Raw genomic sequence first — 121896 nt, 5'->3', positions numbered from 1 at the left:
ATGAGAAGTCTATGACAAGGGATGTGACCCTGCTGCACAGTTGGGGCAGGGGTCCTGTTAGTTGGCGTTCCTTCTGACAGGGTTGAGTGGTCCGGGTCAGGTGCAAAAGGGTTTGCAAAAGTGGGGGACACGGTGTGCAGTGGGAATAAGGTCCCTGTTGCAGAGTTGAGGGTCTCACGTACGGTGGAGACCTGTTAGAGTTGGGGAGTTAGGTCCGATGTGGCCGGGGATGGGGGTCTAGATAACACAGGAGGTCCCGAGTGTGGCGGCGATGGGTCGGTGTGCAAAGCTGGGGGTTCGAATGAAGGCGGGCATGCGCTGGTGACTGGATCATCCCAGGAGGAGCTGGGGGAGCCCAGGGATGCTAGTGGTCCCGTGGGCCATTGCCAGGTTTCCCCGACTGGGGGCTCCCGGACCGGGCGGCGGCTCCCGGGCGCCCTCTGGTGGCCCCGACCCCGCCGCCGCCGCTGCCACGGCTCCCACAATGCTCGCGTAGCCCCACTTCAGCTCCCGTGGCGGCGGCGGCTCCAAGATGGCGCAGACGATCTTCGAGGCCCTGGAGGGTGAGCGGCGGCGGGCCGAGGGAAGCGGCCGAGGGAAGCGGCTGTTCCGCGTTGCGCCCCCTCCCGCCGCGCCCTCGCAGCGCCGGGCCCAGGGCGCGCGGCGGCCGCGGGGCGGAGGGCACCGGGTCCGGAACAGCCGCAGGGCGGGAGGGGCGCGGGAGAGAACAGCCGCGGGAGCTGAGGCCCGGCGGTGGGGTGGGGGCTATGAGACCAAACTGCAGTGGAGAGGAGGCTCGGTGGCTGGGCGGGCCTCTGAACCGGAACAGCCCGGGGAGCTGAGGCCCGGCGGGGGAGGGGGCAACGGGACAGGAACAGCGGGGGAGAGAAGGCCCCGGGGGGGAGCTCCGGGACCGGAACAGCCGGGGAGGGCTGGCCCAGCGGGGAGGGGGGCCTGTGACCTGGACAGCTCCCGCCGCCGGCGGGGCGGGAGGGCTTTTCTAAAGGGAACAGCCGCGGAGGATGGGGCCGGCTAGGCCTGGAATCGCGGCGTGGATAGGGAGGTCGCCCTGTGGACGCGAGGCTCGGGAAGGGCCTCATGTTGGGTACCGTGGGAGCAGCTGCGGGGCGGAGGGGCAGCCAGGCGTCCTGACCGCGAAGAACTTGTTGTATTGAGCGCGAGTGCGTACCTTGTGCTTTGACAGCCTCTCAAATTCAGGATAGGAAAGGATAGTCGCCACCTCCGTGCAAGGCCAGGACTTGGTGCTCACATACCAAGCTGGCAAACACTGGGCGCCCACTTTGTGCACCGTCCTGGGGTGCAGAGATTTATAAACTCAGATCAAGAAAGAAGGGGTGCCAAAGGTGTGCTTTGCTGGGACGTGGTGCTCCCTGACCCAAACTGAGACAGGTTAGTTAGCAGGTAGTTAGGTAGACAGGGAGGTTCCTGGTGGAATAAACAAAAGACAGCCATATCCTGAAATTCCAGGTTCTGAAGTAGCCCTGAGGTTAATACCGTGTTTCCCAGAAAATAAGACTTAGCCGGACAATCAGCTCTAATCAGCTCTAATATAAGACCTGGTATTATATTGGTCTTATATTAAGTTTTGCTCTAAAAGACGCATTAGAGCTGATTGTCCGTCTAGGTCTTATTTTCTGGGAAACACGGTAAGTTATCTCATAAACTCCTTTTGGCAAGGCAAACAGAGCGGATCTGATAGACAGGAATGGGTTATTTCAATAATCCCTTCAGGATGGGCAAGCAGGACAAACCTGATAGATGAATTCCATTAGAAGGTGCCAGCCCCCTTCCCTATGCAGGCGATGGAAGGTATAAAAGTTTAAGAATTTTTGCCTCAGTCATGGGGCACCCCATTTGGGACCCCCTCCCACTCAGGAACTCTGACCCTTTGCTTTTAATAAACTATCCTCTTTTACAACTCCTTGCCTCTTTTTGGTCCGTGCTTCCATTCTTCGGTTTCAATGAGACAGGATCCCAGCATTCAGTCACAAAAAACTATCCAACATCAAAACCAGCAAACACTGGGCACCGACTGATTACCCTATGCGCTGCAAGATTCTAAAATGGGAGTGGGCCTCAGGTGCAGGGAACTGGGCTTTGGAGACTACAAACTCTGAGGGTCTGCTTGGAGTCATGGAGGAAGCCTGAGCGACTTCAGGGCCATGCCACAGAATTGATGTTGGGGGGATACAGACCTACCAATGTTCTTAGAGGGGTGTAATAACCTAAGTAGATACATAATTGGAGTGCAGACTGAAAGTAGGCGGTACTAGTGATAAGTGGCTGAGGCTTTGCTGCTGCAACTCCCCAGGAGATCTCGGCCATGTCTACTTATTGGAGGATTAGGGTTTTCACCATGAAATGCGGGTACCCTCCCCCTCATCTGGAGAGGTTCAGTTTTAGGAATACTCATTGAGCTAGACACAGCCCCTGTGCCACATTTGGTGGGAGACAGAAATTACAGAACAAGCAATTACAGAATTACAGAAAAAGGAAACAATAAAAGACGATAACCTCCGCTGGCATTCACTACTGTGATTGGTGATGGATGTGGAGGGCCAGGGTCAGTGGTGGTTCCCTCTGGAAGGCCAATAGGGTGGGGTGAGGCCGGCTTTCTCTTTAGGTTCCATGGATTTCCTCATGGTTGGAATTTTTACTGCAAGAATGTGTTCATATATAGAGTGATGAAGAAATTAAAGAAAAAAATCTGTTGCTAGGACAGTGTCATGTGTGGTGGGCTAGGGGAAAGGCAGCAGAACTGGGAATTCAGGGATGACCCAGGCAGTGGGAACTACATTTGCAAAGCCCTGGAGGGAGAGACGCGTTCTGGGATTCACAGAAGTTCATGTGAGTAGAGATGAGGCTTCTGAACGTTCTCTTGGATTCAGTATGGAGCCAAGAAAAGATTTTCAGCAGGGGAGCAACACAATCTGATGTATATTTTATAAAGTTCACCCTGGCTGCCCTGAGAACAGACTGGAGGGGGCCAGAGTGGCAGAGTGGAAGCAGGAAGATAGCTTCGGTTGCTCTGCTGAGAACTCATGGTGGCCTGAGCCAGCGGGGAAGCTGTGGGGATGGAGAGAAAGTGGATCTGAATGATATTTGGGAGGCCAAATAGGCTAGACTTTCTGAAGGACTAGAAATGGGGTGAGGGTGGGAAGATAGGTTGAGGGAAGAATCGGGGTTCCCCAGGGGTAGACAGTGGTGCCTGTTCTTACTGATGAGGATTACTGGAAGAGGAACAAACTTAGGGGTGGGGTGAAGCATGTAGTTTGAGTTCAGTTTAGATAGGCAGTATTTTTTACAAAAGCCTTTTTTGAGTAATTTTAGATTCACAACAAATTGAGAGGAATGAAGAAAGATTTCCTATATACCCCCTGAACCCACAAATGCATAGCTTCCCCCATTATCAGCTTAACTTGCCAGAAGGGTACGTTTGTTAGCAAGGACAAACCTATATTGACACATCATTATCACTCAAAGTCCATAGTTTACCTCAGCCTTAACTCTTGATGTGAATTCTCTTGGACCAATGTATATAATGACATGTATCTGGTATTGTAATATCACAGAGTATTTTCTACCTTAAAAACCCTCTGTGCTCTACCTATTTATTCCTCCCCTGCAATCCCTGACAACCGCTGATCTTTTCATTGGCTCCATAGTTTTAACAGGCAATACTTTTTAAAGTATTAATTTTGAAATATTTTTTTTCCTGAGGTTTCACATGCAGTAGTTAAGAAATAATACAGAGAGATCCCACGTACTCTTTTACCTAATTACTCCAGTGAAATATCTTGCAAGACTACCCTGTCATATCACAACCAGCCTACACCCAGAACAATTCCATCACTACAAGGTGTTGCCCATTTATAGCCACACCCACCTCCTTCCCCCATGCCTGACAACCACTAATCTGTTCTCCATTTCTAAAATTTTGTCATTTTAAAAATGTCATGTAAATTGAATCGTATATAACCTTTGAGATTGGCTGTTTTTACTCATCACAGTTCCTAGATTTCATATACTGTTGTGTATATCAGTTGTTCCTTTTATTGCTAAATAGTATTCCCTGGTATAGTTATACCACAGTTTAACCATTCACCCACTGAAGGACATCTGAGATGCTTCCAGTTTTTTTGTTTGTTTTTTTTAAAGATTTTATTGGGGAAGGGGAACAGGACTTTATTGGGAAACAGTGTGTACTTCCAGGCCTTTTTTCCAAATCAAGTTGTTGTCCTTTCAGTCTTAGTTGTGGAGGGCGCAGCTCAGCTCCAGGTCCAGTTGCCGTTGCTAGTTGCAGGGGGCACAGCCCACCATCCCTTGCGGGAGTCGAGGAATCGAACTGGCAACCTTGTGGTTGAGAGGAGGCACTCCAACCAACTGAGCCATCTGGGAGCTCAGTGGCAGCTCAGCTCAAGGTGTCGTGTTCAATCTTAGTTGCAGAGGGCAGAGCCCACCATGCTTTGTGGGACTCGAGGAATCGAACACGCAACCTTGTGGTTGAGAGCCCACTGGCCCATGTGGGAATCGAACCGGCAGCCTTCGGAGTTAGGAGCATGGAGCTCTAACCTTCTGAGCCACTGGGCCGGCCCCAGTTTTTTACTATTATAAATTAAATTGCTATGCATGTTCATGTACAGATTTGTACACAAATGATAACATACAGTTTTGCATGAAATAATAGAAGATTTACTGAAGCTCATTCAGGGAAACATGAACCCTAGGTTTGGAGCTCCAATATTAGGGAGAGCTAGACTTGGGGTAAGTGAGATTGCCTAGGGATAGTATTAGAGGGAGAGGCGAGAGAGTCCAGACAGAAGGAACCCTTCAAAATAGAAACATTTAGAAGAAGAAGAGTAAAGAAAGCTGTGAGGGAGCGAGCAGAAAGGTGGGGGAGGACCCAGGAAGGGTGGTGTCCTGGAGCCAGAGAAGGGAGTGTTTCAAGAAGGAAAGTCCAGTGCTAACAGGTGATCTTTGGTGATTTTGGTGGAATGGTGGGGTCTTAAGCCCCACTAGAGTGGATGAAGGAGGACTGGAAGGTGAGCACAGGAGATGGAGGGTGTAAATGGCGCTCATTAAATACTTAATGTTGAAGGGAGGAGAGATGGGAGCATGGGTTTGAGGGAGGGCATTCTAGAGAGAGCTGAGCTTGTGTCACTGCTCATGGGAAGGACAGCTTTCAGGCACAGCGGGGAAAGAGGCGCCAGTTGGTCGTGAGTGGTTTCTGAGGAGCAGGAGGGAATGGAAGAGAAGGGCTGGCCTGAGGAGGGACGCAGCCTGCTTTTTGACAGGGGAAAGTATGAATTCACTTTGCTGCAGGAGCTAATGGTTCTAATTTGCACTGCAGTTAGAAGCTGGGGCAGGCATGCAGGTAAGAGCTCAGAGATTGGAGTCAGAGTCTTGGCTGTGGGAACAGAGAGGAGGAGGCACCCTCTGGGTTATTTGGGAGGAAGGCAATGTACCTTGGTGGCCACTTAGATGTGGGGAGCCCTGTTCTTCAGTGAGTGACATGGCTGGGCAAGTGTACTACTATGAACCTCAACAGTGACAACCGATTGGAAAACATGGAAGTAGTCAGCTTCTCAAGGGTCCCCCGAACACAAATTCAAATTATGCTGTTTATTGAGGAACAGAAAAGACAAGCGTGCATGGGAAAACAAGGGAAGCAAGGATGTCTGAGTGCAAAACGGATTGGTAGGGCATGGATGGGGAAGACTGGGTAACATGATTTCCAGAGGGGCTGTGTAATTTAGGATTAGAAACAGCCATGAGTAAGAGAGCAGCACAACTTTTCAGTGGCTTAAGTAAGCCAGAAGTTCATTTCTCTCCTGTGGGAGTCAGGAGAAAGACAGCCCAGAATGAGTGTGACTGTGTTCTACAAGGTTCTCAGAGGCCCAGGATTTTTTCAGTGTTTTGCCCTGCAATCCCTAGGGTATGGCCCTCATCCTCATGCTCTGGGATGGTGGTAGAGTTCCCACCATCATATTCTTGTTCTGGGAAGCAGAATGGAAGATGAGACAAAGAAGGGGGTTACTTACCAGGCAGGTTTTAAGAAAACTTCCCAGAAGCTACCAGGTAATACGTTTCCTTATATCCAGTTGGCCAGAACATTGACATTCCTTGGCTACAGGATCAGGTGGGAAGTGTAATCTTTATTCTGGAGCCGTTTTCAGCCAAAGTCTTGGGTTCTGTTGCAGTGGAAGTATATCAGGGCACAGCCAGTTATCTTTGCCACGGGAGCCTTGCAGTGCGTCTGGGTTGTAATGGTGAAGTCAGAGCAGGATGCCGGGCCCACCTTCCAAAGAGGCTGCATTTCTTTCTTCAGGAATGGACAATCAGACTGTCCTGGCAGTCCAGTCGTTATTGGATGGTCAAGGAGCAGTGCCCGATCCAACAGGCCAGGGTGTCAACGCCCCCTCTGCTATCCAGCCACTGGGTGAGTATCTATCTGCTCAGGTTCACCAGTGGGAGGGGTGAATGGTTCCCCATGAAGAACAAGTGGCACTCATGAGGGGGTATGGGAGTAAACTATCCACTGCGGTCCCCAGGATGTCCTCTGATGTCTGAACCTTCTCCTCTCTCTCTCAGCCTTGATCTTCAGGCTTGTGCCTCTCTCTGCTTAGCTCTGATGATACCCTCTTTCAGTCACTTAGTGAATGTGGGGGTCATGACACAGGGATTGGTTAGGAGCCTTCATACTTGGCAATGCTTGTATTCTTGACCTGGAAGTCATTTCTCAGCCTCCCTGCTATGGAAAGAACAGTCTGATCACAAATCTCTCCAATTTACAGCCCATGCCCCTGAGATACAGAGAAGGGCAAGGAACTTCTTTTTGAGCCCTGTGTGAGTCTGTGTGGTCATTCATTCATTCCACAAATATATTTGAGTACTTAGGAACCACACGAGGGGAAGAGAGATACACATTGGGTTTGAATTCTTGTAGTTCCTGGCTCTGTGACTTTGGGCAAGTGAGTTAACCTCTCTGCCTGAGTTTTTGCATCTGTAAAACAGGGATAATAATCCTACCTCATAGGAAACTTGTGAGGATACTTGGGATACAATTTTAGCTGTTATAAATAAGAAATGCAAGTTTTTGTGGTTTGTACAAGATTAAAGTTTATTTCAATGTTACATGAAGTACTGATGGGCATTTGGGGTTGGTATGGTGAGACTCAGACTCCTTTCTTGTGGCTGTACTGCCATCAACATTCAGTCCAAGGTGGCTGTTCCAGCCTCCCACTTTCATTTCCACGTTCCAGCTAACATGAAGGGAAGAAAAAGAAGTCATACTCCTTCCTTTTAAGAGGAAGTTGCAGAGACAGTATACATCTGCTCTTATCCTATTGGTCAGAATTCAGTTACATGACATGTCTAGCTGCAAAGAAGGATGGGAAATGTAGTCTTTAACTAGATGGCTATGTTTCCTACTAAAATTTATGTTACCGTCTAAGAACAGAGAGTGAATATTGAATGACAATTAGACATTTCTGCCACAGCATGTCAAGTGCTTAGCACAGTGCATGGCTCGTGGTAGGTCCCAGTAATGGGTAGTGTTAACTGTAGCTAATCATTCAGTTAGTTATTCATTCATTCAACGAACATCCACTGAGGGCCTCCTATGTGCCCAGGAGATATTGCAGTTATGGTGAAAAATAAGACATATTTTTTTCCTTTAGAGGATTCACAGTCTGGTGGTAATGGGAAAAGTGTGACGTGAGAGTCATGCTTAGAGGAAGGAACTGTGGCCACTACTTTAGAAAGGCTTCCTGGAGGAGGTGACATCCGAGCTGAGCCTTGTAGAATGAGTTGTTCTGAGAGAGGCAGTTCGACGGGGGAAACAGGATGGAAAGGCACAGAGGAGTGTGGTCAGGTGGCCCATGTGGCGGCTGATGGATAAATTCAGGCAGGATAAAGATTCTGAATTTCTCAACTTTGAAGTGAACCCACTTTATACTTTCCTGGTTCTAATTTTTCGATACCTTCATGCACATGACTGGATTCTCTCACAGGTGCCTGTATGATTTTGAAAGTTGCTAGGAAGCACAAAACTGACTTTTGAAATACACGCATGGAATCGCAGAGTGCTGTTAGATTTGCTGTTCTCCTAGTCTAGATGTCTCCCATTTCTCACTGTGATATCCCCTCCTTTATTCTTGCTTTTTTTGTTTTTGTTTGTTATTCCTCTTCCTCTGCTACTCTGTGGTGTGACCCCCAGATGATGAGGATGTCTTTCTCTGCGGAAAGTGTAAGAAGCAGTTCAACTCGCTGCCGGCGTTTATGACCCACAAGCGGGAACAGTGTCAAGGGAATGCCCCACCCCTGGCCACAGTCTCACTGGCCACCAACAGCATCTATACGCCTTCTGCAGCACCCACAGCCGTCCAACAGGCTCCGCCTCCCGCGAATCGCCAGGTATTCATTTAATCGTTTATTTATCTATTCAGCAAGGCATTTCTGAGCATCCACTATGTGTCAGGCACTTACGGGGGCCCTGGGGTACAGCGATGGACAAACAGACCAAGTTACTGCCCTGTGGAGTTGGGTGAGATGGTACCCAAACAAATTTGTAGAGATATATTTTTTCCAGGATGTGCAGAGAGATAGGGGATGTCAAGACAGGAGTGGGAGATTTTGCCATTTTGTGTATGGTGCATAGGGAAAGCCTCTGTGAAGAGCTGACATTTGAGTTGAGACTTAAGGAGGTGAGGAAATGAGTCACACAGCCAGCTGGGGAAGAGTGTTCCAGGAGATCAGCAGATACAAAGGCCACGAGGCAGGGGTGAGCTGGGATTATTCCAGGAATAGCAAGGAGGCGAGAGTGGCTGGATCTGAGGGAGTGAGGAGGAGGGTGGGAGATGATAAGGTCAGAGAAGCAGCAGGGGAATCCCGGCAGATGGGGTAGGCCTTGTGGGCTTTTACTCTGAGTGAGATGGGGACCATTAGATGGTTTTGAACAGAAAAGGGATACGGTCTGACTTACACTTTGACTAAGTCACTCTGGCTGCTGTACAGAGAATAGATTTTGATGGCAGTCAAGAGAGAAAGCCAGGAAACCCACGAAGGGCCTGTTGCCAAATCCAGGCAGTGGGTAGTGGTAGCTTGACCAGGGTGGTAGTGTTAGAGGTGGTGAGAAAGATGAGATTTTGGAAATATTTTGAAGGTGGAGCCATCAGGGTTTGTGGATAGGATGGGTGTTGGATATGAGAACAAGAAGAGTCAAGGCAACTCCAGAATTGGAACTGCCATTAACCAAAGTAGGGAAAATGGTCAGGAGAAGATTTGGGGGGGATGTCAGGAGTTCAGCCGGACATGTTGGATTTGAGATGCCCAGTGGACATTTAAGTGGAGGTGGTGGAGATACAGACAGATCCACAGTCTGGAGGTCAAGGGAGAGGGCCAGGCTGGAGGTATCTGGAGAAGCTTCCAGAGTCCTCAGGAGCAAAGACCCTGGGTGGAGCCTCTTAATGGAATTAAAGAATCCTCACAAAAGAGGCTGGGCATGTCTCAGGATGCCAGGTCAAAGGAGTCAAATTTACCTCTGACTTCTTGTCTCCTTATTCCTTTAAAAGATTATCTTCTTCCATTGTGTAGACATAATTCCTGACATCAAAATAAAAGCCTTCACACCCCGACCCATAGGACGCATACATTGAAACTTAAGTGCCTGAGACATCGTTTAACAGAACAGAATCATTTTTCTTACTCCTTGATTGTGACTTTTGTTAGCAGAAAAATATTCCCTCTCCCCACCCCACCTTTTTTTTTTTTTTTTTTCCCAATAGAAGGAAAGAGGGAAATTCCTCCAGTCCTGGGCAAGGAAATAACTGTAGGACACAAGTGGTCGGTTATGGTCAAACATGAATTCTTCTGCTGAAGTGATTTGGATGGACATGGATACAAGTTCCCATTTTTCATCTCACTGTAAAAATACACGTGAGCCAGGATCTACACTGCCTTTTCTGGCCACAATGTAGGGGCATTTCCCTACCCTGCCTGGGCTGTCCTTGCTTGGTTGAGGGCAAGAACATTCTGTTTGAACCAGGACTCTGGGTTCAGGAGCCCAGTCGTTGCTGTCTCCAGGAGCCTAAGAAGATGCCAAGATCCTGCCAGTAAAGAAAAGCAAAAAGTGAAAATAACAAAAAACCCTTACCGTCTACTAAGAGGAGCAGTCACTGCATGTTTGACACTCTCCTGTAAGGTCTGCCTTTCATCCTCACTATTAACCTGAGAGTGTCTTATTATTTTTGTTTGTTATGTTTTCAAGTAATACATGTTTCCTTTCTCCTTTTTAAAAGTTAGAATGTTCAAATCAAAGCCCTTCTGGCATTGTTCCTCTCCCTTGCACCCAGGTAACTACTGATGGATGTCTTTGTCAACCTTTTAAGATACTTTCATATACTTATTTAAATACCCACATAAATTATATAGTTATATTGTTTTAGATTTTTCAAAATAAAAGTATATAATGTACATGTTATTATATAATTTGATTATTCCTGTAATACCTTTACCTGCTGTATAGTATTCTCTCCGTGATTATATTGTCTTTTTAAATCCATTCCCCTGTTGATGGACATCAAGATTATTGCTACCTTTCACTATAAGAAACAGTGCTGTGCAGAATACTTTTGTTTGTGGACTCCCTGTGGACATCTGTGAGTGTTTCTCTAGGATAGATACCAGGAAATATTATTGCTGGGTCATAGGATATTTGCCTTCCAGGGAGGTGTGACTTATTGTTCTCATTTGATACATGAGGAAATGGAGGTTCAGAGAGGTGGGATGCTTTGCCCAGGGTCACACAGCAGCAGGGAACAGCAGAAATGGAAATGGAATCCAAGTCTGTGGCACTCCAGAACCCAGATCTTTTTCATCATACCCTCCACTTCCTTCCAGAGCCTCACACATGTTCTCTCTCTTTCTCTCTCTGCCCAGATCTCCACATACATCACAGTGCCCCCTTCCCCGCTGATCCAGACCTTGGTGCAGGGGAACATCTTGGTGAGCGACGACGTGCTCATGTCTGCCATGTCAGCCTTCACGTCCCTGGACCAACCCATGCCCCAGGGCCCCCCACCTGTGCAGGTAAGGAGGGGGCTGGCTCCTCACAGCGTCTTGATTTCAAGGCTGTGTGTTGACTCCTGCAGATTCCGAATCTTGTAGAAAGCAGGGGCCTTGACCCCAGCTCTCTCCCACGCTGAGGAGGATGGTTAGCCTCCCCTTGCTCAGTTCTGCTGTGGGTGGGGAAGCTGCCACTTCAGTGGGGACCCTGAACATGACTTTGGGGTTTCATAGCTATGGTCCTGCTATTTTGATTCCGGTTTTATTCTTAACAAATATGTTCCATGTCCATTAGAAAAAAAACATTAGAGAATACACAAAAGAAAGTAAAAATAAAAGAAGTTTAATTATTCATAATCTGGGATGTAAAGAGACATGGTAACTGAGTGCAACGTGCAGTGCTTGGTTGGATCCTGGAGTGGGGGGAAAAGTTAAAAAGTTATTATTGGGGCACTTGGGGAAATTAGACTATGGAAGAATTGAAGTATTTTAGATAATAGTATTATATCAATATTCAGTTCTTGATATTGGTTATATAGGAGAATATCCCTGTTCTTAGGAGATGCATCTGTGTACAGTATTAAGGAACAAAGCGTTATGATATTTGTAACTAATTCTCAAGTGCCTTGGTGAAACACAGTATATGTGTGTGTATGTGTGTGTGATGTACACACACACATACACACACACATTGAAGATGTGGCAGATTGGTAACAACTGGGTGAATTCAACGAAGTATAAAGAGTGTTCAGTGTATTCTTTTTGCAGCCTTTTGTGGGTTTGAAATTTTTCAGAATAAAATTTGGGAAATCAATCATTCAATCAATCACCCATACTCCACTCAAAGAATACACTATCAAAATTTTGGTGGCTCAGGCGGTTGGAGCTCCAAGCTCCTAACTCCGAAGGCTGCCAGTTCGATTCCCACATGGGCCAGTGGGCTCTCAACCACAAGGTTGCAGGTTCAACTCCTCGAGTCCCGCAAGGGATGGTGGGCTCCGCCCCCTGCAACTAAGATTGAACACGGCACCTTGAGCTGAGCTCCCAGATAGCTCAGTTGGTTGGAGTGTGCGTCCTCTCAACCACAAGGTTGCCGGTTCGATTCCTGCAAGGGATGGTGGGCTGTGCCTCTTGCAACTAAGACTGAAAAGATAGCAACTTGGAGCTGAGCGGTGCCTTCCATGGCTAAGATTGAAGGAACAGCAACTTGACTTGGAGAAGGGGCCTGGAAGTGCACAGTGTTCCCCAGTAATGTTCCCCTTCCCCAATAAAATCTTAAAAAAAAAAAATTTGGTGTCTGGCTTTCATGACCTTTGAATGTAAACAGATAAAAATAGCTTTTTGTATAAATATATGTATAATATACACGTCTATTTAAATGGGTCATATTATATGCACTGTTCTGGAACTTGCTTATCTTACTTTGCCTTTTGTTTAACGTCATTCTCTATGCCTACAACTCTACATTAGTATTTGTCAAAATGTTCCTCGGGACAGTGGCTCCTTGGGATTTTCCAATACAAAAAGGATCTCTGGTCAAACCAGCCTAGGGCATTCTACTTTCTTTGCTCTGTTCCTGGATTTTTTCTACAGGAAAGAGACCCTTTTGATTTTTGTCACCCCAGATTATCCCCCAAACATATTTTACTGTGGGACCCAAGGAAGAGCAATTACGAGGAGCGCCTTTTATGGAATCCTGATCAGCTTCATCACTTTAACAGCTGTAAAGGATTCCATCGTGTGGATGGGCCATCCTGTATTTAGCCAGGCTTCTGGGGATGGACATGTTATAAAAACTACTGAAGTCACATCCATGTACACATACCTTGCCCACCTGCTTGGTTATTTTTGTAGAATAAATTTCTAGAAGTCAATGGCTGTGTTTCAGGGGTCCACAGCCATCCACCCATTCGGTGACTCTCTGGGAAGATTCCCAGGACTCAGGATGGTTGTACTCGTGGTTGTGGTTTTATTACAGAAAAAAGACATACAGCTGGATCCCCAAGGGAAAAAGACACATCAGCTGGAGTCTGGAGGAATCCAGGCGCAGGTGTCTAAAGTTCTCCGCCTTGGAGAAGCGGAGAGAGGCTGCACAAAACACACTTTTCCTCCAGCAGCTTTTCTGCCCAGGGAAGCTCCCCTAAGACTCAAAAGCCAGGGTTTTATTGGGGATTGGTCACGTCGGTGCCCAACCATTATGACCAAAATTCTAGGCTCCCAGATGGGAAGATGGTCACCATAAATCATACTGTTCATTCAAACAGTCTAGGTGAATTGATGTAGTGTGGTCAGTGCCCCAGATGGTGGGCAAAATAGCCATATCGACATAAGGAACCTTCTGCAAGGCACGTTCTTGGATGCCAGTCAAGAGCCAGGCCTACAAGCAAGACTTTCTAAAGATAACACATTAGATCCGCTGTAGGAACTCATTCCTGCCCAAGTTGGGCCATTCCCCCCGAATTTCATAGAGAAAAAGGATAGCAGCACCTGGCTGATGGCTTCTCTGTATTCTCCCATGACTGTTCCCATGTCCCCTCTAAACTCCATCCTCTGAGCTGCCTTGTGAGTGGCTGTTCCTTCCACATGGCTGCCTAAGGCAAATGTCCTTCCTTACTGATGAACAAAATAGCTGGTATCAAGAGGTTATGACGCTTTAATTTTCTCTTCTGATTTCAGGGCAGTCTGAACATGCATTCTGCGCCCAGCTACCTCACCCAGGCTCCACCCCCGCCGCCACCCCCTCCACCACTGCCCCCACCCCAACCCCCCCAACCCCCACCTCCTCCACCCCAGAGCCTGGGCCCCCCCGGGCGTCCCAACCCTGGCAGCAATGGCGTGGTGGAGGTGTACAGTGCCACGGCACCCCTGCCTGGAAGTGGAACGGTGGAGATCCAGGCACTGGGAATGCAGCCCTACCCACCCCTGGAGGTGAGCAGAGGCCAGGGGTTGGGGTGGAAGAGGAGAAACTGGTCATGGTCATGAGTAACCTGGACCTTTCCTGAGCACCAACTGTATGTCAGACACTGCAGGAGATACCACGGGGTGGGGGTGGGGGTGCAAAACCAGATCATAGAATGTACCACATTATGGGAGAGAGAGGTTTTAGTCAAGCCATCAAGCTATAAATGTAAAATGCAAACCATGAGAAGATGATAGGAAGTGTGGTTGTAATGGAAATATAAACTGCCCTCAGATAGTGCTTGGAACAGTCAGAGAATACCTGCCTTTTGGGGAAAGGATTACAAAAATTATCTATGTGTCACTTAGATTTTTTTTTTTAGCAATCTAGGTATACAGTTATCTATGGCTATGTAAGAAATATCCCCCAAACCTCAGTAGTACATAGCCAAAGGTGTTTATTGTTCTCACACCAATGGTGGTCAGTTTGACAACTCCACTGATCTTGGCTGGGCTCTCCCTTGTGTCTGGAGGTTGGCTGGCTTTCGGCTGCTCTAGGATGGCCTAGCGTGGGATAAGTGGGGTGACCTGTCTCTGTTCCATGCATCTTTCATTTTCTAGCTGGTTAGCAGGCATGTTCTCACAGCAGTGGTAGAGGTACAAAAAAGCTCAAGGCTTCATGAGGTTTAGGCTTGTAAGTGACTCAGTGTCACTTCTGTTGGTCAAAGCAGGTTGCAAGGAGAGCTTAGATTTAAGGAGTAGGGAAATAGACATCGTCTCTTGATGGGAAAAGCTGCAAAATTATGGGGATGGGGAGAGGTAAAGAACTGAGGCCATTATACAATCAGTGCATATTACCATATGAACTGTTGCTGAAGAGCTCTGAGCTATAAGCAGTCTACTCTCAAGGTGCTAGGAGTTCAGAATCTTCCCAGACACCAGTGCAAGGGGCATAGCTATGACGGGAAGAGCCTGCCTGCACTTGAGGTCACATTATCCCAGCCATACAGACATTCCATGTCAGGTAGCATTCATATTATATATATTATATTATAAATATATATTATATATATTATGTTATAAAGTAGAAACCACTCTAGGTATCTCTGGCAGAGAGATTTAATATAGGAAGTTAAGTGCTTACAAAGCTGATAGAAGGGCTAGAGGAACAAAAGTCAGGGTTGGCGGCACCACTGGATTTTAGATTCACGTCACTTGGCCCAGAGAACCAGGACAGAGGTGCTGCACCCAGAGGTGAGGAAACCGTAGGATTCTGTTGCTGGTGTTCCAGCTGCCCTGCCGTCCTTGGGGCTGGTGGTCAGGAGAGAAATGTAGAGTTCAACCAGCCACTCTAAAACTCATGGCTGTAAGCCCACCTGTCTCCCACCACAGCTGCTGGAGAATGGTTTCTACCTGCCTTCTGCCTCTGCATCTCATGCAGATGCTTCTTGCAGGGAGAACCATGCTGGCAAGGGAGTCTGGGAATGTGGCTCCAAGTTTCCCACCCCTGCATTTCAAGGGAGAGCATGGAAGGGTGTGGAAATGGTGCCAAGGGCCAACAGACAAGATCTGGCAGAAGCACCTACTGGTGCCATATCAAATGCCCAGTAAATGTGTAAATGAATTCCTTCATTCAACAAATATTTATTGAGTTACCACTCTGTGCCAAGCATTTCTCTAGCCCTGGGTACAGAGCAGTAAACAAAAGCAGAGCAAAAGTCCCTGCCTTCATGGAACGAGGCAGATAATAGGATTAGTAAGTGATATGCACAACTTATTACATAATGATAAATTTAAGGAGGAAAATAAAGCAGAGACGGATAGGAAGTGAAATTTTGGATAGGCTAGCCCAGAAAGACTAATGAATGACAAGTAGGTGAATGAATAAATGAATTCTTCACAAACCCCCAGTGTCATGATGTAGGCTTACTGTTAACTAAGTTTGAGTGGCTCAGAATTCATTTGGTAATTTCTTGTGGCGTCAGTGTCAATTCTCAGTTGAGGGACGCCTGCTGGTGTGGTGTCAGGTCAGTTAAGTTGAGTAGCTGGTGAGGGCACAGATCCTTCTGACTTCCTGGTTCTCCTGTGGAAGCAAACTACTAATAACAACAATAATGGCAATAATATTAATAACAGTTCATGTTTATTGAGTACTTACTATATGCTAGGCATTGTTCTAAGCTCTTTACTTGTTAGCTCATTTAATTCTCATAACAACCTAATGAGAGGGACACTGTGATTAGCCCCATTTTACAGATGAGGAAATTGAGACAGAGAAAGTTAAAAGACTTGTCCAAACTCTCTTAGGTGATAAGCGTCAGAGTCAGGATTTGAACCCAGGCAGCCTGGCTCCCAAGTTGCTTTTAACCTGCTGGCTTCATGCAGTTTTAGGGGTCTTGGGGAGTGGGTGACTGACCTACATGGAGGAGTTAGGATGGGGCTATAGATGGGGAGTGGCTGAGATCACCAGGCCTGCAGTGAACCTCCCCCCAGCTGGGGTGACTCTTCCGCTCCCTTCCCAGAGCTCTCTCCCTGACTCTGCTGTCCTTCTAGGTGCCAAACCAGTGTGTGGAGGCTCCAGTATACCCCACCCCGCCAGTGTACAGCCCCGGCAAACAGGGATTCAAACCAAAAGGACCAAACCCTGCCGACTCCATGACCAGTGCCACTGGGGGCACAGTGGCCACCTTTGACTCCCCACCAACGCTGAAGACCCGACGGGCCAAAGGTGCCAGTGGACTCCCAGAAGGTCAGCCCACAGCCTGGCATGGGCATCTTTCCTCAGCATTGGCCTTTCCACAGGCTACTTCGTTCTAGCCTTCCCTTTTATGATGGATAGGATTAAGTTTTGTTGCGTGTAGTAGAAAATGCAAAGTAAGAGTGACTTCAAAATGACAGAATTTTGTTTTTCTCCTGTGCAAAACAAGGCCAGAGGCAGGCAATCTGGAGATCACGTGCCTATATGGTCACCAGGCACCCACATCTCTTCTGGCTTTCTGCTCTGCCATCCCTAGCTCATGGCTTCTGTTAGCATGGTGCCTCATTGTGTAATATGGCTGCTGAAGCTCCAGTCATCAGTTTCATATTCCAGGTATTAAGGATAAAAGGGGCGTCTCCCAGTTTCTAGCATTTCTGCATGATGCTTTTACTTACATCTCATTGGTCAAAACTTAGTCACATGACTGTATCTAGCAGCAAGGGAAGCTGGGAAATGTCTCTTTTACCCAGGAACATTGATAATCCCCTTATGTGCGGCATTCTTAAGGAAAGAATAAGGGGACAATGGGTTTCAGGCAGGCAAGCAGCAGTGTCTGCCACTGCTTTGGAGATGCTAAGTATGGAGTTGGGGGCAATGTCATAAGGTGGTGGGTTATGGTGAGCGCAGAGAAATTGAGAATTTTTCAGGGGTTTTCTAGTCAACTACTTCCATGCTGCCTTTCTTCCACAAATATGTATTGAGCAATTATGTGCCAGGCTTGGTGTTAGACACTGGGGATCCAGCATCTTGGCCCAGGATTTCCCTACCCTCAGTTATAGCAGTTTAATGGGAGAGACAAACAAGGAATAAATAAGTATTTATGGGTTACTCAAGGAAGGAGATTAATAGGGTCCTATGATTGGGAATACTGGGGAGAGGCTGGAAAATGATGCTACCTATCCATCTGGGGGTGAGAAGGAAAGAGCCTTGTGGCTATCTGAAGGACTGGCATATCCGGCAATGGGAGCAGCAGTGCAAAGGTGCTGAGGTGGGACCATGTTGGATGTCTTTCAAGGTTAGCAAGGAGTCCACTGTAGCTCGATGAAGAGAATGATGAGGTTGGCAGGAAGCAGAGGATGCAGCGCCCTGTGGGCCACAGCAGAGAGGTTGGATTTTATCCTACGCCAGAGGGGAGCCTTTGAGGGGTTTGTCCCAGTCTCCTAGCCGGAGCATGCCCTGAGCTTTTCCACCGCCCAGGCACTGTGAGAGGCTCACCTGGGCCTCTTCTCCCGCCTGTCCATGGGTATAGACCTCTCACAATCTGGAATTTCTGGTCTCAGGTAAAGGGGTTTGAGTGGCTGGAGGCTGCCCTTGGCACCCACAGTTGTGCCTCCCGCCTCCCCATCTCCCTCCTCTTACTTTGTCTTTCAGCTGCAGGGAAGCCAAAGGCTCAGAAACTCAAGTGCTCCTATTGTGATAAGTCATTCACCAAAAACTTCGACCTGCAGCAGCACATCCGAAGGTACCCAGGCATGGTGGGGCAGGTGGCTCCTGGGCAGCCCTGGCTGGGGGGCCATCTCGAGTGGAAGCAAGTTTCCCTTCTCAGCTCCCTAACCCGGGTGGTGACCAAGGCCCCGTCTGTCCTGTCATAGTTCTCAGACCATCAGTCCAGGTCAGAATGGTTTCCCTTTTCTCTTTTAGGAGCTGTGGGAGGGATCTGTGAAAGCTGTATGGCCTGCCCGCTATGATGGGAAAGGTCCAGGGTGGGGGCGGAGCAGAGAAATGTACTTGAACTGATAGGAGCTTCGTAGGCGTGAGGGGTGCCTCAGTCTTCACCTCTGCAGAAGGGGCTGATCTCAAGGGCTGCCATGCTCTGTGTATATAACTATGAGCTCTCCGCTCACTCAGGACAAACCACTATACCTCTTGTCCCAAGAACATGCAGGGAGCCCCGCTGGGCCTCAGGATTTCCTCTGGGAAGTGGAGGGGTAGACTTGTTCAGTGATTCTCACAGAATCATGAAGATGATTTTAGGGGCTTCCTGGATATGGTGTTAAAGACTTCTGAAAGACATAGTGAGAAAGTTATTCTCTTTACAGTTTCTTTTAGTCCTAGGAGAATCAAAGGAAAAAGCGTCAATTTGATCTGTCTTAATGCCTCACACATTCTCATACGCTTGCACTTCTTTTATCAGGGACAGAGAGAGAAAACAAACCTCTCTCAAATCATGCCAGGCAGCGGCTTTTCTCCAGACCAGGGTTCCCACCTTGGCACTGTTGACATTTTAGATCATATCATTGTTTTTTTGTGGGAGGCTGACCTTTGCTTGGTAGAATGTTTAGCCCCATCCCTGACCTCTAACTATTAAATGCTAATAGCGCCCCTCATCCCTCAGCTGTGACCACCAAAAAAATGTGTGTAAACATTGCCAAATGTCCCCCGGAGGGTAAAATCAACCAAAAGTTGAGAACCTCTGATCTGCACTGGTGCTGTCTAATAGAACCTTCTGCAAAGATGGAAATGCCCCAGATGGTGCTGTCGAGTGGGTGGCGACTGATGATCCATGGCTACTGAGGGCTTGAAATATGGCGAGTGTGATTGAGAAACTGCATATTTTATTTATTTTATTTTAATAAATTTAAATGGTCCGTGTGGTTTGTGTCTACCGTATTGGACACTGCAACTTTAGATCTTAATAATAGTGTTTTATGAATTGTTGCATTTTTTGATTACTTTGTATTTACGACAAATGGTTATCCATATACAACAAAAATAGGAAGCTTCATTTTAAAATGTTTTTAGTTTTAAAACACAAAATTAATTTGAAAGGCAATGTTGAGTAAGGTTACAAGTGCTGTGCAGTGACACCTACGATATTTCCTCATTCAAGTAACAGAAATCCCTCTTTAAATGGGCTTAAACAATTTGGAAATGTTTCATCTCCTAGTATGAGATGGCCATAGAGAAGGTCAGCCCTGGGGCTGGTTGATTCAGCAGCTCAGTAATGTCACCAGGAGCGAGGGGTCTTTCTGTCTCTGGTCTGCCTGCTTCAGCAAGAGGGCTTGTCCTCGTGGGTCAGAGTGGTGGCCAGCAGCATCTAGAGGCTCTGTCTGGTGGCTTGTCCTCATGGGTCAGAGTGGTGGCCAGCAGCATCTAGAGGCTCTGTCTGGGCCTTCCTGGTGGCTGTTAGCTCCGGGGCTGAGGCCACATCTCCATTCCTAGACGAGGGTGCTGACCCGCCTTGTTTCCCACAGCCACACTGGTGAGAAGCCCTTCCAGTGCATTGCATGTGGCCGTGCCTTTGCCCAGAAGTCTAATGTCAAGAAGCACATGCAGACCCACAAGGTGTGGCCTCCAGGACGCAGTGGTAGCACTGTCTCTTGCAACTCTGTGACCGTACAGGTCATGGCCCTGAACCCCAGCAGGCAGGAGGACGAGGAAAGCACAGGTGAGTTGAAGCAGGGAACGCCACTCTCCCCACACCTTTCCTCTTCAGCTTCATGGGTTTTGCTGCTAACTGTGAACTTGGGCAACCTCCTTGACCTCTTTGGGCTTCAGTATACTTGGGGGATGACAAAGATACAACATGTGTGGCATCTCTGTAATACTGTACCCATAACTGACATCACTAATTAATCACCTGTCTTTTTTGCTGAGCCTGGATCCTGCCTCAGAATCTATTTTCAATATATTGCTCTAGGCCAGGGGTGTCCAAACTGCAGCCTGCGGGCCAACTGCGGCCCTCAATCCATTTTTTATTGGCCTGCAGCAAATTCCAAAAATATATTTAGTTTACTTAAATAAACCAGGTGAGGCAATACGTACTTCACCTCGAGTGAGTGGCCCGGCTGTTTGTGTATTTTACCGCATATGGCCCTTGGTAAAAAACGTTGAAAAAAGTTTGGACACCCCTGCTCTAGGCAGTCACTCTCAGTTGGTCAGAAATTGAAACCTTTTTGACCTCTGTGAGCAGATGGTCTCCAGAGTCCTTTCTGGTTTCTAGGATTATCATCTGAGCCATCACTTGTCCCTGAGTTAATGACACTGTACCTGATATTGATTTAATTCCTCTCCCGCATGGGCAGTGGGGACTTCTAGGCCTGGAGCAGTGATGTCCAACAAAAATATAATATGAGCAAAATATGCAGTTTAAAATTTTCTAATAGCTACATAAAAACAGTAAAAAACAAAAGAAGGTGAAATTAGTGTTAATCGTATATTTTATTTAACCCAATATATTAATATTATCATTTTAACATGCAATGTAAAGAAATTATTAATGAGATATTTTACATTTTTTTAAATGCTAAGTTTCTGAAATCCAGGATGTACGTATTTACATTTATAACACATCTGGATTTGGACCAGCCACATTTCAAGTTGTCAGTTGCCACATGTGGCTTGTGGCCACTGTATTGGACAGTGTAAGGTCTGGGCTTTTCTGTGTAACCCCATGGGTAAGCAATGACTGCCCTGTGCCAGCTGATGAAGGGGTTGTTTTGCTGCACAAACAACATATGGCCACTTGCATATGACCTCCCTGTTGGAATTAGCCCTACTGTGTGTGTAGTCATCCTTTGTGTGTCCTCTGAGTTCTTGAGAATTCCTTGGAGATAAAACCATTTCTCCCATTTCTGTTGAAACTCCTGCAATGCCTAGCACCAAGGGTTCAACCATTTAGCAAACCTTTATGGAGGCCCCTGTCCTCAGAGTGTGTGAGGGACGGGCAAATAAACAAATGATTGTAATTAGAACAAGGAGCTGGGGAGGCATGATGAGTACAGCTAGGGGCAGTGTTCAGGAGTTTTAACAACCATGGAGAGATCTAGAGTGTCCGAGGGGAAGACCCAGAAGGGAAGGTGGTAGCTGCTCATCAACCAGAATGTAAGTATTCCGGTACTTTAGCACCTGTATAGTGGAATCAGTGCACACCAGCTGAATGTGAGTGCAGCAAGTACAGTGTCCAACACCAGGCATGTGGTAAGTGGTTGGGCAAATGCAGGGGAGCCCGCAGGAGGTGCTCCACGAATCCTTCCTGAATGGTGTGACTCTCTGTCCTGACTCTTCCTCTGTCCTTCTCAGTGATTCCACCCACCCACCCACCCCCAACCTGGCTTTCTCCACAGGGTTGAGCCAGACCCTGTCGAGCGCCCCACAGCCCCAGTCCTTGCCCACAACAGGCGAGGATGAGGGGGACAAGCTGGAGGCCAAGCAGGTGGTTCTCATCGATAGCTCCTACCTGTGCCAGTTCTGCCCCAGCAAGTTCAGCACCTATTTCCAGCTCAAGTCCCACATGACTCAGCATAAGAACGAGCAGGTAGGTGGCTGGCTGGCAGTGGGAGGGGCCACATCCACCCTAGTCATGAGCCTTGGCTAGTGCGGGGCTCCTGAACATGGCCTACAAAGGGACAGGAGTGGGCCTCAGTTGCTCTGAGCTACCATTTAACCACTAATGATGGGCCATGCTTCCCCCTCTATTCTGCCGGGGTGGGGCCAGCCTACTGGGCCATCATAGTGCTAGCCTGAGGGAGGAAGCCCACCTCTAGAGGGTCATGTAATGAAGGACTCAGAGACAGGAAAAATTCTTAATATCCTGAGAAGATCTAATGTCTAAAACCTACCTGCCTATGAGGATATAGGACTACAGTCTTGTTTTAAAAATTGAGATATAATTCCTGTACCAAAAAATTCACCATTTTTAAAGTGTACACTTTAATGATTTTTACTGTGTTTCCTCAAAAATAAGACCTAGCCGGACCATCAGCTCTAATGCGTCTTTTGGAGCAAAAATTAATATAAGACCCGGGATTTATATTATATCTGGTATTATATTATATTACATTATATTATATTTATTATAAGACTGGGTCTTATATTAAAATAAGAACGGGTCTTATATTAATTTTTGCTCCAAAAGACACATTAGAGCTGATGGTCTGGCTAGGTCTTTTTGGGGAAACATGGTAGTGTATTTATAAGGTTGTGCAGCCATCACCATTATCTAATTCCAGAACATCACCCCAACAAGAAACCCTGTACCTACTAGCAGCCATTCCATCCTTCCCATAGCCCCTGGTAACCACTAATCTGTTTTCTGTCTCTGTGGTTTTACCTATACTGGACATTTAATATAAATAGAATCACACAGTGTGTGGCCTTTTAAGGTAATATTTTTAAGGTTCATCCCTGATATAGCTTGTATCAGTACTTTATTCCTTTTTATGACCGAGTAATATTCCATTGTATGGACATAGCACATTTTCTCCTTCCTTTCATCAGTTAATGGACATTTGGGTTGTTTCTATTTTATGGATATTGTGAATAATGCTGTTACGGACATTCACGTGCAAGTTTTTGTATGAACATATGTTTTCAATTCTCTTGGATATAAACCTAGAAATAGAATTGCTGAATTATATGGCAACTCTACACTAGTCTTTATTTTTTAAATAACTTTCATTGTTATTTTTTCTCTTTATAAAAATGTCACGTGCCCAATATAGAATTAGAAAATTCAGAAAAGTCTGAAGAATATATAAGTTAACATTTACTATTTACTGTTTATTGTTGAGTACCCTGCTAAATGATTTTCATTCAATAGTTTGTTTAATTCTCATAACATCCTTAGAGATAGGCATTTTCAGTATATCCACATGAAGAAACCAAGGCTCCAAGGAGTCAAATGACTGGGAGTCACACTGCCAGTAAGTGACTGAGTTAGGGTTCAAAGCCAGGTTTGTTTGATCCTAAACTCCACATCATTAACCACTTTGCAGTATATTCTCCCAAGAATGCAGCACAAAATCCACTATTTTTTGTGGAGTTTTTATATTTAAAAAACAATTTTAATCAGAGTCTGTATGCACGTAAAATTTTGAATTGTGCTTTTTTCTGAAAGCTTTTGAAAAATTTTTATTTTGAAAGAAATGTAGATTCAGACTGCAATTGTGGTACAGAACTGTTCCATCACCACAAAGATTTTCCTTGTGCTGCCTCTTATTAGGTAAACCCATTCTTCTCCTTCCCAACATAGTTAGCCTCCGGAAACCACTAATCGATTCTCATCTTTATAAGATTATCATTTTGAAGATGTTGTATAAATGGAGTCTTCAAGTATGTGGCCTTTTGAGATTGGCTTTTTCACTCAGCATAAATTCTCTTGAGATTTGTGCTTTCTGTTTTTTAACCTAATTTTATATTTTGAGTATTTTCTCATGTCGTTATTTTTAAAAACATGTTTAATGGCTGCATTTTTTTAAAAATCCCCTATTGTTGAACATTTAGGTTATTTCCTGAGTTTTGTTATTTATAAACAAAACCATGGTGAGCATCACTGTAATCAAATCTTTGTCCATATCTCTGACTTTTTCCTTATGATAGAGCCCTAGCAGGGGAGGTTCATGGAGTTAAGTTAGGATATCCTTGGGGCACATCACAGAAAACTGACTCAAACTGGCTTAAACAATTAAGAAGTTTGTCATCTCACATAACAAGAAAACCCAAGATAGGGCAGTTCTAGGCCTGAAATAGTCAGTTGACTCAACTCAGCATCAAGGATCCTGTGTCTTTCCAGCTCATCTCCACCATGTAGCCTTGTCCTCTACTGATAGCTCACCTGTGGTCCTAGGATGGTGGTCACTCTTTCTAGGCAGCAGCAGCCTAGACAATATTATCCATGAGCAAAAAGGGGTTATCTTTTCCATATCTTTTTTAGGAGCAAGGAAACCTTTCCCAGAAGATCTCTTATTGGTCAAAGCCAGTGCGTGTGCTCTATCATTTAGGAATGCATTATTCTGCTGCAAATAATAGAAAACTGGCTTGCTAGTTAGGGTTTTATTTCTCTCACATCACGAGAAGTCCATAAGTAGGAAGTGTTGGGCTTGTATAGCAGGTCAGATATGTCATCATGGACTAAGGCTTTTTCTGGCTTTCTGTTTTGCCATCCTTAGCAAAAGGATGTGGCTTTCATTCTCAAGGTTGCAGTATGGCTGCTATATCTCCAGCCATCACATCTATATTCCAATCAGGACAAATGCAAAAGGTAGAGGGGATTTTTCATAGGAAGCTTTTGCCTTTTTGTTCTGAGATTGGTGTCTTTTCTAAAGACTACTATCTACATATCTTTGGCAAGAAAGGAGTCACATGACTGACACTAGATGCAAGGGAACCAGGGAGATCAGATCAAATGTTTTAACTGGGCGTGTTGCCACCCTGAGCAAATCACGGTTCACTTTGTTAGGAAGGAGGAGTGGTGGGATTGTGTAGGCAACTAGGAGTGTGTACCATTTCTCAAAGTATAATCTTCAAAATGTTAAAAACGTATTTCTCATATAAATAACATAGTGAACATGAGTCAGAATTTTAACATCATTCATTAATGAGGGAACTGGAAGGATGACAAAGTAAGTTCAAAGGAGGATATGAGACACTGACGTCTATACCTATGTATAACTATGTCAATGAAAAAAAGGAATAAGATTGCTAAATTAGATACAAATCCACTTAATGTCCTACAAGGCAACAAAACCCATGACCTTTGGGATTATCTTTTCTGCCTGACAAAAATGATTTACATTTACATGAATCAGTTTTCTATAAGTTAATATTTAACTTTAGAGTCTGGATCCTAACCAATAGTAAATAATCAAAACAATTCATATTTCCCCAGAGAGTGAGATGATTCTAGGCAGGCTTGTTAAAGAGCAGTTCTCAAGTGAGGTCCTGGGACCAGCATCATCTACGCACCTGTTATGGGCACATATTCAGGCCACCCAGACCTGCTGTGTCAGATACTCTGGGCGTGGCGCCCAGCAATCTGTTACTGTCACACATGCTCAAGTTGGAGAGCCACTATTCTAGTAGGATATTGGAAGGACACAATGTCATCTTTTTACTGTATTTCCAGATTTGGGGTAATTTTTCTAAATATACCCAGGCTACACAGAGCCTGAGGGAAGGGTAATGGGGCCATTGTGATTGGCTGAGAGGAGAGGACCCTCCAATCAAATTAAAACCAGGGCTCCAGGAGCAGGGGAACAGAGGAATAGCGGTAAGGTCATTCACTAGCAGTGTTCGAGGCACAGGCCATGGGGCAGGCAGGGGGTGGCAGTGGAGGCAGCTCTCCTTCCTCCCCTCACCTGCCCTGTGTCTTCCCTCAAGGTATACAAGTGTGTGGTCAAAAGCTGTGCCCAGACATTCCCGAAGCTCGACACATTTCTGGAGCACATCAAAAGCCACCAAGAGGAGCTGAGCTACCGCTGCCACCTCTGCGGCAAGGACTTTCCCTCATTGTACGACCTGGGTGTGCACCAGTACTCCCACAGCCTCCTGCCACAGCACAGCCCCAAGAAGGATAACGCAGTCTACAAGTACGTGCTGTCCCATTCCCGTCTCCCTCAGGGAACCCAGGGGTCTGCATCCTTGATGGTTCTGATGGCTCAGGACCAGTGAGACACCTTAAAGGGGAAACTGAATCTCAGGCTGGAGTCCAGCCTGCCGGAGTGGGTTCTGGGCCTTGGCATTGGTGGGGAAAAAGATGGACCCTCCTTATAGCATTCTTCAACTTGGCAGACGTTTATTCTTTAAAAAAAAAGAAAATCCTAAAAAAGGAAAACCAGTCTTTCTTCATTCATAGAATATTATGAACATTCAAGTTAGAATTCAGCATACTTTTAGGTCATGATTTCCCCTTTAATTATTTAGGATGCTCTTTTCTGTATCCCCTCCAGGTTTTTCAATGTCTTTCTTAAAATATAAACTGTAAAAACTAAAGAAGTCATTCTTAAAATGCTCAAGAGATGTTAAATATATCTTAACTCAAGCTAATATGTCATCATCTCACAATATGGAATTTTTATTTACTGATTATTTTTATCATTACTGAAGGAATAAGTTTCACCTGGTTTGACTATACCATTATCAATATTTTACTTATAATATCTGTACAGTTTAATTACACATTTTATATTTATAATTCCCTAATAATTAACAACAATGAATCCTTTCTAAATGAAGGATATAAATTGATATAACAGTTTGTACAAAATATAATAAAACATTCAATTACCAAAAATAAAAGGAATGATTCAAAGAATTCTCACAAATACCCATCACCCAGATTTCCCAAACGTTAATTTTTCACCACATTGGCTTTATCCTATTCTGAGCTATCTGAGAATAATTTGCAGACATGAGGCTTTAGAGTATATTTTCGAAAAACAAGGATAACCTCTTACCTAAGCATGGTATAGTTATCCAAATCAGGAAGTTAAATCAAGACAACTCTTATTCAACCTTATTCGAAAATTTCCAACTGTTCCAATAACATCCTTTACAGACAAAGAGAAAAGTGTTTTTTCTGGCCTAGGAGCCCATCGAGAGGATCACATATTGCGTTTAGTTGTCATATCGCTTCAGTTTCCTTGAAGCTGGAACCATTCCTCAGTCTGTCTTTGTCTTTCATGACGTTGGTATTTTTGAAGAGTATAAGCCAGTTCTTTTGCAGAATCCTTCATTTGGATTTGTCTGATTTGACCTCAGCTTAGATCCAGGATTGGCACTTTTGGCAGGAATAGCACAAAGTGACGCTGTGTCCTCAGTGCATTAGATCAGGAGGTGCATGACGTGGCTTTACCCCATTGCTGGGGACGTTACCTTGGATGACTTAGTTAGGGTAATGTTTCTGGCAGGGAGTTCTAATTTTAATGCTTATTGGTACACTACCTCCCACACAAACCTGTCCCCTCACCGCCGAGGCATTTCCCATTCTATCCTCTCCCTCCCACCAGCTTGTGAGGTTCTTGGCCTCCTGTTTCTACCCACATCCTCTTTCTATCTTGTGGAAACATTAGGCTGTGGTTTTCAGTGTGCAGTCTGAGGGCGTTCCTTGGGCCTGCCACAGGTGCAGGTTGCCTAAGGGGTGTCCCACAGTGGCCCTGGTGTACAGATGGCAGGGCCCATATTTTTGTTTTTGGTATGACTGGCCCACTCAACTGTGGCGTTTCTCACTGGCACTTCATTGGATCCATTTGCTGGCAAATGTTTTCATAGTGGGGAGATGGTGAGGTCTTCTTCAAAGTGGCTTGTCGCCTGAAACCAGTGTTTTGAAGGCATGTTAGCCACAGTGAAGTAAAGACTGTGTTTATAGTAAAGACCATATCTCTAGTTCTTTGTGGTTTGTGAACCGTTTAGCACAGTTGTGTCTTTTGACTCTTGTGACAATCTTAAGAATGAATGCGGGGCAGGCTCATTTGGGATTCCTACACCATTTTATGGTTGAGGAAACTGAGGGTCAGAGATGGGAAAGAACCAAGTCTGGATTCTTGTCTGTCTGACTCTTTCGTGTAACAGATTGTCACTGGCACTCAGAGTGGTTTGTGAAAATGACAGATAATGGTCCATGCCTCCAGAGCCCACTTGCTGGTGGAGGGGACAGATAATAATCAAGTAAACAAATAATACAATTCCAGGTAATAAGTGCTAAGAAGAAAATCTGTGTGACATAATAGGGAATAGTGGTAGGGGGTGAGGGGCAACTTGAGACATGGTGGTCAGGGAGGGCTTCTGTGAGGAGGTGAAATTTGAGCTGAGACATGAAGGATGAGAAGCTGCTGCCCAGGGGAAGACTTGGCGAAGAGCGTTCCAGATCATAGGAACAGCAAATGCACAGGCCCTGAGGTGGTGGGATCAAGCTTAGTGTGTTCCAGAAACATCAAGGAGGCTAGGGTGGCTGGAGCAGAGTGAGTGAGTGAGGTGCGCAGTGGAGAAAGATGAAGTCTGAGAGGTGGAAGTGGATCGGGCCAGTAGGGCCTTTAGGCCAAGGTGGGGACTTTTAAGCAAGAGTGTGACGTCGTCTGACTTTGATTTTTAAAGGCTCCTGCTGGCTCCCCTGTGGAGAATGGACTACAGATGGTGGAGTAGGGCAGGGAGGCCAGTTAGGTGGCTACTGTACATGTCGGCGAAAGAGGATGGCAGCTTGGACTAAGACGGAGGCAGTGGCAAGCGAGAAGAGTAGACTTATTTGAAAATGAATTAAAAGTAAGATTTTGCCTCCTAATGTTGGCCCTGGGGGCTGATTCCTGGGCCTGTTGGGCGAGTCTAACCCCCACGCACTGTTCTCTCACTTCTCCTGCTTCTTCCCACTTAGATGTGTGAAATGTGTCAACAAATATTCTACCCCCGAGGCCCTGGAGCACCACTTGCAGACCGCCACTCACAACTTCCCCTGTCCGCACTGTCAAAAGGTGGGTACCCCTGTGATATTAAGGGGCAAGAGGCGATGGAGTGAAGACCTCATTGTCTCCTCCTCTGCTACTTCTGTACGTGCAGACAAGGCTTGGGGTTATCTCCACAGACAACATTTCATCTTTGAAGAGTAAGAGCTCTACCTGGCCTGTCTTATCCATCAGATATCACATGTAGCCATCTGGGGCTGCTGCTGGGCCAGGCCAGGCCAACTGGGCTAACATCGGGTGAGACTTCTCCTGGTCCCAGGTCCAGCGTCTGAACAGCAGTCTCCAGCTTCCCAATGTGTTTTATCCTTGTTATTATTGGTCCTTCTTTCCAGCAAATCTGGAAAGCCTCATTAAAGCCTGTCCCTTAATATCATCAACTAGCTAGGCCATGTACCAATTTCCAATTGTCTCAAAAACATCACAATTTTTGTGAAGTTTGGTTTTTGGATCAGGTCTGTATATTGCGATTGGTTGATATGACCAAAGTTTCTTTTAATCTATAGGTTTCCCCACCATTGCTTTTTTTTCCCTCCCCTTCAATTTATATGTTGAAGAAACTGGGCCATCGGTCCTGTGGAGTTTCCTGAAGTCTGGATTTTGCTGATTGCATGCCTGTGGTGTGTTCAACTTGTTTCTTTGTTCTACTCATTTTCTTACAACCTTACACGGCAGATTTTCCAGGATAGCTCTGGTATCACTCCAGCCTCATTGTAGATGTTTCTAATTATATAGTCTAATTTTGAGCTTTGGAATTTGTGGTCCATGGAAAAAGTATCATGAATTAAGCAAGAATCACATGCCAGATACTGTTCTGACTATTTTATCCCAATTGACTCATTTAACCCTAGGAGATAGGCATATTATTACTATCCCGTTTTACAGACGGGGAAACCAAGGCACAGAAAGATCACCTAACTAGGAAATGGTGGGGCTAATAAGTAGTGGGGCAATTGACTACCTCTCTATACCAAATAAATGAAAAAATGAACGAATGTCTGTCCGGTAACTGGGGAAGAAGGAGATTTTGGCTTCTGTGTTTTCTGGCTATTTATTACCTTTTCATTCATTTCTTTAGTTATTTTTTAATTCATTCTTTTACTTGTCAGTCATTCGACTCAGGCCCTGTGCTAGGGAATGAAAGTCCCTCTCAGTCCTCTTGGAGATCCTATGTAAGCAAAGGGCTGTAATTCAGCTTGTTCAATGCTGACTTAAAAAATGTGAGTGGCTGGCTATTCAAGGGTGGAATTTGCTTTGCCTGCCATGGCATTGTGGCGTTAGGGCGGGCTTCATAGAGCAGTGACACCTGAGTTGAGTCTTGAAGGATGGGTAGGAGTTTGTCAGGCTAAGAGAGAAAGGCCTTCTGGGTAGGAAAAACAGCCTAGGCGGATGTTCAAAGTAGGCATGGGTGAGTAGTAGAAGCCATGACGTTCTAAGAGCTGTACCTGACCTTGTGGACCCTGACCCCGGGCAGCAGAAAGAAGGTGTTTCCATAAGGAAGGGCCAGCAATGAGGGGTCTCTTGCTCTCAGAAGATGGCTAGGGCTGGTGACTCAGACCTGAAGCCAACTTCTTTCTTCTGCCAGGTGTTTCCTTGTGAACGCTACCTGCGGCGTCACCTGCCCACACATGGCAGTGGGGGCAGGTTCAAGTGCCAGGTGTGCAAGAAATTCTTCCGGCGGGAGCACTACCTCAAACTGCATGCTCACATCCACTCAGGTGGGTACCCTGCTCCCCACCAACTCCTGCCACCTCACTTTCCCCATTCTCAACCCCTCTTTGTGCTTCTTCCCACTTCTCTCTGGCTTTCCTCTCCACCTCTCTTTGGCCCTCTTCCCCATTCTCCTCCTGCCCCCCTTCTCTCTCTGTCTCCTTCTTGGCCCCCTACTCACCTACCCTGTCAAATGAACAAGGCATTCCCACCAAAACTAGAGCAGAAATGAGCTCCTGGGGGCTGGTGGGAGTTCTCTTGGCTCTGCTCCCTGCAAGTCAGCCCCCTCGGACCATTCTGAATTCCTAGAGGTGGGGGCACTGTTCTCATTGCAAAATTGCCACCCAAACCTGGACAAATCCCTCTCTCCTTGGTTCCCCAGTTGAGACACATTTACTTTTTTTTTAATCTTTAAAATTTTTTTTTATTAGTTAAGAAAATTCTGGTTTTCTTTTTCATTGAAAAGGATCAATAGATTGAGAAAACCTGAGGAGAAAATCCTTGACAATGCAAAAGCATATATAATTAAAATAAACCTCCCTCTTACCTCAGATGGATAATCCAAATGTTTCTCAATTTCTTTTACTATGACCTAAGGTAAAAAAAAAAAAAAAAAAAACGCATTCGATATTGCAACTCAGGAAACATATATACACAGAATATTTTGAAATAAAAGTTTCACAAAGCAATATTTTGTATTCTATTCTCTTCAGTTTTAGTTGTGACTCGCAGTTTGCCGTTTGAAAAAATACTCCTACTCCCTCCCCAAAGGCACAGGCAATAGCTATTAGTGGTCTAGTCTGTGTCATTCTAGTTTTTATTTTACATCTATACAAAATACTTGTTTACTTTTACACAAATAAGCACATATAATTATAATTCTATCATGTACCTTTTTTCGTCAATATACATTATCAATATACCTTGAAAATGTTCCTTAAAGACATCTTCCTTTTCTCAGCTGCATAGTATTCCTCTGCATTTACCATCTCTTATTTAGCCAGTTTCCTACAATGAATACTTAAATTATTTTTCAGCTGTTAGTTTGTACACACAATACTGTGTGGGTCCCTTGGCAAGCTTTTGGGAGTACATCTGTCGTGTGTATTCCTAGTAGTAGAAGTGCTAGGTTAAAACATGTATGTAGTATTGAGTTTCAGTTTGGGATGCTGAAAAGGTTTTAGAGATGGATGGTGGTGATGGTTGCACAACAAGGTAAATATACTTAATGCCACTGAACTGCACACTTGAAGATGGTGAAAATAGTAAATTTTATGTTATGTATATATTACCACAATAGAAAAAGATAAAAAGTGTATACATTAGTAATTTTGATAGATATTACTAAATTAATCTCTTTATGGCTTTTTAAATGATTGTTATTCAAAAGTAACATATTTTTATTGTAAAAATGAAAGCAGTATAGAAGTACATAAGGTCAAATGTTAAATTTCCCCTTCAAATCCTAATTGCTGTTGACAGTTTGGTGTGTACCCTCCCCCACCGTTCTCCCTGCATATTCTGTGTTTATGCAAACACATATGGCTTGAGTTTTTTTTTTGGAGTGTGGGGACTGTACTTTTTTCTAACAAAACTGGAACTGTGTTAAGCTTTCTTTTCCTCTTAGCAATATGTCAAGGAGATCTTTCCAGATCAAGAAACACAGATCGACCTTAATCTTTTTTTAAAAAAACTTTTATGTACTTTACGTGTGTTTTTCCAGAATCCATCAGCCCCAAGTCAAGTAATTGTTTCAATCTCGTTGTGGAGGGCATAGCTCACAGTGGCCCATGTGGGGATCAAACCAGCAACCTTTTTGTTAAGAGCACTGTGTGCTCTAACCAACTGAGCTAACTGGCCGCCCCCGACCTTAATCTTTTTAATGACTATAGGGCATTCTATTATAACAGAATTTCCTTAATCATTGGGGGGGTGGTTGGCATTTTTCAAAAGTACTTTATTCATTCCACAGGGAGACTAGAGAAGAAATAATGGCAGGAAATCAAAATAGCCCAATAACAACCTTTTTCTGAAGAGCATATTGTGACCCCAGCCCCTGTCATGTGAGAGCTGTCCTCCCAATGGTTCTGCAGCAAGTCGATCTGGGCGACTCAGGCGGACTCTGGATCATACTGCTGGGCTAGAATCTTAGTTCCCCCAACCACTAGATGTAGACCAGGAACTTCAGTTTTCTCGTCTATAAAATGGGATAATGATAGTACTTACCTCATGGTTTGTTGCAAGGGTTTAATTGGATGTAATTCCCCCTTCTCCCATGGTGGATTTCATTTCAGTGAATGCCATGACCACACCCTGTCGCTTGGCCCACTTTAGTCTCATTCGTGACTTTTCCTTGCCTCTCACACCCCACAGCCAATCTGTTGGCAAGGGCTGCCAGTTCTGCTTTCCAAACAAAGCCTGCACTTGACCACTTCCCATTTCTTGTACCAGCCTCCTGCCTGCCTCTACCTTCTCCGCCCTCAGTCTATTCTATACACAATCAGAGGGAGCCTGTGAAACTCTTCAGTCAGATACTGACCCTCCTCTGCTCAGCCTCTCAGGTGGCTTTTCATCTCGCTCAGAGTAAAAGCCGAAGTCTTTCCTTGGCCTTCCATGCCGTCCTGTTAGGCTAGGCAGCCTTGCTAACCTCATCTGCCTCATTCTCCATCCCCCCCACTCCATACCAGCTGCACTGGCCTCCCCATTGTTCCTCAGACACACCAAGCGCCCCCACCTTTCCTTCTGCCTGGTATCCTCACTCCCAGATTTCCCCATAGGTTGCTCCCTAACTACCTCAGCTCTCACCTCACGTGTTGCCAGTCAGAAAGGTCCTTCCTAACCACCCTATCTAAAATGGTCCCCTCTTCTTGGCAAAACAAAGCCATGAGGAACGGGAGAGGCCACCTCCCTAGAGCAGCTGCTGTCCTGTAGTAACCCTACCCCATGCCCCACATTCAGACTCCCTCTCATGGGATCCTCATCCCCAACCTCGCATCTCCTCCTGCAGGCGAGAAGCCCTACAAATGTTCAGTGTGTGAGTCCGCATTCAACCGCAAGGACAAACTGAAGAGACACATGTTGATCCATGAGCCATTCAAGAAATACAAATGCCCCTTCTCGTGAGTAGAGACTGGCATGGAGGGGGTGCAGGTTTACCCAGTGGAGGGACAGAAAGACGTCAGGTGTGAGGGCTGAAGGCCCTCTCTCCTTTTATCCTGTCCTGGGCCCTGCCTGCCAGCTTCACTCCCTATCCTGCTGCTTTGCTCAGCCATTAGGGTGGACAAGGGGTCCTTAGGCCCAGAACTAGCAGAGGGGCCAGCAAGAGGGTCCTGAACTTGGTGAGCGCCCCCTGACCAGTGGCTTTGGGTTCCAGGACACACACAGGTTGCAGTAAGGAGTTCAACCGGCCGGATAAGCTGAAGGCTCATATCCTTTCCCATTCTGGTAAGTGGCTCGTGGACCTGCCAGGAGGGTCTGGTACAGTGTCAGTCTCCTGGGGCAGGCCCCCCAGACACATCCCATGAGGCTTATTATCCCATCTGGTACACTCCAGCCAACAGACTTTTGCTCATGTGAGCCATGAGCCAGGCCTGTAGGAGGGTCCTCGGGGTACACAGAGGTGAGTCAGACACAGTGCCCAGGCTGAGGGGAAGCGACCTTAAAGGAGATAACTGTAATTCAGAGAACTCTCAGTGTGATAGAGGTGTGGGTCAAGTGTGGTGGGAGATCAGATTCTTACTGGGTCCAATATAAGGCTGGGAAGGTTCCTTGGTAGCCTCGGCAGAGCAGCGCAGCTGGGATGGGGAGAAAGGGTCTACACACCACTCCTCAGTTCCCAGGGGCTCCACAAAGCTTCCCCAGAGAAGCTTGGCTGGCTTTCCACATACCATTTGGTCTAGAACAGGGTTTCTCTGCCTTGGCACTACTGATCTTTGGGCAGGATAATTTGTTGTCTTGGGGGACTGCCCTGTGCCCTGTAGGATGTTTAGTAGTATCCATGGTTTCCACCCATAAGATGTCAATGGCATCTCCCCACATTTATGACAACCAGAAATGTCTCCAAAGGACAAGCCAAAAGTCTCCTGGGGGGTAAAATTGACACTGGTTTACAGACAGGATATAGTGGATAAAGGAAGTTTGAAAACTGAGAGAGCAGATCAAGGGCTTAGGGACAGAGGGCCTAGGTTTGAGTCTCTGCACTGCCACTTTCTTGCTGGGTGGCCTCAGGCAAGTCACCACCCCTCCCTGAGCCAGGGAGGCTGAGGGGGCTGTGGCCCAGGTTGAGTGTGGGCTGGAGTTGACTTCATGCAGACGTGGAGGTACCAGTGATTCATTCAGTAAGTGACTATTAAGAACCTACCACGTGTCAGGCACTGGGGGTGCCATGGGGGAATCGGTCAGGCAGAACCTCATCCTGCCCTCTTGGGGAAGCTTGGCCTTTAGTGGTAGAGACCGAAAATGGACAGCAAACAAATAAGTACGTAGCAGCAAAGTATGCTAAGTGCAGAGAATGAAATAAACAGGGTGATGGGGCAGATAATGGAGGAGATAGATATCAGGGAGGGCCTACCAGAGGAGGTGACATGAAACTGAGTCCTGAAAAGAGCTAGGAAATGGCTTCAAGAGTGAGGACTTAGCAAGTGCAAAGCCTTGAGTCAGAAATAGACTGCGGTTTTTAAGACAAGGAAAACTAGGAGGGAGGCCTAGAGCTCAGAGAACAAAGCAGGGGGAGGGCGGGGATGGGGCTGAGAGGAGGAGGGGGTGGTCAGACCTCAAGGGGCTTTATGGGAAACTTGGGGATTCAGTGGAGAGTTTGGAGCAGAAAATATCATGATCTTTTGTGTGTTTTATGAAGACGTTACTAGCTTCCCCGTAGGGAATGATCTGAGGGGGCCGGGGTGAGACAGACAGACAAGAGAGGAGAGAGATGATGGTGACCTGGCAAAGTTAGCCAAGGTTTGGGGGCTGACCATACTATTCCAGGCGGAGGGAAACAGCAAGTACACAGCCCCAGAGGTGGGAGGCAGCTTGACTCATTTGAGGAGAGTGAGCGTGACTGGCAGAGTGGCTGGGCGAAGGTGGGAGATGAGACTGGAGGTAACAGCCCAGATCACATGGATGCTTGGAGGCAAGCGAGAAACTGGGTTTTATCTGAAGCGCAGGGGCACTGTCGCAGGGTCCAGGTGCCTCTCACCAACTTCCCTTCCCCACCAGGCATGAAGCTTCACAAGTGTGCCCTGTGCAGCAAGTCCTTCAGCCGCCGTGCCCACCTCGCCGAGCACCAGCGCGCCCACACGGGCAACTACAAGTTCCGCTGTGCTGGCTGTGCCAAGGGCTTTTCTCGTCACAAGTATCTCAAGGATCACCGCTGCCGCCTCGGCCCCCAAAAGGACAAGGACCTGCAAGGCCGGCGGCCCCCCCGGAGGAGAGCAGCTCCCCGCAGTGGCTCGAGTGGTGGACGCAAAGTGGTGACCCCCCTGCCTGACCCACTGGGGCTAGAGGAGCTGAAAGACGCAGGGGCTGGGCCAGTGCCCGAGGCCGTCCCAGGCAGGCCACCGTTCTCAGAGCCAGATGCCGTGCTGTCCATTGTAGTGGGTGGCACAGTGGGTGGTGAACCTGAGCTGGTAGTGCCTGGGCATGCCGAGGGACTGGGCTCCAACCTGGCACTGGCAGAGCTGCAGGCAGGGGCTGACGGTCCATGTGCCATGCTTGCTGTGCCCGTCTACATTCAGGCCTCGGAGTGATGGACACGTGGTGTTTGCTCCCAAGGCCCAGCCTGATGAGCGTCTTTGGGTCCAGGGCCTCTGGGGGCAGACTAGAGATCCTTCCCAATGGAAGGAGCTTCAGCAGAAATCCTTCTGGAATGTAATTTATAATCCCTGGCCCGTGACCACCTTGCCATGTCCCCTACTGGAAAGCCCTGTAGCATTCTGGGACCTGGGGCAGGGCTTACTGTGGCTTCTAGGCAGGGGCAATAGGAAGAGAGGTGGCTGAGCCTGAGCAGCCGAGGGTCTGGCTGGTCCAGGCTAGTGGTTGGGCCACCTAGGAGAGAAGACAGAATGGCCCTGCCCATCCCCTCCGGGCTGCCTTAAGGGTGGCCTGCAGTCAAACTGCTCTTCGGGCAGCCCAACATGGTCAGAGCCCTCATCTGCCGGACCTTTTCACAAATGGTTCCTCACAGCCTCCCCAGATGCCTCTGGGATGTAGGCACTTAGGAGGCACTCAAGTGTTCTGGTTAGAGTGCAGCTATCAGCCAGATCTAGCTTCAAATCCAAGCGCTGCCGGTCACTCGCTGTGGGACTTTGGGTAAGTCCTTTCACCTCTTTGAGCCCCATGTTCCTCATCTGTACAAGGAGGCTTATGACAGAACTACCTCATAGGGCTGTCATGGGGATCTGGTATGATGAAATATGCAAAGGGTTTGGCATAGCACTCCGCACTTGGAAAGTGCTCAATAAATGTTTTTATCAAAATGAGTATCCACGTGGCTTGGGCCCTGGCTTTGGCAGTTTCTTTCTTAGTCCCTAGGTGGCAGCATTTCCCTCTCCAAAGTGTGTGGGTACAGAGGGGTCAATGGCCCCTCACACAAGGCTGGGTTGCCCCATTAGCCATGGAGAGGTTTGGTGCTCCCAGAATAGTCATTTCAGAATATAACCCCTGGAAACACCCAGAGGGAGGGGTTTATATACCCAGAGGGATCCTGCTTTTGAAAATGCAGGATCCGGGCCTCACCCCGAACGCTTTGGAATAAGAAACAATGACCAGAGCCGGAGGTCCATCATGAATAGGCCTCTGGATGGCTGTAGAGTCCCCCATGTCCATCATTCCCTTCCCAAGCCCCAGATAGTCCAGGAGAAAGCAAACCAGGCTCATCGGGAGGTTGGGAGAGAGTGAAAAAGCCTTGACACCCTTGCTGGGGCCCAGGGCTGGAGCTCAGAGAAAGCCCCACTTCTCACATCCTCAAGAAGGCTACGATGCAGTGGGAGAGACAAATGAAGCAGGAGTGCACAGCTGAGGACATGAGGGCTGTAAGTGTACCCCGCTCTCAAAAAGGCCAGGGGAGGAGCTGGTGGGGACAGGAAGTCTCTTCAGAGGAAGTGACATTTGAGCTGGGCCTTGACACAGAGTATTTTGATGGATGGATAGTTAGGGGAAGTCATAGCGAGGGAGAACAAGGCATAAGCACGGACTGCGAGGTATGACAGTATAGGGCCTGCTGTATTCCAGGGCTGGTGAGTGGTCCAGGGTCACCAGAGATTGGAGGGGACTGGGTAGATCTGGCAACTGCTAATAAGTTCAAGCCTCCATTTGGACATATTACGACACTGTACTAAGCCTTTCATGTCACATCACCTCAGCCCCTTCAGGTGAGAATTGTTACTTGTTTTTACAAATGTGGAAACAGACACAGAGAGGCAAAATTCCTCGCCCAAGCTCACACAGCTAGTAAGTCACAGAGCTGGGGTTCAGGCTGGGCCAGCGACCTCCATGTGCTGTTAGCTACTTTGCTCTATTGAAGTATGGGTTGATGTTGGATCAGAGAGATCCTTGGATGTTGGGTTAAGGAATTTGGACGTTAGTCTCTACATAGTAGTTGAATCATAGGAGGCATTAAACATTTTTAAAAATTATGATATTAAAGGAAATGTTAAAAACCACATTTTCATCCTAATACAGCTATTTCAGTTATATTTCTGCCTCCTCCTGTCAGTGTACACATGCATGAACATTTACCAGTATTCATGAGGACTGACATTTACTAGGCCCTTATGCTGTGCCTGGCATGTCCTAAGCACTTTGAAGTAGGTGCTACATTTAATCCTATTTTGCAGCTGAAATGCGGCAACAGGCACAGAGAGGTTAAGCAGCCCCAAGTCATACATCAGTAAGCGACAGCCAGGCCACAGAACAAGGGACATAATCAAGATCAGGTCTAATGTTTAATAGATGCAGAGTTCAACCAAAGGGGAGGAGGCTGGAACTATATTGGTTTTCCCATAGCTAAACCCCTCCTAAGTTGGCAGATGGGGAGACTGAGGCGCAGAGAGGGGAAGCTCCTTGGTCAAGGGTCACTCAGAGTTGATGATAAAACTGCTCCAGGACCTCAGGGCTTACAGAGCCCTGAGATGCTGGACATGGTATAGTGTAAGAAGGTTTGTCCTGGGCATCCGGGATCCCACAGATAGTGGCATCAGGAAGAGCTGGGTTTGAATCCTTTCTCTGACCCCAGCTGTGTGACTGTGGCAAGTCACTTCGCCTCTCTGAATCTTTATGTCCTCGTATGTCAAATGGGGAAGAATAATAGTGCTTACCTGGGATGGGCGGTTGACTCAGTGGTTAGAGTGCAGTGCTCATAACACCAAGATCGCCAGATCGATTTCCACACGGGCCAGTGAGCTGCGCCCTCCCCAACTAGACAGAAAACAACAACTTAACTTGGAGCTGAGTTGCACCCCCCACAACTAGATGGAAAACAATGACTTGACGTGGAGCTGATGTGTCCTGGAAAGACACTCTGTTCCCCAATATATATATAAAAAAAGTAGTACCTATCTGAATTGATGTCACAATTCAGAGAGAATTCAGGTAAAGCAGAGCTCACAAATTGGCAGCCCATGGATTGAACCCAGCCTACAGACAGACATTGTTTAGCTTTCAAAATGTTTGAAACAAATGAGCCAACATTTAAAAATAATGCAATTAAAAACCTACTGCAACAATGAAAAATCAGACATATTCTCTGTGTCAGGAACAAGACAAGGATGCCTACTTTCATGACCCCAACATTATGTTGGAGGCCTCGCCAAAGCAATAAGGCAAGAAAAAGAAATAAATGATATAAAGATCAGAAAGGGTGAAATAATAGCAAGGGTGCTGAAATAATAGCAAGATCGATATATAACCATTTACTGTGTTCCCATATCAAGAAGCAATTAGAAATTTAATTAAAATTTGGAGATTTCACTTAAAAATCTGGATTTCTGACTTCTAAAATTAAAATTGGGGTATCTGATACAGTGGGGCAGCAGTCAGAGCTGGCTAGCCATTCCCTTTCTATGGGAACATGCATTTCAGATGGCCATAGTTCTCATGCTGTCTCCCTGACATTGCAGCTGAATGTTGGTTGCTACTTACTGTACTTGTGTTGATTTATCTTAGAGAAATAGTTCTAATTTCCTATGTCTCAAAAGTGGGGTAACAGGATAGCTAGAGAGGATCACATGATTTTTCATTTTCCTGGCCCACTTTACTCATCCATTTTATTTCTAGACTCTGTGGGTATGTGACCTGAGGAACCCTGTAAATCCTGCTTCCTTTTCTCCCTCCCCCTTCTAGTCTTCTGTCTGCCACTAAGCTAACTGCCTTAAGTTTCTCTATTGATAAATGTGGGGAGTTTAGTTGTGGCTAACTCTCCGGACTGTCTAGGTACCAAGCCCTGTGCTCTGTACCTTATGTACATGTCACTGAGTCCTCAAGACACTCCTTGGAAGAAAGCTCTCTTATGCTTAGTGTACAGATGGGGAAGCCAAGGCTCAGAGAGGTGTGGCCACCTGCCCAAGGACTCAGAGCCAGAATGTGTGGAACTGGGCTTCAAACCCAGGACTCCAATTTTGTGTCTTGTTTTAGGATCTCTGAAGCTCTCACCAGTTCTGATGAGCTGGGTTTTATTTGGAACCAAGGCTCCAACCTCTGTTCATCTCCTTGGCCACCATTAGCCTGTCCAGGCTACCAGGCTCGTGAATGGATGACTGTATCGGCTTCTTTTTAGTCTCCCTGCTTTCTCTCTTCCCCCACCATGATCCATTCTCTTGACAGCAGCCCAAGAAATATTTCTAGAGCCTGAATCAGATTAGGCCACTTTCCTGTTTAAAACCCTCTGGTGTATTTTGATCTCTCCCAGAATGAAATAGATTCAAAGCCATAGATTCAAGGCAATAGATTTCCAGGTTCAACATGATGCAGCCCTCATCTCCTACCACTCTTTTCTTCTCTCACTCCACTCCAACCACACCTGCCCTCTTGCTGCTCTTCCATCATATAAGCTAGTTCCTGTCTTAGGGCCTTTGCACTTGCTGTTCCCTCTGTCTAGAATGTTTTTCCTGTAGATTTTCATGTGGCTAGTTCTTTTCCTCTATTCACCTTTATCCAAAAGTCCCGCTGAGAGGCCTTCTCTGACCAATCTGTCTAAAATAGTTCCCACTCCACCCCATCACACTCTTGCTCCTTACCCTGCTTCATTTGTATTAATCATCCTTGACATTATATTAGACATTTCTATTTTGTCTGTTCCCTTAATTAGAACCAAAAGTCCGCAAGGTCAAAGACTTTTGTCTGTTTTGTTCTCTGTTATTTTTACAGTGCGTAGAACTGCCCAGGAATTGCTCGATCAATATTTGCTAAGTGAATGAGAAAACAGGGCCTATTCTACCCACCCCCTCCACGCATTCCATGGAGTTCACGAATCAATTTCCCCCAGTAAGAATCTGCCATGTAAACGGCTGAGAAACGGCTGACCCAAAGCCCTGGAAGTTAATACCTGATAGAACACTTTTCGTTTTTAAGAGGGAGCTGAGAATATCTGGGACAAGTGACAGAGGCAGTGGCTTGGAAGTCTCAGTTGACTGAGCAGGTATGCCCTATGGTCCAGGAGAACCAGTTGGACCAGTTTTGTGTCTCCTGGGAAGGGAGGCATGGAGGTGGCAACTGCAGCTGCTCAAAACCTTCAAGGCTGCCAGCAAGTGACCCCATGGATTCTCAAAGAGCTGTAGGGTGGTGGTCAGGGAGGTTAGCAGATTCCATCTCAGGGTTGTGGGTGACCCATCTTTCACCAAGGGTGGTTGGTGTGTGGTCAGGCACAGAACCCTGAAGCAGGAGGCAGAGGCCCAACTTAAGAGCCTTGGGCCCTTTATAGAATCAGAGAATAAACTGAGGCCCAGAAAAGGAGAGAGTCTTGTCCAGGTCTCATCATGGCAAGGATTAGGCCAAACCCAGTACTCCTGCTCCCCGATTCACTGCTACCTCAGTCCATTAATTTGTTATTTTACAAATATTTATTCAGCACCTACTACATGCTAGATATAGTTACGGCATTGATACTTTATGAACCAATGATCTGTGGAGATCCCCTGTGGGAGAAGCAGAAGATAAACAGCAACATAAATAAGCAAATTATATAATATGTTATATGAGTATTGTAGGAAAAAAATAGAGGAGAGCAGAGGTTTTGGGAGTGGGGTGTGGCTGAAGGTTGCAGAATTGTATGAGGTGGCCTAGAAAGCCTCACTGAGAAGGAAATATTTGACCCTCTAGAGCACAGTGCCTGTTGTGTGGCCTGCACATGCTCAGATGAATGGGTATGGGGTGGGCCCTGTAACCCCTCCATTAGCTCAAGTAAAGGGGCCCTTCCAGTGCATAATCTCCCCTTACTCCCCACTTACCCCTTGGAGGTTCTGCCGCTCTGTCCTGCCCCTATTGCTAACTTGGCCCTATTCCTCAGGGAGGTCATACCTGCTCCCAGGCCCATCACACTTCTTTTATTTATGGGTTAGTTTGTGTGTGTCTCTATCCATTTATTCATTTGGATGTAAGCAGTATAGCATATGGCCAAGCTGGTTGTCTTTACAGTAAGAACCTTAGCTCTGCCCTTACAAGCTGTAAGGGTAAGCTTTTCAACTTCTCTGTTTCTCCAATACCTACTGTATAAAATGGGGACAATAATAATGCCCACTTAATGCAGTTGTTTTGTGGGCTAACTGAGCAAAATGCTTAGCTCAGTGTCTTGCTTAGCATAAAGTGCTCAATAAATATTTTCTATTATTTGCTGGGGGTTTCAAATGCCAACCATACCACTTAATAATGGGGTGACCTTGGGCAAGTTCTTCAACCTCTAAGCTGTTTCCTGAACTGTAATCTGTGCATATCCCATAGGGCTGTAGTTGGATGATTAAGTGATATATTCTATGTAAACAATCTGACTCAGAGTGAAGGATCAACAGATATTAGTGATGCTTATTCCTGTTATTGTTACTGTTTATTTATTTTGTAAATATTTATTAGATGCATATTCTGTGCCAGGCCCTTTATCTATGTTCTCACTGAATCCTCAGAATGGCCTGGTGAGAAAGATAGTGTCTTTTTCACAGCTGCGGAAATTGAGGCAGGTGAAGCACCTTGCCACGTGACTGAATGGCAGTCTTGATTCTAATCTAGGTTTATGTGGTGAGCCCCAAAACATATTTTCTTTTCATTACTTCAACATGCTTCTTTTTAGATAAAATTAACATAACATAAAAGTCACCATTTTAGGGGCTGGCCCGGTGGCTCAGGCGGTTGGAGCTCTGTGCTCCTAACTCCGAAGGCTGCCGCTTCGATTCCCACATGGGCCAGTGGGCTCTCAACCACAAGGTTGCCGGTTCAACTCCTCGAGTCCCACAAGGGATGGTGGGCTCCGCCCCCTGCGACTAAGATTGAACACGGCACCTTGAGTTGAGCTGCCTCCCGGATGGCTCCGTTGGTTGGAGTGCCAGTTCGACTCCCGCAAGGGATGGTAGGCTGTGCCCCCTGCAACTAGAAAAACGGCAACTGGCCCTGGAGCTGAGCTGTGCCCTCCACAACTAAGACTGAAAGGACAACAACTTGACTTGGAAAAAAAGGCCTGGAAGTACACACTATTCCCCAATAAAGTCCTGTTCCCCTTCCCCAATAAAATCTTTAAATAAATAAATAAATAAAATATATTCTGAATAGTACCCCCCTGTAAGACATAGGATTTGCCTTATTTTCTTTCATTTCATGGGTTGTCTTTCACTTTCTTTTTACTATACTTTGGTACACAAAAGTTTTTAATTTTGATGAAGTCCAATGTATCTTTTTTTTTTCTTTTGTTGCTTGTGCTTTTGGTGTCATAGTTAAGGACCTGGTTGCCTAATTGAAGGTCACAAAGATTTACACTATGTTTCCCTCTAAATGTTTTATAGTTTTATGTCTTATAGTTAGGTCCTTGTTCCATTTGAGTTAGTTTTTGATACGATGTGAGGTAGGGATACAAATTCATTCTTTTATATTTGAATATCTAGTTATCCCAGCATCATTTGTTGAAAAGACTATTCTTTTTTCATTGAATGGTCTTGGCCCTCTTGTTGAAAATCAATTGATCATAGATGTATGAGTTTATTTCTTGACTCTTATTTCTATTCTCCATTGATCTATTTGTCTATCCTTATTCCAGTACCTCACTGTTTTGATTACTGTAGCTTTATAGCAAATTTTGAAATTGGGAAATGTGAGTCCTCCAATTTTGTTTTGGCTATTCAGGGCCCCTTGCAATTCTCTATGAATTTTAGAATCAGCTTGTCCATTTTCTGTAAAAAAGATAGCTCAGATTTTGATAGGGATTGTATTGAATCTGTAGATCAATTTGGAGAGTGTTGCCACCTTATCAATAATAATTCTAATCCATGAACATGGGATGTTTCTCCATTTATTTAGATCTTCTTTAATTTCTTTCTACAAAATATTATACTTTTCAGTGTACAAGAATTGCATTTCTTTGGTTAAATTTATTCTTAAGTGTTTCATTCTTTTTGATGTTATTGTAAATGGAATGGTTTTCTTAATATAATTTTCAGATTGTCTTTTACTAATGTATAAAAATACATTTTGAGTGTTGATCTTGTATCCTGTAACTTTGCTGAACTCATTTTTAGCTCTAATAGTATTTTTTGTGGATTCTTTTGGGTTTTCTATATAGAAGATCATGTCATCTGCAAATAGAAATAGGTTTGCTTGTTCTTTTTCAATCTGGATGCCTTTTGTTTCTTTTTCTTGCCTAATTGCCCAGGTTAGAACCTCCAGAATAGAAGTGGTGGGAGTAGACATCCTGGTCTTGTTTCTGCTCTTCAAGGGAAAACTTTCAGTCTTTCACGATTAAGTATCATGTTAGCTGAGGGTTTTTCATAGGCGGTCTTTATCAGATTAAGCAGCTCTAGTCCTAGTTTGTTGAGCGTTTTTATCAGGAAAGGGTGTTATATGTATTCTACTTGGTTTTTACAGCTAACAATCAGCAAAATCCTCTGTATTTGATGTGGTGTCAAGTTTCGTAATTTTTTATTATTCATAATTTAAAACCTATTATTCATAATAGGTTTTATTAATTCAGCTTGTCTTGACGTATTTTTAAAGAAGTTTACGAATATGGCTGAGTGTCCTTAACCATGTGACCTCCGGCAATTCCTACTTCTGTGGGCCTCAGTTTCCTCAACTGTAAAATAGAGATGGTATAGTAATGCTTATTTCATGGCGCTTTGGTGGATGGAGGGAGACAAGATAGGATTTTGTATGCAAATGTACTTTGCAAACCAAAACTGTCTTCTTCTGTTGCTGTTTTTACCAAAGAAATTTTTTAAATTGTGATACAATATGTATTTATTAAAGCACAGAAGTTATGTAAAGGGCAATTATCTTAAGTATAAAGACAGATATATTTGTATATACACATGTGAACACAACTGGATCTTGATGTACATCCTGTCCAGCACTCCATGGAAGTCATTGTGCCTGGGCTATGCCACCCTCGGAGGTAACCACTATTCTGACTCCTATCACCATAGATTTGTTTTCTCTTGTTTTGAATTCTGTATAAATGGAATTGTACAGACTTCTGTGTCTGATTTCTTTCACTCAGCATAATATCTGTGAGTCATCCAAGTTGTTGCATGTAATGGTATGTCATTCTTTTCACACACTTTTTAATGAGCTAATAATACCAGTCAGTCACAGTTTGAAGAGTCTGCTCATTTGCCCAAGAGACCAGAAAAATTGAAGGCCAGGAAAACCCAGGGCTCTCCAGTATGGAGATTCCCTCTGAGAATCCTCTACCGAGGCAGCTGGATCCAGGATGGCAGCTACCTTGCCGAGATGTTACCATTTCCAATCCAACACTCTTGGCAGACATTACAAATCGATTTAGCACATTTTTACAAGGAGTCCTTATGTAGCCTGAAAATGCTTCTCAACCCAGCAATCTGAGTGGTCCACAGTGATCATTTGGGGTTGGTACTCAAGTGAAATCTGAGTGTTCTGTGGTCATATCCCCAAGATGTTTTTCTGGGCTCCCAAAGTTATGACATGAGGGGTTCTACTATTTTCCAAGTTTACTCCACAGCAATATAAGTCTGGTGGTGGTGAGGCCTACAGTGTCTGCCTATTCATATTTTCTTTGGGTCATGGCTCAAGCCCAGCAAGTGCTTTGTACCTGTATGCTTGGTTGCGGCATGACTTAGGTAACAGGGAAGGAGGCATTTTGCTTAGATGTGGAGGGGTTGTTGTACCCATAGGTGGCTTGAGTGAAGTCTCTTTGTTTTTATTTTTTATTTTGATAAAAATATTGCCATGTTTCAATTACAAAACAAACATAAGTGTGACATATAGTTCACAATTTATGCTGCTGTGAATTCTTGACAGTTTTAGTTTGTCTCTCACATTTGAAAATTTTCTCCCAACCTGGAAAGCTGGGTGAAAGACAAACTCTTCCATCCTCTGAGAATGGTTGATTACCTGTATATGCAGGCTGGGATCGTGGTACATTACAACAAGAACAACAACATCTAAGACATGTTTTTATTTACATATAGATCATACTCTGTGGAGGAGATAACACTCATATGTGAAATGATAGAGAAAAAGTTCAGGTAAGCTGTTATTTATTTGAAACTGTTCCCAAACAATTGCACATATTTAAAAGGTTCAGGAAGGAATAAAAAAGGCCTTTGAGAAGTCATATTTTTCTTTATTGGCAATTGGAAGTAGCAAATTAGAATAGTGGGCTTGGGGGAGGTATTGGCTTCTAGATTCAGCCTCACTGCTAATGAATGGAAAAATGATTCTTGACAGCGAAGGAAAAGGGAAAACAATGAAATGTAGCCCCACAACCAGCTGGGCCTTGTAATGCAGGGGGGAAAATCCTCAATACTTTTGTTACTTTTGAAAGTTCTGGCTCTCCTCTTGTTTAAATTATTATTGGGCGTAATAATGACCCACAATATCTAGAAATTAATACACATTGTTGAGCACCTACTGTGCTAGGCCTATGCTGAGTAAGCACTTTACATTCCCTATCTTACTTAAGCTTGGAGGTTGTCCTGTTATCATCATTTCCTGTTTACAGTTTTGGAAAGGGAGGCACACAGATTAGGGGAAGTAACTTGCCCAAGTAAGTATTCAAGGTAGGTTTTGAACCTTTGCAGACTAACTCCAGTCCCAGGGCTGTTAGCCACTAGTAGGTTTCGAAGAACCTGTTAGGTAACTAAAAAGTAGAAAGGCATTCCAGGTAGAGGGAACAGCATATGCAAAGATAGGGCTAGTAAATTAAGCCAGTCACTCAATTTCTTAGTCTTAGTTATTCACTTACAAAATAGGAACAGTATTATCTGTCATAGGTTTGTGAGAATTAAATGTGATAATGCATATAAAGCACTTTGCACGATGCACGGATTACAGAATGTGCATAATGTTAACTACTGTTTTGTAAAATATTGTTATTTCTGTCATTCCTCTGTAGAGCGGGTTCCCAAGGAAACTACATTTCCCAGCATGCCACCTCGCCCTTTGACCCTAGATAAACCAAAAATACGCGCCGCTGAGCGACTCAAGCCGGAAAACTATAGCCTCCCGGCATGCCGCGCGCCTCTCTCCATTAGATTTAAGGCACAGTCAGCGCATTGCCCACCGGGAGTTGCAGTCAGTGGCTCGTTGCCCTGACGCCGGCCAGGCCGGGCGTGGGGGCCTGTGGGAGGTGGCGCGGCCAGGCCCGTCTGTGGGGCGGAGGCGGCGGAGAGGCCTGCGGTTCAGGGAGCGGCTGGGCCGGGAGCGGGCGCCGGAGCCGAGCCTAGCCGGAGCGGGCGGCGTAGGCCGGCACGGCGAGCAGCCACCATGTCGGTGTTCGGGAAACTGTTCGGGGCTGGAGGGGGTAAGTCTGGCAAGGGCGGCCCGACCCCCCAGGAGGCCATCCAGCGGCTGCGGGACACTGAGGAGATGCTAAGTAAGAAGCAAGAATTCCTGGAGAAGAAGATCGAGCAGGAGCTGACGGCCGCCAAGAAGCACGGCACCAAAAACAAGCGCGGTGAGTCGGCCCGGCCCTCAGGTTCCCCTCAGCTCCCCGGGCCCGGACTCCACCTTGGTCAGCCTCGCCCCGGGGTGTGCTCGGTTGTCGGCAATCTTCCCGGTCAGATCCCCTTCCGTGCCTTTTTGGGTTGGGGGCTGTCCCCGTCTGACTGCCTTCAGCGTCTCCCCGGCCTGCAGACTCTCATTCCAAGCCCCCTCCCCTCCTCACCCTGCCGGGCCCCTGCACACCCCGTTTTCACAACACCGGCCTCTGCCCTTACTCTGTGCCTTCCTCCTCCGTCCTTTCCTCCTCCCGAGGACCTGCCGTCACTCACCTTCCCAGATCCCGCCGCCGCCTCCGTCTGGACTCATTTCTGCCCCCCCCCTTGTGCGCTTCCTGGGCTCTCCCCTCCCCCGCCCTCCCCTGCCCTCCCCTCGCCTCGCCCTCCCCTGCCCTCCCCTCGCCTCCCCTCCCCTCGCCCTCTGTGGAGCCCAGGACCTGCCCCTGGCTCCCCCCTCCCCCCCCCCACACACACCCCGACTCAGAATCCCCGTGAGAAGCCTCCTTGATGGAGAGGAAATGGGACTGGGGGACAGGAGACCCCCTGGTCCCAGCTAAGTGAACTTGAGCAAGTTCCTTTTTCTCTGGAGGCCTCCTTGTCCCCATGGAGCCAGCCAGGGTTCGGCCTCCATGAGGCCTAAAGTGCCTGCCAGCGCTATGATTCACTTCTTGTGGCTTCATGGCCAGGTCTTATCAGAGTTTCACAGTCCAAGCCTTCACCGGGTGACTCACCGCTTCCCCATCCCTGTGGACCAAAAACGAGGGTTTCCGGCCGCCATGGGCCCAGCCTCCCCTAGTCCCCGCTGCCGGGGTTCAGGACAGGGATGTGGGACCTTGAGGCACCTGACTTGTTGTGTGACTTTCTGGGTAAGGGCTTGATAGTCTCCTCAAGTGAGGCGAATGCATGTGGAAATGCTGTCATAACTGTAAAGCAATGTAGACAAAGAGAGTCTTCTTGTTATGATGGCAACATGAGAAGGAACCACAGAGTGACAACCCTCCCTCTTGAGACGGGGCAGAGGTGAGGGGCTTAGGAGCTATACAAACAAGTACGCAACGCAGAAGTCTGGTAGTTGCCAGCCACGTGACCTTGATCTAGTTAATGTACCTCTGAAAGGAAAATCATGGATGTACAGTGCCCAGCATGTACCAGGGGCTGAGTAGATATTGTCTTCGTTCTAACAGAATAACGAAATAGCTCCTCCTGAGGTTGCCCCTCGGTTGAGAGGCAATGAAACCTCTGGAAAGTCTTTTTTTGTATTTACCGAACGCACTGTATTTACAGGGTGAACAAAACACAGCTTCCACCCTAATGAGGGAGAAGACAGACAGCAAAATAAATGAAGAAAATATTGTCTAGTTGTGATGTGCTAAAAACAAACCTGATGGGAAGTGATGGGGCACCACTTTATGGATAGAGTGGTCGGGGAAGTACTCTTTGAACAGGAAAAATTGGAACTGAACCTTGAAAAGTAACCAGCTCCGTAAAAATCTAGGGGAGGGGCCTTCCAGACAGGGAGAGTGGCATAGGAAAAGGCCTAGAGGTTGGCCTTTTTTAAGAAACAGAAGATCTCTGTTTCTGAAATACAGTGGCTGAAGTGTGGTATGAAATAAAGAGGTGGGAGTGGACCTCAAACTTCCTGGTAGAGAGTTTGGATTGTATTCCAACTGGATGGAAAGCTGTAGGAGGGTGTTAAGCAGGAGCATGTCTCAGTCATTGATATAGTTTTAAAAACATCATCTGGCAGCTCTTTGGAAAGTAGACCAGTGGGGCGGGGCTGGGGGCGGGGTAAGGGTTGAAGCAGAGGGACCAGTGAGGAGCCAGTTGCAATTATCTGTGGTCTGGACTCCAGTTGTAGCTCTGGAGATGGACAGCAGGATGAGATTTTGCTGTGTCTAGCTTTTTTCTTTGACGACTCTCTGTCAGGATCCTCTGTTGGTCGTGGTAATTAGTCATTGTTTTACCGGTCTGCATTTGGGAATGCTTTGCCCATTGCTGGGTGGTGGAGGAGGCCGTCAGTTTACTTCATCTTTCATCTGAGGGCAATTCTCCGGTGGTCTTTTGGTCTGGAGCTAGTTTAGTTTCTGCAGTTTTAGAGGTGATTGAATTGGCTTTCCAGAGGCTTGGAGAGGCTGCCAGCACAATATGGAGGACCAACCTCAGTTAGTTGTAATAACTTTGCTGAAAGCAGTCTGTTTCTTGAGTTGGCCTGAGAGGGCAGGAGCTACGGCCCTTATTTTTAACGGCCTCTGGGGGAAAGGCCTTACTTGCTTACGGGGATAGTACTGTGAGGTGTTAACATCACCACGTAACACTCGGTTAGTCACTTACTGACTTGATACTGTGCTGGGGCCCAGACGATCAGAGATGGAAATACACTGTGCCTGCCTTCCAGGGACTCAACATTGGAAGTGTGTCGTTTTGGGGTTTTTTGAGAGAGAGAGAGACAGTGAGAGAGAGGGAGAATTTCTGTATGTGTGTGGCGGGGAGAGAGAGGGAGGGAGGGAGGGAAGGAAGGAAGGAAGGAAACATACCAGTCAGTGCTGAAACATGAGTGTATATTTGGGGCTTAGGCTAAAGAGGAGGTTCCTGTCTGGAGGGGAAAAGAAGCCTCACCGAGGAGGATGAGATGTAGGTGGGTCAGCAAGGAGTTTGGGGAGCTGTGAGACTGGTAGGACAGCAGGTAGATACCACGGGAGTGGCCTGTACCTTTAGACCTTAACCTGGAGGTAGTGAGGAACCACTGGATGTCTTTAAGCAGAAGAGACATAGCAGCTTGGAGTTTTGAAAGAACTCTCCAGCAGCAGCATAAGAGGAAGGAGTGTAGACTGACCAGGAAGGGGTTGGAGGCAGGGATCGGGTAAAGGACAAGGGTAGAATCTCATCAACTTGGATTTGAGCCATAGCTTTGTCACTAGCTGTGTGGACGCCTTAGGCAGGTTATTCCGCACCTCAGATTCCTCCTCTGTAAGTAAGGGTGCTAGTACCTGCCTTATGAGAGTAAATTATGTTACGCGTACAAAGCTTTCAGTGCACTGCCTGCCATCTGTAACTGATCAATAAATGCTTGCCAATATCATTATTACAAGACTTGTCCTTATTCAGGTGGGAACAAAGGGCCTGCAGTAGAAGAGTGGAAAACTAGATGAGAAGTACTACATGTCAGACTTTTCTGAAGGAGAATCGGCAGAGGCTTGGTGGTTGATTGGAACTGTGGGCAGAACCCAGGGACGGAGGAGTTGAGGATGATTCCCAAGTTTACGGCTTGGACGTGGGTAGAGGGTGATGCCATTAACCAGATGGGGAACAGAGGAGGAGCAATACTTCATCATGATACGTAGTTCTTTGAAGTTTGTAAAACTCCTCTTTCCACGAGTCTCAGCCGTCATTGAGATGAGCTCCATGGGGCAGGATGGGATTATCGCGTTCAGTATTGTGTCCCCAGCACCTGGCACAGTGCCTGGCCTGTGCCCAGTGCTCAGTACATGTTTATTAAATGAATGAAAACAGTCTTGTGAGTGTGTTCTGTTTTTCCCATTGGACAGAGAGGAAAATGAGGCTGGAGAGAGGATGTAACTCGACTCAGAGACCAGTTCTTCTGGTGGCTGTGGGCCTCTTGTGTTCTCTTGACTCCCATGATGGCTGAAGGTATCACCATGACCTTCATCATCGCTCAGCTCATTAAACACCCACTGTGCAAGGTGTGGTGCTGAGTGGGAGAAAAAGAAGTGAGACAGGACTAGGCCCTGTCCTGTGGAGTATATAGCCAAATGGGTTCCTGTCTTTGTGGTATACACATTGGAAAAGATGATAAATTTTCCTTTGAAACAAACCTCTGAAGCTCAAGTAGATTATTTGCAGTGTGCAGGTGTGTTCCGGGCAGTGGTTTCAATTAGGTGCCTAGAGCAAAAGTTGGATTGCATTTTTTCCAAATTCCTTTTCCTTTCCTTTCATCATGCATTCATTCTTAAGCATGTGGCAGGCTCTTAAACTGTGTCCCAGGCCCCACGCTTAGTGCTGGGAACAAAGAGACACCAGACACGATCCCTGCCATCCAAGAGACGTAAATATCATTCCTTTCCTTTTCTGTAAAGTGGAAATAATATTTATCTCACATGATTAGGAAGAGGATTAGCTAAGGTAGTATATGAAAGGGTGTGGCACATTGTGGATACTGAGCAAGTGTACTTTTCTTTCTTTTTCTAATAAAGTTATTGTTGATCAGACTTATTTGGTTTCATTGTCAAAATGGAAAAGTTCTTTCACTGAGAACTGCATGGAAACGAGGATTCAGCCTAGGTGAAATGACAGATATCACCCAAACTTAATTAGGTCTTCTTTGGTACCTTTCTAAACAGTGTCCTGTTGGTTTTCTGTCTAAGAAAGATGAGAAGGTATCACAGAGTCTTTTCTTCTTAAGGCATTGTAACTAGTTATAAAATGCCTACCCTAGCTGGTTCAGATTTCCTTTTTTCCATTTTAATAAAGACGAAAACAATTTGTAGAAAGGCTCATATTTTAGTCTAACAAGAGAATTGTATGAGATTGGGAAATGGAGACTGAGTATCTCAAACACCCTATCTTGGTACATTTCTTTTGGATTTATGGATGTAAATCAGTTCATTTACAGGTTAATTTAGGTTTAGCTAGAAATGTCTGATGGATGCAGAGAGGCCAGTAGCTCACAGGAAATATGTCTTCATTAAGTCTTGCTCATTGCTGGAGCCAGGGTGGCTCTCATGTTTAATAAAATTGCTCTAAAACATTAGCATGTGGGAAGACATCTTAATAAGTTAAATTGATAGTGCCCGTGGCCTTTTGCTTCTCTGCAATCAAGGTATCAGGTTGAAAGTCACAGCGTGTTAATGGTGTATGTGCCATCAGGATCTCCTGTGCCAGAGGGCCTGGGAGGGGAAGCCTGAGACCCACGCAGGGGACTGAGCAGGGGCAGTTTCCCTTGGTGACACTTAAATTTCTTGTTTGAAGAAATGGCTGGCTAGATTGGGTTTGGTTTACTTCTTAAGACAGATGGAGTGTCAGAGAGACCGTCTGTGTTGGCTGTCCAAACACGCTGGCGCCTTTGATTTAAATGATAAAATCTTTTTTTTGCCCCGTTTGGCAGGAGATTAAATATTTTTAAGTGCCTGCCAATAGGTTTATAATGTGATTTGAAATTCAGGATATATTTTGTTTGGAAGTTTAGCTAAATGTGAGGACCTTTGAACTGGACTGTTTTGCTCAGGGAAAATTTGAGTTGTCCCGAGTTGGGTTTGAGTGTGGAGAACGAGGTCCTGGAGAACAGCCGGTGAAGACGTATGCGAGCGTACATCTCGGGGGCAGAAAGCCAAGAGCTGTTTTGTTTACAGTGGTCCAGAGCCCTGAGATGGAGCCAGCCAACTGGGAGGAGGGCAGAGCTCTTGGGGGCTTGAGAAATTCCTTTGGTAGGAAAGGTTAATTACAACGTGGTCCTCTTCCCAGAATTCTTTTGTGCTGTGCCGCTGTCTTTTAACAAGTGAGAGAGAGGATATTCAAAAACAACTTTAGGTTGGTCATTTTGAGGATGGATGGTTATATTTAGAAGGAAATGTAAGTATAGCAATAGGAAACAACAACAGACCTGGCTGGATATAATACTGGCCTGTTTTTAACGTATTTGTCTCAAATCAGCAGTTTATTGAGTTCCTTCTGGGAGGAATGCAGCATGATGGTGTAGGCAAAAGATTTCTTAGTTTGAATGCCAGCTTCACCACTCACCGGCAGTTCCTTGGCAGTGACTTATCCACTCTGAGTCTCAGTTTCCCCATCCATAAAAAGGGAATAACAATACTTCTGAGGCTTCTTGCTGGATATGGAATAAATTGATATATGCGAAGTGCCTAGCAGAATGCCTAGGAGGGATGTAAATGTTTTCTTGGGTTCCCAGGTGTAGTCTTAGGTACAAAAAGGGATATAAAGATGGCTAAGGTACTTCCTCCCCCTACAAGCACTCACAGTTCAATGAGAAGACACACACTTGTACAAGCAACTGATAGACGGCAACTGTGGTAAGTGTACAAATGGAATGTTAGAGGAAAATGTAGCAGGAGGAGATTAATTCATCTCTGAGGGTTGGCAGGTTCATCTCACCCAGCCACCTATCCCATGCCCAAATTCCCTTCGCAGTATTCCTGCCAAGCGATTAACCTGATTGAATCTCTCTGCTGACAGCATTTGTATTACGTGCTCTATCCTCCCACACTATAGCACAGTCTGTCTTTGGACAACTCTGACTATAAAATCACTTTTCTTATTTGGAACTGAGATCTGTCTTCCTGAAGTGTCTACCTCCAGTACAGATTGGGGTGGTAGCTCCAAAGGAGGCAGCTCGGGGTGGTGACGAGAATGTGGGATCTGGAGTTAGAAAGCCTGGGGGCAAATCCCAGCTCTGACACTAGGCAGTTATGAACTGCGTTCCTTTGGGAAAACAGTTGCTTGTTCTGCCTCTTGGGGCCTCAGAGGATAGGTCTAGTACCCCTTCGACAAAACAGATAAGGAAGATGGTGCTTGTGTCTCAAGCCTGCACTTCTCCAGGACAGATCTTCTCTCTTCCATTGACTGTTCCATTGCCTGGTATTTCTGTTCTGGTTACCCTCCTCTGGATGTTCTGCTCATCAGCGTTGCTCTTAAGGTGTGGAATGGGCAGAGCTGAATACTCTGAATATTCTAGCTAATGTCTGAGCAGCGCAGCCCAGAACACGCAGGACTAGCCATTGTTTTAGGAATTAATTCGGTTCTGTGTGCTACATGGCCCTGATAATTTTTTGGTTTTTGTTTTTTGGTGTTTGTTTTTTTGTGTGTTTTTTGGTGTTTGTTTTTTTGTGTGTTTTTTTTAAAGATTTTATTGGGGAAGGGGAATGGGCCTTTATTATTGGGGAACAGTGTGTACTTCCAGGACTTTTTTCCAAGTCAAGTTGTTGTCCTTTCAGTCTTAGTTGTGGAGGGCGCAGCTTAGCTCCAGGTCCAGTTGCCGTTTTCTAGTTGCAGGGGGCACAGCCCACCATCCCCTGCAGGAGTCGAACCGGCAACCTTGTCGTTGAGAGGACGCGCTCTAACCAACTGAGCCATCTGGGAGGCAGCTCAGCTCAAGGTGCCAAGTTCAATCTTAGTTGCAGGGGACGGAGCCCACCATCCCTTGCGGGACTCAAGGAATTGAACTGACAACCTTGTGGTTGAGAGCCCACTGGCCCATGTGGGAATCGAACCAGCAGCAGCCTTCGGAGTTAGGAGCATGGAGCTCTAACCGCCTGAGCCACCGGGCCGGCCTTGGTATTTGTTTTTGAAATGCAATTATACTTTGCCGTGGCCTTTCATTAGTAAAGAAATGAACATCTATCAACCTCTAAAGTTTGTTTGATTCTTCTTCAGGAGTCTTAGCTGAAGGATTGGAGGATTTAAGTTCTTAACAAGAGCATACAGCTGGCTTGATTCTTGTACCGTATTTCCCCGAAAATAAGACCTAACCGGAAAATAAGCCCTAGCATGATTTTTCAGGATGACATTCTCTGAACATAAGCCCTAATGAGTCTTTTGGAGCAAAAATTAATATAAGACCCGGTCTTATTTTCGGGGAAACACGGTAGCTGATATTTCTAGCTCTGTCTCCTCCCTCTTCCATACAGGGCAAAGGTGGCTGTAAGGCTTACTTGAGGAAAGTCATACATCTCTGTGGTTGTGGCCGTTTACCTCCAAAGTTTAGTGGTATGATATAGTAGCAAAGGCACTGGGTTTTGGATCAGAAGACCTGAGTTCACATTTTACTTCTGCCACTTACTAGATTTGTGAACTGAAACAAGTCCCCCATATTTCTGAGCATCAGCTCCTTCAGCTGCAAAAACAGGATGCAATATTTACTATACAGTTTTGCTACTCAAAAGTGTGGTCTGTGGGAACATTTGGGAAATTGTTAGAAATACAGACTGTCAGGCTCCACCCAGAGCTTCTGAAGCAAAACCTGTGTTTTTTTTTTGTGTTTTTTTTATGAGATCCCCAAGTTGTTTGCATGCACATTAAAGTTTGAGAGACACCAGTTATTGTGGGGATTAAATGAAAATGTTGGGCGTTTTTTCTATGTCCAGGCCAGTATTCATTGCTGGACACCCAGGGGTGCTGTGTCCTGGGTCAGTTTGCTCACTCCTGCTGCTGCTCAATGATTGAACTCTTATCCAGCTCACCATATTCCCAGATACCTTCAGTGACCTCCAGATCTGATGAAGCCTCAAAACATGGATAGTTCAGTAGAGGTCCACCTTCCTCTCCTTGAAAAAGAACTTGAAGCACATATCCTGCTGATGGGGTAACAGCTTTCTTCAAGAAGCCACTCATCTGGATAACTGACAAGCATTCAGTTAAGCTTTTGGTCATGAGGACTCACTGGCAACCCTGGTGATAAATTAGAGGCAGTTTCCATCCTCGGAGCACCACTGCCTGGTGGGGGGACCAGTTTGTAAAGAAAAAATTTCCACCTAGTGAGGCTTGTGTAGAATTCCATAAGGACCCCAAGTGAAGAAGAATTAACTTCCCCTGGGGGGCGGGGGGCAGCTAGGAAATTATTGTTTGTGTTTTTTTTAATTGGGGAATGTTGGTGAACAGTGTGTTTTTCCAGGACCCATCAGCTCCCTATCAAGTCGTCGTTTTCAATGTAGTTGTGGAGGGTGCAGCTCACTGGTCCACGTGAGAATAGAACTGGCGACCTTGGTGTTATGAGCACCTTGCTATAAGCACTGAGCCCACCGGCGGCCCAGCTCCAAGCACAAACCATTGTTTTCAGTCTAGATGTGGAGGGTGCAGTTCACTGGCCCATGTGGGAATCGAACCGTCAACTTTGTTGTTAATGGTTCGCGCTCTAACCAACTGAGCCATCCGGCTGCCCCACCCTGATTTTTTTAAAGTCGTATCTTTTTCCATCAGAAATGATTTTTCAGTGAGTTCTGATTTCTTGGTTCAGTAGCTTTGTGGTTTCTATTATGTGTATATGATACTGATCCACCAGTTTTCTGCTTCAGGAGGGACAGGTGTTCTCTGAGTGCCTGTGCTGTGTTAGGAGCCATCTGCGATGCCATGTGGATTTCCAAGCGGTGAAAAAGACACAGCCTGGCCCAACGGATCCTATAGTTGAACAGATCTGCGGCTCTCTCAGAGAATGAAAAGTTATCACAACTAAACAGCGCATACGTTTTCTCATGGAGGCTTACAACCATCCTCAGTAAAGTGTTTCTTTCAGGAGCTATGGATAAAGTAAAACTAGAAAATACAAGCAGCTTCTCTGGGGAAATGGGAGTTAGGTGGGATGATGAAGCAGGACATTCCACCAGATCTGCCACATTCGATTCTATACAGTGACATTTTTCTGAATTTTGGAGTGATAGTGAATTTTTGGACTGGGATTCCCAGCAAAAAGCACTATCTTCTTTTCATCCAAAAAGAAAGCACCCCCAATAAATTTAAAAAAAAAAAAAAAGAAAGCAGGCATAAGCTCCAGGTTGTTCAAGGTAGTTGGCCCTTAACACAGCCTGTTGAAATTTCCTCCCATTGAACACTCAGGGCAGTTGAAATTGCTGAGCTGAGAGGCTCTGTGAGTCTCAGCAGGACTTCAGACATTCGCCAAATCAGGGTTTCCTGTCCAAATGTGAGGGTCTGCCGTACAATCCTGCTCTCAGGAGGCCCATACTCTTTCTTGGTGGAGAGATAAACCTAGGACAGGAGTAATTCAAGTCCAAGTTGGCTGTAAGTGTCACCCATAGGAGCACCCTAAATGGAGCTTGATGGAGATTTGAAGAAGGGAGCAACTGCCACAGTTTAGGGTTGGGGGTGACGATGTGATCTTTTGCGTCAGTCCTTAAAGGAGTAGTCAGGGGCCGGCAAGGTGGCTCAGGTGGTAGGAGCCAAGGTCGCTGGTTCAATTCTCACATGGGCCAGCAAGCTGCGCCCTCTACAGCCAAGATTGTGAACAGGGGCTCTCCCTGAGCAGCCGGAGGTCGCCGGGAGCTTCTGTGGGCTGCCACGGGCTGCTGTGGGCTACTCTACGGCTACCGTGTGCTGCTGTGAGCGGCCCACGACCGACGACTGGCTGCCTGGTGGGGGGCGCGGAGCGCAAGGCTCATAGTACCAGCATGGATCAGGGAGCTGTGTCCTACACAACTAGGCTGAGAAATAATGGCTTGAACTGGAGTGGGGAGATGCGGAAAAAGGGGGGGAATAAATAAATAAAGGAGTAGGCAGCTACGGGGTGGGGGTGTGGGTTGCGGGTTGCGTGTGGGTGCAAACAGTCATGTTTGGTGTGTGACCTCACCTGAATCTAGAGTTACAGCGGGAAGTTGCAGAAGAACCTTTGCTTTCATCTAGTTGGGTTGTGTAAGGTGTAGTGTATTTGAGAAAAGGAAACCAGGGGTTTTGAAATGGATTTGGATATTGTGCACTGTTTAAGGACTGTGATATTGAGATCCCAAATCTCTTTGGTCTTTGTGCTGCATAGATAGATATTTGCATTTCAATTCAGATGGTCCATTTTAAAAGAAGTTACCGTATTTTGTCATGTACAATGCACTCTCATGTATAATGCGCACCCACATTTTGGGCCCAAACTTTCAGGGGAAAAAAGTTTTTTGTTTTAATTTTTTTAATTAGATTTTTATTTGTTTACATATATTTGTTTACATACTTTTTTTTGTATTATAAAGGAGTTTTAGCATTTATTTTTTAACATATTATCATACAAGGAATTTTATATAACAAATAATTACAAAACACAAGAACAGATACCAGGTACAAGAAATTTTATGTACAAGTAACAAATTTATGATATTTGTGTATTATAGAAGGCTAAGAATTCTTCATTGTTGCAAGTTTGTTGTAAGTTCACCAAAACCGATTATCATATTCCAGGGTATTATTGTGCATATGGATATTGTTATTTCTAAAGTTACACTTTTAACTCATAAGCATAAATGAAAGAATTAAAAACATTTATATAGATACGGAATTAGTACTACCCATGTATAATGTGCCTCATTTTTCCCTCACAAATTTGGACAAAATAGTGCACATTAGACATGGCAAAATACGGTAGCTAGAAGCTTTTGTTTCATTCATGAGCCGATTTGGTAAGTATATATTAACTTGAGCTGTGTGCCAGATACTGTCCTAGTTTACTGGGTAAATGCAGATGATAGGTCAGTTGTCTCTCGGATGCTCACAATCTGGCTAGACTGACAGACGAGTAAACAGATTTAATCTGGGTACAGTGATCTGTTGTAGAAGCATTCAGAGTATAGGATATATAGTGGAGTATGTGTGTGTACTGCTTGAATCTGTTTTATCAAGTGGTTATTTTGGAGAGTACTAGAATGTTAGAACAGAGGAAACTCAAAATGTAGGAGTCCTTAAAACTTTGAATTAATAGGAAAAGTTTTTGAGAAAGAAAAACAGGAACATGGAAATACATGCAATACTTTTAAAAAGCACTTTATTTGAATCAAGCCCCTTTGGGGGTACATAAAAACAGATAAATATTTAACTTAGGTTACCCATAAAATAGTTAGCTTTAGACTACTAAGTTTAAAATACAGCTTCTTCTGATAATTATTATAAATTTACTTTACAGTTGTCTTCCCATGAAAAGAAGTAGGGGCTAATAAACTGAGAAGTGGTTTCTTTACTATTTGCATAAGCAGAAACTGTAAGTTCCTTGTTTGTAACTCTCATAAGACCTGATAATTGTTTAAAAAAAAAGCAAAGATAAGACTTGTGCATGGGTGTATACTGCTATTCTCTGCAGAGGTTTGAAGAGGAGTTGCTACTTAGACAAGGCCACATAGACGAAGCCACATGAAAGACTTGGGGTGAGGAGTTTGATCTACTCAATGTCCCCAGAATTCATTAGACTTGGAAATGTTGACTGACAAGGGTGACATTTAAATCTCAAATGATTGCTAGTTTCTTCTTAATTCTCCATCACGTATTAATTGCTTTCACCTTTCCTGAGCATTTTCTCCCTTTAGAATCTTGCACAAGGGCAATAAGTGGTTGCAGATTGCTTAGCAAGGCTGGACGGGATTTGGGCCTTGAGTTGTCATGGGCTCTGAAAGCCTTCTCTGGCCATGTCCGAGGAGGGAACTAATAGCAGCCTGGCATTCAGCTTTTGCTTTTAGCAGACAGGGCTTCAGGGCTGGCGGCTGCAGGCAGCCCTTCTCATGCTTACATTTTAGAAGTGTAAAGGACAGATAGCAGTGTAGGAACACTTTTTCTTAAGTTATTTTCATCATTCCAAAAACATGATGTTCCAAAGTATAAAAACGTTTTCAGGAGAAAAATCTTCAGAAAATGAAAACATTCCCCCATTTTTGGGAAATGCCATGCACTTCACAAACTTGATCATGTTTGATCTTTTCAACAACCCCATGAGTTAAATGGTATTACACCCACCCCCAGTTGGGAAAGCCAAGGTTCAGATTACGAGTCACAGAGTGGACCCAGGAGCCTTGGGCGTCCTGAGTGGGCTGCATCACAGTGGATTCTGGTATCTTTGGTGTTCTCATAGAGCGGGGAACTATAGCTTTTAGTGTTATAACTTACCAGTGGACAAAATCTTGTTATTAGAAATCAGTTTTTACAACATTCCCTCCACCGTCTGTGCACCTACCTGTTATTCTGCAGGGGAATATTTTACATTTGTACAGGGTTTTATGGCTTCCAAAGCATTTTCACATACATGATCTTATTTTGAAACTCAGAGAAGCTTTATAGGGTAGGTAGGGCAGGATGTGATTATTTTCTTTTTAGTTTCAGGTATACAGACAATGTAATAGTTAGGCATTTCACCCTCCCCAATTTATTCAGGGTGTGATTTTTAACCCTATTTTGCAGAGGAGGAAACTAAGGCTCAAAGCAATTAAGTGGTTTCCTAGGGACTGCGTCAAGGCTAGAACCCTTCATTAGGCTCCAAGTCTCATGCTTTTCACACTGTCCTGCCTCCCTCTTACTAATATTCAATCTCACATTCTCTTTCCCACCTCAGCAAGGCTGTGTGTCAGTAGTGGGTGTGGGCAGGTTAAGGAGGATACGATTGGGGGTCCATACAGTGACTAGATCATCTTGTACCCCATGGGACCAATGCCAGAGAGAAGACTGTTCACACGTGTCTGGAATGGTCTGAGAACCTTTATTCACTGTATTCATTTATTCAGTCTGCTACTACCGTGTTTCCCCCAAAATAAGACCTTGCCGGACCATCAGCTCTAATGCATCTTTTGGAGCAAAAATTAATATAAGACCTGGTCTTATTTTACTATAAGACCAGGTATAATATAATATAATATAATATAATATAATATAATATAATATAATATAATATAAATAACAGTATAATATATAATATAATATAATATAACATAGTATAATATATATAATATAATACCAGCTATAATATAAGACCGGGTTTTATATTAATTTTTGCTCCAAAAGACGCATTAGAGCTGATGGTCCAGCTAGGTCTTTTCGGGAAACACGGTCCATTAGCATTGTGTATTTTTCAGTGTGGTTTCCATCTCTTTTCCCACAATAAGCTAGCTTTTCTCAGTGGCCTCTAGAGCAGTGTTTCTCAGCCTCGGCACCATTGACATTTTGGACCAGATGATGCTTTGTTGTGGGGGACTGCCCTGGGCATTGCAGGATGTTTAATTTAGCAGCATCCTGGGCCGCTACTCACTAGATATCCATAGCACCCTGCCCTCACCTCCAGTTGTGACAGCCAAAAATGTCTCCAAACACTGCTAGTTGTCCCTTGGGGGACAAGAGCTCCTATGGTTGAGAACCACTGTTCTGGAGTTGGTGAAGACCCGCAGGTGCAGCTCTAGAGCTTCAGAGGCTGGCCTAAGGGTGAAAGGTCTTAACTTGTAGAGCTGGAGGGACCTGGGGGAGGAGAGGACTTTTAATCCTCCCTTTTTGTTGTTCTGCTGGGTAAACCAAGGTCTACAGACGGCTCAGGGCCTCCGGGCTGTACTTCCGGGAGTCTGGCTAGAACTGGGACCCAGACCTGAATCCCCCCCACCCAGTACGCTTTCTCTTCAACCCAGAGGTTCTCAGTCTTTTCATAGAAGGTCCTTTTTCTATATTAATTCCAAAAAATATCAGAGATGGCTGTGTAATAAGAGTTTTAGTTTTAGTACCCATTAATTGAGAAGATAATTTCTTTTCGACCAATATTTATTGAGTACTCACTATTTGTATCTCTATCCTGGGACTGTGTTTGATACAAATGGTGGTAGGTGGTCACGTGGTAGTTTTTGTTATTGTGTGACATGTGTTTGTCATGTAGTGCACAGGCAGTGCTGGGTGGCCACACCCAGCAATGGAGTGGTAACTGTGAACCCCGTGGATGGGCTCACAGCCCTCAGGTTGGGAACCAGTTGACAACATGAGATTTGAGAGAACAGTGGGCCTGAAAACTCTGGGCTTTTCGTGAAACTATGAACTGTCTCCATACCCCGTGAAAGTAAAAAGCCAACGAGCTACCTAGAGTCCTCAGTGCAGCTCTCTCAACAGCTATACACTCGGGCATTCGTGATAAAGGAAGAGTCATTTTGGCTGAAAACAAGCTTTAAGTTCCTAGCATTAGTTGGTAAATGGTGCATGGATCTAAGGGGAGTTTAAAATAATGGCCTTGAACTTGAGAATCTGTGTTTCCAGAGCCTCTCCTCTCAAAGCACTCAGCTTCTCTGACAAGAACTATTACTCTTATTTCAGAGGTAAGAGGCAGAGAGGCCAGGCCACACAAATGGTCCCTGAAACAGAGCCGGCTACTCCCAAGTTTAGAAGTTGGGACCCTGGTTGGCATTCCAGAATGGGGCTGTTTGTTTCTGACAGATGATGGTGGGAAAAGGAGGAAGGTTGTTAGATTGTTCCTCCCAATTCAGCCAGCATTTTCAGTGCCTACTGTGGAAGACTCCATGTGAGGGGACTGTATGGGGCACAGGTGATGGGACACAGATGAACAGGATTTGGGACAGAGGATGTGGTAGGGCCAGTCCAGCCAGGGGCATTGTGGGAGCCAAGGTACTGAGATTGTGTATGTGGGAGGGGTGGGGGAGCCTGGGGGGTTTGGGTGAGGAGTAGTGGTGGCTCATTTGGAGTGAGCTTTGGAAAGGTAGGCTGCATCTTCTCAGAGGAGACTCTGGGTACCAAGCTGTGGCAGGTTGAATTTAAAGATTTTTTTTTTTTATTGGGGAAGGGGTACAGGACTTTATTGGGGAACAGTATGTACTTCCAGGACTTTTTTCCAAGTCAAGTTGTTGTCCTTTCAATCTTAGTTGTGAAGGGCGCAGCTCAGCTCCAGGTCCAGTTGCCGTTGTTAGTTGCAGGGGGCGCTGCCCACCATCCCTTGTGGGTGTCGAACCGGCAACCTTGTGGTTGAGAGGACGCGCTCCAACCAACTGAGCCATCTGGGAGCTCAGAGGCAGCTCAGCTCAAGGTGCCGTGTTCAATCTTAGTTGCAGGGGGCACTGCCCACCATCCCTTGCGGGACTCGAGGAATTGAACTGGCAACGTTGTGGTTGAGAGCCCACTGGCCTATGTGGGAATCGAATCAGCAGCCTTCGGAGTTAGGAGCACGGAGCTCTAACCGCCTGAGCCACCGGGCCGGCCCTGACAGGTTGAATTTAGTGAGACATATACCAAACAGACACTACCTGTCTCTAGAGAACAGTTTGCTGGGGGCCAGCAGCTGTCTTCCTGCAGCCCCCTGGTGAAATTTCCCATTAGTAGGCTTTCTACCCATTACTGCCTGTGGAAATGAGGTGGGTAGAGGGGCTGTTCCCTTATAAGGGAGGACCCATGGGTCACCACCCTTTTCTCTCGTTACTTCTTCCTGGTTCCCCTTCTGCTTTATCTGAAGCCAGAAGCCCAGCACATCCTGGGCAGCTGGGTAGGGGCAGAATAGCAACTTTTCTCCACATGAGAATATCTCGGGTTACATGCCAAAGCTAAGCTGGCAAATCTTCCCTATTTAAATGAGCTTGATCCAGCCTTATTTATTAATCAGGTCCTTGGCTGCCTCATATTGTGAGTTTCACTCCCGGCTGCCTGGCTGGCTCACTCAATTAGTTGTGATCTTTGAGATTTAATCGTCCCTTTATGTTTATCTTCAATCTGAGAGAAAGCTAGTTACTTCCCTTGGCTGACAGCAGGATCTCTGTTTCCGTGGCCATACATTTAAGTTCAGCTTGGACTCTTAGTCACAAAAATCTGAAAATGAACCCCCCTACCCCATCTTTTCTTGGGCTCCCAGCTTCCTGTTAGCTTTCCTGTTCTCTAAGTGCTCCCTCCATCACCCAGAATGGTCAAGCAGAGCCGTAGGACTTACGAGACACTGCGCCCTGGTTCTAGTTCCGACTCTGTCACCTGTTATCTTTGGGTCTTCCCAACTCTGGGCCTTGTTTTCTCAACACTAAAATGAGAAGGATGGATTAAATGAACACTAAGATTCCTTCCTGCTGTAACATGCTCTGAGTCAACAAGTGTCACTGTACAGTAAACCTCGAGAACCAGGGATTGCTCCAAGCAGTTTTGTTGCATAAAAAGATGGACCAGCTCCGCATCATTTTTTCTGGTAATAGCTTGGGTACATTACTGCTCGTTGTGAAAGCTGAGGGCAGCCATAGACTGTTTTGTAGATGGCAATGGACATTTTTCCATTTGCATTCCCCTGTTCAGACGTCAGAGCTGAAGAATGATTTTTAGCTGTTCCCCTGAGCCTGCATCCAGGCAAGGGACACAGATGCTGGTGGGCATGCGTCCTGGCGTCTGCGCCTGGTTTGCATTAGTAGCCTGCCTCTGACTTGACTGCCAGCCTTATGGCAAGTCACAGTCACAGGAGCTGGGACTGCGCAGGATCATGCTCTGCTGGACAAAAACCCGGCAGGGGCCAGTTAAGCACCCTGGGGTGCTTCCTTGTGGCAGGACTTCTTCACAAATCCGCTTTTGGGCGATTTGTCTTCTGCGGGAGGGGAACGGAGAAAGGAACCAGCTGCTAAGGGCTGGTCTGACTCTAGTCATTTTAATTAAATCTGCTCTTTAGGATGATGATTGAAGAGGATGCTGGGAGTCTTGGGGAGAGCAGCAGGCTTCTCTGGAAAGGCCGTGTGTGCTCAGCGTAGATCCTGGTGCCGCCATGAGCAGCGAAGCCTCTTAGTAATGTGCAATATTCCTCTTAGGAATATTTACCTACCTACCTGGTTCTAAATCAAGGTCTTTAAAACCGTAAGTCCTTACTAGTGCCCATTAAAACAGTTCTCTCCCTTTTATTAAACGTTCACAGTACATTCCCGTCTCCCAAGCAGCTCTGAAAAATCACATAACTTTAGAGCTCCGCTTGTCCATACAGAGGGAAATCCCAGGTCCAGAGAGGTTAGGTGACCTGTTAAAAATGACACAGCTCATGAAGGCAAACCTGGGAGTAGAACCCATGACTTTTACCTCCTCATTCCAGTGAGTTTTGCTGCCTCATTGCCTCTCAACAGACACTGTGGTGGCAGGTTCCCAGCCCTGCCAGAATGGTTTTGAAAATAAAATTGAAGTTGCCATTCAGAAAGCCAGCTGACAGGAGAGATGGAGCAAACAGTTGCTATTTTAGGGAGTTGTTTTCTTTTGAGTTATAACTGGCTGTTGGTGGTTTGGTGGGCTGGCACAGCCTGGGTGGAGGATCCCCAGGTCTTGTTGCTACATTCCTGACTCTGTAATCAGACTGTCTTTTTCCTGTGTCTCAGTGCCGCCCGTAAGGGCTCAGAATAATTCCCACTTTTAACCTTTTACATAGGGCTGAGAGGATTAGGAAATCTATAAAGAGACCTAGGAAAGAGTTGGTATATCAATAGCAATTTTTGGTGATTCTTGATTATTTTTCTTTTTTATCAAGGTGCAGACACAAGTCTTAAGTGTACAGCTTAGTGGAATTTTACAAATATCTATACCCACACAACTACCACCCAGATCAAGATAAGAGAACATTCCAAGCACTCCAGCAGTCTTGATGATTTTTATAGTAGTAACTCAGGACTTGAGAAGAGAGCAGTTTTGTTTACTCTGGTTCCTTTAAGAATCTCAGAAGCCATTATATTATCCTTCTGTGACTCATTCAGTATATGCTGGCGTTCACTGCTGAACGCCAGCAGTGCAGGGCTCTGTGCTAGGTGTTGCTGGGAATACAGAAACTGGTAATTGTTGGCCTCTGTCGAAGGCTCACAACCCATCCGGGGTTGTGACTGGCACAGAAGTTAGAGTGAGAAGGACTGAGAGAGGCAGCTTGGAGGCAGGAGGCTGCCTCTCAGGGGAGAGGAGAGAGTGTATTTATTTATGTAGATTCAGAATTTTCTCCATTCCTTTCACTGTCTGTAAATACAGGAAAGGGGCCAAATTATGGCCTTTCAGTCCCTCCTCAGCTAGCTTTTTGCATTCTCAGACCATGTTGGGTTCTTGGAGAGCCCAGCTGAAAATACGCGTCTGTGGTATTTGCTCAGTCTTACCTTCTCTTCTGGGAAGCAGGAGAGAACACAGCCAGGATGGAGGAAAGCAAAAACAAGAGGACTTCCTCCCCTTCTTTGGCCCCCAGGCTCTTCGCAGCTGACTTCTCCTCTCTCTTGGGTTTTGAGACTCATAAGACCCATAAGATCACGAGTCGGCTATGAGTTAATTTTGGCCTGAATTTCTCTGTTGCCTTTGATCCAATAGTTTAAAACAGAATTTTTCTGTCTTATTGTGAAAACAGCCAAGAAGGACTTTTCTGAACTTTTTTCATCTGTGAGAAACAAGTTTTTTTGTTTTAGTTTGTTTTACTTACTAATAAAGCCATATGGCTCTGGTTGGTAGGAGGGGGAAAGGCCATATCCAAAATAGATGCAAAATGATCCCCTCCTTTCAGGAAATAGCCTCCCACAGTAGTGAGGACCAGCACCTGAGAAGCTCGAAAACCACTGGCTGAAGCAGAGTGATTGACCAGGCTCCAGGCTTCAGGCGTTGTTTCCTCCTCCTTTGTTCAAACGTGGGCTTGGACACCTCATCTGTGCCTCGGACTGTCCCTGGGAGGTTCACTGCTGTCTAGGGGGTGGGTGTCAGCTGCAGTACAGCATTAGTGCTTTGAGGCAGTCTTCAGCACGGGGTGGTGCAAAAGCATGCAGAAGAAGGGTCTGAGCCCAGCCTGGGGGTGCAGGGTGGCTGAGAAACTGCTGCCTGGACAGCCCTACAAGACCAGGGGGAGCGAGCCAGGTGAAGAGTGAGAAAGGCATTTGTGAAGAACCAGAAGTCTGAAGAGGCTGCAGAGAATGAAACCACTGTAGGGTTTTCCAGGCAGGGGCGTGGAATGTTAAGGTCTGTATTTAGAAAAACCACTGGTGACAAGTAGTGAAGGGACTAGAGGAGGCAACCCCCACCTGAGCCCATATACTCTCTCTCTTCCTGCTTCCTTCCCTCTCCCCCGCCCCCACAGCCCAACCCACAACCTGTGAGCAAGCACCCAGCACAGCTCCCTTGCCCCCAGAAACACATTCCCAGCTGACCACGCAGGGCCCTGCCCTGGACACAGTTCTCTTACTCCTGGGTCCTGATTGCTCCAGCTACTGGAGGGACCCTCCCTCTGGATGCTGAAGAGCTGAGAGCTGTGGCTTAGGCTGACCATCTGTGGGAAGAGAGCCCTTTTCAGCCCCTGAGAAGGGAGAGACTGAAGTTGCTTGCCATGTTCCAACCTTGACCAGGTCTGCCAGAACTGGGACAGGTGGCAAAGGCTATGGGAGAGGAGGTGGGAATTAACTGCCTGGCTCCTTAGACAGGGAGGGTTAAGTATAGAAATAAGAGGCAAGTTCCCCCAAAGATGGGAAAGTGTGTGTGTGTGTGTGTGTGTGTACTGTGTGTGTGTGCCGCAGGCATGTGCAAGCGTGCAAGTGCACACAACCCCCACCTTTTCTCTCTTGCTTCTGGACCGGCAGGGTGTATAGGGGAAGACATTGACCTGTTCTCTCTCTCTCTCTCTCTCTCTCTCTCTCTCTCTCTCTCTCTCTCTCTCTAACATCACAAATAGGTTTTATTTGTCCCCATTAAAAGTCTGAATTTTAAACAGATTCTTGGACTAGGGGCTCTCATCTCCAGCAATGCGTTCAACTTCCACACCTGTCTCATCCCCAGTGGCATTTCCAGAACTGCTACCTTCACCATGAAGTTCCATGAGTTTTCCCAATTCAAACTTGGGCTTCTTCAACATTTTTACTTTTCTAACAAAGACATCATAGAGCGGATAAATAGACTGGCAAGTTCTATGTCTTTTCCAGTGCTATCTGGGATCAATTTGTTGACCACTTCTTTCAAGTCCTTTGTCTGCACCTCTTGGGTCATTGGATTTGGTGGACCTATTGATGCTGAGCGTAAGAGGTCTTCCGAATCTTGACTGATAATGTTTCTTAGTAAAAGCAACACAGAATAGACAAAGCAAATAACTTTGGTAGTCTTGACATCGACATGAGTTTCAATCGTGGTTGGCCATTTTTTGACCCTGGAGCATTTTTGTCCCGGGTAAGATCCATGCCATGGAAATTAGTCAGGCAGTGTGTGCCTTGAACACCCTCAGTAATTAGCCCTTCCTTCCTTCCTTTTTTTCTTTCTTGAAATTTTAAGGTCAGTTTATTAAGTTTAATGACGAAAGCTATTAGAAGAATATTCTCCTGAAAAATTTTTTTTCTTAGAAAGAAAAAAAAAGAAAGGAAAATCAACACCCTGTCAGCATAGCCAAGGTGCTGTGGCAGTCGTGCCTCTCTGTAGACTGTAACGGACTGGCCGTTAGTCCGTCAAGTCACTCTGGCTTAGCAGGATTGTGGTCGGGATCGTCCCCGTCATCCTCTAGCTCCAAGTCATCTATTTCTTGGCACAAAGACGCATCTACTTCCACACTGTTTCCAGCGTCCTCCAAGAACTGGGTATCACATGTGGCAAGATTATGATCTGTTTCAAATAGCTGTTTCCCACTTAATTATTTTTTTCCTGCTGTTTCTTTCATTTGTTTCTTTTTAGTTTCTAAGAGTTCTGCATCAAACTTGGCCTTCCAACTTAAGAAATTCTCAGTTGTAACAGGAGTGCCATGAATTAATTACTTTATGGCTTCTTTTTTCTTCTCTTCTAGTTTGTTTGATCTACTATTTCATTTAATTTTTCTTGCACAGCTGTCACTAAACTAAAGGTCATCACCATACCAAGGTTTTCTTCCGCCTGTAAGGCTAACAATTTTAAAATCCCTGAGACATCATTATCTTCTGGATTTTCCTGGGGGAATAGTTCATAAAAGGGGCCTTCATCTGGGTGTTTTTCACTGTATGTAAACTTAAGAGTAGTCTGGACAGTTTTATCATTTTCTCCAGCCTCAGATGTCACAGTAATGGTGAAGCCGTGTGGATTTTCTGATAATACTATGAAGGGATAGAGGGACTCGGAGCCTCCAGCTCGTTGCGCTGCTCCTTGGGGTGATCTGTCATCGTGGCCCTCGGCTGCTGCCCAGGGATTGCCCAGACACCAGGCGGCGCGCTGTGGAAAAGACCACGGCTGCAGTGGGACAGCGAGCAGTGGCTGGGTGGGCACAGGTGCAGAGTCCTCGACTGGGAGGCTCGGGGCCTAAAGCTAGGCCAGGGTTTAGCTTGAATTTTCTAAATGCAGTTTCATCATTCTGCAGATCAGCTAGGCTCACTTCAAAAAAACATGACCCTTGAGACCATCACATGCAATTTTGCTTCCTTGAGTTTCTGTGACTAGTATTTTTCCAATATTTCTTACATTGAACATAGCTGGTGCTTTCACATCATACCAGCCTTTCTTAGAAAATGGGTTAACCACTTTCTTCTTGGCTCCCTTTCTGCCGTCTTTCATAAGGTGCTTGTTCTTACTGACCGCCATGGTGCTCAGAGGGCCAAAAGGTGGCCCTGTCCTCTTGAGATGTTTGCCCTTTGCCCTGAGATCCCCGGAACCTTTGCTGTATGTATCTCACTACCATGGGACAGGATCTGTGGCTGGGGAGAAAAGGAGAGAGGCAGGTTCTCATGATTCCTGGGAGGTAGTGAAGCTGGAGACCAAGAGTCCGGGGCTCGAGCTGCCTGCGCTGCTCAGCCAAAAGATCGACACAGGAGCTGGGCCATAGAATAAGCGTTTATTATCAGAGCACCGGTGGTCGGAGAAGGCCCAAAACTGCCTTAACATTCTCAGATTGGATTTAAAGGAAAATCGGCATTCCTGGGCTACATGAGGGTTCCAGGGATCTGCATGGAGCCTTCCCTGTGGTCACATGATTCTCTCTGGTGGAGTCAGCAACCTGGGCACAATGATGAGATTAGCCTGGAAAAAATACTAGACCATAGAGATTGTGATCAGTAAGCAGGGAACTGGGTGGGACGGGACATTCTGAGCTCGAGCCACAGGAGGTTGATCTATTGTTAAGCTATAGGTAGGTCAAGTAAAGGTGAGGCCCGGAACTAGGAGCGGCCTCTACTGTGGGGGTGCCAGCCAGGCCCTGCTTCAGTAGGATGACCTTATATCATCCCGGACACTTGAGTGAAAGGGAGTGCCATAATTACTCTGATACAGCATAATTACTCTGGGACTGTCCCAGGAAAACCAGGACGTGTGGTCACCCTACTCAGAACTTGGGGTAAGCAACCAAGCACAAAAGTTGCTGAGGGCAGAGAGTAGCTAGAAGAAAATATCAGTTCTGTTATCTTCGAGGGGAGGAAGATCAGTGCTGAGGCTGTTGCAGTGGGAAAGGCATAAAGGAAGCTGGGGCAGCAGGGCTGGGAGGTGGAATTAGTAAGGAATTAGTGGGAAGCAGACCTACAGACCTGGGTGGACCAGTCAAGAACTCCTGAGAGATCTTGATCACGAGGCCCTGGCTTTGGGAATGTCTCTCCTTTTTCTCTAGCTCCCTCATTTTTCTCTTTAGGAGATAATTCTCTTTTGTAAATCCAGGAAGTGCTGTTTCACATGTTATAGTACATGTGAAATTTTGCATGTTGTGTTAGGGATTCATGGACCCTATGTTGAGGGTCTCTGCTCCAGATTCTCTCCTCTGCTGTTTTTCTGTTCTACCTCATTCCTTGAATTGCCCAGTTTTGTCTTTAGTTGCTGATGACAGAATGCTGGCTCTTACAGGCTTGCCTTGCAGAAGGGGGACTTACTGACTCACATGACTGGGAAAGAGCAGGGTGGAGCTCGTCTCTGAATATTGACTTATCCTTACTGATTTCCACGTGAGCCTCTGGCATGACTGCCGGCTACTCTTGCTTACAGCTTTGGATCCTGGCCTGGGAGGAGTCTCTACTTCCTTTTACCCCCATTTCTCTTCTAGCATTGTTAGGAAAATCCCAGAGGAGGAATCTGATTGGCTGCTTGGGTCATGTGCTCATGACTAAACCAATCACCGTAATCGAGGAGGCTCTTGGCAGCCCAGTTTGGATCACAAGCCTATTCCACCCTATGACCAGGGAGGCAGGGTCTGTTTGCCAAGGCCTGGGGTCTGAGCGGGTCAGTCCTTAGGAAAACAATTGCCCCTGTACTTTTCTCCTCCCTGGTGGAGTTCATGCTCCTGCTCATCTATTCTTTCCCAGCCCCAGCAGGGCTTGTGGGGAGGGACTAGAGACTGAGGTACACCATTCTACCAGGCTTTCATTAAGCAAGGGTTTGCTGAGCACCTACTCAGTACCTGTACCTCCCTGGGCCTTAGTTTTCTCCTCTGTACAAACAGGGTCAGATTTACTCTTCAAGAGTGTTTGTCCAGCCAACCATCCCTCTGAGCACCTACTGTATACCGAGGATACTGAGATGAGGAGACAGTCCCTCCGTCCAGGAGCTCACATTCTAGTCAGATCATAGGCCGTGTGAAAATAGAGACATGCGATAGGGTTCCAGGAATCTGAAGGCTGTGCCCCCATTTGGGGGAGACCAAGGCAAGACTTTTTCCAGAAAAGTACTAGTTTCCTGTGCCTTCTTTTGTCCCTTGCTGCCATTTGGGCAAGGAGGATGATTTGTCTTACAAGCCCCTCATTACGTCTCTGATTCCAAAAGGAGAAAAGGCTGGTTTGGTTTTCCCTCTTGCTTTGGAAAAACCCTGGAAAGTATTTTTCTGCTGGCATTTTCCCCCTCCCCACTTCCCCACAAACGACCCCAGCTCCCAGACTTCTGCTCTCATCTCAGTTGCCAGGGTGCTGTCATGCTTGTTCAGGCAGAAGGGGGCTCTTGTTGGCATGGATTCAGTTGGAAGTAGAGGGAAAAAGCCAATCGGAAAAGAAACATTTCATCCCAGCCTGGGAACGGAAACCATGGGCAGGCTGTGCTTCCCTCTGTCCCAGCCAAGAACCTGGTCACCTCGAGTAAGCCCAGCTAAGAGCATCTAGCCTGGGGCCAGCAGGGTGGAGGGCTGGGGAGAGGACACCGTCCCTGCCTTTACTCCACTGGTGGGACCGGACCACACCTTCAGTGCCAGGCATAGCTACGTTGTTCTTAGTAAGTGTCTACTGTTTTAAGGAAATGATTTGATTAGAAATAGTGTAAATGGTACACAATTGGCAAAATGCCTTCCCTGCCCCGGTCCCTCCTTCAGTGGGCCTCCCAGAGGCAATCAATTACAAGGCCCAGAGACAGTCTCTGTAAATTACAAACATATACAGGGTGTGATAAACAATACAGTGAATGTTTAAATTAAAAAAAACCCATTTATTACAGTAAAAGACCCATTGCCATTAATCCCCCTCAAAATACTCCCCCTCACTTCGAACACACTGTTCTTGCCACTTTCTGAAGCAGTTCTGGAAGTCGCTTTTCATGAGTGTCTTTAGTTGCACTGTTGTGGCTGCCTCGATGTCCTGAATCAATTCAAAATATTTACCTTTCATGGTCATTTTGACTTTGGGGAAGAGCCAGAAGTCACACAGTGCCAGATCTGGTGAATAAGGCGGATGAGGACACGCCATAATGTTTTTATTTGACAGAAATTGCTGTACTAGAAGCAATGTGTGACACGGAGTCTTTCCATTGTGATCACAAAATACAGTGAATGCTGCTGTGGAGCGCCATCCAACAGAAAAGCAGGGATCTTCAATACGGGAAGTGGTGTTTGGATCCTTAATAACGGTGTGTGACACGTTTCAACTTGTTCCATGCAGTCAGTCAGGTGTGAGCTATGGTTGAGAGAAGGTGTGTTTTAAAGCGTGCTGTAAATCATCCTCCATCATGACAACGCTCCATGTCACACATCTTCTGGTACAGCAATTTCTGTCAAAAACATTACAGCGTGTCTTCATCCACCTTATTTACTGGATCTGGCACCATGTGACTTCTGGCCCTTCCCTAAAGTCAAAATGAATCTGAAAAGGAAACGTTTTCAATTGATTCAGGACATCGAGGCAGCCATGACAGTACAACTAAAGACATGAAAGAGGACTCCCAGAACTGCTTCAGAAAGTGGCAAGAATGATGGGATAAGTGTGTTCAAAGTGAGGGGGATTAATGGCAATATATCTTTTACTGTAATAATTTTTTTTTTAAAGATTTTATTGGGGAAGGTGAACAGGACTTTATTGGGGAACAGTGTACTTCCAGGATTTTTTCCAAGTCAAGTTGTTGTCCTTTCAATCGTAGTTGTGGAGGGCGCAGCTCAGCTCCAGGTCCAGTTGCCGTTGTTATTGCATGGGGCCGAGCCCACCATCCCTTGCGGAAGTCCAACCGGCAACCTTGTGGTTGAGAGGACACGGACCCATGTGGGATCCAACCGGTAGCCTTCAGGTGTTAGGAGCACAGAGCTCCAACTGCCTGAGCCACCTGGCCGGCCCTGTAATAAATTTTTAATTTAAACACTGTAGTCTTTGATCACACCTCATACCTATAGATTCTCCTAACGCACACATGCGTACATAGTAGCAAATAGATTACCTTTGAATCCTGTGCTATTTACAATTTTATAAGAAATTGTTTAGGTTTGACCCAGTTAGAAGTCCCTGAACTTCATATGGATTTAGAGAAACGTAAATTCAAATTTCAGGTACTAATTTGAATTTTGAAGCCCACAGCCCCCCAAAAAGACCTGGTAAGAATGATTTTCCCTTTTTGACCCAACCTCTCTTCCCTAAGACACTACTTTCTCTGAGAAATGGCATCACAGCCACCCGGTTGCCCTGGCCAGGAACCTGGAATTTGTTCCTGACTCCTTCTCCGTTTCCTTACTTTGCACATTCAAACAGGTTTGCAAGCCCATGGAGTCTTCCCTCCGCTGTCTCTCAGGTTCATCCTCTCGTGGATGACTCTGCTGTGGCTTTAGTCCAGGCCCTTGAAATCCAGACCCTCTGGATTATTACAGTGGTGCCTGGTCCTTTCTCCTGATAGCAGCCCGAAGGATCTTTCTGAAATGCAAATCTGATCACGTTTCTGTCCTGCAAAGAATCTCAACGGCTTCCCTCTAACCCTGGGATAAAGTCCAGCAGCAGCTCCTTTACAAAACACATAAGCCTGTTCTTGAGTTTCTTTCTAGGACTTTCATCTTTCCACGCTCCCTCCCTCATTCTCTCATGCCTCACAATTCCTCCTGCCTAGGATATGTCCCTCTTGGCTCTCTCTTATCCTTTGAAACGTGTGATAGCTTCAAAGATTAGGTTCCCCTCCCCTGGGCTCCCACACTGCTTACCTCGGTCATGTCACATTGTCCATATCTCTGCTGGTTAGTGAGCTCCTTCATCCTTAGGCCTGGATGATTTTTGTCCCTGGTTCCATAGTTACGAACAAGGTCTTACTCCTGATGTAGTACAAGGAGCATGGATATAGGTCATTAAGGGAATTTGTCAGTTTTATCTAAGTGGTCACATTTATTGGCATGAAGTTCAAAATAGTCCCTTTTTCCCCTTTTACTATCTATCTGTGGACTCTGTAGTGATGTCATATCTGTCATTTCTGATATTGGTAATTTTTTTCCCCTGATCAGTCTGGCTGGAAGTTCAATTTTATTAATCTTCTCAAAGAGCCAGATTTTAATTTCTTTGACCTTCTGTATATATTTTCTAATTTAATGAGTTTCACTTTGATTCTCATTTCCTTCTGCCTACTTTGAATTTCATTTGCTCTTCATCTAGTTTCTTAAGGTGGAATCTAAGGTCATTAATTTGAGGGCTTTCTTCTTTTCTAATGTAGGCATTTAGTGCTATAAGATTTCCTGTACTTACTGCGTTACGTGGCATCCCACAAATCTTTTTTTTTTTTTTTTTTTTTTTTTTTTTGGGATTTGTCCTTTATTCACACAATTCCTCAAGTCTGGAAATGGAAACATTTCTTTTTTCTTAGTCACAATTGGTTTTGCTAGGAGTCTAAATGTAAAGCGTCTGTTTGAAGCTGCTCGTGGGGAGAACAGCCACCTCTCTGGGACACAGCTGCCACAAATCTTGATATGTTGTGTTTTATTTTCATTCAGTTCAAAATGCTTCCTAATTTCTCATTTCTTTTTTGACGCATGGGTTATTTAGCAGTGTGTTATTTAGTTTTCAAATATTTGGGGATTTTCCAGAAATATCCTTTATGATTTCTAACTTAATTCCTTTGTGGTCAGAGAACATACTTGCATAACTTGAATTCTTTTATATTTATTGAGACTTGTATTATGGCCCAGAATATGGTCTGTCATGTTAAATGTTCTGTGTACACATAAACAGAATTAATAGTCTGCTGGTGGTAATAGTGTTTTACAAATATCAATCAGGTCAAATTTGTTGATTGTGCTGTTCAAGGCTTCTATATCCTTACTTATTTTCTGTCTGCTCATTCCATCAGTTGTTGAAGAGAGGTATTGAAATCTGACTGTACTTGTGGATTTATCTGTTTCTCATTGCAATTCTATCCATTTTTGCTTCAGGTACTTAAAAACTCTGTTATTAGATGTATAAATGTTTACAATTGTTATATCCTTCTGATAAATTGACCCCTGTATCATTATAAAATGACCTTCTTTGTCCCTGGTAATATTCCTTGCTCTGAAATCTACTTTGTCTGATTAATTAATATAGCTACTTCAGCTGTCTTTTGATTAGTGTAACCATGCTGTATCTTTTTCAATGCTTTTACTTTTAACCTACTTACCTCTATATTTGAAGTGTGTCTCTTGTAGGCAGCATACAGTTGGGTCTTTTTTTTTTAATCCAATTGAACAATCTCTGCCTTTTAATTAGGGTGTTTAGAAAGTTACATTTAATATGATTACTGTGTTTCCCTGAAAATAAGACCTAGCCGGACCATCAGCTCTAATGTGTCTTTTGGAGCAAAACTTATTATAAGGCCCAGTCTTATTTTACTATAATATAAGACCGGGTAATATAATATAATATATATAATATAATATAGTATAGTATAATATAGTATAATATAAATAATTAATATAACATAATATAACATAATATAATATAATATAATATAATATAATATAATATACCGGGTTTTACATTAATTTTTGCTCCAAAAGACGCGTTAGAGCTGATGGTCTGACTAGGTCGTATTTTCAGGGAAACAGGCTATTGATATGGTTAGACTAAATCTGTCATCTGCTCTTTTTTTTTTCCTATTTGTCTCATCTGTTCTTTGTTCACCTTTTTTTCTTTTTCTGCCTTCTTTTGGAGTGAGTGTTTATGATTCCGTTTATCTCCTTTGTTGGCTGATTAGCTATACCTCTGTTATTTTAGTGTTTGTTTAAGAGTTTTTAATAAACATCTTTAACTTAATTGTAGTCTGCTTTCAAGTGATGTTACTACCACCCCACGTATAGCATATGAACCATGTGCTCCTATTTCTCCTCTCCCGGTTTATGTGCTGTTGCCATACATTTTACTTTTACATATATTCTAAACTCCACATGATACTATTTTTTTGTTGTTGTTAAAAAGATTTAAATAATTAAAAAGCCTTATTATATATTTGCCTATGAATTTCTCCCTTCTGGTGCTTCTCTTACCTCTGTGTAGAGCTATATTTTCATCTAGTGTCATTTTCTTCTGCCTGAAGGACTTGCTTTAAAATATTTTGTAGTGTGGGTCTGCTGGTGAAGAATTCTTTCAGCTTTTCTTGGTCTGATAAAGTCTTTATTTTACCTTTGCGTTTAGAAAATTTCACTGGGTTTAGAGTCTAGGTTGGCAGGTGTTTTTCTTTCTTTCAGTTCTCTAAAAACATTGTTCCATTGTCTCACTAGCATTGTTTCCTATGAGAAATCTTTGTCATTCTTCTCTTTGTTGCTTTGCATGTAATGTATATTATTTTCTTTGGCTACTTTTAAGGTTTTCTTTTTATCACTGGTTTTGAGCAATTTTATGTGCTTTGGTGTAATTTTCATGTTTCTTATGCTCACGGTTTGTTGTGCTTCTTGGATCTGTAGATTTATACTTTTTATCAAGTTAGAAAAATATCAGCTATTTTTTGAAATATTTTTTCATCTACCTCTCTCCTTTGAGGACTCCAATTACACTTATAGGCTGCTTGGAGTTACCTCACAGCTCATTGATGTGCTTCAATTTTAAAATTCTTTTTTTCCCTACGTTTTATTTTGGGTAGTTTCTATTGCTATGCCTTCAAGTTTACAAATCTTTTCTTCTATAATGTCTAATCTGCTGTTAATCCCATCCCATAGTTTTACTCTGTAGAAGCTCAATTTGGGTCTTTTTAAAAAATATCTTTTGTGTGCCTCCTTAATTTTAGTCTTTGCTAATTCTCCGTCTGTATTCGTTCTGGGTTACTTGCAATTGATTGATTTTTTTCCCCCTCTGCATTATGGATAGTAATCACCCACTTTATTGCATAACTTTTGATTGGCTGTCAAATGTGAATTTTACCTTGTTGTGTACTGGCTGTTTCTGTATTTCTGTAAATATTCTTAAGCTTTGTTTGGGCATAGTTAATTTTCTTGGTAACAGTTTGTCTTTTTGTGTCTTGTTTTTAAGATTTGTTAGGTGGGCCCATAGCAATGTTTATCGAGTTTGGGGCTAGTTATTCCCTACAGTTGAGACACGACCCTAAGACCCTTCTGAATACTCTACTGAAAGCCCCATGCATTACGAGATTTTCCAGTATGACTGAGGAGTAGACACTGTAGCTAACTGGCCCCATGTGAGCACCCGGCACTGTTCTCTCTAATGCTCTCGAGTGGGTCATTCCCTAGCCTTAGTAGTTTCTTCATACACATGCACTGATCCGTGTTCTGCTGCATACTTGCAGGGGACACTCTGTAGATCTCCAGGGTTTGTCTTTCTCCTCAACCTCACACTGCAGCTCTCTCCTCCCTGGTACTTTGTCCTGTGGACTCTAGCTGCATTGCTCTCCCCACACTCGCCAACTCAGGAAGTCTGCATGAATTAGAGATACTGCTAATTCATTGGACAGGAAAAACTTGATTACTCAGGAAAAACTGAAATCCTCAGGAAGTGTATTGATGGTAATTACATTTTCAAGATCATGCAGGGTCAGTCAAAAACAGCTTTTTGTGTTTGTTGCAGTCAGTTACTTAATGGAAATCTCAGAACTGTGTAGGTTCATGTATTGTTACAACTGGAAGAAGACCTTAGAGGAGCATCTCAGCCACCCTTCTCATCTCTGTCCCTGGTCAACACATAAGGACCTTCTTGCTTTCTCTCTAAAATTTTCCCTTGCAGTGAGTACTGTACTTTTTGTGTGTTTGCTGATGAAGTCAGCTGGGTTTCAGATTCTGCTTTTCTGGTCATGCACAAGTATTTATTTTACCATGTCTAAATGAAGTGCGTTAGCTCCAGGTCACGGAGAGCAAATGAGGGCAACAGGGAGGTACATAACAGAGAAGGTGACTGCTCTGAAAGATGCTCTTGGCGTCGCTAGCCTGACTGAATTCACCCACTGTGTGGAAATAAACACAGCAGTGTGGGGACAGCCTTTCCTCTTACAGGAGGAGGCTCTTTTCCACACATGAGCCGGGGACATTGTCTGAGCAGCGATGGACACAGAAACAGCCTCTGTCTGAGCTTAAAGGTGCTTTTTGGCTTCTGAGACCTTTGTGTAGACCCTGGAGATCCATGCTGTTCCTGCCACCTTTATACAGGGTAGAGAAATGGGAGTCCAGCCCTGCCCCTGTCTTCTGAAGCCACGGGCAAGAACAACTGCACGCATGTCGGGGAGGTACTCTGGAGTGAGGCAAACTAGCACCTCTTGTCCATTCGTTGTTTCTTTTTCTTCTAACTGAGGACTTAGGAGAGCATTTCAGGTAGCTTTCCAGGTCTTTCATGTGTCAGCATGAGCTTTTAAATGGGGTTTGCAAAGGCCAGAGTTTGGAAATTGGATAAAAGAGCATTAGGCAGACTGTTTTCCTTATGTCGGGGGAACGGCTTGTTTATTTATAGCAACTTAATTTGCAGATAACAAGAGTGGAGGTTGTGAAAAGAGCCCTGGGCTGGACCCCTGGGTTCTCATCTTGATTCTTCCTCAAACTCTCTGCAGGAGCCTGGCAAGCTGTGTCACCTTTGCTGGGCATCATATTTTCTGTCATCTAATGAGACTGGTTGGACTTCAGTATCTCCAAGAGTCCTTTAAGCCCCCTCTGCTTTTGGTGCCAAGATTGTAACTCATTTGATCAAGGTTTGGTGGGATCTCTAATGCCATGTGGTGCAGTGATGGTTACTAATAACCGTCCATGCATTGTCAGTTCTTTGATATTGGTGGGGAACTTTGTTGTTTTGACTCTGGATCTTTTGTTGCCCATATACACAGGGCAGGTGACAGGTGACCCCAGCAAGGTGACTAGTGGCTTGAGGGCCAGGCGTGGTTCTCTTGGCTGAGGGTACCCTGAATATTTGAGGTTTATTCATGGGCAGAATGAACAAGGAGCATCTGAATGATTGTTCCCTCAGCTTCACTGAGCTCCCTGCCTTGACCAGGCTGCTGAGGGTTCTTCAGAATTCACACTTAGTGTTGCATTTGTGTGTAAGTGTCTTCTGGGGTATGTTTGTGTTTGCCATGTAGTTCATGCTGAGAGTGGGAAAGAAGCAGCACTCTCCTCCTTCCCCCTCAGCCCTTCTTTGTAACTTCTGCTAGATGAATTCAGACGTAGAATCTTAGGTCTTTGAAACAACTGTAGACACCATCATTCATTTAGTGAGAGGGTGTTACTGGGCCTTCCTTCCACCAAAATGCCTGAATCTCTTTATTATATGAGTAACGAATGTCCAGTTATGACTTCTTAGCCCCTGTTGAGATGTCCTAGGCTAATGGCCCCTGTAGTGAATGCCCCCAGATCGGGGCAGCCACTCTTGCCTTCCTCAGCAACACTTCAAAGCGAAGTCAAGTCTGCCTTTGCCTAGGAGAAAGGAATGTGCTATCTAGTTGTATTGAACTGATGGATTCTCTGAAAATGGTTTCTGTACAGTCACTAATAGATGCCTTGCAGGACTTTCCGGTCCTGGGAGAATGTCTTTTCCACTGGTCTCTCTGCCTCTTAGGGTATCTCTTCTATATTTTTCCTCCAAATAGCTGTTTAGAGTGTCTAATGAAGCAACTGTCTGGAGACCAATGTTTATTTCAACATGGTTGGAGTTGTTTTTGCTTCAGCTTTCAGAGCCAATAAAGCTGGTTATTAGATTCTGTGATTGCTGCTGTAATTACTCTCTTGGAACCAGCAAAGGCATAATTAAACATGGAGATTCCAAGGACTATTTTTTTCCATCTAAAAGCAGCCTCTTAAACTTCTATTGGCCAGGGTTAGATTTCAATTGTTAAAGCCATTGTGCTTATAAATGACACTGAGGTTCTTTGGCAGAAAAGAGATTTCTTTATATACACCTTCTTTGAATATTTGGTTTAGATGAACTCCTTGTTAACCCAGTACTTGAGTTTTTTCCCATCCCCCCCCCCGTTTTATTGAGATACAATTGACATATAATATTGTATTCGTTGTAGGTGTATAACAATGATTTGATATATATAGTATTGCAAATAATGATCACCACAATAAGTTTCGTTAACATCCATCACCTCAATAGTTATGAATTGTTTTTTCTTCTGGTGAGAATCTAGTACTGGTTTTTTCAATCAACCGTCAGGAATTTGGAGAAGTGTAAGGCAAGACAGTAAGCGCTGGTACATATTTATGTAAAACATTGGGCTTGGCCCTTGACTTTGGCTACATATAGAAGCGGATTTCTATGGTCAGAAATAAGGTTGGGATGGAGTACTTTTTACTTTAAGTGTAATAGTATGCAGGCAGAGTGGCGTTTTACTCATTTAGTTTGCCCTAAGCTATACTTCACCCTGGTGTCACACATTTGTAAGATACAGAGTGGTTCATATTGTGAATATGTTTACACATATTCTTGCACCCCAAATGCTGGCTCCATGTCAGATGTAAAGGTTATTTTACTCATGAACCATGTACGGAAGGGGGAAATTAATCGTGTATCCCTTCTCTTTGGAGTTCTCATTCAGTTGCGAAATACACACAGGAGTTAGATTGGGGACAGCAAATCAACTGTCCCTGCCAGACCCCATCCTGGAGCTCACTGCATGGAGGGGAAGAGACTGTGAACTCTGCAGGCCTTGGGGGGGGCGCTGGAGGGCCAGGCTGTTTGGTCGGGACTTGTCCTAGTCTCAGAGAGGGCACACCTTATGGTGAAGCCAGAGGAAAGGGCAGGCACTTGCAGAGAAGTTCCTGTTTTATGAGCCAGGAGGGATGGAGGGAAAGAGTCCTGACAAATGTTTGTTTTAGTCTGTGTTTCAATGAGACATTACTATTTCTCCTTTAAGTCAGAAGTACACAGGAGATAAAATATGGGTGCATCCCACACGAGGAATCCTACGTGCACCCCACACGAGGAATCCTATACAGAATATATGAGAAAAAAACGTAAAAAACAGATGAAGTTGAAGATTCGGCTTAACAATATATTAAGTACTTACTGTGTACTAGTGATTGTGCTGGATGTTGGTCTGTAAAGATGAATGATACAAGTATTAGGTTTATATCCCCGCACAAGTAATTGCGGGTTTTGCAGTTATTTTTAACCTTTTAAACCGCAGTTACTTGTGCACCAACCTAATATTTCATTCATGGGGGGCCTCTTGCTTACCTCCCTAGTATGTTTGGGAATTTGCTTCCAGATAGATTATTTATTGTTTGGGGGATTTTAGAAGTAGGGTGAAGATCAGAGAACTGTAAGATTGGCATGCAGGGAGTCACTGCCAATTGGAAATGTGTCAGAGAGAAAGTTAAAGTAGTTCTAAATCGATGATGTTAATAGAGAAAGAATAAATTTGGTTCCTGCTACATTCAGGACACTGAAAAGCAAGGCAGATGTTTGTTCTTAATTGTTTGCTCTTGAGAACTGCCCCTCTTGAGTCACCTGCCATCATTCTGAGCCTGTGTGGGAAGAGCAGAGGCTTAGGGGTTTACGCAGACCAGTGGTTCAGCCCTCTCCTCCACACCTAACAGCAGCGTGACTTGGATGAGCCGCTTTTCCTTTCTGATCCCGTCTCCTTGTTAGTATGGCTCTGGGATCTCTGCCCCATGACTGGGTTCGAGAAGGAGGATGGGATTGCTGCAGCCGCTTGCTTGCTTGCTTACCGCGCAGAAAGTGCTCAGAACACCTTGTTGAATCTGGACGGGTGGACAAGGTTGATAACAGGTTGAATGGCTTTTCAGCTTTTAATGAGGTACATTTCGTTCTTCTGCAGATTTTTTGTAATTTCTATTTGGCCTGCTTTCTTCTTTAGCCGGAGGAATATTCCTGGTGGTTTTATCTGCTGCTTTTGGAGGAACCGTGGACTAACGTGCCGGCCAAGCCTGTTTACCTTTGGCAGATGGTTCTCAGGACCCAGTCCTAGGCTGACAGGGAGTGTGAGCAGAAGGAACATGGAATCTACTGATGTGACATAGGGAGAAACCACAGCCCCGTGGGGGAGGTGTTCGATTGTCGCCTACAGCCTGCAGGAGATGGCTCTGGTCTGGAGACCTGGGGGACACATGTGTCTGTGTCTGGGCATGTGTGTGTTCATATGTGTGTGAGACCAGTGCTGTCTCAGTCATGGTGGGGGCTGGGCAGTTTCCCTGACTCACTTCACTCCTGCTCGAGTCTGTGCTGAGCCTCCTTCCTGGCTTTGTTACCCGTCTAAGAGGTGGGCTACAGACGGTGTTTAGTGTAAAGAGGGGAACGGAGGCAGTAAGAGGGAGGAAGCCTGGGTTTCGAGTAGAAAGATCGGTGTGGGCCCTTGCTCTGCCACAAATTTACCTTGGTCAAACTGCTTGCCCTGGCTGCAGTTTAAAACAAGATGATCTCTACAGCGTAACACACCAGAAGATGAGGTAGGTGATGACACTGACGTGCCCAAATGATCAGACTCTAGATTTGTCCCTGGCAGGGAGTTGTCTTTATTTTGTTGTGTTTTCTATGATAGAGAATGCTCTAGTAACCATCTTCAGGCCTGGGGCTTTCTGCTTTCGTTGAGTATATTTCCAGAAGGAAATTACTGAGTCAGAGGGCAGGAACATCATTATGGGTGTTGCTGTGTGTTGCCATGTCACTTTTCAGAAGCATTATAACACCTTACAGTTGTCAGCTATGTGTGAGCTAGCATTTTAACCCTAACTGATCCATGATCAGGAATAGGCATTATTTATTATTTTTGTAATTTAGTTGGCATAAAATGACACCTTAAAATTGCTTTATCATAATGAGAGCTGCTGTGTTTTGGGTGTCCACTGTTTGCTGTTTTGCTAGGTGCCTGCATGTATCATCTCATTTAGTTCTCACAGTGCACCCACTGTCAGGGAAGCCAAGCAGCTCACCTCCGCCTGCGAACTGGGGTTTGAACTGGAGGCATTTTGACCTCAAAGTACATTGTTTTCTCTGGATGGTTCTCCGTACTTTGATGTGTGTGTGTGTGTGTGTGTGTGTGTGAGATATTACCAGAGAATGTGAACTGTTGCTTGTATGCTTGGTTACATTTTGAAGTATGTGAATTTTGTCTAATTTTCTGAGAAGAAACGAATATGCTCTTTGTATAGAAGAGATTATTAATCCTCTGTTATAGTGGAAGCAACTGAGGTGCATCCATTACAAGTAGGGAGAAGACGCAAGTGACCTCTAGGGCATTACTGTGTCTGGCCTCTCTGACGCCCTGTGTCCTCCCCATGCAGCGGCCCTCCAGGCTCTGAAGCGCAAGAAGCGGTATGAGAAGCAGCTGGCGCAGATCGACGGCACGCTGTCGACCATTGAGTTCCAGCGAGAGGCCCTGGAGAACGCCAACACCAATACCGAGGTGCTCAAGAACATGGGCTACGCCGCCAAGGCCATGAAAGCCGCCCACGATAACATGTACGTGGCCACTCCCGGGTGGAGGGGGGCAGCCGCGCGGCAGACATTGCTGACCTGGGAATGCTGCAAGCCCAGGCCATGGCCTTGGGCAGGCCCCCTTGACTTATCCATCCCGGCACCTGAGTTTGTTTTAGTTTGCATTGTTTTGGGAATTCCTTCTAAACTGGATTATGTATCATGCTGCCTTCGGAAGCAGATCTCGTGGAATGAAACAGGGTTACTGTGATGAGCATAGTTTCAAGCTGGAAAGATCCTTAGAAGGACCTCCCTCTCACTCGGGCCTCTGATTATCAAGGTGGGGAAGCCACGTCCCAGAGAGGGGAGGGGACTTGCCCTGGGTTATGTATGAGCTTGGCTAGACCTGGGATTGAAACCAGTGCCCGTGGCTTTCTCCTGATGCTCTCAGGGCCCCTGAAACGTCGTGCCTCCAAGGGCCTTGGATCTCGCTACTTTTTTTCCCCCTTGATTCATACTGATCTTTTATTTTTTTCACTGTACCATTTTTTATTAGTTTCTGGTGTACAAAACAAGATAATGATTAGACATTTACACAGCTTACAAAGTGATAACCCAAGTCTACTACCCATCTGAAGGATCTCTCTATTCTTACATGGCTCTTGGTAGAACTTTCGCCTCGCCCCTTGCTCGCAGGCTTTGGCTGTGATATTGACAGTGTTCTTGACTTCAGCAGCCCCTCCTGAATGTGGCTACTACCCCCCCATATACAGTGGCCTGAGAAACTGGATAACCAAACTTGTTTCACTGGTAATTAAAGGCCAGGGTGACACTAGGCTCCAAATGAGGGCCTGTCCCATGAACAGTTTTGCATGTGTTTCAGTGCTTGGATTTGGCAGCATACGTTTGGGGGTGCTTGGAACCCTTTTTTTTTTTATTTCCTTTTGGGTACCCAACCATGCTGTAGAACAGGGGTTGGCAAAACGCAGCCTGTGGGCTTGCCATCTATTTTTGTAAATAAAGTTTTATTGAAATAACTTGTGCCCATTAATTTACGTATTTTCTATGGCTGCTTCTGTGCTATACAGCAGGGTTGAGTATTTCCAGCAGAGATTGTATGGGCCATAAATTCTAAAATATTTACCATTTGTCCCTTTACAGGAAAAGTTTCCTGATCCTTGCTCTAGAAATGTGGGGTTGCAGAAAAAGTAGCCTTTAAATAAGTGAGATGTTGTCTGAGGGTGGGTTTTCATTGGGCTGAGCTTCCTAACTGTGGTGCGTGTTTGTTGTTTCTGTTTTCTCCAGGATGCCTAGCACAAAGCGCATCTCAGTAAATACTGTGCACATTTTGAAGTCTATGTGTATATATTATATTAACTGTATGTTTGTACAATTGAGATTGACAGTGTATAGACAATAGTTCTGCATGTTTGCCTTTGGGCTCTAGTAGAGAAGCCATGAGTGGATTTAAGTAGATGGGAAGGGCCTGTCAAGTGGCATGGCTACATTTTATGACCTGTGATTTTACCTCCTCTGTACATAGTTGCCCTTGAGCTTGAAGTAGAGCTGTTGGCCCAGGATGTAACCGTGGCACCAAACTTTGCTAAGCCTTGTTTACTTAGGATGTTGGGTTAGGTGACGTCCAGGGACACTTCCATCCTCTGATTCTGTGATTTTCTATTTTAAAGGGGAGGAAGGAGACAATAAAGACAAAAAAGTAATTCCTCACAGGGAGTAATTGTAGGGGTGGAGCTGGGAAGCAGATTGTATGGGGCAGGGTTTCTGCTCCTGCCTCACAGACGCTCTTTACACAGACTGATGGTTGATATGACATCTGTCCATTTCATTTAAAGGGACATCGATAAAGTTGATGAGTTAATGCAGGACATTGCTGACCAGCAAGAACTTGCAGAGGAGATTTCAACAGCTATTTCAAAACCTGTAGGGTTTGGAGAAGAGTTTGACGAGGTGAGTGGTTTCATGCAGATCACCTAAGTTTCACAAATGACACCGGCTGCCCTTTGATGTTATTGACGGCTCTCTGGCAGGGAGTAAGTGGTTTGGAAATTACCAGTTCTTAACCCTCCAGAGATTTGGACATACAAAGTGTGGTATTAACCCTCCCTAATTCTTAAATTTGGGGGATGCTTTCACTGTTTGGGGTAGAAGCTTAGGTGGAGCAAAGAAACCTTAGTTGGGACCCCTTAGCAGGTTTTAGGTCAATAATTAGCTTCGACAAGTAGTATCTTTCCATGGTGGGCCCCGGGCTCAGAGCTGGGGCAGCTGAAGTAACCATGCTGTGGAGCAGTTTACAGGATTTGTCCTCAGACAACTCTGACCGGAGCTAAAGGTGAAGCCAACGAAGGAGCATTTACATCTGAGTCCTGAGGGATCTGTCTGGAATTTGGCCACCTACCAGTTTGTGCTGTAGCAAGTAGGATTCTGAGTCTCTTAGGTTTTTAAAATACAGTAATAGGCCCTGTTGAAGGTATTTCCTTCTGTCTTAGAATTGAGTCTACTGAAGGTCAGGCCCTCTCCACTGAACCTGATTCTTTGTGTTCTCTGATTTCCACAGCGTAGCTGATAAAACAGTTTGCGGCTCTTACCCTTGGCTGCCAGGACCAGGGTTCTCATGTTTTCAGACTAGAGTTTGATGGACTAGTCAAGTTAAATTCCATTCAGCAAGCATTCCTGCATATTCACGTAGTGCGCCCAGTATTGAGATAAAAACCAGAAATGAAAAGATCCAGGCCCTTCTCTCAAGATGCACACAGCCTTGTGCGGGACACAGATATCAGCAACTGGTCGGCGGTGTGTTCTGCTCACCAGTAGGGGCATCTTTAGGGCATTTGAGTCACAAAGTGTGGACCTGGAGTTTCTTTCCCCTTGACCTTCTCAGAAGGGGTGTGTGTCCCCTAGCCATCAGGCAAGAGGTACTGCTGAGAGGGCTGGGATTCCCGGGGGTGTCTCTCATTCTTGTGCTTCTTTTTACCAGGATGAGCTCATGGCAGAATTAGAAGAACTAGAACAGGAGGAACTAGACAAGAATTTGCTGGAAATCAGTGGACCTGAAACAGTCCCTCTACCAAATGTTCCCTCTATAGCCCTACCATCAAAACCCAGTGAGTACTTCTTATCCAGAGTCATGACACACCCATGACCCCACGTGGTGGGTAATCGTGGTCAGTTGGCCTCAATTTGGGTCCTGAGTTGCCCAGGGTTAAAAACCTGGTGGGATCTGTTATGACGGCCCCAGAGACAATGTTACGTGCCCATTCCCAGTTGTCTTTAGAACAGCGTTTCTTAACCTCGGCACTGTTGACAAAGCCATGTCATTCTTTGGTCCGGGGCTGGGAGGGCGGCCTATCCTGCGTACCATAGATGTTTAGTAGCACTCCTGGCCTCTGCCCGCTAGATGCCAGTAGCACCCTCCTTCCCAAGTTGTGACAACCAAAACTGTCTCCAGATGTTACCAGAGGTACCCTTGGGGATGAAGGGGGACTCTGGTAGTACTCTAGAATAATTTTCCCTGTGTCACCACCAAAGAAGAGAAAATACTAGGCACTGGGAGAAGGTGTGAGAGCTTAATTCCAGGACAGCTCTTGCTCTCTGTCTAGAATCTTGTGCTGTGCATACCTGGAAAAGCCCAGGGCCTCAGAGGCAGTCATGGTGGGATGGAAACAGCGTGGCTTTTTTAGAGACCTGGTTCTAGAAAACCCTTCATTTCTTTCTGTTTGCTCCTTTCCCTTCCCTCCACCATTATTCACCGCTGGGCAGAAGTATTCCACACAGAGCTAGAAAAGGTGAAGCAGTTTGATTTGGCATGGAGAGGGCACCCAGGGCCAGAGTGTGACCAAGCTGGAATCACCTCACTCCCACATTTCAGGGGGGAAACGGCCCCTCGAGTCGAGTCAGCTGCCCAGGGTGGGGTACGTACACAGGGCTTCCCAACGCTGTCCAGCAAGCCCCCTGCGGGTATGGAGAGGTGGTTCAAGCCACTTTAGAGGGGAGACGGGGCTGGCGAAGATTAGATCTCTTCTGGGGTTCCCACTCTCCCCCACCATGGGGCCTCAGGGACTGAGGCCTCGCCTGCATCCTGACTCTCAGTGTGGAATCCTTTCTTGGCCGTGCCCCCCATGGGTGGAATGGAGGTGCTGGGGCAAGTATGCCTGGTTATCTGGAGTTTTACGTTGCAGCTTTTAGGCACAGAGAGAAGCAGTCTGCTGATAGCCCGGAGATGAGGTGGCTGCACGGGCAGGGCTGTTTTGCAGACGCCATGTAGCACAGCCCTGGCACCCAGCCAGCATTGAGAGGACTGCAGCCAGCTCTCCTAAACTGCCTTTTCTTTCGTCATATAGCCAAGAAGAAGGAAGAGGAAGACGACGACATGAAGGAATTGGAGACCTGGGCTGGAACCATTTAATTGATCCAGCGCAAGCTGGGCCCAGACAGACTCTGGTGGCCTGCACAGCGGGCAGACGTGTGCGTGTGCGTGTGCGGGGCAGGCAGGACACGGTGCAGGCAGGTTCCATCGCTCTCGAATCTCCCTCCAAAGCAGTAGGGCCACGTCACTGCTCATTCTGCATAGCATGGTCTGCACCCAGCAAGGTGGGTGGGGGGAGGGGGTAGGGGGGTGGGGTGGGAGGTGCCTGCTGTTTATAATGTTGAATTTCTGTAAAATAAACTGTATTTGCAAATCCAACATTGAGCTTCTGGACTACGCTAACTCCACTGCTGAACCTCAATGGAAAGGGTCGACCATTTGCAGTTGAAATGATCTAAAAATGTAGTCTCTGTCCTTTTAAGTCAGTTGACTTGTCGCACATCTCTTTGTAAGACTTGTATGGTCCTGGCAGAAAAATCGGTTTTTAAAAGCCATAGATAGGCTTTGTCCTTAGCTGTAATAATGCATCTGATGTTGGTTTCCTCGAGAGCTGTATTTCTGTCCATCACCTGTGTACTGGCCCCTGTGTTTCCTACTCTAGCCCATTCCTTATTCCCACTCCCCTGGTCTTTTGGACTTTGTGACACTAATTTGAAATGGATGATGTTCACTTGAGAGCAAATGAGATTGTTAGAGTTAAATCCCAGCTATACATTTTTCTAACATGGCTCTAAGGTCCTTGTTGCTGTTTGTGATAACTGATAGATAACTCATTGGAAACATGTGCATACATTTATATTCAGATGAAATTATGGTTTGCACTGTCTATTAAATATCTCGATTAATTTTCATACTTTGCCGTTGTGTTTAATCAATCTGTCATTTGCTTCAGGAGTTGACCCTTTCAAGGCTAGCATGGTCCAGTGGAGTCTGGAAACATATGGAAGATTTGAGCATGACATATCAGCAGTTTGAACCAGAGCAGAGTGTGTCTTCCTAGAACTGTGTTTAGGCTCTGAAAGCCACAGATCTATAGCCTTCCCTTGGGGACCCACCGGGAACAGTTCAGGGGTGAGTTGGTTCTTTGTAGCTCCAGGGTTTTCCCTAGTTCTTCTCTATCAGCGTCCATGGGCAATGCCCACAGGACAGCAGCCTCCACCTGTTGGAAACCATGGTGTTCCCACTGACTAGGCCCATCTGGTGCAATGGTGCATTGAAAACAATGGCCTTTCCCATGAGGAGGAAGTATAGGGCCGTGACTGAGAATCTAGGACGCAAATGATAGTCTCAGGTCTGCTGTGACTTGGGCCTGGCTTCTTCTACTATCTCTACTTTTCTTTAGTCTTATGAGGTCTGACAATTAAGTTCACGAACTCATCCTAGAAAAAGTGCTACATACCTCACTGCTGAATATCACTACAGTCACCTTTGAAGTACTCCCCTTGGGAAGCTATGCCCCGATGCCAGCGCCTAGTCCACCCTTCAAAGCAATTTTGGAACTCTTTCTGGAATTGCCATCAGAGCTGTTGTCGTATTACCCTTGATGTCCTGAATATGTCATCAAAATGTCTTCCTTTCAATATTTCCTTTATTTTTGGGTAAAGAAAGAAGTCACTAGGGGCCAGATCAGGTGAGTAGAGAGGGTGTTCCAATACAGTTATTAGTTTACTGACTAAAAACTCCCTCACAGACAGTGCCGTGTGAGCTGGTGCATTGTCGTGATGCAAGAGCCATGAATTGTTGGCGAAAAGTTCAGGTCGTCTAACTTTTTCACGCAGCCTTTCCAGCACTTCCAAATTGTAAACTTGGTTAACTGTCTGTCCAGTTGGTACAACTTCATAATGAATAATCCCTCTGATATCAAAAAAGGTTAGCAACATTGTTGCAACAAGTTCACGAACTTAATTGTCATACTTTGTGTACTCCCTTAAGTATCTGATGAATGCTCTGGACCCTCTCCTTCATCAAAATGGATCTGTGCATGTTCAGCCTTAATTATGTATGCAGAGGAGCAGGACCGAGAGCATCCCTCCTCCAGGGCCCATCCTCAAACCTCTTAGATTAAAACCAATCTCAGTTCAGAAATAAACACTACCATCGCACACTGGGTACCCGAGAGCATGTTGGCCACCCTCCTTGGATCTCATTTTCCCATATGTGAAACAAGGGGGTGGGCCCTATCTGTGAATCGGCCCACACCCTGTTTCTCACCCCTCATTGCTCTCCTCCCCACAGCCCCCACACATAGCATTGGGACTTGACCACAGTGGCTTGAAATTTCATGACTTGAGGTTGGCTCTAGCTCTTCTCAGAAGTTTTCTTTCTACCTCAAGAAGAATCTAGTGGCAACACTTGCTGCCAGTTTCCACCCTCTCAGCCTACAGTTGGTGGTCCCTGTGCATAATTTGGTGTGGGAAGTCCATAGTGGACATTGAGCTCATCAGCTGCCTCAGGGGCTTCTCACCTCAGGTTGGGGTGAGGGAGATTCATAGAGCCAACCATCCAGCTCTAGCAGGCCCGAAACCAGGCCTAGGGCAGTGTCTGCGGCTCCTCTGAGAAATACGTAGTATGATCAAGAAATACGGTGAATGTTTAAATTTTTAAAAATTTATTACCGTAAAAGACACATTGCCATTAACCCCCCTCAAAATATTTTCTCTTGCTTCGAGAACACACTAATCCCATTGTTCGTGCCACTTTCTGAAGCAGTTCTGGAAGTCCTTTTTTGTGTCTTTAGTTAGGCTGTTGTGGCTGCCTCAGTGTCCTGAATTGATTCAAAATGTTTACCATCCATCGTCATTTTGACTTTGGGGAAGAGCCAGAAGTCACACTGTGCCAGATCTAGTGAATAAGGTGGATGAGGACACGCTATAATGTTTTTGTTTGACAGAAATTGCCATATACCAGAAGCGATGTGTGACATGGAGCCTTTCCGTTGTGATCACAAAATACCATAAATGCTGCTGCCAAGTGCCATCCATTGGAAAGGCAGGATCTTCAATACGGGAAGCAGCACGTGGAACCTTAGTAATGGTGTGAGACAAGTTTCACCTTGTTCGGTGCAGTCAGTTAGGCGTGAGCTATGGTTGAGAAAAGGTATGTTTTTAAGTTTGCTGTAAATCATCCTCCATCATGACAACGCTCCATGTCACACGTCGCTTCTGGTACAGCAATTTCTGTCAAATAAAAACATGACGGTGTGTCCTCATCCACCTTATTCACTGGATCTGGCACCAGGCGACTTCTGGCTCTTCCCCAAAGTCAAAATAATTCAGGACATCGAGGCAGCTACGACAGCGCAACTAAAGACATGAAAGAGGACTTCCAGAACTGCCTCAGAAAGTGGCAAGAACGAGGGGATAAGTATCTTCAAAGCGAGGGGGGAAGTATTGCAAGCGGGATTAATGGCAGTGTGTCTTTTACTGTAATAAATTTTTATTAATATTTAAACATTCACTGAATTGTTTGATCACATCTCATAGCTGCTTATTTCTACTAGATGTGGGCTTTGTACCAGGCCTGTGGGATGCATTGTTCAGTAATGCCCAGTCCCTCTCCTGTTTCCAGGTGGTTCTCAGTCAAGCTGGAGAGAGAAGTTACCATGTCAGGATTCCTTGGCTACAAGCTACAAAAGACTCAGCTGACTGGTATAAGTAGTAAAGACATCTACTTAGCCATTCAGAACTTATTCAACATATATTTATTGAGCATCTACTGTGTGCCAGGCACTGGGAGTGCATACAACAGACCAAGTCCCTGCCCTCAAGGTGTTTACATTCTAACAATCTCAGGACAAGAATCTTGGGTTGGCAGAGGGTTGGAAGTGGGTGGTAGGAGCATGGGGGTGTCGGGGTTTGTAGCGGTGGCTAAACCATGTTCTCAAGAACCAGGTTCTTCGCATCCTTCTGCTCTGCCACCCTCCGTACAATAGCTTTCCCTTGATGGGCTTGTCACTTCTGGGTCACGAGATGGCCCTTCATCACACACCCGGGGTCTAGAAACAGAAGGACCAACACTAGCCAGTTTTTTTTTCCACCTCTGCCTGTGTTAACAGGAGGCAAACCTTTTCCCAGAACTCTATACAAACTATGTCTCAGGTCATACTTGTCACACAGCCACTTCTTGCTGCAAAGGAGTTTGAGAAAGTGGGGACTAGACAAAGCAGTCCAATCAGGATTCTCCCCTATGGCTGGGGGTAGTGCCACCCTTCCCTGAGCCCATTACTGCCCACTTGACACCAGGACTAAATTGAGTTTCTGTTAGCAAGAAGATGGGATGGTTGCTGAGTGGGTGGCACCAAAGGTTTACCATGGTGGAAGACACCAAAAGTCAGACACGTGAGATTAGTGCTACCAATTTCTTATGAAAAGCAGATCGCATTATGACATGTTCCTTTCAAACCCCTCAGTCTGCCTCTATCCCCCTCTTCTGTGGTTCAAAAACCAAAGGTGTATTGGAATTACCCAGGGAGCTTGTTTTTTTTTTTTTTCTTTTTTTCTTTCATAACCAAAATTTTATTGGTTGTTTTGAGGATAAGTACACAGATATTTCAATTTGTACACAATTCTTAACGTACGTACCAAAAACCTAAAAAGTCATGTAGTTGTGATTCTTTTCTAGTTATTTGTGACTTTCCAGCTTACAATTTGGAGGCTAATTTTCCTTAACAGAATATCAAGTACCAATATCTTCAAATGTTGATACGCTGTTACATCAAAGTCCCGCTAATTCACAATTTAATATCATATATACTACATACTCAAATTTTCAATCTTTCACAGCACATTAACAAAATGACTAGGAAAACTGGACTACCACGACCAAAGATGGTACAGAGTGCACAAAATCCTGACAGGGAGAGTCAAGATCAAGAAGTGGTTTTGTTTAGGGAACAAGTCTACCAAAAATGGGAACAGAATTCAAAATGTTCAAGACCTATTAAATGCGCAACTGACTCTAAATGGCCATTTAATATGCTCTGTATTATAGGATATAAAAACTACCCCCATCTATGGAATGTTAAGCTGACACCCAAGACAATCAAATCTTCCCATATTCAATATCCCACTATTTTCTGGTTGTACGAAAAAATAAACAACCAGCAAATGATTTCACCTCTTAAAAAAAAGCATTTACACTTAAAAAATGGGATGAGGTGGAATTCCCTCCTTAAAAATGTTTCTAGAGCTACTAAAAAACTTGCATTTACAAAATAGTTGATAAAAATATTCCTCTGGATTGTACAAGAAGGGAGACAGGGACCACTGATAAGACATGGTATGATACTAATCAGACTTGGCTTCTTTCTCTCCTGCTTCATCAGAGGCTGGACTCTCCTCATTTTTAGTTTCTCCGTTTTCTGCAGGTAAATCTTCTTTAGTTTCTTGGTTAGCCACTTCGGCCTGCTTTCCCTTTGCTCCCCTTTTCCCTTTTGTTTGCACTTTTTTGTCTGCAGATTTATCCTTTCCCGACGCCTTTTTGGGCTTCGTTTCCACTTTTGCAGGAGGAGGTTTCGCTGACAACCGCGCCGACCTCCTCTTGGGCTCCTCCTTCGCTGCCCCCTCGGCGGAGCCGACCTTCCTTTTGGGCATCGTGGCAGCGGGGCGGGCGCGTGCCGGAAGCCTGCGGGCCGCAGGCGCCGAGAGCCTTCGCGAAGCTGGGTGGCTTGGCAGCGGCCGCTCCTCCCGCGCCCGAACTGCTGGGACTCGCGACGGGGGCGGTCCAGGGAGCTTGTTAAAAACTCAATCTCCTGGGCTCCATCCCCAGAGCTGCGTCGAGACCCAAGAATTTGCATGTTGGCTACTCCTTGGGTGATGTAGGTAGGATGGGGATTACACTTCGGACTACTCAAGTGGACGGATTAAGACCAAATTTGCTTACATGGACCCTCCATGACCTGGCCCCCATTTTCACCTCCTCCCACATCTCCCCTCCTCTCCCCACCCTAACTATTACGCAGATCCCCCACTTCCTGGAACAGGTACTCTTGCTCTCCAAGCCCTTACAGGGGTTCCCACCCCGTGGCCTTCCTCTCCTGGATACAGCCTGCCCTGTACTGCCGAGTTGTACTGATTCCCACTCCCTTACCAGACAGTGAGGTCATTGCATTTCCTGGCTCCTAGGTTACTTGGCACAGGTCAGGTGTGCAAGGATGTTTGTGAATGCATGTGTGTTGTGGACAGAAGGAAGTGGTGTTGACTGAATGTGCCAGGAGAAGGTGGAATTTAAGCTTGGGCTTGAAGATGGAGTACGATTTTTACATATGCCTATAAAAGATGGGGTATTCTAGACCAAGGGAACATTGTGAGGGGAGACTAGGAGGCAGGTGAGGGGCTGCTGCCTCAGGAGGCTTGAGCTGGGGGAAGGGCTTGCTTGGGAAGAAATGGGAGGTACAACTGGAGAGGCAGGTTGGCTAGCCTGGGATCTTGAACTTGAGACTAGGTAGTTTACAGGATCATTAAGAATAGGGAACGAAGGAGGGGAGGGAGGGAAGGAGAAGAGGAAAGAAGATTAGTCACCCAGGCAATAATTGGGAGCTAGGGAGGGTAGAGACGACGCTCTTTAGGCTGCCTCCCATTTCCCTCAGTGAAGTGAGGGTGGCATTTTTAGAAGCAGCAGAATCGTGGAGTAAAATCCTGCTTCTTCAAGTTGAGACTGGACAGTGGGCGGGTGTGTGGGCAGGCCACTGCAGCAGGCCAAGGTGGAATGCCAAAAGCACAGGACTGGGGGGTCTGGGAGCCCCGGGAGTGGGAGCCCAGGGAGGTAACCTTATGCCTCAGCCTCAGTTTTCTCAGCTATAAAATGCGGTAATAACACACCTGCCTTTAGTTTCCCGGGGCTGCTGAAATAAAGGACCGCAAACTAGGTGCCTTAGAACAATAGGAATTTATTTTCTCACAGATCAAGAAGTCAGAAGCCCCAGATTGAGGTGTCAGCAGGCCCACACGCCCTCCAGAGGCCCTACGGAGGGTCCTTTCTGCCTCTTCCAGCTTCTGATAGCTCCTGGCGTTCCTTGGCTTATAGCTGCTCACTCCAATCTCTGCCTCCGTCTTTACATGGCCTTCTTTTTCCTGTGTCTGTGTGTCCTTTTCTGTCTCTTATACGGACACTTATGTTAGGGCCCATCCTAATTCAATGTCATCTCATCTTGATCCTCACCTTAATTACATCTGCAAACATCCTACATCCAAATAAGGTCACATTGTGAGGTTCCAGGTGGACATGAATTTTGGGGCACGCTATTTCACCCACTATGCTGTTTCATAAGGCTGTGAAGTCATGGCCTGTAAAGCACCCAGCAGGGTTTAGAAAGCTCTGAGGTAAAGGTGGGAAGCACAGGCACTACGGCCCAGTTTGCTAGATGTGAAAACCTATAAACCAACTATAAAATGCAGGTAATAACACACTTTGGGTCCCACTGCTAGTAAGTGACAGAAAGAAGAAGCAAATGAATTTCTCGTCCTATGAAGGCCATTTATTCAACAACCATCTTTTAGGTACCTTTGTGTGCCAGTTCTCACAAAGCTAATGGTTTGGTGGGAAAATTAAGCCATCATCTTCCTCTTCATCATCATTGCCCCCACGTACTGGGTAATCAGTGTGGTATAAACCATTGAGAAGAGAGTCCCTGCCCCAGGAGGACTTGTCTCAGCCAAGATTGAGAGGTGCTGAGGACTCAGCGAGGGAAAAGATGTGAAAGAGTTTTCAACAGCATGTGCGAAGTCCTGGAGGCCACCCTGGGTAACCTCGTGTGCCCGAGCTGGGCAATGACAGGGAGTCAATAGACCTTTGGTAAGTACTTATGAAATGAATTATAGATGGGGAAACTGAGGCACCAAGGTGCTTCAAATCTTACAGCAAGGACTAACAGAGCTACGACATGAACTCAGCCCCCCTGTCTCCCTGTCCAGATGTTTTCCTATCTGTAGTGGGTACCCCCCTGCAGAAACAGCTGCCTTTCTTCCTTCTGCTGAGCTGTATCCTGGCCTTACTCAGAGGAATCAGGTCCTGCAGCCCAGATTCTCCACTCCTATGCCACTGTGTTTCCCCCAAAATAAAACCTAACCAGACAAGAAGCCCTAGCATGATTTTTCAGGATGCTTGTAATATAAAATAAGCTCTAATGTGACTTTTGGAGCAAAAATTAATATAAGACACCATCTTATTTTCGGGGAAATGCGGTAGGGCTTATTTTATATTACGAGCATCCTGAAAAATCATGCCAGGGCTTCTTTTCCAGTTAGGTCTTATTTTCGAGGAAACATGGTAGATTTCCATGAGTCTCTTGTTAAACTGGGCCCAGATTCCCACAGGGCAACTTAGGCTTGAAGCAAAGAGAAAAGTTCCCCTCCAAAGCAGAAATGTGTTCTGCTCACAGTGCCATTTCTTGCCTGGACTCTTTGGTTTAAAACAAGAACAGTCCCAAAAGAATGACAAACAAGGGAGCATTTCCAAAGACCAGGCACTTAATCTGCTTCATCTCATTTAATCCCTACAAGAACTGTTTCAGGGCAGGACCACTCATTGCCCTATTTTACAGCTGAGAAAACTCAGGCTCTGAGGGATAGAGTGACTTGCCCAAGGTCACAGAGCTTGGTGAGCAGCAGAGCCACAAAAATCCAGTCCCTAAAGCCCTTTTTCTCTACAGTGGTGGGGGATGGGCAGGTTCACAGAAACTTCCCTGCCCCCCTTGGAGGGTGCCAACTCTGAATGTGACCAAATACTGGTGTCCAAAGAAAAGGCCAATCTCTTGGAAATTTTCCACTGAGAGTGAAAAGGCCACAGGCAACAGGATCTAGAATCATTTGGGTGATCTGGAATGGAGCAATGGTTTCAGAACCATAGAGCAGGTTAAGCTCATAGTTCCTTCCACAAGGGGCTTTGAAGGTTAGAACCCCTAGGGAGCTGGTTTGGGCTCCCCAGCCTGAGGCCCCACTTCTTTTCCCCCAGACCATTTCACTGATACTACTGTTTCCTTCTCTCCCTCCTCAGCTTGGACACTTGGTTCCCTCACAGAAAGCGTGGACAAACACACCATGGTACATGACGGTTCCAGTTACCTATTACCGTGTTTCCCCGAAAATAAGACCTAGCCGGACCATTAGCTCTAATGTGTCTTTTGGAGCAAAAATTAATATTTAAGACCTGGTCTTATTTTACTATGACTAGATATAATATAATATTATATACAATATAATAATAATATAATACCAGGTATAATACCGGGTCTTATATTAATTTTTGCTCCAAAAGACGCTTTAGAGCTGATGGTCTAGCTAGGTTTTATTTTCGGGGAAACATGATACTTCATAGTAAACCACCGTGAAACTTAGTTGTGAAAAGCAACTATTTCATTATGCTCATAGATTCTGTGGTCCAAAATTTGAAAAGGGCCCAATGGGGACAACATATCTCTCTTCCGTGATAACTGGGGCCATACCTGCAAAGACCTGAAGGCTGGTGATGACTTCAACAGCTGGAATCATCTAGAGACCTCTTCAGTTGTATGGTGTGTGGAGTTGTTGATGCTGGTACAGTAGTACCTCGGTTTTCAACAATCTCCATTGGCGAACATTTCGGTTTACGAACGCCGTAAACCCGGAAGTAAATGCTTCGGTTTTCGAACATGCCTCAGAAGTCGAACATGTCACAGGGCTTCCGCTGAGTGCAAGATCCTGAGGCCTAGCTGTGGGCTGTTTTCGTATGTTTCAGAACTTGAACTGTCTTCTGGAACGGATTCCATTAGAAAACCAAGATACCACTTTAGTTGGCTGGGACCTCCCCTGGGCTGTCAGGAGCTTGTGGCCTCTCCATGTGGCTTGGGCTTCCTCGCAGTGTGGGGGTGTCAATGTAGTTCGAACTCAGGGCTCTAAAAGTGATTGTCCAGGCCAAAAAAGAGAAAAGATTATATATGTGTATATATATATATATATATATATATATATATATATATATATATATACACACACATACCTATAAACACACACACACAGCCAGTGTGTGTGTGTATGGCACTGTACTAATACGTAATACATACACAACCCCTTGAGGTTTTAAAAGACAGGCTTAAGAAATAAATATAATCAGGGCCGGCCTGGTGGCTCAGGTGGTTAGAGCTCCATGCTCCTAATTCTGAAGGCTGCCGGTTCGATTCCCACATGGGCCAGTGGCCTCTCAACCACAAGGTTGCCGGTTCGACTCCCTCAAGGGATGGTGGGCTGTGCCCCCTGTAACTAGCAACGGCAACTGGACCTGGAGCTGAAATGCGCCCTCCACAACTAAGATTGAAAGGACAACTTGACTTGGAAAAAAGTCCTGGAAGTACACACTGTTCCCCAATAAAGTCCTGTTCCCCTTCCCCAATAAAATCTTTAAAAAAAAGAAAAAAGAAAAGAAATATAATCAAATTCCAGTGTATTCTTCCTGTATTCCAAAGGAGTTAAAGAACTTACCTCTGAAATCTGTCCCTTCTCCCCACCACTGCCACCACCTGGTCCGGGACACCATTGAATCTCATCGAACAACGTCAGCAGCTACCCTCCTGATGTATCTGTCACCACCTTGCCTGACCCCCACCAACCCTTTCTTCACAGTAGTCAGAGCCAGAGTGATCTTTCCAAAGAGCTGTCACTCCCCATCTAAAAGCTCCTGTGGCTTCTACTGCTCTCTTGACAGAGTCACAGCATCCACATTGGAGGCATGATCTGGCAGGCCCCTTCCTGTTTCCTGTCTCCTTGAGGAATGTTCCTTCAGTGTTTCTCATGCTGGGGTTGGCAGAATATCTGCATCAGAATCTCTTGGAAACTGATTCAACCTGCAGCTTGCTGTGTGGATCAGAATTTCTTGGGAGGTGTGACCCCGGAACTTGCATTTTAAATATGCTTCTAGGTGATTCTCTTTCTCATTGAAATCCCACCTGGGTCTTTAAGAATCCCACCTGGTCTTTGAGATAGTCTCTTTTAGTGCAGCACCCTCATCCCCATTCTGCAGATAAGGAAACTGAGGCCAAGAAAGAACTTTCCCATGACATGTGTTCATATTGGGAACTGAAAGATGAACTCAATTCATCTCCAAGAGGCATTTTCCAAGCTTCTTGATCAGGATGTGGATTCCACTGAACATGTTCCTAGTCCGAGGGCAGCAGGAGTCGGTGTCATGCAATGGTCCAGTGTGGGAGCAGGTCCAGGCCCTTAAGAGAGCCGGGTCCTTCCTGTTTAAAGGGGCCGACGCTGCAGCTCTTCTGAGGGTCTGCAGGTGGCGCCATCTCCCAGGGAGTGAGACCCTGCTCTCCGCAGCGACGGCCAGGAGAGGATAGTGTCTTCCCGGGTGGTCCTCCCTTGAAGGGAAGGGCGAGAGGAGGCAGGGTGAGATGGGGTGGGATGGAGAAGGTGTCTGTTTAGAATCGCCCATCCTCTGCCTTTCCCACCTACCCCGCTTGCCTGGGTCCCTGCTGAGAGGCTGCAGGGTCCCCCTACGGGACGCGGTGGGGGTGGGGGTGGCGGATAATGGATGAGTAGTGGTCCCAGCTGCTGTCAGAGCCTGGGGTTGGGGTGGTGGGTTAGAGGAGAGTGTAGGAGAGAGCGGGAAAGCCAGACCGGAGGTAGAGCCATTATAACAACAACACTGGGAATAATAATAGTCTATTTACTGAGTGCCCACTCTTTAAAGGGACCATGGTGGGTGGGAGGTGCTGCTGGTTCTCAGCTCTCTGGTGGTCAGGGAGGTCTCTGTTGGAGCTCCCTACCCTCACCCCAGGAGTCTGGCAAAGCGGGGCAGCACTGTGGGTGATGTCTCCCCCTTGGTCCTGGCCTCCACGTGAGAGGGTGGGGGTAGGTCCCAGGCCTGGAGAGCTTCAGTCTTGACCTGAAGCTGGGCCCTCAAGGGCACAAACCCTAAACTGCTGCTGCCCCTCTGCTCTCTTGGTGAGTTGTCACCTCCACACCTCAGGTGGATTTTCTCTGCCAACTCCACAAAACCAGTTTCCTCTGCCCCTATCTGCTGTGAGGCTTGTGGACCCACTGTGTAGGGCCTCAGTTTTACTGCTCTGGCCCTCCAACCTCAGGGGTCTCCGGAATCACCCAGAGCAGAGCCCCACTCTACACCCTGCCATGTGACCAGCAGGCCTGGAGAGAGGCGCCCAGAAAGTATTATTTTTAACACACTGCCAAAGTGGGCCTTGGACATACTCTGGGAAATGCTGATGAAATGTCTTTGGGAAAAAAAAAAAGACCCTGACTTGTAATGTTTGCTGATTTCCATCGTGTGAATATTTCCACCATGGCCAATTTCAAGCTACCAACATGACAACAAAATTCCTCAAAACTGAACAATTGTCTCCCAGAGCTGGTACAAGCTCTCTCTAACACACCAGTGGGAAAAGGTCTGTTTATAACTTGGAGGATTTAAGAAAGATCCTTTCTCTGCTTTGATCAGGACCATCTATGTGATGTGCCAGGGTCAATACAAAATGAAAATACAGGGCCCCTTGTTCAAAAAGTATTAAGAATTTCAAGATAGTGACAACAGAGTATTAAACCAAGTGTCGGGCTCTTGTGAGTGAGGGCCGTGTGCAATTACACAGGTCGCACACCATGAAGCTTGGTCCGGGCTACCAGCATGGCTCGCTTGTCACAGCCTCTTCACTGGCCTCCGTGCTGTCTCCCTGACTCCCTACAAGCCATTCTCCAAAAAGCTGCCACAGGTACCTTTTAATATCGAGACCAGATGTTGTCACTCCCAGCTGCCTCTTGTCTTTAAGAGTGAGGACAAGGCCTGTCTTCTCCCAGCCTTGGCTCCCCAGGTATATTCTCATAGCTCCCCTTGCAACCCTGCCCAGCTTTCATCACTGCAGAGACTTTGCATTCACTTGTACAATGTCCATCTCTCCCTTCACACCGTAAGTTCCATGAGGGCAGTGGCCGTTGTATTCTTGTGCTCAGTACCACTGTGTGCCTGCACTTAGTAGGTGCTCAATACATGCTAACTGAATAAATGAATTAATTGATGAAAAGGATAGTTGGACTGGGGTTTTAAACATTTTTTTTGGTAACAGAATCATTTAGTCAAATGAGATCTTACGGGGAAGACCATTACATGATCAAAATGTAGTTGCTTGGCCTGCAGTGGGGGAAGGGAACAAGAGCTCTGCCCCTGGACCTCATGTTGTAGGTGTTTCGCAAACCAATGAGGGTTCAATGAACCTGGTTTGGTGACAATATTGCCACTTTCCTTTTCATCCTACATTTAAGCTTAGCCAACCACTCTTAGCTAATGTTAGTGATTTGATTTCTGTTCATATTAGGCAGTCTCTGACTTTTAGCTGTCACATTGGTTATAAACCCAGAAGATGGGTAGAGGGAAGAGGAGGTCGCTGAGGCTGCCTATTCTGAGGCATACCTATTGCATACCACCAGGAAAGATGGGCTGGGTGTCAGTGGGATGAGCCTGCTTCCCCATCTCTGCGTTCTCCCTGTCCCTGGCCATCCGGATCACTCTCGGCCACCTCTCAACTCTCAGAACAGTGGCTGGGCTTGTTACCGGGAATGACATTTGTATTAGGTTGGTGCAAAAGTAATTGCAGTTGAAAAGATTAAAAATAATTGGAAAAACACACAATTACTTTTGCACCAATCTAAAACCTCGGCTCTTGTCTTGTTGAAGGAAAGAATTCAGTCAAGAGACAGAGTTTGTGCAGCATAGTTTTGGTTTTTTCCCCCTGATTTCTTCCGCCTTCTCTCCTCACTCCAGTTCAAGCTGTTGTTTCTCAGTCTAGTTGTGTAGGACACAGCTCCCTGGCCCATGCTGGTAGGACGAGCCTTCTGCTCCTCCTGGCTGAGGCAGGAGGTCTCCAGCAGTCGGTCTCCAGTCGTTGGTCAGCTGGCCGCTCACAGCGGCTCACGCCCCTTATGGTGGCACACAGTAGCTCAGCAGCCTGTGGCAGCTCATGCCAACCTCCAGCTGCTCACAGCAGCCCAGCTCCAGGGAGAGCCGTTGTTCACAATCTTAGCTGTAGAGGGCGCAGCTCACTGTCCCATGTGAGAATCAAACCAGCCACCTCGGCATTACAAGCATGGTGCTCCAACCACCTGAGCCACCAGGCTGGCCTAAGAAGTTTGTTAGTAAAAGTGAGTACACTCCAAGGCATGGAGTGGGCTGACCCAAGAGAGGGAAGCAGCCTCTCCTTCCATTGTGTGAGGGTTTTTATCTCTATGGGTAGAATTGTCTACCCTCTCCCTCTCTGTTATCTTTCTCTCTCTCTGCTGAGATGTCCCATCCTCCCCTCTGGTTCTCAAGGTTGTTTCTCAGGGCATAAGCATGAACCTGTTAATTTCCCATGATTTATTTGAGAAGCTCATTAAAAATGGTCCTGAAAAGTAGGATGTATATTCTGATAAGTGGGATGGTTTCTCTCCCTCTCCAGCATTTTTCCTTCTTCTAAAGACATATCTTTATGTGGGAATATCTTTATGTCTTTAGAAGACAAAATATCTCGCTGAGCAAGCAAGGCGTTTGTGCCCCAGGTGAGAGCAGCTGCAAGCGGCCTCTTAACTGGGGCTATTTCCCTCCTTCTCCTGCTCATTTCTACCTTTGTACCTACCCTATCAGGCTGAGTCACCAGGAGAGGATTTGGTGTCCTTTGGGGAGGAATGCTACTGGTGAGCACAGGGCCAGGGCCACAGCCTGCCTCAGCCTACTCTGCTGTCCTTCTGGTTTCACTTTAGTCCCACAGTGACCCTCTGTGTCCACAGGCTATGTGCTCCATCTCACTGGCCTCTAAGCTCACTTTAACACCAGCCAGCATTTATTAAGCACTTACTGGGTGCTAACTGTGTTCCTAAGGGCTTTCTGGGTTTATTTCCATCAATCCTCTTAGTAACCCTTAGTTGTGGCTATTAATATGTTCCCCATTTTACAGATGAGAAAAATGGAGGGTCAGAGAGGGGAGTGATTTGGCCAAGGTCATACATTGGGTGATTTAAACTGCCCACCCAGTCTCATGTGGGCATGTTGGGGCCTCTGAGCCATAAACCAGCTCTTCATAGGTGAGAGAGGAAAGAGAAACCAGCCTCATTCTGCTTCTGGTGGCCTGATTACATCTCCTGACCCTGGGACACACCCCAGCTCTTCTCTGGGAGGCAGCATGGCCAAGTGGTGTTTGAAACAGACAGACCTAAGTTCAAATCCCAGCTCTACAGCTAACCAGTTGTGTGGCTTCATCTCTGGTGTCAACAAAAGTTTGCTGCCACCAATCTAACTGCCATGCAGTAAAACAAGAAACTTTATTCAGGTAAACAGTTTGAAAATAGGAAATGCAGCCATGCAAATCAAAAGTAGTCTCTTCCATGATACAGGGGAGGTGGCTTTTTGTAGAAAAAGTCCTTATCCAGTTCCCACATTGGTCCATTTTTATGAAAATGAGGAATCAAAATTTACCCAGTCTGATTGGTCCAAATAACACTGTCCTGATTGGTCAGAATCACGAGTTATGATTGGTCGTCATGGAGCTGCTCTGATTGGTCAGTAAAGATGCAAATGAGGATATAGCTGTGCAGTTCTGATTGGACGGAGCATGTCTCAGCCCATTGGTCAAAAGACAATAAGGTAAAAGGTGCTCCCTTATAAGGGTGGGCTCAGACCGCAGGAGCACTTCCGGGAGGCTGGCCATTTAGTCTATGGCGTTTTCCTGAAGTGCAGTGTGTGTGAGAGGCTTCTGTTAGCAACAGCCGCTAGAGGAATTTGAGCCCAGTTAACTACAAGGAGTCCTTCTTGGCAGGTGTAGTCCTTTTAGGGGTCAAACCCTGGCCTCACTCTCCCACTTGAGAAGGGGAGAATAGACGTGGGCGCCACCATCCCTGGGTGAAGGCGGGGCATGTGGAAGGAGAGATTGCCCTGCGGTTTGGCAGGTCCTGAGCACCCAGTAGACAGCGGCTGAGGCATCTTCACGATTTACCCACTCTGAGCCAACCTTGAGTAATGGAAAATGGAGCCCCTGAGGGTCTCTTTCCTGTCCTTCCTCAGTGGATCCCAGAGTGGAATCCTGAGGGGAAAATTCACCTCAGGGCTGTCCTGCGCTGCGCAGCCCGCCCGCTCTGCTCCTGATGAGGAAACTGCCCGGGGTGCAGCATGAGGAGGTCAGTATCCTGTGTTCTGGTCCCTTCCTTGCCACCAAGTGACACCCTGCCACTTTCTGGGCCTCAGTTTTCCTCATCTCTACTGTGGGTCTCCTTCAGAACCTGTGAGGTGTCAGAGGAAAGAGCAAATGTGAGTTTGAGTCCCAGCTCTGTGCAATTACTTGTGGGGACAGAGTCCCAGAGAGCAGTTTCCAGGCTCTCAGCCTCGCGTGGGGGGATGCTGGCTCGGGTGGTGCTTGGTGGTTGGCGGTTAGCCAACTGGCTGCTGATGTAACTGCTGTGACTGCGTTGGTCGGTTGGGTGGTTGGCAGGCAGAAAAGTGGGCAGCGGATTGCAGATCGTGTGGATCCTACTTCATGTGTCTCGCCCGGCCGCCAGCGAAACTATAGTGGTATGACTCCCTTATCCATGGCTCCGCCGCAGGTGCTCCTTTTTGGCCTCACCATGTCCTGCGTTCTTATGTGGGGAGCGGGAGCTGAGACCCGTGTGCCACCCTGCATGACACTCCCCACATAAAGAGGGGGTGTGTTACGTTCCTGAGGCTGCTGCAATAAATTACCACAAATAGAGTGACTTCAAACAGTAGAAATTTATCCTCTCACAATTCAGGCTAGAAGTCCAAAATCAAGATGTCAGGAGGACCTCTGGTGGGAAAATCCTTCCTTGCCTTCTTTGCCAGCAAGTCTTGGCATTCCTTGGCTTGTAGCCTCCAATCTCTGCTCTGCCTTCATATCACTTTCTCCTCTGTGTATGTTTTCTCCTGTCTCTTATAAGGGCCATTACTAGATTTAGGGCCCACCAGGGTCATCCAGTGTGATATCATCTTAAGATCCTTCATTTAATTTTCAAAGTTCCTTTTTCCAAATAAGGTCATACGTACAGGTTCTGGGGATTTGGGTGTGGATACACCTTTGGTGGGGGCCACCCTTCCCACTATGAGGGTTATAGTCGTCACATCTTGTAGGCGGGCTGCCAGAGAAATGAAAGTGAGAAGCCGAGGATTTCTCTTAGGTCCTTAGACTGTGCCACATACGGTTAGTTCAATTAACGTGAACCCAAAGAAAACATTGAGGCACAGGGAGAAGAAAGCCACTGGGGGAGCCTGCCCTGGCAGTACTGAGATGCCCCGCCTTTGGGTCTTGTCTCTGTGAGTGGGTCAAGCAGCCCCGAGTTTTGTCTCTGGGCTGAGCCCTGGGTGGGCGGGCATCTCGGCATCCCATTCTGGCAGAGCACTACCCAGAAACATATTTTACCCGTAAACGGGCCAATTAAGAAGGCAAATGTTTTCAAATAGGAGGATTTATTGGCATAGAATGTGCCATCCCTCCAAGCGGGAGGAGTGGGTGTGTGTGCAGAGCCATCTGGAAGGGAGTTGTTTATCATATTTATTTAGTTACGAGTTGCTGGTTTGGAACTGGCAGGGCTTCATTAGGTGTGAGCCTGGATCCCTGGCTGGGTGCACAGATTCGGGTGGCTCTGTGAACACACGCATGCTTGTGTGCCTGTGTCTGTGCAGACACACCCATTTTTGTGCCTGAGTGCATGTGACCATACGCATGCTCCTGTGTGCACATTCCTTATCTCATTCTTGTCTATGTGTGTGTGCACACGTGCCTGTGTGTGTGCAGAGGCATGTACACACATGAGCTAGGTGGACCTGCATACATGTTCTTGTGTGTATACGTACGTTTCTGTGTGTATGTGTATTCTTCTTTGCATGTAGATGCATGTGTGGCCTTGTGTGCACTTGCATGTCACAAACGCTTCATACCTGTTTGACTCAACTTCTTGCCAGCATTAGTTGTTGCTGATTATGCTCTTCTTAAAAGTCTCTTCCCTGGCAACTTCCTGTGTCACCCTCCCTGACTAATCTCTCTCCCGTGTGTCCCTCTTCTCTTTCTAGATTTCTCTAGCCATTGACAGCAGGTCCTGTGAATAAGAGAAGAGGACCTGGGCAAGGCTAACTTTTGACACAGACTTGTTTTGCATATTAAAGGCAGAGGAATTGTCTTGGCATCTGCCAGGATATATGCTCTTCTGTTTTCCTTGAAACACATGATTGACTCTCAGAGACACTCTTTATTTAATAGAGGTGTGAAACATGGAAATCATTGTAAGTGTAAGTGCAATGATAACTGACAACAGAACTACTTAGCCTCGGGTTCCAAGAGACAGTAGGGAGGGATGGGGACTGTGGTGAATGGGGGAGCCCATGCCCTATCTAAGGGAGCATCAATTTCTTAGCTACTTCTCAGCAATGATTGCTCTCAGGGGTTTCTAGCCCATGTTGCCAGATCTTCTGATTTTCCAACAGAAGCCAGAGATTTGTATTTTTAAATGAGCGTGCTTGATTTTGAAAGGTTGGCTAAAAAATTTTAAAAGCACTGTGCAGGCCTAACTAATGTGTGGGACAGATGAAGCCCACGGCTGCTCGCTTATGGCCTCCCTCCCACCCACACTCTCCTAGATGAGCTGCTTTGCTCTGTGGCTTTAGGGATCATTATTAAGCTGACAACTGACAGCTGTGCCTCTAACTTTGGCCCAGACCTGCTCCGGAGCCAGACCTTCTCATCTGGGGCTCACATGAGTGCCACGAGCCCATTGTGTCCACAGTGCAATCCAGCATCTTTGCCCTGACCTGTGCCTCCCATGAGTCCCTGACTCAGAGGCAGCCCCACTCTCAGTGCTGGAGACTGGAATCTGGGTGTCATCCTTGGGTCCCTTCCTCCCCTCAGCCTCCAGGGGCATCCACTCACTCACCCAGTCCTGCTGACTTGGTCTCTGTGACACAGCTCTACAGGCTCCATCACCTGTCACCCAGATGACTGTGACAGCCCACTTTGGCGTCTCCCAGCTTCTGGCGGGTGCCTCCTGTCCCTTCCCCACCCAGTGAGGTCCACAAAGCTCTGTGTGACATGACCACCATCCACTCCCCCAATCCTGTTCTTCCGCCCTCCTTGCAGATACTAAGCTTCAGCAATACCAAACTACTTTTATTCTATTGATTACCTCTTGCCTTTGCACGTGCTGTTCCCGTTTCATGTAATTCCAGGGTGCTCCTTTCCCCCCAGCTAACTCCTCTCTATCCTTTGAGACAGGAAGCCCTCTGGGCGAATGGGTGAGACTTGTAAGTTTCACCTCGCAGAGTTGTTCTCAGGATTCCATGCGCTCATGCCTTGCACAGTGTCTGGTACACAGGAGGTGCTTAACTGGCGTGAGTGCCTCCCTCCCTCTGCCTCCCCAGGCTGCCATTTCCTGTGCAGGAGGACCATGGGAGCCAATGTGGACCTGAAGGATTGTATGGTTTGGCCCCTGGATAGGTGAGCTCTCAGCCATGTCCAATCTTGGGCCTCAAATGATATCAGCCATGAAACTTCACCAGCGCATGGATTTTTCCAATCAGCCTTTTCCCATTAACTAGACATTTTATATTTCCATTGGACATACATTAGTCACAGAGAATTCTGATTTTTACAGCCCGTGTTTTAGAGTGAGGCGTTCTGGGCTGTAAAAATATAATCGGCTCTCATAAGAGACGGTTTCTCTGGCGCTAAAGGGAGGGCTGGCGTGGTGGCTGCGTGATTGGAACTCTAAGTGACTAAAGTGACTGTTGCAAGTCCCCAGAGCCACAATTCAATCAACCGCTCCAAACGGGAAATTCGACAGTGAGTGTTAAAAAGATGGGGGATGATGAAAATGAAAAAAGAAACAACATTCAAGAGGGAATTGAATTTTGGAGCCATTTGATGGAAGTTTTAGCAATGAACAATAACACTCCCCCCAGAAGTGCATCTTCTCCAGCTCAGCTGAAGGGGAGAAAGATTTGCTTTCTGGGATTCTGGAAGACCCTTTCAAAGTTCCCTCTTTCTTGTTTCCCCTCTCTCTTTCTTCCCCTCCTTTTCCCCCTTCCTCCCTTCCACAAATGTTTCCTGAGCACCTACTATGTGCCAGGAACCACATTAGGCACCGAGGATATAACAATACTCAGGCAGATGGCCTTGCTTTTGTGGAGTTTATAACACTCCCTTACTGTTAAGCACTGGGGTTGTTTCCAGTTTTTCACAATTGCAGTTAATGGGGCAGTGAACATATTTTCTCACCTGTAGGAGGTGAGAAACAGTTTCCTGTTGCCCCACCAATGGCGACTGAGGCTAAAACTATAGGCAAAGACATGAGATACCCTATATTCTAAAGCATGCAGGCCAATCTGGGGCCAGCTGCCACCATTCAGGGCTTATGAAAGGTAGTCCAGCAAGTTCTGTTATTCCAACTGCCCCCACCTTCCACAGCTCCTAACCCCTGGTTCTGTCTTTATAAGCAGAAAAGCAGTGAGACAGAGGAGAATTGTTGGGTTGTACATCGTTAGCCCTGGGGATGGGGTGAGGGTTATTGTCCCCTCTCTGTGGGAGAGGAGAGGACATCTCCAAAGGGAGCACTGACAGAAATGGAGCCCACTAGAAGGGCAGACGGGCATCTCATGCCATGCTGGGGGACCTGCTTAAGCAGTTACCCAGCCTCTCTGCTCTGGACAAGATATGGGTGGGCAGGGAAGGGCTGCACAGAGGGCTGTGGTCAGGTAGACCCCAGAGGAGGAGGCTGGCTGGAACTGTCTGCTGGGGCAAAAACTCAAGGGGCAGCATGAGATCTGCAGTGGGCTGCCGGGTGTGAGAGCTGAGGGATGGCAGGGGCAGAGCCACAGGCGTTGTCCCATGTCAGGACCCCCAAGGCTCACAGACCTGCTTCCACCTGGGGACACAGGGCATGGCTGGGGAGCATCTTCACACACACTCTTTCCTTCCCCTGGCCCTCTTCCTGTGGAAGCTGTCTCTGCCTGCCCTCTCTCACTTGCCCCCACACCTGCCGGACTGGGTCAGGGGCCTCCTCGGGGCTCTCCCTATCCCCAGGCTTCCTGGTGCCTCAGCACCAGCCCCCCTGGTGGGTCCCTGATTGGGACGTGTCTGTCTCCGGCTGACAACAAGGCCTTTGTCATCTTGTTCACTGCTTGTATCCCAGCATCTGGCACAGGGCTGGTAAACAGCAGGTGCTCACTATGTTTTTGTGGGAGGCACCTTTGTTGGAGGAAAGTTGAGTCAAAAGGAGCTGCCAGCTCAGGGTCACCGGGGCTGGACCATCCTCTGTCTGTGTCTTTATGATCTCTTCTCTCCTCTTTATGCCCGACTCTGATCTGGCTTTCACTTTACAACCAACTAAATAAATCTTCATCTCCTCCTAGAGAGATTTCCTCTGGGCGGTGCTCCAAGGAATTAGAAATGCTCCCAACCTAGGTTTATAACAAAGTTGCCACTGAAAGGAGACTTCTTGTCCTTTCCTTATCTGGTGGCTGAATACCTCGCCTGACTCAAAGTTTTCCTTCTCCAGGAAGTCTTCCTTGGTTTCCTTGGCTGTGTTAGAGTTTCTTCTGGAATCCAGTTCCGTAAGAGTCCTTCATCTCAGCATCATCAAAACAGGATTTTAATCATCTGTGTTTATGTCTATCTTTTTCACTAGACGGGGCACTCTCTGAGGGCAGAGGCACAGTCTGACTCAGTGTCGTGTGCCCGGCACACATTAGGTGTTCATGCCATGGTTTTGAACAGTTACTGGTTGGTTAAACCAGGCTAGAAGGAGTGACAGAGGCGATGTGCCAAGGGTCTAAAGATGTGACTTGGGGATAGGGACACAAGGTAGAGAAATGGAGAGAGGAATGGGTGCGCCAGGGAAAGGGCTTAGCATGGGCAAAGGTGTGGGAGCAGGAAATAGCTGGGACAGGCAGGGCTCCTGTGCAGTTTGGTTGTAACAGAGCCTAAAGCTCCAGGCTTGGAGTGGTGAGTGATGAAGCTGGAGATACCCATAGGGACCGGATCCCGGAGGGTGTTGATGCCAGGTGAGGAGTGTGGACGTTGTCCTGAAACCCTCAGGGCTGGGAAGGGTTGGAGTGAGGGTTCTGGGTGGGGTGAGGGGTGGGGGGGTGGGGTCAGGAGCAGATGCTTAGAAAGCTCACTCCAGCTGTGCAAAGACCAGGCAGGAGGTGAGTGATGACAAGGGCCTGAACTGGGTGAGGTAGAAGACCTGGAGCGCAGGGGACAGATGTGAATGGGTTCCAGCGGTAGGATCATTGGTGTTGGATATTGGGCTGGAGGGAGGACAGGACGGCAGCCAGGACCCTGGCTCACACAGCTGCGATTGGGGGGCTGGGGGAGGAGCCGCCCTGGAGCATGTTGGGCCCCCTGAATGGGAGGCGAGACACTGGAGAGATGTCCAGAAGGCCCCAGAATCTGTGGTCTGGAGAAACGTCTGAGTGTGAAAAGGACCGAGGAAATGGCCAGCAGGGGAGAAACTAAGGCCGTGAAGTAAACAGAAACCTCAGGAGGAGTATGGTTTACTCCAGGCTTACTGCTCCTCTGATAAATTGTCAGTATTAAAAATACAAATATTTATTTTCAAAATAAATATATTTAAACATTTAAAATTTGGGTTCAGAAACAATTCAAATAAAGAACAAGAACGATATGATATAGCACTAGATGGTGTGCTGTTTTTCCCCCAAATATACTCAAATTATTTTTTAAAATCCCTTCCTGTGCTCCTGCTACTACCTCCATCCCCCTCCCCAGAGAGTAACCGGCATTTGCTCCAAAGGGGATTTGCAGTTGTTTGCTGCTGAGTGAGTGGTGTAAACCCGCCCTGCCCCATCCCCGCAGAGGTTCAGTCAAGTGTTCACTGCTCACTGGTATGTTTTGTAGACGGAGCTCTTTTGTGGAAACAAGAAGAGGAACTTGGGCCTGTGTTGCTGGGAGTTCACTTGGGAGGCCCACAGAGCCAGAGGAGATGGGACAAGCTGACATCTAGATTCACAATCACCCTGAGAGAGGTGTACTATTGTGCCCATTTTACGAAAATGTAAACTGAGGCTCAGAGAGTGACTTGCCTAGGGCCATGAAGCTGATAAATGGCTGAACTAAGATTTGAAGCCAGCTGTTCCTGGCTCTAAAGCCCAGGTTCTTACCCATATTGATAGGTGAAAACAAAGGCCAAATTTCCTCAGGATCTAGAGGGATCCCAGAGCTCTTGTGGCCATTTCACAGACAGAGAAACTGAGGCCCTGAGAGGGACCATCTAGCAAGTCCATGGCTGTGTAGTGGGGAGTAGAATCCAGGCCTACTACCCCTGAATCTGATATTCTCACAATCAGTGACCACTCAGGGGGAAAGGGGGGTTGAGTGGTTCAGAGGAAAAGGCTGGAAGGTAGAAGAGATGCCAGCTTGATTGGGACAAGGTTTGAATGTGTGTGTAGTCAGGGCTTCAGAACCTCCCACCAAGGCTACACCCAATTCCCCCCACATCTGCCCCTCCGGGGGGCCCCCATAACCCACTTAGTCTCCTGTGAACCTACAGCTCCAGCTCAGAGCAGGTGGCCACGCTAGTGTCTTTGCTGCAAGCAAGGGAGTGAGTTCTTCAATGAAGAATCGTGTCCTTCATCTTGTCCCCTATATTTCACGCCACCATGTAAAATTTTCCATTAATTCCTCAGAATAAAATGTAGTGGCTATTAAGTTTTGACGCCTGAGAAGTAGCCAGCTGAATGCTTTTTGATGCCTGAAACTATTTTCCACAGGAAAATATAGTAAAAAGTTTTCTTTCTTTCTTTGATTTTTATATTTTAATTAGGCCAGAGAGTTTCAGCAGCTCTGCTGTCAGAGCTGTGGCCAGAAGCTGGGAGCCCAGAAAATAGCAGAGAAAAGACACAAACACTCTCTTTCCTCAAATGCCATCCCTACAGTCAGGCTTTGCCTCTGAAACTTGGAGGACTGAGGTCTGGTCCAAATCATATAGTAAACCCCCAAATCTTCATTGCTTTTCTAGAAAGACCTGTTGTGAGAGGTAACATGGTGCTGTGAGAAGTTTCTGTTCTGTTTCTTTCTTTTTTTGTTTTTTTAACTTTTATTTATTTAAGTATGTTTCTCCAGGACCCATCAGCTCCAAGTCAAGTAGTAGTTTCAATCTAGTTGTAGAGGGCAGAGCTCACAGTGGCCCATCCAGGGATTGAACTGGTAACCTTGTTGTTAAGCACACCACTCTTTTGCCAACTGAGCTGAATGGCTGCCCTCTGTTCTGTTTCTTAATTTTTCTTTTTTAGAGGTTCCTTTAGGATTCATTCAGTTTCCTTTATTTAGCTAATTTCATCTATTTGTTTGGAAGTTATAAATATTTTTATTCTGTTTCAGGTGTCTTTGGCAGCATAATAAACCATTCTACATGAGTGGTTTAAAACAACAGTGCTTCATGTGACTGGGGCAATGAGACAGCTAAAGGGTCTAAAAAAGCCTCACTAATATGACTGGCAATTTGTGCTGACTACTAGCTGGGAACCTAGTTAGGAATGTTGGTTGGGGGCCTTGCTTCTTTTCTGCTGAGCCTTTCCACGTTGCTGCTTGAACTTCCTCACAGCATGGTAGCTGGATTTCAAAAAGGAATGTTCTAATAGCTGTAGATATATCTTAAGGCCCAGCCTTGAAAATTACACACCTTTACTTCTGCATTCTTTTGGACAAAAGAGGTTATCAGGCCAGCCCACTTTCAATGGATGGGAATATAGATTCTGTCTTGCAATGAGAGGAATGACAATGATTTTGTTGCCATCTTTAATTTTTAATCAATTTAAACGTTATTTTAGAGGCTACACTTGAATTTCATACTTTTCCATGTGGGAATCGAACCGACGACCTCGACAACCTCGGCGAAGAACTGCGCTTCAACCACCTGAGCCACTGGGCCAGCCCCCCCCCCCCAAAAAAAAAGAAATATTTCCTTTTATTCTTAATGTTGTTCACTGCAATGAAGTGTGGATTTGTTTATTTATCCTACTTTGAATTCTATGAGGACTCAGATATTTCTTCAATTCTGGAAAATTTTTATATATTTTCATATATTGCCTTTCCCATATTTCTTTATTGTCTCTTATTAGTTCCTATTAGATGTGTTATAGATTATCTAGTTTCATCCTTCACCTGAACTTCTCTTTTATATTTCACATCTCTTCATCTGTGTGTTATATTCTGGGCAATGGCCTCAGAAAGGTCTTCTAGGTCACAGCTATGTCCAGACTACTATCAAACCCATCTACGGAATTTATTTTAACTTCAATTTATCTTGGATGGCTTTTTACTGTCTAGGGCAGTAAAAGCACTTCTAGGCTGCATTCCAGGGTTATTGGCATTTTTTATCCAGTCTCCATTCAAGGAAGAAACAGCTCCTTTCCAATGACTGCTTTATCTAAGGAACCTAGTTCCAGCTTCCAGCCTCTCACAGGGTCCAGACTCTCCTCTTCCATCCTCTCACAGAATCATTAAAACCCCAACTCTTTCCAACCGGAAGTCCAGATATGGCAGCCCCAGGCCAGTGTGGTGCCTCCATGAAGCTGCCGGGCACTTGGACACCTTTGATTTTCTTACTTAACCACTCTCAGGGAATGGCACTTACCCTCTTGTTATACTTCCAGGCATTCCATCTGTGAAATCCCCCCACGACTTCTGTCTTATCTCATTGTCCAGAACCAGGTCACATCGTGGCCCCTAGCTGCAAGGGAAACTGGAAGAGTGATCTTTTTAGTGACCCCTTTCGTTCTCACCATGAACAATTGTGGTTCTCTTAGTAAACTATTAGAGTAAGTGCTGTTAACTTGTAATATTTGTTGTACAGAATGTTATCCTCATTTAGGTGAGGAAATTGCAGCTCAGAGAGGTATGGTGATTTATAGTCCAGCTTTAACTTCACTGCGTCCATGCTCTTTCTGCTGGCCCCCACTATTCTCACCCTGCTCTGACTTCGGGATTCTCTCCTGGATCTCGGCCACTGGGTTTTTTTCTTGTGACAGTGCACTGGCCTTGTGTGATAGATGACCTGGCAGCCTCATTAAGCACAGGGTTTTGTTTGTTCCCAAAGCCCACAGGAGCAGCAGGGCCTGAGGATCTGGGAGCAGGGAAGCTGAACAGGACCCCATCTGTCCTGTTCACTCCATCCCCTGGCTCTTGCTCAGATAGGCATTTGTCAGCCATGACAAAGGGCAGCCCCAGTCACTTCATCTCTCAGCAATTAGGGGGCTGCACATGGGAAGAATAATGACTGGCCACTGGAGAAGGAGTGGGGGTTTATCAGGGGCCAGCATGGCTGGGAGGGACTCAGGGTTTGACAGCCACACTTCTTCTGAGGAGAAAAGAGCTGGCTGACACCCTCTGCCCCACATTGGAGGGCTCCTTAGCTCTGCCTTCTGGTTTTTCCTACCATCTGTTCCTCCTCAATGCACCCCTCTCTGATCTCCCCTCCATCCCTCCAGCTCTGCCCCACCTGCCCTGGATCAGTGGCCATGCACTTTTTTGGGTGATCACATCTGCCTTTTCCATGCTACTCTCCCTGCCCCTTGTAAATCACCCTCTGTACTGGCTACTGACAAGTCTGGTCATGTCACACACACACCTCCTCTCCCCTTTTAGATCTTTCCATGGCTCCCTACTGCCCGCATAATAAACAAACTCATGCCTGTAGGAATGACCTCAGCTCATTCCTCATCCTCTGTACTCTTGCTATGCTTGCTATTCAATTTTTTTAGAATGGGTTATTGTGATATTGTGATTTATAGTAAGAAATATATATTTGGTCTTTGTCCCATACTTGGCACAGAGCTCCTAAAACATTTGGAATTTCCTCAGTGTAAAGAGCTATAGAGGTGTCTTCTGTTATTCATAACAAGCCCCTTTCAATCACACTTGAGTTTATAATGTTAATAAGGTGACTTTTTGGAAAGCCTGGCAGGATTGGGCCAATCACCAGAAAGACCTAATGATTAGAGAGTTGGAACTCTCAGCTTCATCCCCCCACCTCTGGGAGGGGGGGTGGGGCTGGAAATTAAGCTCTATGAAAACTCTTGAACAACGCAATTTGATGAGCTTCTGAGTTGGTGAACACATCTACATGCGGGGAGGGTGGCACATCCCAGTTCCATGGGCACAGAAGCTCCTGCTGGACCTTGCTCTACACACTTCCCACTCTGGCTCTTCATCAGTATCCTTTAGAATATCCTTCATAATAAACTAGTAAATGTAAGCAAATGTTTCTCTGAGCTGCTCTAGCAAATTAATCAAACCTGAGGGGGAAGTCATGGGAAACTCTGATTTATAGTTGGTGGTTCAGAAACACAGCCAACAACCTGGACTTGAGATTGATGTCTGAAGTGGGGGCAGTTTTGTGGGGCTGAGTCCTTTACCTGTGGGATCTGATGCTATCTCCAGGTACATAGTGGCAGAGTGGAGCTAACCTGTAGGGCAGCCGGTCAGTATCCCCTGAGATTTGGAGAATTGCTTGGTATTGCTGGGGAAAAAACACCCCAGAGTAGTACAATTACGGGTTTCAAAAATCAAATTAAAGAGACACACAGTGAAAAAAGTCTTGCTCCCACATCTATCTTAGCTATCCTGTTCTCCGCCACCACGTTTCTCAGTTTCAGGTGTCTCCTTCCAGAGTTTATGTAAATGTAAGTAAAACCACATACATAGTCTTATTTGTCTCTCCAGCCCCCACCTTTTTATACAAATGGGAGCTTCAGCAATGCATCCTAAAGTCACAAATCCAGTGGTCCCATGGGAGCTGGAAACACCCCACTGGAGACACCTGACCACCCCAGGCAGAACTTGCACGTTGGGCTCCCAGGGACCCAGTCGTACTGGCTTAGGAGCCCACTCTACTCCACTCTGACTTCATCTTAATTAATTACATCAGCAGGGACCCTATTTTCAAGTAAGGTTATATTTTGAGATGCTGGGGGTTAGGACTTCAACATATCTTTTTTTGTAGGGGACATACACAATTCAACTAACTCACAATCACAATTCTTTCTTGTCCCAGAGGAAGCTACATCTTTAAACAGAGCCAAAGCAAATAAGAAAAATGGATATGGAAGTGAACACTCTTGCCTTAGCTTCGCTTCTCTGTGTCTCTGGCTCATTGGACAGCCTGAGCTCATCTCGGTACAGATCCGAGTGGTTTTCCTCTACAATTGCTGCCATCAGTTGTGCTTTGTGGACTTGCTTCCTCATGTCTTCATGATACCTCGGATGGGTCCCATGGACTGCTGGCCATGGAGTATGAGGGCTGACTTTGGAGTATGAGGAAGTCTGGTCCAGTCTAGCCTGGTTTAAAAATCCCACATTATCTCTGAGTTAACACTGTTATCCTAAAGCTTGGGCTTGGCCGGGCCCAAGCAAAGGAGTGTGGGAAGAGGATGTGGACAGCAGGAGGGAGAGGACAGAAAAAGGGTCGTATTAGAGAAAGGACGTATTAGAGCTGATCTAATAGCTTCCTGTTTGGGTCCCCACCTGATAGCCAATGCCATTTCTCAGGCCATCCCTGACTGGCCACCAAGGACTTCCGTGTCATTGATGTCCAAATGGTGGCTCTTGCATGAGTGCAGGTAGATGTCCTGTAGAGATATTCTTGAAGCTTGCTTCTACTTGCCATTTTCACTCCCATTGTTTACCTTCCCCACCTCTTTTTTTGCTCTGGGCCCCTTCACCTGGCCGGCAGCCCTCTTTGGTGGAAGGGTCTTCCTTCCGTGGTGTCCCCTTGGATTCTAGAAACTGCCCACACCCAGACACTGGGGTGTAGGCTGTTCCATATGTCTCCTCTCTGCCTGGCCACCCTTCCCCAGTTATTGTCCCTCTAAGGGAGGCACCAAGAGCATGTGAGCCTAAGAAGACACCCAACTAGAATGAGGTATTGGTCTCTCTTCCTAAATGGCACCTCCGACTTCTGAGATTTCTCTAGGAGCCCCCCTCATTGGGCTTGAATTGGGAAAGAACAAGTCCCTCTTCCTTCCCAGGGGAGGGAAAAGACATAGTACTATCTACCCCTTCCTCCTCAGGCATACTGTGTTTCCCCGAAAATAAGACTCAGCTCTAATGCGTCTTTTGGAGTAAAAATTAATATAAGACCTGGTATATATTATATTATATTATATTATATTATATTATATTATATTATATTACCCAGTCTTATATTATAGTAAAATAAGACTGGGTCTTATATTAATTTCTGCTCCAAAAGACGTATTAGAGCTGATTGTCTGGCTAGGTCTTATTTTCGGGGAAACATGGTAGGACACCCAATTCCAAAGACACTCCCCACCCCAACCTCCTGCTGATTCATAAAGGGACAGTTGCGGGTAAGAGAGCTAGTCTGGTGGCTTCTTAGTAGGTCCCAAGATGTCCCCCACTCCATCTAGGTGGCTATCTTGGGAAAGGAGTTTGGTATCTTTTTGTCTTCTGTCTTGGGTCCTATTGCCAATTCTGGGGCAACAGGAAAAAAATCACACTTCACCTGTGGTATCTTTCCTCTGTCCGTCCTCTATAAGGTCCCAGACAAGATGAAAGGCTAAGAGTGTCAGGACAAATTACTAAGAAATCCACATTCCCTGATGCCTCATTTGTGCCACCTCGGTGTCAGGTGCTTGTCACCATGGGCCCCCTGGATCCTCTTGCAGTGAACTCCATGAGGGTCCTGTATCCACAGGACCAGGCCTGGAATCTGGCACAGAGTAGATGCTGAACAAATACCTGTTTAGAGGGTGACTGTGATGGCTTTAGTGGTTGTCCTAGGGTTTATAATATGCATGTTTAATTTGTCAAAGTCATCCTTCAAATAACATACTTCTTTACATGTGTAACGACCTGACAACAACTTCCTCAATTCTTCCCTGACATCTTTTGTGTTCATCTTGTCATGCATTTTATTTTTACAAATTCTACAAACACATACCATATTTGTACTATTTTGCTTTAGACAAATATCTTTTAGAATAATTAAAATATAAAACAATAAATTTTATATTGGCCTTCATTTATGCCATTTCTAGCACTTCTCGTTTCTTTGCATAGATCCAAGTTTCTTTCTGTATCATATTCCTTCTGCCTGAAGGACTTCATTTAACACATGCAATGGTGCTGGTCTGCTGGTAATGAATTCTCTGATTTTGTTTGACTGAAGAGGTCTTAGATTTCTTTCTCATTTTTGAAAAATATTTCCCCTGGACACAGAATTTTGAATTGACTTTTTTTTTTTCAGCACTTTAAATATGTCACTCCACTCCAAACTTGGAAGTTTCACTCAGCACTTTAAAGATATTTTCTGTTCTGCATAGTTTCTGATGAGAAGTCTGCTATAATTCTTATCTTTATTTGTCTGATGTAATATGCCTTTTATTCAGATTCGTTGTCTTCAAGATTTTATTCTGGTTTTCAGTAGTTTGAATATGATGTGTCTAGGGTTGTGTGTTTTTTTGTTTGTCTGTTTTCTGTTTTTGTCTGGCTTAGTGTTCTCTGAACTTTTCGGATCTGTCCTTTGGTGTCCATCATTAATTTTGCAAATTTCTCAGGCATTATCTCTTCAAACATCTTCTGACCCATTCTCTTCTCTCCTTCTGGGATTCTGATTACATGCATGTTATATTGTCCCATATCTCATAATATCCCATGATATTGTCCCACAGCTTTTGGATGCTCTGTTTTGGCTTTTTCCCCCTACTCATTTTCCTTTTTGTGTTTTTATTTGGATAATTTTTTTTTTACATATATCTTTTTTTTTTGTTTTGTTTCAGGTGTACAAAACAATGTAATAGTTAGACATTTACACCCCTCACAAAGTGATAAGCTCCCTCCCCCAATCTATTACCCCTCTGACATTGTATATAGCTGTTACAATTTCATTGACTCTATTCCATATGCTGTATTCTATATCCTGTGACTATACATATATTAAATTACAGTTTTGTTGTTACTATAGTTCCCTTCAGTGCACCACAGGCTTCAAATTCCTCTAGCATTGCTTTGTGTTTAGACTGGGAGCTGGGTTGCTGGAGGGTTTTGTCCCAGTGATTCTGTTCCCATCCTCAGCTTTAGACCTTGCCTATTATCCTGCACCTCAAAAGAGTCTCTCTGTGTGCTCTTCCCCTCTCCTGCAGTAAAACACTGTTATCTGTCACTTACTACTTACTAGCCTAAGGATAGAAGGTGTGTGGGGGTGGCACTATGTCTCTGGGCCTTGGGGTGGGGACTTCTCAGTGATTCAGCTCCTCCCTCATTGGTATAGGGATTTTTCTATTTTCTTTTTTTTTTTTAATTTAAATATATTTATTGGGGTGACAATTGTTAATGAAATTACATAATTTCAGGTGTACAATTCTGTATTACATCAACTATAAATCCCATTGTGTGTTCACCACCCAGAGTCAGTCTATTTTCTTTCCTCAGCTGCAACGGCACTGAAGGTGACAGGACTTGCTGTCCTTTCCCCAGTGTCTCATGGCTTTTCTTCCGGCTGTCCCCTTCCTCCAGTCTGCGCCATAAGTCAGGCTTTCTCTGATCTTTCACCCTACCCTCAATCTTCCTCATAGCCCCCAGTGCAGTCTACAGAGAAGAGCCTGTGAGTGGGTGCAAATTGCCCATGTGTCTGTTGCTCCCAGGCAATGCAAACCCCCATACCAGCCCACACTCAGCCTTAGTAGCTTGTTAAAAATTTTACTCGAATTCTTACTTACTTTTACTTGAATACTTAGTTTGTATGGCACCTGGTGTCCGCACCAGGTAAGCAAGGGCTCGTGTCCCATCTTCCTCAGAGATGCTTGTGTTTCTTTAGATTCCAGGCCAGTTCTTTGCGCTGTGATCAAGTTATACAATTGCAGATTATCTGGCTTTTTCTTGTTGTAAAGGTGGAAATGATATTCTTTCCAGCTTTCTACATCCTAAGCGGAAGCTGGGAGAAAAATTGGGACAGTTTTAAAATGTGTCTGTACATTCTTTGAAGGCAGTGGGAGTAACTCTGCCTGGCTTCCGAGGCTGTGTCTTAAAAGGCAACACAGCTTCCACTTTGCTCACTGGAATGCTTGCACTGGAGTTCTGAACTGCCATGTCGGAAGTTCAATTACCCTGAGGTCGCTGTGAGGAAGCCCAGACCCTAGGGATGGGCCACTTGTAAGTGGTGCAGTTGAAAGTCCCAGTTAAGGGTTTGGACAGCAGCCAACGTCAACCTCCAGAGGTGTGAGTGGTAACAATTCCAGTTCCCAGCCTCCCGTCCTATCAGCACAGGCCACAGCAACATGGAGCAGAGAAAAGCTATGCCCGCCGTGCTCTTTCTGAATTCCTGACCCACAGGAATCTGTGAGCCTCATAAAGTAGTGCTATGCCGGTAAGTTTAGGGGTGATTTGTTACACAGCAATAGTAACCAGAACATTGACTCTTTATCACAATCTTCATTCATTGAGTGACTGCTTTGGGCCTGATACTGAGGAAATAGAGATAAGGGAGACCCTAAGCCTCTGTTCTCCCAGGGCTCACAGTCTAATGGGGAGGCAGACAATTGCAAGGCAGAGAGGTGAGGGCTGTGAGGGGAGCACAGGGGACTGCGGGGTCCAGAGCCAGGGCCCTTGATACAGCCTGGGGCGAAGGAGGGGAAAAGAAAACTTCTTGGAGGAGTTGACCCCTAACTGGAGACCTGAAAAGTAAAGAATAAAGGGCAGGAAAGAGAGTTCAGCCCTGAGAATAGCTTGGGCTAGAAGGCCACTGGGCAAAAATGTGTCACTTTGGACGGACCTGGAAGAGGCTTGATAAGGCTGAATGGGAGGGTGAAGGTTTGAGAGGCAAAAAATGAGGCATAGTTTCTGCGATTGCAACCTAAAGGGTGTCAATTTAATATTCTCATTTTACAGATGAGGGAACTGAGGGGCAGAGCCCAAGGCCCCACAGTATATTACAGAGCTGAGATTTGAATCCAAGTTTGTGTGTCTCTAAAGATGAGGCACCTCTTCCCACTTCTGAGAGAGGTTGGGGGTGGGGAATGTGTGGGCTCAAATATGGAGATGTGGAATGTCCAAGCCTTGGCAGTGCCTTCTGTCTGTTACTTTATGACTCTCCGTCTGAGTTAGGGGTCAGCAGAGGGGTGATGGAGGTAGCTGACAACTGGAAAGGGCACCTGACGGGCAAGGGTGGGTCTTGCTGCTACTCTGAATGTGCTTGATCAACTCTAACCAAATTGGTGGCTGCACGATTCTCAGCTGTTATATTGACACCTCTTGCCTTGGAGGCCAAATCAGCCCCTAATCAAATTGGATTCCTTATTTCTGGCCATAAATAAACCCAGGGAGATCAATAATTATAACAGAGACCTTCAGAGAAGTGTACTGCCTCTTTGGAAAAATGAGGGGAGTTTC

The 121896-nt window shown here is 45.9% G+C and overlaps 3 protein-coding genes and 2 pseudogenes across 6 annotated transcripts; 2 read left to right on the top strand and 3 right to left on the bottom strand.

The window, feature by feature from the left end:
- Positions 1 to 449: 449 nt before the first annotated feature.
- ZNF341 (zinc finger protein 341) lies at positions 450 to 37109 on the top strand (the record flags this gene model as incomplete). 2 transcript variants are annotated; one of them, XM_081033892.1, is made up of 15 exons in its annotated part: positions 450 to 563; positions 6350 to 6460; positions 8240 to 8436; positions 10960 to 11109; positions 13762 to 14013; positions 16537 to 16732; positions 18113 to 18203; positions 19936 to 20129; positions 21808 to 21998; positions 25841 to 26049; positions 28827 to 28923; positions 30497 to 30629; positions 33629 to 33740; positions 33995 to 34065; positions 35836 to 37109. In XM_081033892.1, the coding sequence occupies 15 exons, from the start codon at positions 533 to 535 to the stop codon at positions 36363 to 36365; spliced, it is 2565 nt and encodes an 854-aa protein (XP_080890018.1). In that variant the 3' UTR covers positions 36366 to 37109. The 2 variants fall into 2 exon arrangements, with proteins under 2 accessions (XP_080890018.1, XP_080890017.1); XM_081033891.1 differs by lacking the exon at positions 450 to 563 and having other exon boundaries at positions 6307 to 6460.
- Positions 37110 to 47404: 10295 nt separating this feature from the next.
- On the top strand, positions 47405 to 89365 carry CHMP4B (charged multivesicular body protein 4B). Its single transcript, XM_081033890.1, has 5 exons — positions 47405 to 47740; positions 83998 to 84175; positions 85984 to 86098; positions 87126 to 87252; positions 88489 to 89365. The coding sequence occupies exons 1-5, from the start codon at positions 47551 to 47553 to the stop codon at positions 88551 to 88553; spliced, it is 675 nt and encodes a 224-aa protein (XP_080890016.1). The 5' UTR covers positions 47405 to 47550; the 3' UTR covers positions 88554 to 89365.
- On the bottom strand, positions 67913 to 69752 carry LOC308490724 (small ribosomal subunit protein eS1-like; annotated as a pseudogene). The gene is made up of 2 exons: positions 69342 to 69752; positions 67913 to 68457 (listed from the first exon to the last, which is right to left on the bottom strand). The product of its transcript is annotated as a small ribosomal subunit protein eS1-like (transcript).
- On the bottom strand, positions 68647 to 69322 carry LOC308491044 (RWD domain-containing protein 1-like; annotated as a pseudogene). Its single transcript has one exon. The product of its transcript is annotated as an RWD domain-containing protein 1-like (transcript).
- Positions 89366 to 93018: 3653 nt separating the features above from the next.
- Positions 93019 to 94229, bottom strand: LOC308491129 (non-histone chromosomal protein HMG-14). Its single transcript, XM_081034081.1, has one exon. It carries the CDS (start codon positions 94103 to 94105, stop codon positions 93800 to 93802), a length of 306 nt encoding a protein of 101 aa, XP_080890207.1. The 5' UTR covers positions 94106 to 94229; the 3' UTR covers positions 93019 to 93799.
- Between the last annotated feature and the right edge of the window lie 27667 nt (positions 94230 to 121896).

This window comes from Rhinolophus hipposideros (genome assembly GCF_964194185.1).
Source record: "Rhinolophus hipposideros genome assembly, chromosome: 22".
NCBI lineage: Eukaryota > Metazoa > Chordata > Mammalia > Chiroptera > Rhinolophidae > Rhinolophus > Rhinolophus hipposideros.
The sequence above is the reverse complement of the archived record's forward strand: the minus strand, read 5'-3'. Positions and strand labels throughout refer to the sequence as shown.

Bases quoted from the DNA above. Each gene is read 5' to 3' on its own strand.
- CHMP4B (XM_081033890.1), top strand. From the start codon at position 47,551: ATGTCGGTGTTCGGGAAACTGTTCGGGGCTGGAGGGGGTAAGTCTGGC. The intron at 47,741-83,997 runs GTGAGTCGGCCC...CTCCCCATGCAG, and splicing joins CGGCACCAAAAACAAGCGCG to CGGCCCTCCAGGCTCTGAAG. The intron at 87,253-88,488 runs GTGAGTACTTCT...TTCGTCATATAG, and splicing joins AGCCCTACCATCAAAACCCA to CCAAGAAGAAGGAAGAGGAA.
- LOC308491129 (XM_081034081.1), bottom strand. From the start codon at position 94,105: ATGCCCAAAAGGAAGGTCGGCTCCGCCGAGGGGGCAGCGAAGGAGGAG.